Source organism: Glossina fuscipes, unplaced genomic scaffold (assembly GCF_014805625.2).
Source record: "Glossina fuscipes isolate IAEA_lab_2018 unplaced genomic scaffold, Yale_Gfus_2 2, whole genome shotgun sequence".
Taxonomy (NCBI): Eukaryota; Metazoa; Arthropoda; class Insecta; order Diptera; family Glossinidae; genus Glossina; species Glossina fuscipes.
The window spans coordinates 24,438,335-24,544,984 of NW_023998416.1; the positions used below are offsets into that span (position 1 = coordinate 24,438,335).

Here is a 106,650-nt window from a genome sequence, read left to right on the forward strand (position 1 = left end):
TATAAGACGAGTGTCTAAGATTCATCTTAATTTCCTTTTAATTCTTTTCTTTTATTTTTTTTTTACTCTTATTTTCTTTCCCTTCTTTATGCTTGTTTATAAAACTTAAAAATGTCATTACATTGTTGAGATGGCGTCCAGGAAAATTGTTAACTGTTTAAGAAAAGTTAACTAAAGTTTCATCAAAACAATATTTTTATTATAAGTGTTTTTTGTTAATGTTGCTATGTTATTATGACATCTTATCGCATTAAGTCATCATTAAAAAGTTTTACAATTCCATGGAAAAATTTGTTTTTAACATTCTCTTAGTAATCATCAGCTTTGTGTTTATTTATATAAAAAGCGCTTCTAGTGTACATTTCTTCGCATCAATGGCCGTAAGACATACGTAATGTTTGACACACTGTGGCATTTCTTGATGTTTGCAGGAGAATGCAACATCACACTGCCGTCAGTAGCTCTGTATGTAATAGACTAAGTAATATCTTTAGGAAATCGGTAGAATACGCAAAGAAATATAATTTGCGTTTTCAACTTGACACTGCTTTAATAGGAAAAATACGCTAAAGCCTTGAATAACTTATTTTTATACACAAGCTGGCAAGATCCTGGAGACATTGATGACTCAAAGATCCGTGATGACCTTTCCATTTTTGCTTACCTCTTAATTATCAATTATTAATCCTTAATATTATCCAAGACGTAGTAGCAACAAAATAAAGCAACAAACATTCGCAAGGAAACATTTTTTTTTATCATTTCAACACATCACACGCCTGACACCTCAACATTTAAATTGATGGCTGGCAAACAATTACTAAGACACTGTGTATAAGAATTTTCTTCCTTTACCTTGCTACAATAACCGATAGCTTTAATATCTTTTAGTTAGTTGATGATTATTTATTAATTAATTAACTCAAACTTACCACTTGACAAGGACAAATTGATAAAACAAGCCTGAATGAAAGCTACTCGATTTTCTAGAAAACGAAATTGTTCAAGTGGAAAATATAAATTCAAGATCACGAAGATTTACCGGTTGGCATCACAAGGGCAAGTATGGCTACTGCAGCTGGAGATTGCCGAAAGGATTAACAGGACATGTACAAAATGTCTCAGTGCAATGATATATTGGTAACTTCCTTGCTAAAGGGTATGCAAGTCGAATAGTTGTGGAAGGCAAACTTAGTCGAATTAATAGAGTTCAGTGCTAATATTCCCACGGACAAGACCAGCGCAATCATTGTAAAAATAAATTCCTGTAAATATCTCTGACAAATAATTATATTTGCAAATATAGTCGCATTTATTCCGTTCAAATGGTAAATCATTTCTGGGCTTACAATATATCTTCATACCCACCACTGAAGGATGCGGATTTAATCGTTTTCTCATAATGCTTACACCACCCAAAACAAACCTTCAGAGATACTATAATGTAGACATATTCTTGATGAGAATTCTGAAATTGTGAATAGTTTAAGCCAGGTCTGTCCGTCCAGGTGTCAATGTGCCTGCATGTTGTTGACACTCTCCTGGTCGCAAAAATGAAAATATCGACTTCAAATTTGATAGAAACATTGGAAGTTGCGCCGGTGGGTATGGCACCGAATTGGTCAAAGCACGTATCCTCCATAAAGCGTAAATTAAATGCAATTCTGTTTCTCTAAAGTTTGGGCTTTTGTCCGCTACTCACAAATTACATATATATATAGAAAGATAAAATTTTGTAACATTTCGTCTTAACACTCTAGTTAGTACGGATGTCAAATAAGAGAGCTTGGAGTATAAAATGCGCCAAGCCGTCACGACGTGGTGAATTAATTTTTCCTTAACAATACAAAATAGCTAAACTGAAACTGAAAGGTGGGAGGTGGATTTTACCCCATCCCATTTTTATAACCATAATTAAAAACTTGTGGCGATAAAGATTTTAATAGCCTTAGCCGATTATAACTTTCTTACATGTCACTCCTTCTTCTTCTTCGTCCTTTACCTGTGAAGCTTATTAACCGAGATTATCGAAGTAAGTTTGTAATTTAATAGAAGATAGTTTCTATCGCCGGGAAGCGCATAGAATATCCCTTTTTCTTATTCCCAAATATAAGACAAAAATTAAAAAAACATCAGCGAGTAAAAAATATATATTCGGTTGTAATGGAATATTTTATGTCCACCACCGTTGTCCTAGATAAGACACAAAAATTAAAGGACCTAAATTTTCATGCTCAGAGTGGGCGTTACTGATTTCTGGGCGTACTCTTCAGCCGTTTTAGCTGATTTTCAAATTTCCTTGGAAAGCCTCATGTTTGCGAACGGGGAAATGCTTACCACAGATACTACACAGTTACGCGGAGGGAGAGGTTTGGCTGCATTCCGATAGACTTTTGAAGCTTGCTTCTGTGCGTGGTTAAAAAGGTATAGGGAACAAAAATTAAATTGTGGTACACTATAAAATTGAGTGGGCGTGGCCGATTTTTCCAATTTTTGTGCAGTCGCCCATAGAATGCTCGTTCAAATTTTTCTATGAGCAATAGGCAAAAGACCAATTTTTCACTCTTTTTAAAAAGCAGATATGTTCTCAGTTTACATAGTCGTGTAGGCATGTCTTTCGACACACTCGGCCCAGTTGCAATACCAACTTGCGTACAGGAAATTTCAATGTTTCTGCGAAGTTTTCGCTTCACGTTCGCTTCCATAAGAATGTTTACTTTGACTTTACACGAAATCGATTCACAATTTGATGTTGATCAAGAATATATACACATTGTGGGATCTCTGAATCCTTCCTTCTGGGCATTGCAAACTTTCTGACTGAATATATCCTTCAGACTTTGATGATGGATATAAGCAGACAATTCAATGGTAGGAACTTAATCTCAAAAGAAATCGGTTAAATGCATATATAGGCAAGAAAGCATATTGCGTAACAATATGGATTCCAGTTAAAGAATCAAATTTAGGTCCCTTCGTCTGGTGTCTTGTTTACGACGATATGTTAAAATTAGCACTCCCGGCAATACATTGTGTGGAGAACAAACCTGATAAACAACTTTGGCCCTAGCTGCGCTCACAAATGTTAAAATTTATTTTTTCCCCATAACAAAATAAATAAAAAAATATTAAATTTGCTTAAGGCAAAATATATCAAAAGGTATTATCCTATAATTTATAAAACGGATGCAGAAAAGCAACTTATAATGAAGAAGTGTAAAAGGCTTAAGAAGAAATATTAAAATCTGCTTACAAGAAATTGAAAAACAAAACTTTCTTTGATAACCGCTTGTTTTTTCCAATTTTTTTTTTTTTTTTGTTTTTTTTTTTTAAGGTATTATCTTACTTTTAACTGCATCCATGTTATTTATTTTTGCATTGCATAGTAATATCCGGGCTCGTATCCTTTTTTCTCGCTGCACATTTTTTCTTGCATATTATGTATAAAAAGTAAGCGTTATTATGCTCTTACTGGAGTTGATGTGTACTTTCAAGTTTAGTTAATAGTTGTTACAAAGCAATTTCCTTTCCACTAACAGTTCTTTGTCTTATTGCCATCAATTTAGAAAGTTTTGCTTTAAATTGAAAATTTTTCGTTTTTAAAATTAATAAATAAATTGTTATTATTATTACCTTTATTTGTCCTAATGAAACTAACTGATAAAAAATTGAACGCTAGCAACATAGGTTATCGGTTCAAACATGGAGAAGAAGTCTAAAGCAGAGAGAAGCAAGATCTTATGTTCTGTGTTAAGTGATTTTAGGATGTAAATAAGCAAATAAGACTTGATACTAAGAACATTAATAAGAAAATGTGAATAATGCAAAAGGTTCACGAAGCGTCAGATTTCGTTGTAGGGGTTTAACGTCCGCAACTGGCTTCGACAATCATTTGAGTCAGTTGTGTCCCCCAGGGAGAAAGACAATCCCCATTGAAGGAGGCCTTGCTACGCTGAGGTACCGCAATAAAAAATAGTTGAGGACCATTTTCTCATTTAATGGTTTACGTCGAGGCCTATCTAAGCACCATTTAGATAGCTTCTAGCGAAACTTTGAGATAACCGCAGCCACGACAAATACTCCTCGAAGGGCCGTACCCACAAAGTCAGCGTAGACGGCATTCGTGCAATAGCCAGAGGTTTAACGTCCATCTACCTGCCAGGAGCATTTCTACTTTTGGGCAAACTGACCCACAAAGCGTCAAAGGTAAATGGCGCAAAGTCACAGGCAAAGTCAATCAGAAAGAATTTTAAATGTAAATATAAATATAAGACATGATACAATAAGCCTCTGGTCTGACAGACCCATACAATTTTTGGTTAATACCAGATTTACGAAAGTGTTTGTTGTCTGCTCTGTGTAGTTCAATGATCAATTAGTCACCGCACGATATGTTTTATTTGTATGAAAATCCTAAAATGGTTCTACACACATTTGCGGTTACTGTTGGCAAATTTCTTTTCCACGAATGGATTATATCATGCAAATCAAGGAAAAAGAAAAAATATACAGTATATGTATACATGTATATATGTATATAGATTACGAAAGCATTTAAAGAAAAATGAGTAATTTGTCAATTTTATGGCTTCAGAAAAGTAATATGCGTTACAAAGTGTTTTCAATAAAGCCAGGACACATGGTTATAAACCTTAAGCAATTACAATAATGGTCCCAATGAAATAAAAACGTAAATGTCCTTCATTTCATAAGACATAGTACGACATATCGCAGAATGTTGCGAGAGTTTATATTAAATTAATAGCGTAACAGATGTTTGTAACAGGATTCTCCTCACACTTAAAATTAAAATGAGTTAATTGAATTTAAAACAAATGGATTCTATTTTCTATTATATACATAGGAAAAATTACATTAAGAAAAAATATCGGTTAATTTTATTATCGAGAACACATTTACTTTTAAGGACAAATTATATATTATTATATATATATATGTATGCATAATAAAAAGTTCAGCCAGTTAGATTTAATCGATCTATATATCTATAAAGAGCTTAAATAATTTCTTTATGTTAAATATAAACGAAATTTTTTTTCTATTTTTACACACTTCTCGCAGTTGCTAAGACTTAGTAAAAATGCATTTTCTTCATAGTAGTTTTCCACTGTAGAAATCAAAACTATGTATACTCGATCAGATTCCATCGAAGTTGGATCTCAGTGCGTATGAGAGTTCTCAGGACACATATATGCCAAAAGGGCCTAAGTGTTAATGCTTTATAGTGAAAATTTGTTCTTGATGGCAATTTGACATAAAAATGTTTGACAAGAAAATATTTCCTATACCCCACCCCATATGTGATTTCCCATGAACAGTAAGCCCTTCAAAGAAACGTTTAATTTTTAATATGTTATAAGGAAGATTGGTTCACAGCCTCAATTTCGCAAAGTTTTGGTGAAGTGGTTTAGGATATCTAAGGGTCGATCTTGCCCGACTATAATCTCCCTCATTGGTTTTTTTACGAATCACATAATCATACCCCACAACACTTATTGTACAAGGGCGTATCGTAATACTATGACACATCTTTTCTTATACCGATCGATTTGAAAGTAATTCTAAAGATTTAAGCCTGCCTGACCGTCTCGTTTTCCCGTAAACTTAAAGGCCGTAATTTTTGAGATATTTCCACGAAATTTATGCAATTTATGCATGCTTTGTTTCAAGGACGAACACTGCTTGAAATTGCTCGGATCGGCCCACTATTTCGATCACTTCCCATGTAACGTTTTATATGGAAATATCGTTGTATGAACAATTGTAGGTTTAGGTGTAGGGTAATGGGCCGTGATCCACTATAATGTTTTTATTTCTTCCAAAAACAAATTCCAAAAATCGTTTATTATTCTCTTTTAAATTGTTTTATCAAAGGATAAATAAGCAAACGTATTCATGGTTCTCTAAACGACGCACACTTAATAAATTGCTTTTAAAAACTACGTAAGACATAACAAACCTTATTTAATCTCCTTCATGATGAGTTTGTTTGTATTCTTTGTAAACCCAAAATAAATTTAAAAATAAAATATTATTTAAAGTAATAGGGTAACAGCATGTCCTTGTAACAGTTTTTTTTTTTTTTTTTTCCTATTAGAGATGTGAGTGCTTAGAATGCAAAAATAAACTTGTTACTTTTGTTGCTTTTTTATGTTTCGTTACCTTACACAACGTAATAAAACGACAGCAATCTAAACAACATAAGCACAAAAGAGCACTTAAATGACAATTACCGCCTTGAGGCATTTATTAAAAAAAAAAAAAAATGATTTTTTTTCCTTACTCGGGTAAAAACCCTTTTTTTTTTGCTTTTAAAGACATATTCGGTAAAATAGCATATGTTGTTGTTCTTGTTGCTTTGGCAAATATTTTCTAATACCTTTCGTTGCGTGGTTAAGTTTTAAGATGTACTTAAAAATCAACGACTAACGCTGGACATGTGTACTGCGCTAAAGAAAATGCAATAAAAACGCGAGTTTCGAAAACTTTATCTCTTTTCCTCCTTCTTTTGTTTTTTTGTTTTCATTTTTTTTTTTTTTTTTTTTGGTTGACTAACGAACCGCAAGTAAAAAAGTAGAGGCTTTCTTTTTTTTTAAATAGAAGTTTCTTCTCATCAGTAAACGAGGTACATTTTAACGAGCTCTTCAAAAAGTTTTTCCATTTTCTTAGGATTTTCTTCTATCAATGGCTGATGTTACTGTTTCCTTCTTTTAAAAATATTTTTAATTACAATTTTAGCCCCAAGTTAGAGGTGTAATAAGTATTTGGACAAAACTTAATCCTTTAGATATTGTTACTACATTTAATATGGGGCTATTTTTTAATATAAGTTTCAGTCAACGTTCGCTTTTTCTTTATTAAGATTGAGAAATGCTTTAACATTGTTCTACATCTGTATTAGGAGATAAAAATCTTTCTAAACCAATTTTTGAAATTAATTCTTTAAATTAATCTAAGAAGCAAATGCATTTCATAGAAGAGTATCCTCCAACCTTTTTTGGCTTGCGGCATACAATTGTGGGACGTGCAGCCAGCAGTTCTTCACATTAGAAATATCAATCCAAGATTCTTCGTCTGATCCAACGGTCGTACACCAACAGAGCTATTCGTAACGACTTGGATTCCTGAAAAATCCATTGCAATGCATTTCTTCAAAATATCTTATCAGGCTGAGTAGTCATGTAAATCCCTTGACAGATGAATCCAATGAGATAAGAAGTCGAAGTACTTAAAATATTAAGAACGTGGCTTTTTAACCATTCGCGGGCTTATGTACTTTTACCCATGGCTGCGGATGGAGTATTCGCAGCGGCTGTGCAAAGGTCTTTACAGAAAATTTATTTTCCTTGGACAAAACAACTACAGAGCAGGCATATGTAAAATATTATTATCCTAATGGATGCCTTATTAGCTTAGACACGCACTTGTTGCCATTTGCTTATTCAGTCTATTCTGTCATAACGTTTAACCCATACGCTTGCTATGGCACCGTCATCGAACTGGATGATCTTTTAATCCAACTTCACCAAAGAAAACACTTAATGCACTTGACACCTTTACCCTTTGACCAGACTACCTTTAATATCGTAATTTATAACTATATTTAAGAGATTTTAAATCCCTGTCACTAATCTAAACCAGCTCATATCTTGTTACCATAAGTTATGTTTTATTGATTTACCTTATCACTCACCATACACTTTACATTTTAGGACATGCCTGCCCTGGTCGACAACCGAAAGAAGAAAAGCTACCAACAGAAATCCGATTCTCGACTAGCGTTGCCAATCGATATCTTGATCTCATCCGAAACAGGGGATTTCGAATGAGATCCAGACCAGGGTTTGTTATTTGTTTTATTATACCCATTGACGAAAGTCCGAATAAGATTTTTTATTCTGCCCACCTTTGCCATAGATTAAATATGTAGCAAAAAAAAAAGAAAATTATTTCAACTCCATGTTAATAAAAATTATTTCAACTCGAAAAAATGTTTTTAATATTTCGTAAATATATTCCGAAACGTGAGTTCCTTGGTATATACTTTTCGGTACTTTAAATATCGAGCGGATAAATAATAAGGCTGCGAATATTCGAACTCTTTTATCGTAACTTTCAGCATCTATTACAGTGTACTTGCTCGGAAATTTTGCCACAAGCTCTTAATTTCATTAAATAGAAAATTCCATCTTTAATCGGAACACCCGAAAAACACGACATTGCCATCATTGCTTTTCGTGCTAGTTCGCTAGTTTATTATTACGATTTTCTACCTTTTTATACCCAATATCGCGGAATGAGTGCAACGATGACAACGCCCAAAATTTCACAAAGTATATATATAGACTGTTAATCAGCAGGAAATTCTGAATCGATTTAAGCATGTCCGTCCGTCTGTCCGTCTGACCAACTTTATAGTGTCTGGGGTGCAAACATTCTCTCGTTAGCAGAAATGAAAATATCGGCGAAAGAATTTGAAAGTGACAACGCCCACACGCCTGCTCAACAAAAACTGGGGATACCTATGGTTTCTATGGCTTTCGCTCGTTAGTCATAAACTAGAAAAATGTAGCCGCGCCCACCCAATATTCTAGAATATGATAATTTAGTTCTTTTCCTTTTTTATTTTTTTTTAGAATCGGTATAAAAGATCCGGTCACGACCGAGTCTTCTTTCTATTTATTACTTATTATTTATTACTTATTATTATAATCTCTTATTACCTACTATTGTATATTCAGATATTTATTATCATTGCTGCTTATTTATTATAATTCCCAGCCTTTTTTTAACATGTTGTTCTTATAACCTTTACAATATTAAATATAATAAGGTCGTAGGATGTAACCACACCGTACATCCCTTCGCTTGATACAGTTACATATGTAACGAACCATTTCCAATAGCCTTCGGCCTTAGGCAAAAACTCGCCAATGTGTTAGTTTCCGTCAAAACCTCTCAAAAGTCGAAGCCTGTAAGATGAATACATGACAACAAGAGGGGCGGACGGACAGACAAACGTAGGTCGAACTAGAAAATGAGATGGAATCGTTCGATGCAACAAAAGGCGGATCTACCTCAAGTCCTTCTAGATGTTACGTAGAGCCGTACAAACTTAATACGCCCTGTACCACAAGCTCGATTTCGATAAATGTAATAAATCAAATACCGATTGATCTGATTAATCAGTATATTCACCTCTGCCTTGCTTATTAATATAAAAATATCTTTTGGAATTTCACGCAAGTAATTGTATCAATAAATTTTGTGTTAAACTCATAAATTTCATATAAATGATATAAATTGAAAATTTAATCGAGACTGTCGCAAACAAACTTTGAATTTAATAAATACGTACGTAAATCATCACATACGTACACACACACGCTAGCATTTACATATAATTTGTTTGCATTTTATTATGAATCTTTAAGGTAAATGTCTGAACCAAGTTGTCATCGTCACATCTGAGCATACAAACGTATTACTTATGTAGTGTTATGTGCAAATATATGCCATATGTCGGAGTTTGCTAATGTCACATTTGTATATAGAGCCAAATGAGTATTTAACTGAGAAAATATAACACATATGCTCTGCTCTTATATAGACTAAGTTTTCCTTATTTATGTATGTATGTATGTATGCATGTATGTATGTATGTATGTATGTACGATAAAAAGTACATACTGCTTAAAATTCGTTAACTTAACGAGAATAATATTAAATTTGCTCAAATTAGCTCTAATCGCATAAATACCTGATGTTGTAAAAGAACTATTTTTAAGAGATTGCACAGGGATTTCTTGAGAAAGGTGAAAAAACTTTTATTTCAAACACACATACACATAAACATTTTTTTGCAAACACGTGCTCTTTACGTCGCATAGATTCTTACACTTACCAGCCACACTTGAAAGCATGTATTCATTTTGCGAATTGTTTGCAACACCAAAAAGAAAGCTTCAAAGACTTCACAATATATACAAACTACTGATCAAACAGTATCAAATGGTGAACCAATTTAAGCATGTCCGTTTGTCCATCTGTCTGTGTGTGCTGATAACGTCTGTGGTAAACATCCGCGTGATCGCAATAATTTTAAATATCGGCTTCAAATTTAACAGAAATATCGGCGCTGCCTGCACGCAGTTTGACATTGACAATAGGGCAAATCGCGCCAGGAACATGTCCACAGTGCAATGTAAACTAAGAAGTCCTCTGCTTTCAAAACCAAAGTAAAATTGAGTTTTTTGCTCAGCACTCATCGACTACGGTAGATAAAGCAGTGAAAATCTCTACCTATATTCTATGTAGGGAAGTACGTGTATAAAAATCGAAAAATCGATTACTTTGCATTATAGAACATTAATATTATGTTGTCAGAATATTTGCAACACCAGGAAGAAAGCTTCAAGAATCTTTTCAAGAAAAATATTCTTAATCAGCATCACATTGAGGTTAAAAAATATCCATCTGTTTTTCTGTCCACCAATCTCTCTAGTAAAGAACTCCTTCACCACAGGCTGTTATTGAAAATCAGCCAAATCGGTCAGTTGATGCGTCTACAGTGTAGAATACGCAGAGAATATCTCGTTGCTCTCTGCTTTTACCTTATGACAAATGCACAACGAAAAAAAAACCAAGTATTGTCGACAAAATTGGAAAAATCAGCCACGCCTATACTTTTTATTATACAGCATCGAAATTTAGGGTCTTTTCCTTTCTTAAATCGTCCTCTTGATGCAGGCAGTAGGTAAAAAATATTCGACCAGAACTGAATATAATTTTCTCATTTATTTTCGTATACATCTGTTTATAGTTATTCCGACAGATTTTCATTACTGTTACCAATTTGAAAAACAGTAGAGGAAGCATGCATTCATTCTTTAAGCGAGAACAACAAGTTTTAATTTAACAATTTACTGAAGTGAAAACATTTCGAATGTTTTAATTTAGCAATTTTCACTGTAAGAGAATTATTCTAAACTTTAAAGGTTTTTAATGGCCACATACGATAGATAAAAGAAGATTCTTTAAAAAGCAATGGAAAACTGTACTGATACAGTATGATCAACGTTAAGTACCTCCCACACAATTTCATTCAATACAGTTATTGATATAGTCGCTTTTCAAGATTAGGGGCCATCTAGGAAGTGGTCAGAAAAGTGGTCCCATCCGAGTAATTTGTCCTTGGGCCAAAACACGCCAAAGTGCTAAACCTTATTAAGCTCTCTCAATTTCAAAGTGTGGGTTAAACATAAGAAAGCAAGACGGACAGACGGACAACCAAAATTTGAGTTAATTATTAAATCGATTGTTATAATAAAAGGTGCGTTACATCAAATCCGTCTGGGTATTGCATGCATAGAAATTTGCTTTATTAAAGTCACAGTGTTCCCGACTCTGTCTGGTGGTTTCCATCTTACGAAAATTGAAGATTGCATTTAAGCAATTATTAAAAATATACTTGTAAGAACGTTTACATGCTCACATTGCATCGGTAAAGGCCATTTAATTGCGAATATATATATGTATATATATATATGATGTTTCGTTAATTTTCAACGAGAAATATTACAAATCCCGAATTTTCTCATGTGACAATTTCTTCTAAACAGTTGTTTATGTGATGGATAATAACTGGTCGATTTAATTTACTGTTAACAGCATTAGTCCTTGATCCGAAGGACGCCAATGGATTAATTTTTAATTTTGCAAAAAATTGAGACCAGTAAGATAAAAGCATATAGACAGATAACAAGCGGACAGACGTAAAGGCAATCATACAAAAAAATTTTTTTTTTTTTTTACAGTTAAAAAGAAAGTCTATCTCAAATTCATTTAGATATTAACCAAATCCGAAAATTTATACGTAGCCTCATCAGGAGTGGTACGTAGGATGTTAACCAATATCAAATCCATTAATGAAATCAATCCAAATCCAATGTACTACTTGGCTTTACTTAAAATGATAGGCATCCTAGGTTCGTTTTAAAATGAATATAAAAATTTTGTGTCTTGCTTCTCAAAATCGTACTAAATATTAATATATGCGGCGTAAGAAATATCATTTCGAAGAAAAGGCGAACATCGTTCTAAGTAATTTAAAGTAATTTGACTTCATTCGGAAAAATCGACTTTTTTAACCACGTATTCAACGCTTTGGATCACGGTAAATAAAGTGGAAAGCACTATATATATATTAAAAAATGTCATTAATCTTGTAAGGAGCAATGCATAAAAAATAATTAGCAACAATAAAGCGTAGAAAATTCAGCTGACAAGAGTTTGAATATCCGCCAAAGATAACTTTCTACTTAACAGTAATAAAACTTCTTAACGAGCATCGTTTATATACAAGCTAAACGATAAGCGCTTGTGCAGAGAACAGTTTTCTTTTTTCTTCCATTTCGTTGATAAAAAATAAAGAGTTCCTTTCGAATTTTCTCTTCCACATGTCAATATTGACAATGAGATCTTTTGCCACAACAAACCATAGGCATTTGAAGTCGCCATTCGAAATCTGAATTTTGTGTCTTCAATGGTTCCTATTAGAATCTTGCCTCATCGATTAACAAATCGTCAAATAATATTGTGTTCAAAAACTAAGACCATTCTGGTTTTATGTTTTTCAAATCTGTTTATCATCTCAAATCTAATTCGTTGCCTTCAATGTAATACCCCACAAATACTATACATTTATGCCAAAGTTTTTTCCAATCCTCGAAACAGTTGTTTTCGTCGATTTTCAGAAAGGCCTTCAAAGCCCCCCAAGTTTTGAGTTTAGAAAATACACACATGGGACTAAATTAGATGAATATGGTGGTTGTGAAACGATATGGATTGAATTTTTAACGAAATACTCTCGAAGAACCAATGCAGTAATAGAGTGCGCGTTTCAGGACCAAAATATTTTTTTTATTATCTTTTGATCCACTTAAAGTGCCAACAGCATCAACAAGGACCTCAAGTGTTAATCGACCATTTTTGAGCATCGAATCTATGATTTGTTTGAGTTGACTTTCATCGGTAGAGGTTGATGGTCATCCGCGACGCTCTCTGTCTTCAACCCGCTCTCGGCTTTCTTTGAACGGATGGTATCACTTGTAAACATTCCTTTCCGACAAAGTCTTCTCACTAAAGACTCCATTCTTTGCTCAACAAAATCACCCATTGTTAAAATCGGCAACAATACTTTTTATGCCAAGCGCAGCTGAGACCCTAATGACATTTATTATGTAAGAATTGGCACAGACAACTGTGACAGTGCTATCTCAATTTACAAAAAAAAAAAAGTTTTCTGATACAACAATGTATCCGTGCAAACCAGCTTCAATAGTTATTTTACTTTTTGAACAGAGTATTAAATCATCCCAATCGGAACCATACTTGCCTCTTCTCGCACACTTACCACAACAACAAAACACATCTGAGGTGAACACGTAGATTCAAATATTTTCCTTTTATGCCGCTGCACATGCACTTGTCCTCCAATTTTCAAAAAGGCACAGTGCGGTGGAGTCGTTATCTGAGCATACGTCTGAGCTTTACAGAGGGAATAGCAACACGCGTATACCTTATGCCTTTCCACCCATTATAAATTAATTAAAAATGAATCCAATGCATATTCTCGATAAAGTATATATATTATATAATACGGTTTTTACATATGCCGAATAGTTATACTACTATTACTACTACTACGACGTTGGTCTTCTTTTGCTTAATTTTTCTTTACAAACCGCAACATAATTTTATGCTTCATAAATTTTACTTTTTCACAAACTTTTTGTTTGATCTTCTTCTACGTCGCCTTTTGCAATAAAATGAAGACGTTAACATCGAAGGAGTTTCTGTTTTGCATGAGAAAGAAGAGAAAGAGACGACAAAAAGAAAACCACCAAACCTCTCAAGTACGCATACAAACACCTATTAATGCCTTAAAAATGTATGCACACAAACACTTTGAAAGCGCTTAAGAGTTTTTCACAAGATTTTTCCAGCTTTTAAGCAAAAGCATATGTGGTTTTTACTGCTTATACACATAGATATATATATATGCTTGCATAGATATCTATGCACAGACATACACACATATATATATATATATATATGCATATATATATGTGTATATACAATTGTGTTATGTTATGTAAAAATAAAAACGAAAACTGCAACAACAAATTATAGAGAAAAACCGAAAATGCTAAAGTAAGCTTATTTTAATGCAGCATCACCGCTACCCTAAATCACTTTTTCGCTAGGCTTTCTACTTTCTTTTCATTTTGCTCTGCCTTTCACAATAATTTCTTTACAATTTCTACCTCGACTGCTACTACTACTATCATTACTACTACTAGGTAGGAGTAAAGTAAAAAACTTTTATCAATTTTGCATGCTGTGAGAAGAATTTCAAGTACGGAACCTATTCTATCTAATTATCAATGCTCAAGTATGACTGGATATGCAGGGATGTGCGAGACCTGAAGTAAACTGACAAATGTATGCCTTCGTATCTATATATATATATGTAATTATGTAAGTGTACATATACATCTACACATATGTTATCCATACAAGCATTAACATTCATGGCTGCTATTTGACAATTTATCGCTGCCTGTCTTTCTTACTTCACATCTTACAGTTCTTTAACAATTAAATGAGTTCTAATTGTCTACAGTATGCATGTGTGCATGAGCTAACTGCCTTGTAGGAAAATTTCTAACTTACAAAACGAAGCGGCAAAGAATTTTCTAAAATGAAGAGTACCGCGGATTGCGCGTATTGCACCTGACAAAGAAAAATACCTAAACAAACGAGAGCCATCTGTAGACCAATCTTTTACCAATCTTTTAAGAAAGGCTTTTCTCAAATATGCGAATAGATATTTATTCAAAGAAACTACTTCGGCCGCAAACTAGACATGGAGCTTGAAAGAAGAAATCGAACTTTAGTTCTTTTCCGATTTTGACAATCGCAATAATCAATAGGAGAATTAGTGAAGAACAGCACTTTCCTTTCCCGCAAATACCGATTTATTATCTTACTTCATCTCTGAAACCCTGCAATAAATTCGCGTAATATTCGCCGACCATGATCATTTCGAGCACATTTCATATATATTTTAAAAAACCTAACGCCATGATCTTGACAAAGCAAACGGAAATATCTTCGTCTTCTCTACATCTGATTTTACTCTTTTCGTTTATTGCTTTAAGTTTTTCTTCTTCGTGTTAGGTAAAGTAATGGACCCATCTTTAATCGATGGCTAATGACCGAACGCTAATTTTAAATATCCGCGCGACTCTGCTTTTATACCATTGTGACCAAATGATAGGGACATTGGGCAAGAACTAAGATAGTTGACAAGCATTATTATACCGAGCTAGCACTAATGAAACGCAATATAGCTCTTGTGTTATAGGTAAAGAGCATACACATTTCATAAAGAGAAACTTGGTAACACAAACAAGTGAAGATATTATATTGGACAGGGCCCACCATTAAATATCCTACAACATCCTACAACATCCTACATCTATAGACTTTTCAAGACAAGGAGTTATATGGCAAGTGATTGATGGCAAGTCAGTCCGATGCGAACCATATTAAATACCATTCGTCCTTGGGGCAAATCACGTCGGTGTACCAAATATCATCGCAAAAAATTGCAATCTTTAAAATAGATGCAAGAAAACAATGCTGATCGGTATAAGGGAAGGTGGGTCTAGCTCAAGTTTTTCTGGATGATACATACAAACCGCAGAAAATTAACACTAACCGTTGTACTAGGAGGTGAGATAGAGTTAAATTAACTCACATACTTTTTTAAAGTTTCATATTCCTATACGAATTCGGATAACCGTTTTTAGCTTAAAAATATGTATGATCTGGCTACACGCAGGTCTACAGAATACAGAAGAAAATGTGATAAACTCAAAAAAACATTGGCAATTCCAATTACAGTTCACAAGTTTCCATCCCGAGAAGATATATATGCGCAAACAACTAACAAAGACCATTTTTGAGCCGAAGGGCATCTATGCAGCCATCATTTCTTATCTTTGGGTTCCTGATCGATCAAGCAATATTTTAACGTCCTATCTTAATTTTTGCAATCGTGACAATTCCCATGAAATTATGCGTGAAATTGATACATTTTGATAGAAATCAGGTAGAAAAAAAAAAAAAACAATTTGTAAGCCTTTAAAGGTCTTTTTATGTAAATAAAATATGCAACTTTATATGTCTTATAACCGTTTATAGCAGATCAAAAGTTAAAAAAGCAGTTAAAAGCCAGCACTAATACTCTAGCGTTCAATCTTTTAACAATATTTCGATTTATTCTTATGGAGAGGTGTGCGCTATTAAAAAAAAATGATAATAAAATGTTAGTATTGTATAATATTGGATAGACGTGACCAGATTTAAGTAAACTTAAGCAGAAAGATTTTCAATCTTGAAATCATCAAATGCATTGCTTATTATTCATTTTAAATTTATAGCGACTGCCATTATTTATTTTTAACAATATTTCTTTTTTGTTCTTATTCTTATATCTAGCTTTACAACTATGATTATGTTAATAAATTGATTAAGGTAAATATTTGCTTTTGCCATTTTGAACTCTTTTTGGTTGTTCTGAAAATTGCATGATAATAATTGTGCTCCCTATTGACAATTTCACTTTATATTCAAAGTGAAGCGTTTTTATGTCCTACACGACATGCGGCACAGAGTGTACTCACTTCGTGCAGATGTATGTAGCACGCAAGTTAGACCGTTTGTTTATATTGCCCGATTTGGAATCATTTTTGAATCGATTTAAGCTTATCTGTCTGCTCGTCTATCAGATGCTCGTAAACATATTTTTATATTCAGCGCACAAGTCGCACGACGAAATTGGATCCATTGACGAACGCCGTTGAAAATAGATTGGTTGAAAATATTTTTGCGACCATTGCTTATATAACGTGTTATATATTTAATAGCCTTTATATGAAAAGAAAATGCATATTTAGAAAATTTTTGAACAAAAATCGCATGCTACATTGATATAAAACATTTATATCGCATGGATCAATTTTTTTATAAATTCTCGCATGTTCGAACGAAATCTAATTTCTAATAACTTATGCTGGACATTGGCGCATTATAACAAGTTATTGAACATGACCAAGTAGGTCTAGAGTTTTGAACCCACACCATATAAGCCTTTGTAGGGCAACCAAATATAATTTTCAGGATTTTATAAGCAAAACAGATGAAGGATAAGAAAATCTTTGACATGAAAATGTATTTTTTTTCAAATTCAAATCATTTCGGTTCATGAATTGGATAAAGGGCATAAGAGAGCACTCATAAATAAAAAAATTTCTTTATATCAAAATAAAATATAATATTTGAAAATAAATTAACAATTGTATTAGGCGAAGCAGTGTAGGTTATCTAAGGGTGGGTCTTGCCCGACTATAATACTTTTTCTTGCTTAATCTTATCTTAGAAAATATTTTTCAAGCGTCTTAAGCAGAGAAGATTTATTTTAATAATTTTTAGCGAAAGACCAAATTTATATTACATTCAGTTTTTGCATTTCGAGAACAAAGGCATATATTCTTAGTTAACACATGATTTAACTGCATCTGGTTGTCCATCGAATTGTTGAAATTATGATCCTTGATAACTTTATATAAAATAAAAAAATTATATTCAAATCATTAGAAACTCTCTTCTTTACTGCCGATCAATATTGATTGCTCGTTTCTCGTTTTATCTCTCTCTATATCCTACGACACTTGTGATATAAAGCATATCAAGCCCAAATGTTCAATACTCAGAAGGACTTGAAATAAACCCACCAATCGATTCAGAGCAATTTTCCAAATTCTAACGACCGACGCTATTGGAAATGGTTCGGATAGGATCAATTTTTCGACCACTCCGCGTTATTTTGAACAATGTCCAAAGAACAGACGACGAATAAACTAATAAATAATACGTTTTAAAATTAAACACTTATCAAGAATCAAGTCTATGGTACAATTTTTTTTTGGACCTGGCAACTGGAATAACAATTTAGTTGGATTCTTAATACTAACTAACCGATCGAGACAAAAGAAAGTCAAATCGTCTCGTAGATATTATGAAAATGTTAAAATAATTTTGTTTGACTTATATTAATCGTCGTTTGTCCCACATTAGGTCCCTAAATTCTGTATGTTAATGATTAAAATTATAAATGCAAGACTTACGAAGAAACACGTTCTAAACAAAATGCAGTTGGATTTTTTGTTTTCTTTTTTTTTAATTCTTGATGACTTTTTATATAAGTGATATGGATGTGAAGAACATGCAATTTTAATGTGACAAAGCAAATATATCGTACTGCACGTAAGAAGAACAAGTAAGAATATTATATTCGGTCGGACCCGAATCTTTTATACCCATTACCGTTATTCAAAAGAAGAGTAAAAAACAAAGGAAACGAACTAAATTTTCATACTCTGCATGATTGGGTGGGGACCGTTAACTTTTTCCATTTTTAAAAGTGTAGATTTATATGGTGTAAGTGTTGTGATCTACGATCAACGAGCAAGCTAAAGAAGGCAAAGCTGCTCTCAGTTTTCTTTGCATAAGCATGTGAACGCTGTAGACGAGTCTTCTGATCAGTTTGGGTCATTTTCAAATTCGTTTGCAAATTTGTAGGCGACATCCTTACTTTGGCGGATAAGAGAATATGCGCCGCAGATACTACAAAATTTGGAAGACGGACAGACGGACATAAGGACAAAAATGGCCAAGAATTGATATTGAACTTTATGGAGTTGTTGAAACTTGCCTCTGCGCTTTATAAAGGAATTGAAAAAGAAAAATTAAATTAAAAATTAAAGCGTGGTCAGTTTTTTTTGATTTTTATAGAGATCCTGCAGCATAGAATATAGGTTGAAATTTTTGCTAATTTATATGATGCACCTTACAAGCAAAAAATCAATTTTTTATTCCTTTTAAAAAACAGAGCTGTTCTCACTTCACGTGGCACTGTATTCTTCTACGAATTTGGCCCATTTTCAATACCGACCTGCGTGCAAGAACCTAAACTAAATTACTAAATCGAACTATTAAAGACTAAATTTAAAGTTGACAACTTCATTTTTGCGGCCAGGGGAATGTTTACAATAGGCGCTACACAGATGGACATGCTTAAATTGATTCAGAAGTTGAACCTGACCGAGAATAAAAATACTTCTCTAAAGCTTCTGAAGATATACTTTGCGGAGTTCCTAAAGCGTCTTTCCGGGCTTTGCAAATGTTTTGACAAAATAAATATACCCCTCATCCATGGATGATGAATATAAAAAGACCCACGCCAAGAAGATTTATCTCTTATTTTGGTCGCTAAAATCATCCGATAAAACATAATTTCTTCCTTTGAGTTTCCTTAAGGTTTCTTAACCAAAAACCGTTAACCATTCGAAGCATTCGAAAAAAACGTGTCGTCTTGAATTTGGCTGCATTTTTTCGCCATAATGGCGAAATGGTGTAGAAAATTTCGTAACTAAAGCACAAGGATGAGGCATTCTTTTGTCCCACACATTACATTATGAAAACAATGGCTTTATTGACTACATTTCAAAAAAATTGCAGCTTATTTTGCTAATTTATATTTTACAGTTGCAGATTTTCTAATGAAACATATATGAAACCGATATTTGTATATAAAAAATTGAAACCGATAAATATAATATTTTCTCTCTTAAATTTTGCAGTGTTCGCGTAAGTATTTGTATTGGTTGAAAGGAACTTTCAAATGTTCAATATTCATAACTCAGTTCAGTTCCTTACTGCTATTAGAGAAGAATATACATAAAGAATTTTGTCTATTTTTCGTTTCATGAACTGATCTATACAAACTATATCCAATCTAAACGTATCAGTAAGTTGTTGACTAATTGGCATATGTTTTAAAAGATTTTTAATAGAATGGAATGGATCTTTTGATAGAAGTGTCAAAATTTCAATTATGTTTTGACTGAACTGAAGCTGTACCAGAGAACGATAAAAATTATTAATTAAGGATCCTTTTTAGGAACTTGACATTTTTACGAACTATTGGATTTTGAGAGGAGTGAAAGAATTTAAAATCTATAATATATACCCAAGTCTCTTTTTACACGGAAGTTCGCAAGCAAAAAAATCGTGCACACAAACCCATATAGTAAAATCGGAAATATATTCTGCAACTTTAAAAAATCGTGCGAGATTAGAAAACTTTAAATATTTTTCCAAAAATCGTGCAAAAAAAGCATTAATCCATATTAGAAGTACACGCTGAAAGTTCAGTCGATAAGTACGACATGTAAACATTTGAATTGAAATGAGAAATAAAAGTGAATTTCGCAACTGTTCATCGTAACTTGATAACAAGCGTACATATATTTTTTTGGACTGGACCATCAAAAAATGAACATCATATTATATCCCACGAATTTCAACTTCTAACAAAAAATAATTAGTGAATAGCAAAATTCTGAGTTCAAGATATGAGATAATCATAAAATGTAGGTATTCCCCGTAGTAGACCAAGCTACTAACAAAATCAAAATTAGAATGAAAACAAACTTTTTCTGGGGATACGTGCTAGAACAAGAAATTTCTGTAAAGAAGTGTAATTCTTATTGGTAAACAGTGTTATTTCAAAATCAACTAAAAAAAATACCGTGTAAAAAAAGATTTTGTTGCTTGTGGTTACGACCGTACCAAAAGAAATGGCTCTCACTTCTTAAAAGAAAATTCTATGAAGGAAATGACAAATCGTGAACATGCCCTTTTACACGCTTCAAAATCTTTCCTTATGATAATTGTATTAACCCGTCCTTCTGTGGCATAGATATAAAAATGATTGCTTTGTAAATATTCAATCTTTTTTTTTTATTTTTCATCAAAATACTGAAAACCCAAAAGCAAAATTTTTGATGGTAGTTTTGTTAAACAAAAAAACAATCGATTAGAAGACTTGATTGACTGTAGTTACGATTTTTATCTTATTGTATATTATTAAGGAAAAGTTTCGAAAAAGTAACAATTACAGTTTGTTTTTGTTTGTAGTTTTTTTTTTTTTCTTTTTAAATAAATGCTGCAATGATGAACAATTAAAGTATTGTTTATAAAAAATTACCGATAAACTGATCTTAAAACCTTTTGATTTTTAGGTAAAAAGATTAATGATTAAGCGATAATTTTTAGGCCTAATTATGAAATAATTTACTATTTAATATGGGCTTTGTATGGACTTAAAAACTAAATAAAGGCATTCTTGTTAGCTTTTTAATAATTAATTTCTTAAATTTTATAATAAGTTATATATTTAGAATTTTTAATTTTTACTTTTATCGATAATGACTTTATGCTTAAATTTGAACAATTTTTCTACCTTTGTGTGTAACCTATTAAGAGAAACGGAGAGATAGAGCGTGGGAGTGGGGGTAAGAGTCTCCGGCGCACTTTTTCAAAAAAAAAAAAAACTAACTATTATTTTTTTTGATTAAAATCAGTACTCAATGGGATTGGGATCAAGCGGTTTACGTGAATACTTTAAACCCAAATTATCGCTAATTTCATCGATTACACTTAAAGCGTAATCTAATTGTTCTTTGGTATGAGCCGCCGATAAACAATAGCGTATACGTCCTTCCATAATCGGTGTAGCCGGAAAACCAACACCTACAACAGCTATATGGCGTGTGGTTAATGTGCGCACAACAGCTCTTCACGAAAAAAAAAATAAAAAAAAAATAAAACGAAAAATTTATAAATAAATATTTTTGAAATATTTCAAGGAATTATTCTACTTTACCCAATTTTAGAGAAAAGATATACTAGCATAGGTACCACCGGGGAGTCTTCATGGCCGTATGTTATTACTCCCATTTGTGCTAAACGTTTACGGAAATATCGCGTATTACGAGCCAGTTGCCGAATTTTTCGTCTACCCGTATCACTGCCATCCAAACCCATAATAATACGCATAGAAGTAAAAATCTGTTGCGCCACAGGCGGCGACATAGTAGCCGCATAACAATGTGCGTGACTATTTGTGCGTAAGAAATCAATAAGTTTCTGTAAAGTGAAAGGAATGAAATCGTTAGTGTTAAAGTTTATATTAGGAAATGACTTCACCTACTTTTGTACCGGCTATATAGCCCCCGGCACTACCAAAACTTTTGGTAAAAGTACCCATAAGTATGTCAACATCTTTGGCATTTGCCTTGAAATAATCGGTAGCACCACGACCATTAGGGCCCATAGCCCCAATACTATGAGCCTCATCCAAGTACAAATAAGCCTTGTATTTCTTTTTCAAGGCTATTATTTCGGGTAAACGTACAATCGAACCTTCCATACTGAAAACGCCTTCTACTATAATCAGTATCTTTTTCCACGGTTTTCCGCCCATTTTAGGATTACCGTTAACTATATTGGAACGCAACACACGTTCCAAATCTTTCATGTTATTATGTTTGAATACTTTAGTGGTAGCCCCCGATAAGCGTAATCCCAATATAATTGAAGCATGATTTTTCTCATCGCTTAATACCAAACATCCCGGTGACAGCAGTGAGGGTAAGTTTAAGGAGTTAGTGGCAAAGCCCATGCCAAAAACTATCGCATCTTCTACACCTAAATAACGTGCTGTCAATTCCTCCAAATCTTTATGCAACGTTGTAGTACCCAACTCAGTACGCGAACTACATAGAGCTAAACCCATATCGTGACAATTTTTTTCAGCAGCGTCTGCGCAAGGTCCTGTAGCCGCAGCAAAACCCAAATAGTTGTAAGAACCTAAGTTCAGACAACGCGTTTCAGTGCCTGTAAATTCGAAACTCCAGCCGTAATCATGGGTAACACGATCCTTCAATGTCAACTCTGCCCCTGGTACGCTGGATATTGGACGATTCCAACAATCCCTCACCCGCCGATATACATAGCGAGAATAAAAACTTTCGAAAGCATCATACAAAGCCACATAACCATCGCGATATTTCTCTTTAGCAACTTTAGGCACAAAGAGCAATTGATTGATATAACCCAGAATCATGAGCAAATAAAAGCCTAAGTAAGTAAGGCAGGCGGTATGTAGGGGAACCTCCTCGAAAGAAGTTTTCTGAAAATGCTCCTCGGCAGGGGACAGCTTACCATCGGCAACGGATAACCTACCCGGTGAATCATATTCATGGCTCGTCGTAATCCCGTTACTGACGTGAAGGTTTTTGGAAGTGTTCTACAAAAAAAACATAAATAAATAAATAAATAAAGAAAAAATGTTATAATTAATAATAATTAACATTGTATTGATTTGTATTGATTAAATCTATGCGACATATGGTAAGTAGCAAACGGTAACCACAACTGAAGGTGAACAAACCTCGCAATAAAGGTTTTTATTTACATCAATATTATGTATAAACATATATAAAACAAAATTTGCCGCATTACTGCTACAATTTACATTACATATGAAAATTTCGAATATACGATAATCTACTAAAACTGGTTAACGAAATGCATTACAAACATTTAGTTTAACTGAAATTTATTTTATATATATATATATATTTTTTTTTTATGAACACCTTGAGCTTTTCACATTCGTTTTCAGAAATTAACGTAAAGCTATTAAATGTTTCCAGAGTAACTAATTGTTGTACGTTATATTTTGTATATAAATATCATAAAATTTCAAGTTTCGATTATAAAGGATACAAATAAAAAAAATTTATTCCTTTTTTAATGCGAAAATTAAGCTGCAGAAAGGTCCGACATAAGACCGTAAAGGTAAAAATTTGAGAAAAATTGCTCATATTATTATTATTATGATTAATTAATTTAACCAGAGAAATAAATTCTAAGATTAAAATCTTAAAGACTGTCGGCTTAAAAATTGTTCATAAGACTATCTATCAAGTAGAGAGATTTTTTTAGTTGTAATATAAAATTTATATTTTATTGCAAGATACGGCCGAAATTCTCAAACATACGATATAGCATGCGATATATGAGCTGCAATATTGAAAATCATATTATTATGTAATTTGGCAGCATTTCATACGTAATCTAAGAAAAAGAAAATCATATTTAAGATGTGCGTTTAAATTTTAAATAAATCGTTCTCCCTTTTTGTGAATGGCTGATAAGACCTATCTATCATTTGAGCTTATTTTTTAACACAACAGTGTAATTAAAAAAAAAAAAAATTAAAAAAAGAGGAAAAATTTATTTATTTTTTTTATTAATTCAGGCGAGCCTATGTATAATAACAACAAAAACGATACTCCGCTCTAGTTGAATTTGTTGATAAGAAAAAAATTTAAATTATCTTCATATCTATAATTTCAAATTTTCAATGAGCAACCCCAGTCACATCAATTCCGAAATTCATTAACAGTAAATTTATAAGCAAGTGATCTGATAGATCTGAAATTTTTATAGGCATTTTGAAGTTCACACAGAGAAAAAAAAGTGTGAAAAAAAAAAAAAAAAAATTTTTTTTACAAAAAGAAGAGTTGAGCTGGAATTTAAAAATAAAAATGATAATTTTGCAAAGTAAATAATTATAAGTTGCTAAGTGTGTGCACATTAGAGAGTCAAAAACACTTTTAATTAAAAGTTTAATTTAAAAAAAGCAGTCATAAGTGAAAGTTAAATCATTCATTCATTCGCATTCCGGCGATATGAAACATAATAAATTAACTTAACTTTTTGAATATAAATTGTTTATTTACTTATGTGAAGGCAGGCAAATAATTTCTGCGAATTGTATCAGTAAAAGCGCAAAATTTTTGTTATTAATATAAATAGAGAATTGTAAATTATTTCACAAATAAGTGGAAGCACTATAGTGGGCTAGAACACCACCGTTAAATGCGCTACATCATTTCGCCTAATACAATCATTCATATAATCACTTCTTAAAGTAAAGTGTATTATAGGAGATAGTGAAGAATGTGGTCCGATCCGTATCATTTTCCGTTCGTCCTTGGGCCAAAACGCGATTGAGTACTAAATTCGTCAAAAATTTGCGACCTATAGATTCAACACAAAAAAACAAGGCAGACAGATGGACAGACATGCTTAGATCGATTCGGAAACTGATTCTGAGTTCATCGGTATAAGAAAAGAAAACAAGACGAACGCACGGACAGACAAGCTAAAATTCGATCGGTATAATAAATGCTGGATTTATCCGATGTCCATCTGGGCGTCGCATACATCCTGCACAAATTTAATACACCCTTGAATACCAAGTGGTGTAGGGCACATGCTTCATATGTATGAATCATTGCAAATACATCTCCTTTTATTTTTAGACGCAAAAATAAATTAATGAGCCATACGGGCAACGAAATGAACTTCAAATACCAATTCCGTAAATGGTAAATAATTGAAAATCACTTAAAGTTCGTTAATTTATTCCTAATAATTTTTCTAACTTTCAATAGGTTCATGTGAATTTCGCTTTACGGTTACTTTTGGGGTAAATTCAGTCACATTTATTATCGCATATATTTTTGTTGATTGCGAGTGAGTCAATCAAACAATCGGAAAGCACAATTACATTTCAATTGACTTTTGCTATATCTAACACGTAAATTATTGATAATAAAATTGACTTTTTTAATTTCTTTCTCAGTTTTTAGATATGTATTCAAAACGCGATTGGGATCCAATTGCGTTTAATTTCATCAAGTGATATGAGAGTACATGTATGTGGGATTGTCAGTAAGATCACGCGATATAAACCTATTGGAATTTTCTCTTTAGAGCTATGTTGGACCATTGGCTTATTCCCTAATGAACCGTGAACTATCAATGACCTTATCGGTCAATCAATTCGTGTTATTGATGCAATAAGAATAGATTTATATCGAAAGGCTGGTGTTGCAGGCTCCTTTTTTTACAGAACTCCAAAGTCGGTCATTTGCATAAACTAATATCTAAAATAAACGAAAATTTATATTGATTGATATCTTTCATGGTTTAGTTTTTATAAAAATTAGCAAATTATAGAAAACACTTATTTGATGATTTTACACATTTCTCTTCATTAAAATTGTTGGAATAATTTCATTATTCCTTTGCTGCTCTCTTATAAATTGAAGTTAAAAATAAAGCAATAAAAATGAAAAAAAATGAAATCGGAGTCAATAATAAGTACAATAAAATAAGTACAATAATAAAGATAAACATCTTGTGAAAACCATGTACAGTTTTTCACCTCCAAGAAGTCACCGAAAACGAAGCCTGAATCAGTTGAAATTTAAGAGACCAAAATATAGTATTAATACACAGAGAAGATGATAAAAAAAAAATTGTTCGAAACAAACTCTTTTGACCGATAATTTATTTGAGAAATAAAGCTTTGCTAAGCGTTATCATATCTATATTATGTCGTGCCTGTTTGATATGACATGTTAATATAAATTGCGCCGTTTGATAAAAAAAAAAAGTTTGTATGAAAAGTACCAATCAGATCTGCAAACACCGCAAATTTCTTGATATTCAGGAATTACCAAGAAAAAATCGCTATTTTGCTTATAAAACCCCTATTATAATTAATTGTCAGTAAGTCTTCAGTCCACGCATTGTCAAAAATTCCTTCCGCACATTGAGGCAATTAATTGAGTTAAGCTATCTGTACTCTATGGTGCGCGCGATGAGTAATTTCTAATTGATACGAACCGCATGATTGAATAAACGTAATCTAATCATCTGTTGATTGAAAATTATAAAATTATGTCATAAATTTTCAATAACGTAACATAAATAAAAACGGTTTAGTTTATTACTAATGTTATTCATTGCGTGAGATTTCGTTGAATTATTGCATGCCTTCGAAAATTGATCTTTCATAAACATGCAGTTTATTTACATAAAAATGAACGAACCAGACAAAATTTGATTTGCTTTCACAATTTGAGATAGACAGACATTTGGCCACCTTAACAAGAACAAAAAAAAAAGGAGAATTAAGCAAAAGGAGACGAGTAGCGCAAAATGCTCTGCTGTAGTGCAAATAGTGCAGAGTTTCGTTTTAAATGTCATGACACATTTCCAAGGAACATAAAAAGAACATACGCACACATTGGAAGCGGTGTCAAGATATTACAAAAAAAAAAAAAAAAAAGAGAAAGAAGAGCAAAAGTGTTTGTAAATAAAATCATGCATAAAAGAAGCTTACAATTTCGAATAATTAATCATATAACTATTAAATCATATTTTGCACGAAATGTTTTACTTTCCAGAACACGCCTAGCTTTTATTTGCCTAAGTTAACCATAAAGATCATATCGCACCATAACAGCCCTTAAGTATCTAGCTAGCGATAAACACTTTTCATCACTGCAATTATCTAAAGCTTTTTTTATTTATCGCTGAAATAGCACAAATATTATTTTTACTTATCCCACGCAAAACATGACACAATTATTAATTTTCAGTTAAATTTTTTTTTTTTATGGGATTTTCTTGGAGCCTTTTTACCTTGAAGCTGTTGCTATTCATGGCCATTATGTTAGCCTTGAGACCATTTTTTCGTGTACGTATCTCTGTATAAGCCGGTGCAGCAAATTTTTTTTGATGCTGTTCCAAATCATATCTGTTTTGTTCTATTACTTCGGCTGTGTTGCCAAAATTACTGGAGCAGTCTGGCGTTGATGTTATACCGCTATCGTCAAGATTTCCCATGCTTTTTTTTTTATAACATATGCACGGCGATTATTTCTAAAATAATCCTAAGCATAAATCCACACAAGAAAGTTCTTTTTCAAATTGCAGCATATAAAAAAAAAAAAACAAAAAAAAAGTCGTCCGTTCTTTTTAACCGTTAGAATATGTACTGAAGTGACGACAACAACACCAAACTGACTGAATTATTTTATATTTTTAATAAATGCTTTAATTTTCCAATCTGATTAATTAGAAGAATGTGGCCACTTAGCATTGGGATGCCATATCGAATTCCTAATATCTTCGTAAGAGATGATAAAATGTCAAGAATTTTTGATGACTTTTTGCATGTTTGTTGTTTTTTTAATAATAGGCGCATGGAATTACTCGATATTTAAATTTGATATTTAAGTAATAAATAGTAACGAAATATCATTCATTCCTCTTAGATGTCATTAAGAAAATTAAAAACAATAAATATAAATAGAATAGTTACCTGCCATTTTTCTTTAGTATATGTAAGAATATTAATGCAAAGGTAATGAATATATCGACTCATTAAAGTTGTAGGTAAATACATTTATAAATATTCAATCTACGCAGAAAGTATAGCAATTTCTTATTTTTAGAAGTCCAAAAGCAATAAGATATATTAAAAATGTATTCAATTTTTTATAGTTACGACAACTATAGATAATGACTATCATTAAAATTTACTCTCAAAAAAAAAAAAATAAGAATTCCATTCAATTTAATAACTTCATCAAAAAAAGAAAAATAAAATGTTGGTCACATTTTATTTGCGCAATGCTTAAAAATCCGTAATTAGTTTTCAGATAATTGAAATAAATAATGGCAACGCTAACGCATTATTGTTTTTTTTCAATTTCAATTTGTTTTTGTTTTACAGATGTGTATTTCCTGAGAGCAAAATTCTATTTGCGAGAGTAAAATTTACTTTGCTGTACATTCCTATGAAAGATGTTTTCCATTCTTCTGAGAGCAAATTTTGGATTTCTTCATATATTTTTTGCAAACAAATTTTTTTTATATATTTTAAATAAAATTTTTTAAAAATTGACGCATTAAATCAAAGATAAAAAACTACCTTAATTACCTACTCTACGTATTCAATTATATAAATCTCAATTAATAGAATTAATAAGTAAAGTAAATATACATAAATGAATAGGTGCTAAAAATACTGAAATCTCTTATATAGAAATATGGACTTATTAAAAAAGCAAATAAAGTTACATTAGGAATAAAATAACCGATCAAGTCTTCAATAATCAAACGAATAAAGTAAATAATTTTAAGTTTTTAAGTATAAAGGAATAGTAGTATTCTAGGGCCAGTAAAAAATAAGCAATTTACTCTTGTAAATAATACTTCTATTATTCTTTTTAATGTTTTCAATATTACCCAGCCTAACTGTCTTAAAAAATATTTTCTTTTAAATCAAATTCATAATTTGCTAATCCTAAAATTAATAATAAAAAATTACCTCATTTCTTGAATATAATTAAATTATATCTAATTAGTAAATAATCGAAAAATAATAGAATAATATAATATAACTAATTTAATCAAACTTCTAATTAACATTATAATAATATATTTTATTACATTTAAGTCCAATATATAACAATATATTTTATTGTATTTAAATAAAATATATAATTCCATTTTCCATTATTTAATATTTTCCAATTCGATTAGATAAAGCTGTTAATGAAATTAATATTCCAGATGTTCGAGCATTAAAAAGTTTAACATCTTAAAAGATTATTATTATTCAATTTATTCAACTAATGCTGAAACTACTGAAAATCAGTATATAAGAATTAATTTAATAAAACGATTACCTTTTTAATCTCCTATTATATATTCTTTCCTATAATAAATCACTAAAGAAAAAATTGTTAATACGAAATATATAAAAATTAAACTTATTGCCTATGCAAACTCTGTTCATTTACTTTGGTTGCTTATGCACACGCAACCTAAGAATTCTCGTAGAGTTTTTGCCTTTTGAAATGCAGTGAAATAAGTAGACCAGATTGCTGTTTTCTTAATTTGGGACGATATATATATAATTTACAAATAATTATTTTCTTCCATTCCCACAAGCAAACCATTTTAATATTGTTAGCATTGTAATTAATATTGTATTTGCCAAAAAAAAACCCGTAACATTTGGGATTAATTGCAAGAGTTCCGCGGAAATTTTGAATCTTTCTTTGATCTACCCCAAAAACGACAAAATTCAAAAGGCAAAAAGCAGCAAATGGAACAAAATTTTCGCTTTCAATTTTTATAACATTTTATAAACTAAAAAAAATGAGCGCCGTAGATTAATGTTAAAATTATATTATTCAAATTTTAAAAATTTGATGATAATAAATTTATAAAATAAAACTAAAGTAAGTCTAGGACATGTACGAAAGAAATTTGATATTTAAATGTTGTTTAGCCGAAAAAAAAATTTCAAGAGGGAAAAGATTTAATTTGCACTTTTTATGAAATTCCAAAATATAAAATAATTTATAAAAATAAAATTTTATTTGTTCAATCATATGTTTAGGAATCAGCTGCTGCAGATGTTATAAATACAGGTATGTCTTATGCGAAATGAGCGAATTAAAAAAATATGAGTCCAAACGAACGAAAGAGAGAAACGAAGAATCAAAAAAGTGCGACGAAAAAAATAATATCAATGTTTTCAATGTTTTATAAGAAACGAGAGCGGACACATTGTTTGAATCAGTTGGCTCAGTCAGTGGAAAAGTTTCCTTTCCTAACAAAGCACTTACTAGAGAAAAATAACTTATTAAAAAAATGTGTATTACAATCTGAAGCTTTGAAGTGGTGAAACCTGCAATCTTTTAAACGAGGCAACAGCGATCTCAAAAAAAAATTTAAAAAAAACATATATATTCTGAGAAAATAAAAATCGAACCCGCAAATATTGCTATATTTTTCAAAAAGTTTTCATGAACAAAAAAGCAAAAATTTTGTAAATGAGTATTAAACTTAGCTGTGTTTAAATCGATCTCCCGAACATATAATCTTACTTGTGATTAAAACAAAAATCAAGAGGCATTTGACAAGAAAGACTGGAAAAAAAATTGATGAATTTTGGCAGACATATATATATGAAAGGACTCCCTGAAAAACTAAGAAAATTGTAAAAAAAACCGATAGAAAAGCGTTCAAAGAAAAAGTTCTGAGAGAGCGAGTGTAAAGGAAAAAAGAGTGACAAAAGTGTGTAAGTGTGTGAAGAATAATCATCACCGAAAAAACAGGGTGTGCGTTTAAAAATTGAAAGCTTTTCGATATCCTCATCCTAACGTACATAACATATATTAATAGGAATTGAATCAAAGAAATGGATTTTAATTTAACGAATCCTACCAACAAACCTTCAGTAAGGTCCGACGATATTTTTACAAACACTGCAGAGGTGGGCAAGCAAACCAGTCAGGATTTATTGGGTGACATAATGGATAAATCTGGAACATTATATTCAGATATTGGTGATCAAAAAGATTCGGATTTTGAACATATCGATGCGCAAGCCTTTGTGCAACGTATGTCAGCCGGTGCAAAAGAGGCACAAGAGCAGCTAGATGCCAAGTTTTCTCAAGCGAAAAATGATTATGATGATTTTCTGGGTCAAAACACGCAAAAAATTAAACAAGGTGTGGCTTCTGCCACTAGTGATTTTATGAATGCTGAACGTGGCTTTGTGGGAGATATACTAACTAAGGCCGAGAAAAAAGCATCGGAAACCGCAGGGGACATATTAAATATTGCTAGCCATTTAGGCAGCGGAGATGCTAATTTTATAAATCAAGTTGCATCTGTTAATAGTACTACTCAAAATCTGATAGGTGATAACAATTTGACTTCCTCTGGTAAAACATCTTCCACCGTTACTGGCAACGCTAACGTTAATAAAAAAGATTCAGACACCGAGTCACCTTCTATTTCGCATAATCCTTCACCAGCTAAAAAATTACCTGTTACCGATGCTCTAAAAGAACAGGATAATGAAAAATTCATTTCTTCTGAAGATCTTCTAAGCGATTTTAAAGAAGATTCTCAGTTATCAGGGAAAACGAGCTCCCAAAAACAGACAGATGTTGTTAAGAATGTAATCGATTTAGATACTGATGATGATGATGATTTCGTTCAAGCTGAAATTCCAAAAATGTCGGAAGATTTGAGACCAGTAACTACTACTAAAATTGAACCATCGGTGCCAGCTAAACCAATTAAAACGGAAGTAGAACCGATTAAACCTAAACCAGCCGTTATAGAGAACAAGAAACCTCTGGGTCCTCACGCACCGATAGTCGCAACTAAACCAACCACCACCACCGTAACCGTTAAAAAGACTCTGAGCTCGCAACAACCTCAGATTATTTCAGTCGAAGATATATTCTACAAGTATGGTCTAGGTAAGCCAGAAATTGGATTATTTTATTGTTCAAAAACAAAAACGGTACATTTACTGGTTGGAATACAAATATTTTCAATAATATTATAGAAATGCTTAAATCCATAACATCTAAGAGAAAATTTATTGCAAATAATTAAGAAAGGGTAAGAACAGTTTTTCGAGTGGGGAATTATACCATCTTTTTGCAGGTAATGAAACTAATACGCCCTTCCTTTGCTTTGTCAATTCCGAGTAAGTTTTTTTCCAAGCAGCTAAGAAAGTTCTTAAATGAAAATGGATTGCAAACTTCGTTCATTAGTTCTAAGACTCTTTACGTCTAAGGATAGAAATGAAATGACTTTTTTATTCGACCGGAATCTCTATAAGGAAATAAAGATTGCCACTGCTCGACGGTGTTAGGCATTCAAAGAAGAAAAAGTTAGAACATATAACCAAAATGTAGCCTACATTGGTAGATAAAAAAAATAAATGTTTTTCAACATTTCATGTACACCAACAAATGCTCTGCAATGGATAAAAGTAGGTAGTAGGTATCCAAGGTGATATTCAAAACGAATAAAACTTTCTTGTTAAAGAATTTTTATAAAAAATATATCATCTCACTACAGCATTTTATAAAACGGAACGACTGATATTCAAAAAAAGAAAAAAAATTCAATCAGGTTTTATTCCTCAAACTTTTACACTCCCAATGCGCCCAATTACGATGTTTACGTTTACCAGCCAAATATTGGCAGTAGGTCTAGCTGTTTGTTACAAATCTGACGGATGATATATTTAGTTAGAAAACAGAGATTTTGAGCACATATTCTTACTTCATGACCACAGTACGGAACTAAGGAAACTATATATATATTAGACTATTAGGGTGATGGATATATAAAGTAATCCTTTGATGGTCAATTCACGCGTCGTTGAGCCACGGCAGCCGTTAACGAATAGCTGGGATGGTGAGAGATTATATTAGTTTCCCCTTTCATCTTTCTTTCTTACTATCCTGAAACTATAAAGTCTTCCCAAAAATGTTATGAAGACCATTTGAATTCTGCCAGTAAGTGTATATTGTTTTTAAATTTATTTTATTTCATTTTGTTAATTTGTTTGCATTTAAAATGTGTTATTTTTATTTATATAAATTGTTTCATTTTATTTAAAATTTTTAGAAATTTAATTTACGAACGCGAACGAATCACATCATTTTCTAAATTTTGTTTACTTTTAATTAACTGTAAAATGTGCTTTGTCGTATTCAATTGTGAATGTATGTATGCGATTGTAATTTTCAACTGTTAAACCGACAGCAGCGAAACACCCTTCTTGTTGTGTGCGTCGATAGTTTGTATATGTTGGTTTGTTTGTGTTTCGTTTATGCGGTTGATATTTGTCTCCGATGCGAAAGAGACACAATTGTTGTATTCATTTTGAAAGGGTAAATAATTTAAGGTGGACACTTACTGTTTATTATTAATGTCGCTGTTGCACTTGCGACGACAAAACTTCAAAGTCACTTTCGAAATACTTTTATCATTTATTACATGTCAGGAGAGAAAGCTTTCTTTCCATTTTACATTTATTTATTTATTTATTTATTTTTTTTACCTTCATTTATCAACATGGGCCTATAAAGTGTATATATGTATATAAGAATAAGTCCACTTATATATATGTAGCGTATATATATACATATTCCGTACAACCCTCGTTGTCGTGTTACCCCGCACTCCACCCAAGCCGTAACAATGAATCATATATTTTTTGTGTACGGAAAATTATTTTATACCAGTAATATGATGTCATATCGAATAAGCGTACAAAAAACAAGTCATTTCAATTGTATTATGTATGATTAACTTAACGCACACGAGCTGGATAGAAATATTTCAAAATTTAACGCAATTCAGATTTTAGATATCAGAAAATCATCGTTTCATCATGATTGTTATTGAAAGTTAATTTAATTCTATAGTTTAAAGGACAGTGGGCCGATAGCGTAGGGTATCTTAAAAGACATTAGGTCGACAGCACAATACATCTAAAGGGATAGTTGGTCGATAACAAAGCAAATGTCGGTAGTCCGTGAAATCATAGACAACAGAATGTGATTTCAGAAGCTTGAACGAAGTAAATTACGGCAGCAGAGTATAATAAGTAGAAACAAATCTTGCTTTCTGTCTTAGGAGAAAAATTTGATTGACTTTCGAGCGATTAATATCAGCTGCGGTAAGCTTGTGATGAAACTATAGTATGACACTTATGTCGTGTCTTTTGTCAAGGTAACAGAAAGATTTGAGAGAATTCTATCTTTTCTAATGCCGATCGATTCGCAAACACTTGAATTAGGCATGTCTGTCCGTCTCTTCTTTTTGCTTTTTTGCGGTCAGGCTACAGTCCACAAACTTTTGAGATAATTTGATGGAATCCGATGCACTGAAATGTTTTGACCCAAAGACGGACTCTATTGAAAACGAGTCGGGTCCGACTACTTCATCGATCATTCTCTTTGTAATGCCTTATTTGGAAAAGTCGTTATATCAATAACTGTAGATTGTGGTAGCGTACTTAATAATGGGTTATGGCTCCATAGGTGAACGTAGTCTAATTCTTTCAATTATAAAGATCTAAACACTTCTGATTATATCTTATGTAATTGTAAATATTAATTGATTCTCAAAAACCCATCGATATCTCTCGTACCCGGCACAAGAGGATCGGATTATTGATAGCGAACCTCGATAATCGTAACGTTTATAAAAAGTCTTTTTCTCTTTTTTCCGCATTCTTTAATAATTTCGAATGATTCTTGAGTGAATTTATTGTTGTTCTGCAGATTGTAATATTGAAGAACTGAAAAGAGTAAACCATCAGCAAAGTAATTTGAGAATAAGAAATATTTTATTAACTTTTTTTTGCCGATTACATAATTTTGCAACTGTGTCGACAACGATAGAAGAGAAAAGTTCGATGCCAGTCTTCTTTCTGATATAATTTTGAGATTATAATTTTAAAAGCAGTTAAATGGAATGGCTCTTCACCGCAGAAAAACAACTATATAGACTTTATTGAAACGCGGCTCATCATTAAGTATACTAAACTATTTCACTTAATGTTGTTATTCACATAACGATCTTCGCAAAAAAATGCAAAATGTTGGGAAATGTTCCGATCGAAACCACGTTCGCCCATTAGCCAAACGACGGCGTTATACCAAATTTGATCAAAATATCTTAAAAATTGCCGGTTGAAGGTTCAGCATACGAATACAAAGCAGATATGCGGACGAAGAAGCTTAGAAAAAAAGAATCACTTTCTGAATCGATCGATATTATAAAAGGAAGTTATGTTAAATTTGATCAATATATCTGAAAAATTACCGGTTGAAAGTTCAACATAAAAACACAAGGCAGACATACGGACGGACAAGCATAGAAAAAAAGGAATCACTTTCTGAATCGATCGATATGAGGAAAGGTAAGTATGACGCACACCCGCATAAGCCTAATGTACCCTTGTGTGCCGTAAGTGGTCCCAAAAAAAAAGTGCCTTCAATACCATTTGCTTTTAAAACAATTTTTGGAAAATACCCTGGAATACTTAGTAGGTTTAAGGATCGGATTAAGGATTTTCAAAAAAAAAAAATTTTTTTAATGTTAGTTTCCGTGAAGAATAATTTGCGAGCTACAACCAACCAAAGCAGTACAAGATAACCGTCATTCATTGCATCCGTTTTGTTTTTAATTAATCTCATATAACATTGATTCAAAAAGTCTATCAAAAGTTGTTTTTTTACATTGCACCGTAATTTGAAAAAAGAACACCACAGCATTGTACGTATCTTAGCAGAGAGTGAGATAGATATCGAACTGTAAAGCTTAACCGAGTATACCACATTGTACATGTGGTCTGCTTAACGGAATATGTCGAAGCCAATATTCGCAACAATTCTTTAATGATTCATAAATTTATTTAAAGAAATGTACGGATTGAAAATTCTTTTAAATTATATATTTTTAGACGATATTGTAATCTTATTTAGTTATCCATAATGCAATCAGGTTTCTTTTGTTTGCATTTTTCATTAAATTTTGCTGGTATTGCATATAAAAGTACTTTGGAATTGAGTTCAATTAACTTTACTTTCTTTTAATCAAAAACATTGATTGCAAAATTTGTTTTATCTTTTCATTTCAATTTGCTCACATATATACAATGCATAAACAACATCTAATCGCTTTTGACTAAATGATAAAAACTCAACATTCACCGCTTTGTTGCACTAAAGGGCAACAGAGAACAATACCTTATCTTAAGCAGGCCATCACTTTTCCTGCATTCATTATTGCAATATAAAAGTATGGCGACTTCCTAACGTGAGAGTTAGTCATGTCCGTCTGTCCATTCATTTGCTTGCCTATTGTCTGCTGTGTTGAAACATAAGAGAATTTTGAAAAATTATTAAAGAAAGCTGTTGTCTAAATATGTAAATAATTTTTCAGGTCATATTCATGGATAGGGGCTGACGCTTTCGAAACTCGCTCCCGCTTTATTGAGATCGATTAAAAAAATAGTGAAATTTTCACTTTCTGTATGTCAAGAATTTCTTATAGATTTGATTTGATGGAATTTTGCAAAAACTTCACCCATGGGGCCAACAAATCGATCATAAGTACCCGCAATCCATTTCGTTAGATTGGATTATGTGCTTTAAAGTATATGGCGAGACAGTTAGTTTCTTATGCCAATACTTATAATTATCAATTCAGTGACGAGGGTAGACTGTGTCATATTTAGCCAAAGTAAATGACAGGAAATGAAAACTCGTCCTATATCACTCTACATATGTTGTGTATATTCTATAACTCTAGTAACCATATATAAAGTTTTTGCGGGAAGTATGCAACTTCTAAAATGATTTGGAGTAGACCCATCTTTTATTATATCGACCTATTCGGGATCATTTTCCGAATCTATGTAAACCCGTTGATCAGTCAAATTGTATGGATTGATGTGTTTTGTACAAAAGCGAATCCCACTCAAACTGGATTAGATCGCACCTCCGGTAAGATTGTGCCTCTTATTATGTCTTGTTTTGAAGAAAACGTTATTTTGCGAAATATGCTCCACATTTTAAATTTCATGAGAAAAATCAATGAAAAATATAATTTTGATATAAAAAAAATATGAAATAATTGAATGGCCTAGGACCTTACGATCATTCCTTCAGCCCCATGTAAAATTTCGGTGATGATACCAAATTCAAATATTCGGAATTTTGCGCTAAAAATTTCCCGAGAATTTTGGTATGTCATTTAAATTTAACACTGGACTGACCCCATGTGGGGATTGACTTCTTCCACATTAGGACTGTAATGGAAAGTATTAAAGATAGATGAAGATAGGAGAAGATTTCTAAGAATCGAATCAACAAAAAATGAAATTATCCTAAACATATTTTTAGGGGAGGTTTCCTCGAAAGCTAAACTCCAGCCAAATTTGAATTGCTTTAATTTCTTTTTTGTGCTTGTAAACATTGTTCGATTTTAGAGTTTTTATACCCTCCCATCATTTGTGTTATAAAGATATATTAAGTTTGTGCTGATGTATGCAGTAACCACAAGAATTTATAAAAATAAACCCCTTCTGTTAAGTATCAACCGCTTTTTAAATTGATCTAAACTTGCCCGTCCGTATGTCTGTCCGTATTGTTTTCTTATGTCCAACTTGCAGGGCGGAATTTTTGATTAAATTTGGTACATCCACACATTTTGGCTCAAGGTCATTTGAAAATGCAAAGCATCGAATCACTTTTTCGATCATTTCCCATATAGTGCCTTACTTTGAAAAGTCGTCACGGGCATAAATATAGGTTAGTCTAGCATAGCTCAGGGTATTTAATGGCCAGAACAAACGCTATCGACTACGGTTCGGATCAGTCCAATTTTTCGGGCACTTTCCATACAATGCTTTGAGAGATCGTTATATGAGTAATTGTTGGGCGTAGGGTACTTAACTTCTCTCTCTTACTTCTTGATTTCTTTCGCTTATGTTTTTATTAAAATTTGGTTCTGTTTACATCTAATGACTAATAGTAAGAGTGCCAAAGTTCAACTCGTAAATGGGAGGTACAACAGACCGGCGAATAAATAGATGAACGAGTGAAAAAGAAAACCAAATTAGTTTAAAAGCTTCAAATTAGATCAGGACTGCATAAAATTGCAAATGAAAAGCGACCAAAACAGAAAAAAAAAAACAAAAGTAATAATAATTTTTCCGTGCCGTTGACAGTAGCGGATGTAAAAATGGTTGCATAGAAAAAAGGCAAAGAAAAAGAAAAAAGTAAAAGTTATTCGAGCATTCTCTTACTTCAACGTTTCGATTTCATATGTGCATTCGACACATTTTATAACAATTCTCCTCCATGCCATGTACTACATAAGTTGCATTGTTTTATTTAAATTTTTCCTATTGTTTGTGTTATTGTTGGTATTTACCATAAATGTCATTCGCTTTCTATTTAAGTTAAATCTGAGACACAATGTACGTTTTCCATATGAGTGATAGTGCAAAGAAGAAAAGAAAAAAAAAGAAAAGTTCCATAATTTCTCAGACGTCAGTAACATAAGCAGGAAAAATGAGATGTGTTGAAGTGACTTGAAATTTTCTCCAGCTTATGACACTGTATATTGCTTGAGAATCACATTTCATCAACCTATGGATTCACACAGTCAAGGACAAAAGTATGCACACACTCTTCACATTTGCTTCTTTGTTTCTTTTTTTTTCTTTCTTTTTTGATATATAAATTTTTGGCAAACACCTTTATGGCCGAAAGTAAATTTTTTTGATTGAAAAGGTTACGCTTTGGTTCATATCTTACTGAAAAATCTTCTTAAAGAGAATAGAACGAAACATCACCGATTTCTTTACCTTCTGCTTGTTATACAATACATCACTTGTTAGGCTTAAGATAGACATAACTTTTCTTGTATTCAGAATCATAATCTGAACTGATCTAAGCCTGTCCGTCTGATGTCTGTCTATGTACTCTTGTATTCACACTACCAGTCGCAATTCTTAAGGTATTTTCCTAAAACTTAGTATAATGAAACGCTTTGACCGAACGCTATTGAGAATGCTTCAGATCGAAAAGTGTGGACCGGCTAGGATAATTTTTGAACTTCCTCTTATATAATGAACACTAAAGTTCATACGACAAAAAGGTATAATTTTCAATGCTTCAGGAGGAGGACTTGAAATAGACCCAGAATCACTTTTGAGAATGCACTTATGATAAGTTATGGTACTTCATTTGATTATAGCCTTCCATTATGTGCATTGAAAACACCGAAAAAGTAAAGAAATTGAGACATGTACATATGTGCACACTTTTGGCCTTGACTGTAAACACATGGATATGGCAAAAAAACTAAAGGAAAGCAATTGAAGAAAAAAGAACGTTGCATACATTTTACTCATATTATTGTTTTGTATTACATAAGAAATATTGCTAAATGAAAATGGAAAAAGAGAAAAGTGTAATGATCAATGCCTAAAAACTCAACTTTTCAGAGAAAATAGATTCTCCTAAGCAATTCCAAAAGCAAACCTTTCATAAGTATTAAATTTTCTTTTTTTTTTTTAAAAGGACTTATGAAAATTTTATCCTTCATTAAGGTCTCTCTAATAAAATTGGTATTAGCTAAAATATGCTCCGAGTTGGTCGTAAAGATATCCCAATATTTTGTGTTATCGAACCATGCAGGTACCGTACAAGACATTGATAATAATATTGTCTTCTCTTCTTCCATGTATAGGGCATGTGGCTAATGGAAGTAAAATAACTACAACGGAGAAGGGAGAATGAAATGTTCGTTGGAAGAAGTAGGCAGGGTTCGGAACCAATGTCAAGAAAGAAATTTTTGGGTAACAACCATCAACCAAACTTGGCTCCTTGCCCCGTAAAGGGATCAATAGAGCATTAGATTAATGTTGCTAACGTTGCTCAAAATATCAGACAAAACTTGAGCAAATATATAAAATATATAATCAAAAATTAAGTGAAAAACTTTTCTGCGACAAGATCATCTAACGGCATAGTTTACTAGAAGATTGCTATTTAAATAACTAGTTTCGTCTGCTATGATTTGTTATCTTCGGCGAGGCGCTGCCTTTTACCATTTAATTGAGTTTGTGTTATGAGCTATTTGTGAACGAAGTATGTTACGTTGTAGGCTTCCGCATATTTGATTTGATCGTAACATCTCACATTTTAGGAATATAAAGGGATTTGCTTTTATCAAACAAGCTCCACTTGACTTGGTAATCTGAAGCGAAAGTTCATCCGAAATATTTCTTATAGCCCGTACTGTCCGCACCTTCTGTATATGTATACAATTCTTTACAAGCAATAGATAAACTGGACAAATACCTCCTCAAATACCATTCTTGTGATTCTCCAGAAAAGTCAGAATATACTCAAGTTTCGAAAAAATAAATAATGAATGCCTTAGAGATTGTTTATATATATATTCCTTCTTTAATGCCTCTCACCTCTGCTTAGTATATGCTAAACTTATCCTTACATTTCTAAAGCACCAACTCATAACTTTTTACCGGCTTCACCGTCTAACCGGCATAAAAACCGAAATGATTACGAGAGTCAAGCTAAAAATATGACTTGGTAAGGGTCATAAAATCGACGGTTAAAATTTAGTTAACCTTTATCAACGACTATGCAAATTAATTTCATGTTCGTTACCATAGTGTTGTGAAAACCAAAGCTTGCACTACGAAGAGATTTATTAGAATCTGAGTCAATTAGTGATTTTTAACGTTCTGGCAGCCTTTCAACAATAAAACATCGGAAAAGGTCAAATGGACGGGAAGTTCGCTTTTCTTTTTTGCTTCTTAAATAACCAATCATTCAGCGATTGGGTTCCCTGTTTATTCCTGTAGCACGATGACGGTCAAAAAGTAGTTAGGAAACAGAAAGAAAGTGATTGGGAGTGCCACAGTACGCATGCGCCAAGAAAGCTTTGCGGGCCCTCTTTGTACGATATGCTATTGCGCACATGAACCTATAGGAGATACTTTATGAAATAAAAAGAAAACGAAAAAAAATTTTAGGTATAAACAGTTCAAGTTCCGACGATTGTTAGATGACAAATATAGAGCATAGTTCAAAAATAGGTGCAATTCACGTCATATTACGTTCAAAGTCACAATCCATCACGTAAGAATACGCGTGAGCCGCATATAATTAAGTGTAGATTAGAAAACAATATCGAATTACTATCTATAAGAGAGATGTTGAGCTAAAAATAGATACAACTGTTGTCGCCTGATTATATAATATAAAGCATACGATCCATATGAATGGATTTTGCAAATGATTTCAAAAATGTTTGGCCAGCACGGCGCCATAGCGGTTGCCTTTCACGATTACAGACAGACGCAGTACTTTGAACTAAGGTTTTGCGCAATTCTGTCACTAAACTAATCTACGCTTCAAATATTCAGTTTTAGACTAATCAACTATGGTCCTCTTTCTTTGAAGGTAAGGCATTTAGGTAAAAGTGAACCTCATTGTTAATAACGATCTTTCCAGCAATGAAAGAGTTTTTCTCTGTGTTGCTTGGAGCGCAAGTATTGCAGTAATGATTACCAAATTGTAATTGCACCCAACCGCTCTCAGTATTCTCTCATATAGAGTTCCAAAATTCTTTTCACAACTTTACACTCGTCTTTACTACGCTATTGCGATATTTTGTGTTTAGCCCTAAGCTTGCATGAATAAGGGCTTCCGTAAAGTGATCATGATTTTCGCTACAAGTTTCGATACCCTTTAACAGTAATCAAAGGACCATTCCTGGCCACCATCTTGGAACGAAGATTTCCTCTTCATTTCATGTTTATTTTAATAGTAAAATTTCCTTTGAAAACGATTTTATGAAAGTAATTAATCGATAGCCGCTTGCCGACAGCAGGCGGCAGTGGGAACATGCACTCAAAAAGAAATTCGAATCATCCATAAATTAAAGATGCAGTCACATTGAGAAAATACATTTCGACGACGAGAGACGAAGATGATCTGAAGTGATTTCACTTTTGTATTATTTTTCTTTTCTTTTTTTTTTTTTTTTTTTTGTTTTTCACATACTTTTCATTGTTGTTCAACTTTTCCTTGGACGTTTTTTATTTTTAACAGCGCATTGCATTAAAATCAACTGACGTCTTTCTGGTGATAGTTGGCAAGAAAAATGCATTTTTTTAGATTTTTCTTCTCGCATTTATCTTCTACTTACTGCCTGCCATTAAGATTTTTTTTTCTTTCTCTGGACAGAAGACGAAAAGTTCATTGAGGAAGAAAAGAAAAGAAAAACAACTTTTACATACAGACGGAGCCAGGCAAGATCACGAGATTTACTCGATGCAATGTAAAGCATTTCAGGGATTGTCTTCGATCTGTCTGATTAATTGAATTGAAACATGCTTATGTTTATGCGTAAGATACTAAGCGAACAGTGAACAAGACAATAATTTTTTTTTTTTAAGATTTAATTGATTTTGCTTTAAGGGGGGATTTCGTTTTGGTTTTAATCACTTTTTCGATTTTTATTTTTTTTTTTTGTTTTCGGTTATTTTCTATTTTTGCTATACAATTACATTTTAACGGCCCGCTTACCTTTCTTTGATGTCTTGTAAGGATTTTTTTCGTACAATTAACCGTTATTTTAATTCGCTTTCTTCGCATATTTACACAAAGCATTGATAATAACTAGCAATCATTAGAGTATAGAAAAGAAATTTTTCTATATTTTGCGGTATGACACGTTCCAATGTAATACCTAAAATAATACTAAAAATTTGAGTTGAAAAAAAAAACAAAAACTTTCTATAATAACAATATATGTTTAATTAATAGATTCCGAGATTATATTTTTACATTAACTTTCGGGTAATGTCATAAAATTGAAAACATGTTCGTCTATGTAACGCTATTATTATTAAATGCATGTACTTAAAAATCAATGTATTATTATTAACCTTAACAGAGAATATATTAATTTTTTTATACGATATAAATAAAAGCCAGAGGAAGAAAAGCTTTGCGAGTCTTTTTCTCACTCACTAGTGAAGATATTTTGCAAAGTTGCTAATACAATCTCTTACAGATTTAGACTGCGAGATATCGTTTGGATTTTTTTTTTTTTTTTTTAGAAAATTTGGAAATCCTCTATATAGGTAAATAAGCAAAATCACTCTAGTTGGTCCACACATCCCCATAGATACTTAATTTTTCAAAATAAGGCGCTATATAAGAAGTGGTCAATGAAATGATTCCGTCCAATCAACTTGGGCCAAAGCACGTCCATGTGTCTCAAAAATTGCGGCCTGCAGGTTGAGCACAAAAAAAACAAAGTGGACGAACGAACAGACGAGCTTAGATTAGAATCATCTTTTGATTTGTTAATTTTTTCATGTAACGACTTCTTAAAGTAAGGCATTATATTGGCATGCAATTGGTCCGATCAAATACATTTTCACTAGCTATCGATCTTAAGCCAAACTACGTCAGTATACTAAACTTTGTCATAATGTTTCGGAGCTGCCTGCAGCCAGACGGACAGACATATATAAATTGATTAATGAAATAATTCTGAAGCGATTGGTATAACAAGAGATAAGTGCATCTTAGTTCATATGTTGCCACAAGCTTCATATGCCCTATACTGCAAGTGAAGTAGCATGTAATGATATTCGTATAACGTTTTAAATTTGCAAGTGTCAGATGACTGACGTGTTCGCATTTTTCATGACATGAAAATATCTTCTTTTGCATTTTCAATGCATAAAAATCCCTTTTTTACCTTTCACTATAGCGGACGATGTCAACTTACTTATCACACCTCAATCATTTAACGAAATTGTTTGTCTATTTTTAATGGCACCTAAGCGAAGTTATATTTAAAAATTAAATCCTCTTTACTTGTAAATATCTTCTAATTTAATATCGAAGTATATGCTATTGACTGAGCACACTCTGAGCATCTTTGCTAAAATTTTAAGCACAAAGTTAGCGAACTATTACTTTTTAATATTCAATATTGTTAAAGAAGGTTTATTGATTACGAGGATGACATTTAATGCTTGATGGATGCTGACGATCAAACAGATTTGGTTTTTTTTTTTTTTTTTTTTTAAATACGACCAATCACTCAGGGAATGTCCTCTATCCGCGTAATGTGGTGACGGTCAGAAGAAAGAAAGAAATAATGAAGTGGTGGCCGCAATCTAATGGTTGAGACAACCCAATCAATAAATATTATGCCTTACTGTGGCTGAGACCAAAGTTATCTCTACCGCGTTGAGATTTAAGCCCACGAACATTGACTTTGTGGTCGCGATTATTGCCTACTCGACCGCTCTCGCGGATATGTTTTTATCGCGCTCTGTATAAAAGTCTTATTATCTTACCTGCTTTTTGTATACCATTGCATCGAGTTTGCCTTTATTCGTAAAGCAAAAACTCAGCATCACTTAGAAATTTGGTATAAGTTATATAGATATCTTCTAGCCTTATATACAGCATAGAATGTTTTACTGGAGAGTTCTATAAAGAGAGAGAGAAAGAGAGAGAATAACACCAGCATATGCATTGGCACGGTATACAAACGTAAAAAGATATTATAATGTAGGACGTGTAAGACCATTCAATAAGAAATCTTCCCTGTTTAGCATTCTACATTTTAATGTAAAGCTTTCTTCAAACACTTAGGAAGAGCTTGCGAGTGATACGTAAATTATAAGGTTTCCTTCACTTTTCTAAAACATAGAAATACGAAAATTCTTCTTAAGCGACTTTCTACGCTTAACAGATTTCTGGCTGATTGCACATAAAAAGCCGAACCAAACTTGTGGCTGTGAGCGATCTATTAAGAATAAAGTTTAACCATTGTCGACACTTCGTATAGTTTTTCTTTTTAGCGACATTACGTCTGCAGGGCTTGAAACTTCCAAAAGGTAGTTTCTTTCCTAGTGGGATTTTTTTACGACTTGGATTTTGACTGACCTGGACGGGAACAAATACACCCAGTTTCACACCAAGTTACGTATTTGAAGTTTAAGTATCTTGTGTTGGCATCTGCCCAACTCTCTATAACGTCAGCATATGAAAAGGTCGACAAACGTAGTCTGCAGCAGCTATGCGAAACTAGTTTCTAGGGTAAAAGTGCTGCTTTTGCTCTCTTTACGAATTACTATAGAAATTTATTTCCTTTTTTTACCAAAATTTAGTTTTGTCTTCAACTTTCTGTTAATAATAATTCAATATCAAATTAAAATATGTTTAGCTGTCGTCTACATTGATGCAAGACATCTAAGTTTACTAAATTAGAAATGATTTCACTCATTAATCCCTAGAGTATGCTTCATTTTAATATATTTTGCATTAGCCACATTATGAGGTTGTCTTTCTTAGGGAGAAATATCAAAACTTTTTTTTTAGTACTTTTTTGGAATAGAAGGAAAGGTAATAGAAGTGGAAGAAAGGTATGAGAAGTGACAACACTGAAGCATTTCTGGCGGGCTGTCATTACTTTAAGAGAACCTCTGACTTTGGAACAAAAAAAAAAGAAAAAATAAGGAATTTAGCCTACTTGTCCGTAGCTGGGGAAGAACAATTGGAACTGTGATGTTTGTGTGATTGGCGACTGTTTGAAAAAAAATATTCATTGGCGTTCGTTTTTAGTACATGTTTGTACTAGGCTTTTATACAAAGGCAGGGAAAGGGTATTAGGAAGCGAAGTAAGTAATCATTCCATAACACGTCTGTCTACTTACATCGTACGCGAGATCACAAAATTGCCATAGAAATATCTACCCATATCAATTATTAAGTTTAATCGATAAGTTAAAACACCTAGAAATGTACTCGCGACCCAAGGTGCATTTCCGAAATCATTTTATTTTCGTAGAAAAGAAAACTGTTGTGTTGTTGTTGCATTTTTGTAGAATTCTTATATCTGTCGTCCTGTATTATAAATAAGTGCATGGTTTGACCAACTATACCCTAAACTGCTTGTCGTATAAGGGTATAGTAAGTGCGTCTCCAGGGGGACCAACCACAATCGCCTCCTGAATCGATCTAAGCGTGCCCACCCATTTGGTGTTCTTGCGTTCCATATAAAGATCGAAATTTTCGGGCGGACTATTGGATATAGTTGGGATCGGTCACTTTTCGGTCCACTCTCCATATGACGCCTTATGATTTTAAGAGTAATTACATTAAACAAAGTGGTGTATGATGTTTGGACCGTAGTGGACCATAGCCCATTATAGCGTTTTATCTTCTTTTTGTATCGTGCTTGTAGAATACACATCACGAATGTAGGCGATGAAATCACATCTGGAAGCGTCGCAGTTTCTAAAAACCTGAAAATAGGTAGATTAGAGTAAAAGGACCTCGACCTTGCCATATGTTTGGAAAGTTTGGGAAAATTTTTCCTAAAGGAAAAAAAAGAAAAGAAAACTTATAGAAATGGTTTCGAGGTGGTTTCACCAATAACAATTCACCTGTAATTTATCATTTAAAACCTTTGCCTCCTTTCGATATCTTCAAAGCGAAAATATTTCCGTCGTTAAGAGGCGACTAACGAAAGATGACTGCGACTTGCTTTTTAAAGCAATTATAAAACTTTCTAAACTTTGTCTGAAATATTTTTTATTTATTTTTTTAATATTTGTTACTAAAAAAAGTTTTCTAATATATTCATTCCTAAATTTTATATTAAAATTGCTTGGAAATCTCCCTGTGGTGTATTTTGCAGCAACAGTGTCTTCCAATGTATACATTTTTTCTTTTCCACCATACATCTAAATACGCAGGCTTTGCATTTACCGAAAAAAAAAACTTACCCTTAAATATAATTCACCATTTTCTTTAACAAAGAGTAAACAGAAAAAAAAAATCGATATAAAAACAAAAGAGGTTTTTTTTTTTTCTTGTGGAGATTCGATATCTCGCAGTTGTTTTGTTGCAGTTCAGCGTTGCAAGTGTTTTTGCATGTGGATGCAAAAAAATTTTCTATGGAGAAAGAAAAAGGAAACGTTGTGTGTTAGTTATAACGGTCTCCATAAACCCAGACAACCGTCGACACTTACTCTTTTTATGCGGATTTACATTTTGCAGCCGATATTGCGCAACCGCTATGAGGCTGCCTTATGAGGATTGCAAGTAATCACCTCGTACACTCTAGTTTTCCTTTTCTCGCTAACGGGAAATTCAATTATAATCTTAGCAGGAGTTTTCGGTAAAAAATCCGTTTTGCATTACTTTAGTTACTTAATGTTATAACAAAGAAACGGTATTAAATCAAATTCGATTACGTCTCAATTTCACTCTAGAAATATATAACTGTTTGGCAAAAAAACAAAAAAAAAAAAAAAAAAAAAAAAAAAAAATAAAATTTAAAAAAAAAAAAAAAAAAAAAAAAAAAAAAAAAAAAGGAAAATTTGAAAAATAAATTTTTTTCTCTTAAATGTCTAGCTCTGATTGATAGATAATATGACAAATAATTTTATTTTTGAAAAATCAATTCGGTTTTCAAAATTTTGAAGGTTTCATTTTCGATATAAGTCTATTTTTTTTTTTTTTTTTTTTTTTTTTTTTTTGTGAAATAACGCGTTCTTTTTTCCTTCTGTTTTGCTGTAGGATATAAAGGCAAAGCGAATTTTCTCATTTGTGGAAAACATTTAGAAGAAAACGAAAAGAAAAGAAGAAACAAAGCTCAAGCATAAATAGAATAATTAAAATAAATATAGATATAAAAAATAATATATACTTAAATATATATCGACATATATATCTATATACATATATAAACCTACATAAAAGTTTTAAAAACAACGAACGATTAGAAAAGAATGCACAAAATGGATCCAATTGGAGAACCTGCACAGAATGGTGTCTATAAAAAAAGCCCATTAATTTGTTCTTTACTAGATCCTAGTAAGTGTGTCATAATATAATCATTTCTGCATTTAAAAAACAATTTTTTTTCTTTCGTTAATCTTATAATTTTAACCTTCTTTGGTGATTGGTGGTAAATAGTGAAATTTAATAAAACTATCTCAGTCTATGTATTTCTAACTTCTTTGACTTAAAATCTTTTAAACTTTTATTCTCTGCATGCTCTTTGTGCTGTGTATTTAAAAAACGAAAAAAAAAAAAAAACTAACTTTCTTTACCGCTTATTTTTCAACTTAACATACACTTAATTAAGATAATCAATATTTACTAATTTCAGACGCTTGGTTTAAACCGGAACGCTTACATCCACAAGGTAAGTCATTTCTTTTTTTTTTTTTTTTTTTTTTGCTAAATTGCATGCAATGGATAATAAATATTGTGATGGTTTCCTATAGTTAGTTATAAATACGAATTATTATAATAAGACCTAAAAGTAGGCCACAATATATTCTGAATGTAACTGATAAAAGTATACCATACCATCTTTTTTTTTTTTTTTTGCTTTTTTAATATAAAACATTGCATTTTCTTGTATTGCACTGTATGTCAAGTTTGCTTTATTGTTAATTATGTCAATTGTACAAGTGCATTACAATATATAGAAAGAATATATAAGGAAAGAAAAAATGTGAAAAGAAAATTTCTCTTAAAAGGTACGTCATGCAGTATTCAAGCCTTCTACTTAGTTGCCCTCATGCTTTTTATTGATTTAACCTACAATGTTTTAATCAATTAGCTACGAAAGATTGGTGTAGAGCAGCAATCGGAATATTGCTGTGTGCTGTCTGCAAAATATATACGCGTTCTATAAAATAAAAATTTAAGTCTTTAAAAAAAAAAAAACTATTAAATCAATTTCAAGTGATATAACCCCTTAATGAACAAACAAAAAATGCTTGAATAAGCATATTCAGGCTTTCCAGCCCCATTTTCTCCCTCAGTTGCTTTGTGTTTTTTCTTGAAAAAAAAAAAAAAAAAGAATTAATTAATTTGTAAATTTTTCTACCCTGTATAATAACATGCGAGCGGATGTGGCAAGCACCGGCAAGAACTTGAGATAGATTCGTTCTTTACTATATCCGGCGATTTAGAATCACTTTCTGATTTGATATTAACATGTCTAACCGTCTCTTTCGCCTCGTTCTTTTCTCGTGCGTTCAAGTGTGCTCAATTGACCTAAGGATGGTCACTATAACAAATGGTTCAGTTCGTACCAATTTTTCGTCCACTTTCCATGTATAACTGTAGGATAGAGTAGAATATTTAATGGTAGGGCGTAACCCACTCTAGTGGGATTACCTGTTGTACCCTGCACCAATTGAACTATAAAGATATATTAAGTTTGTGCGTGAAGAGAGACTCCTCATTATACCAGTCGATTCCGAATCACTTTCTGAATTGACTACAGTTTGTCTGTCCGTCTGTCCGTCTTGTTTTCTCGTGTGAAGCATACAGATCGTTATTTAATAAAATATTTTCATGAAATTCAGTACAATGAGTTGAAGGACAAACCCAACTGAAGATGGTTCGGATCGACCCATTTTTTCAACCACTTTCCAGGTCTTATTTTGAAAAGTCGTTAGATGAGTAACGAGTAGAGCAGAGTAGGGTATTTAATGGTATGCGCTGGCCTATTATAGTGCTTTTTTACTTGATTATTCTATTACCAAGTCAATGGCCCTTAGTATTTATGAACGTACTTAGGCATATCTTTACTAGTTAAGCTTTTCCACAATTTTTAATACGAACTAACAGAGAATAATATAGTATTTTGGTTAAGTCATACACAGTTGAATGCTAAATTTTTGTTTAGAGGAATTGATTTTCTTTTCTTTCTTTTCATAACGTTTTTATTTTTTTTATTTCACAAGCTTATGATAATTTCGACAGTTTGCATAACATGCAATCTAGCTTGGGTGTTGCTGATTTGTGAAAGGGAAGAAAAACTGTATTTTTGTCGAATTCAGAAAAGAAAAAAAAAAAAGGAAAGAAGAAATGTAGTCATGGAATATGCATTCGTAGATAATTTATAAATGTTTGCATACTTTGAAATATTTAAGTCGGTGTTTAAGTATTTATTTATAATTTTTTTTTTATATGCAAAGTTTGTGATGGAAAGTTTTGACAATTTCTTTTGTCGTTTTTTTTTGCAAATTTTCATATTGCGTGAAACTTGGGTGTGAGAATATTCTAAAAATAAATATGCTTTCATTGCGTGAAATGTTATCTGAAACACAATTTAGTGAGCAACTTTTGAGTAAAAATAAATTGACCTTAAGGAGGAAGGAAATGGTTCTGTAGTTGTTCACGAGTACAATTAAAAGCCTGTCTGATGGCAAATCTAGAAAATGTCCAACATAGTCCATTACTCTTAATTAAAAAATATCTCTCTGCAATGTACGAAATAAATATATATAAATATATCGACATACTTTCTATCTGTATATCTTTTTTGTTGAGAAGGAACTAAAGAGATCCGCTTATAACTATAATGCGCTTACCCTACAACTCGAAACGCAGGGATACGCTTGTCAAAAAAGATGGGCCAATACTTAAAATTTGCTAGAATGAGTCCGCGTCTTTCAGGTCTTCAGGTTGGGGAAGATGTAACAAATTTAGTGTGGATCAACGTCCAACCGCTTGCAAGAAGCTGACTTTCTTTCTTTCTTTCTTTGTTCTTTTGTGCGCGAGTCGACAAAAGTAACTAACGGTACGTGTTTCCTTTGGAAGAAATTTTTCTCAGCTCTAATGGCACAACAGCATTTTCTTACGAATTACGAACTCCTCCTCAAGTTCATGAAGACATAAGCTTTCTAGTTACGATATAAACTTTCATTCAATGCTTTTCTAACAAATATAAAATGATCTTCAATTAATCCCAATCAGGTGAAACTCTGTGCCTCATTACGAATTTGAATTCGATATTCATACTCAGCTGAGGAATCCATACACTTGATAATTAATTAACTAATAAATACCTAACTTTGTGAATGAATTATTTTTAATCGACCGTAAGTTTGCTTGTGTGGCGATCTTTGTAAAAAGGAAATAGTTTCAGATTGAGCCTAAAGCTCTCATTGCGAAAACTCAAATAATTGATGTGTTTTTTAATTGTCCTCGAGCGATAATTTCCTTAAAATTATTGTCATTGAATGCATTTCTTCAAAAAAATGAATTATTTAGCTTTATTGCAGACTATTCTTGGCTTCCGGCCAATTTTTTTTTGTCATCAAGTATCGATTTAAATTGACCGCAATTTCCAATCAAACTGCCATGATGTAAAAAAATGTTAGCCTATGTTTAGGCGAGTTATGAAAATAGCTTGTAAAGCATAGTTGTATTACTTATAACCGGCGTTTTAAATGTTTGAGAGGATTGTGTTCAATACATTGGCTAAAAATTCCTGGGACTGGCGCTTAAATGTTGTCTCTATCTTCGGACAATGCCAGCATCGAAAAGCTCCCATTATAATTTCATGTCTTTCGGCCGATGCAAATTATATTCCAAATTATAATAGTTTCGTTAGTGGCGTTAATTTTCTTTTCGAAAAAATGAAAAATCCCGAATTTCTGGTATTGATTAAGCGCTGCATCTTGATGGGAAAAAACATATGGAATATATAATCACGTCCTAAGAATAATGAAAGGAAGTGCATTCAGAAAGTCTATTTCGCCACGAGTGCACCGCTTTCCAAATGGGTATCACATGTACACATACTGTAAAAATGGACCGTGTTTCAAGCCGATGGCTGTATATGTTCTATTGCGTGCATTGACGGTCAAATTCCACTGTACTGTATTATTCATATTCGGCCCTTCAGTATCATTTGTTAGCAAATCTGAAAAGCCTACTCCAAAGGCAAAGATTTTAAGTCGAATGATGAAATCGATGCGAAAACTTAAGCGTATTTTGTTGTGCGGGTCTTCGCAATGTTCGCGATAAAAAATATCATAGAAATTTTAGAAAATCGTTGAAATTCCCTCATTGATGTATAAAATCGAACAATGAGAGAAATTTTACTTTGTCCCGGAACTTATTGATCGACATATTTAATAAATTTATTTAACTACCACACAAAATTTTATTTAATTTTGCCAGACGCTTTGAAGGTCAGTTTATAGAGCAAACGCCTTTGCTTTATTCAAAATAGTTTGAACGACATATTTTTTAGTATCTTAGACGAAGCAGCAAAAAAAAAAAGACAAAAAAAGGTAAAAAACTTAAGCCATGTCTTTCCATAGAATTGCAGAGAACGTAAAAGAGATTTCTGCACAAAAACAATTTTCAATTTTTATTCGTACATATATGATTTTTTCAGGTTGTTTCTAAGTGAAAAGCAAACGGGAGAACTGGTTACTATTTAATGTGGCGTACACACAAAGACACCCACCTTCATAGTGAAGCAGCAGTCAGGCATTCAAACGTTATGAATTACACCCAGAGACGTAGAGACATGAACATATGACTAATAAATAGTAAACCGGCCGGCATTTTTTTTATTTTTAGTTTTATTCGTTATTTCCTTTTTCTAATTATTATTTTTTCACGTTTGCCAAAAAAAAAAAGCATACATTTTTTCCATATGCTTCCCATCGGTGCCGCTAGACATACGATACATGTATTTATGTATAGATATAACCATTACTTAGGTGTTAATGAATAATTTATAAGAAAGCGGTGAAACAGAAAAGAAAAGAAACATTTCCATTATTAATGTTTTCTATATATATTTTTTTTTATTTGTTAAATATATATGTAAAACGTAAATTCGCCAACAAGCACACCTCCCAAATTTTTTTCTCAGTCGCAATATTCATTAATTGCTTTAGCATTAGCAAGTAGTTAGTTCATCACGCAAAATTTTATATACATTTAAATATGCCACTGTACAGAATTCACATCATTGCACACTTAAACGTTTGGGAGTATTTTTCACATTAAATTAAGCTTTAGTCAGTTATTTATTTATTTATTTATTTTACTTTTTTTTCGCGCAATTACTTCAAATTTTACTTATTGGCGTGGAAAACAAACTGCATTTTACCTGTAATTAGAAAATTTCTTATTATGTAATTTATGACTCATGATATATTCATTGGCCTCCAAAAATGTACCCAGCTCGAGTATGACAGTCTGTCTTAAGTATGCTGCTAGAAACCTCTTTTAGAGGACGCTTGAAATTGTAGAGAGCATACATAAACGCCTAATGAGTGTAGTATTCATCAGTTTCCATGAGAGGGCCGCAGATTGCCTTGTAAAAGAAACATTCAATTTAGATAACTTTTTAGGAAAATCTTTTAATTTCCCAAGTTAACGGTTTAGTGCTATATTGTAAACTTTTTCTGCTATTTTCTAATTATCGCACCCCACGCCACTGGGAAGGCTTCCACTCTTGCTCGAAAGGTTAATTAAGGTTGTGTTGATCGTTTCAAAGTCGATTTCTACATCGATCTAAGCTTGTCTGTCCGTCCGTCCTTCTTTTCTTCAATCTACAGGCCAAAATTTGGTATAAGAGCGTGATTTGGTCCAAAGGCGAACCCCATTAAAAATGATTCGAGTCGGACAACTTTTTCGATTACTTCCCATATACTGCCTTTTTTTGAAAAGTTTTCACATGAATAAATGTAGAGTGATTTAGGATATTGAACAGTGGGCCTTGGTCTACTAAAGTGTTTTTATTTCTTCCTTATATATTTTATTACATTTTCCTCCATTCATCAAGATTAATACGCAAACGCTTTTATGTAAAGGAGAAAATCTAGAAAATCTCTTTAGAAGATCATTTTAAGAATTACTTCCGGTTTTTAGTTTTTTGACGCGGAGTAGGGCCATGCAAGAGATCATTCAGAAGAAAAAGATGCTGAGAGAGATATCGCTCCGCCCTTTTTTTTTTTAAATAATTGAACCTGTTCGAACAAATGTAAGAATAAGTGTAAAAAATTTGTTTCAATATATTGATTATTCTTGCGTAGATAATTCAAGACAATGATTCACAATTTCGGCATTACGGGTCAAAGCATTAAGGAAAGGTTCTTCATGATCATTCTATGATGGACGGATAGAGATTAACTAACAATTTTGATCAACTTTTTGTCGTATCTGATAACAATTTTGACCAATGCTTCCGTCAATCACCTCATATAACGTTAGATCTCAGACCAAAGCTCATTCCATAGTAAATAGTAGAGTTTTGATGATAGATTTCTACAGTCGGAGCTTGGATATACTCTTTAATTGAACATTTTCCAAGAAAAGTTTACCACGTTTTTACTTGACAGTCGGTTAACTTTTGTTTCTCTTTGCGCCAAAGTTTCGGAGCAATGACCTTATTTTTAAATATATCAGCGAAATTTCTTAATGAGTTCTGCAAATTTTCTTAAGTTGCAGGGGCCTGCTTTAGCTTCTCATTTTAAATTTCGCAGTTTTAAGCTAGACGAGCGGACAAATATCGCCTAATCATGCTCCCCACGCATACTTGAGCATGCCAAGGCGCGTCTTAATGAGGAATTTCTTTAGCAATTGTGATAAATGGACTAAAACAGTTTTTCGTACCGAGATCTGTAGTTAACATTTCTAAACTGATCTATTCACATACATACCAAACGCCTCTTTTAACACATATGCAACAGCCTTCTGCTATTTGTTGCAGTTTCGAACTGAGAATTACGTACTTGATGGACATTTTAATTTCGGTCTAATGTAGCTTTCTTGCTTATTCTTTTTATCGAATTAATTTCATGACAATAACAAATGGTGTCTTTTGGCTTAGCAGATACTCTAACCATATTTCTCTCGAACATGTTGGTTTCAGTCAAGTCTGATAATAAAAGCTTCTTTTTTTTTTTGAATGCAAACCTCAACGCAATTATTGTTGCCATTTATTTCTCATTTAATTATTCAGTTGTCTGTAATGATTGTTTTGCGAAATAGTTGAGCGTGTTGTTAATTTATTTGCTTTTCGTTTGTGGGCTAGTGTTGTTTGTTGTAAATCAATCTATTTAGTTTTCATATCTTATTACATATGTTGTCAAGCAGCCTATTAAGTAGAAATTAATGATTTAAGAAATTTATCTGATTTTCTTCTTGCTTTGTCTTTTTTTCTTAACTTTTGCTAGGTATGGAAAACTGTGCAATTTTTTTTTTTAATTAATTACAAGATTTGTTAATCTGTACGTATACATGAAGATACGAGCTTTTTGGTGTAAAGAAAATTGACGAGCCGAAGCAAACAAATTTTCATACCCTACACCACTTGTATTACAAGAATATATTAAGGTTCTGTGTATTTATGCAAAGCAAAGGACATGACGTAGAACCCACCTTTTGTTATACCGACATAATCGAAATATTTTCTGAATCGATCTAAGCTTGCCTGTCCATCCGTCCATCTTGTTAGCTTAATTTCAACCTTTAATTGCTTTTGAGATATGCCGGTGGGATTTAGTAAACAGATGTGTTTTGGCCCAAGGGCGAACGCTACTGAAAATGATTTGGATCGAAGCATCTCTTCGACCACTCTTCATATTCAAAATAGAGCATTACATGAACAATGACAAGCTTGGACGGACGGAGAGAAGTGTTCGGCGTGTTGCATACATCTGCACAAGCTTAATATACCCCCATACCACAAGTGGTGTAAGGTATAAAAAGTGAAGAATAATAATGTCTTTGACAGAAGAATTAATTTTACCAAACTTAAAACGTGTGCAGCACTATTTACCGACTATCAGTTTGCAGTAAGATGTAGAACGCAACTAATAGTTATGTGACAATGAGCAAAACATATTACGCGCATATATGTTGGATTAGTTTATTACTTTAAGTTGGCATACATGCGTTCATCATATATTCGAGGGAATCAAAATTAATTTTTATGCAACTTTTACTGTGCGAAATCTATTTATGTAGGCTTTTAATGAATGCAAGCAACGTGCAGCTGTATTCTGATAGCTTGTCATGAAAAGTAGGCCATCTATGGCAATATTTTTGGAAAACAAGAATGACATGACATAAACTGAGCTGCATCAAAATGAAAATTATATTTGCTAAGGCTAAGTGTCTCAACGTGCTCGCACACCGCCTGTGTAATGAAGATTAACAAGCACGTTCTTAGTTTAGTGGCAGAGATGAATTTTGAATTCAGTTCAATTTCTAAATGGATGCTTTTAATATTTTTGAATATTACTGTCACAACATACAACAACTCGTTGTGGCAACCGAGTCCTAAATGGATGCAAATTTAATTCTTTTCTACACAGCTATATCAAATAGAGTTGAGATTGGTGGAAACTGTCTTTCCTCATTAATTCATCACTAGAAAAGCAATCAAATGATAAACACTAGATTCTAATGACCCTCTATTTCTAACCATCGCAGTTTATACTATTTAATAATTTTATGACGATTCAAATGTTCGATTTATGGTCTGTTCTAATTAGAAACTCGGGCGATAGATGATTGCTTGCGGCATTGCTGCATCGTTTTAGGTTTTCGAAATATTAGCGATTGCGGCGCAGGATATATTAAGGTGATGCGTGACGTATGTAACATGCATCTTTTATTATCATATAAAGGAAGGAATCACTTTTTCTTGTCCGGCCCTCTGTCCTGCTTGTATTCTTGTGTTCAATTTACAGGTCGTAAGTTTTGAGACATTTTTATGAAATAAATGCATAAAATTCACATATTTTGGCCGAAGAACGAACGCTATTGAAAATGCTTCAAATCGGAGAGTTTTTGTGACCACTTGATCGCCTTAACTTGAGAAGACTTTATTTGAATAATAGTATTAAGTGAAGTTGTGTAGTAATGCACAAAGTTACGACATAATTTTATGTGTTTTAATTTAGAGTAAGTACAACGCGTTCCATAACATAACGATTTTTATTTAAAAATAATCTCTAATGCAACTAATAGTGTTAGTTTTAAGCGCGATAGGTCGTATGTAATTTGTTTTGCTATTAACTTATGCTTTAATCCAATCTTGGAGACAAATGCGCAACGTTTCTGTATCGCATGATCTTGGTAGCCAGTCCAAAAATGAAGAATTTCTGGCAAGTAACCAGTCATTGACCTTTTTTTTCAGTACATTCGAACACAAAATGTGTGGCATGTTGCATTGTGTATCAGGTATGTATGAAAATGATGAAAAAATATTTTATTCGTGGCATTGCCTATCGCTAGACACTTACTCTTTCTCCCTAACTAACAACTGATGGATGCCACGTTCAAAAAAATGCTACTCTTTTGAGGCAAATCAGTTGTATGGGCATTTCCTTTCTGCAATTCCCTGAGAAGTGGAGCGCTAATCAGGAAGCGCGTGTCCCATCGATTCAAATAAATGGTAATCGAACAAACGCAAGCTCGCATGAGCTAGCATTTCCCAGTTGACTGCTTCCAATGTATCGCGAGCCGGTCTTTCACAGTATGAATGGATGGACGAACATCATTTATAAAAATGGCCGTGAACTGCTTTTCTTAATACTTTTTCTGTTTTTTGAACAACGAACGGCACTAGACCTTAACATCTAATAGCAAACCGCACTCTTCTGGTCTCATCAAGCAGCGAACGTCGTTCTCCTGTCAAAGTCATTGCTTTGCAGTCGAGGTGAATGGTACGCTTAGATTCACCCATAGACTTTAAAGTTTGGGATTCTTGAAATGATAGGAGGCGAATGCTTCTTAATTGCCATTAAACTCTATATTTTCATTGATAGAAAAAGAATTTTTACGTTGCGGTATGTGTTTGTTATTAGTGCGAAATGCCCAAAGTATAAAAACAATATACAATTTTAAATATATATGTCTTCTAAGTGTGGCGTTGGGATCCTTTACAAGCAAATTCCGGTTTCATATTTACAAAGCTTGTCACCGCCTTACTGAAGTGACATTTTGTCTTTAAATCGAACTCAACTATATCATGCAAATGAAAATTGTCAACTGTGCTCGCACAGACTCCTCCACTGATAATAATTGCATTGTCATCGTTTTGTTTCAAAAAATTGTACTTCCAAGGTATAAATAAAAGTTTTTTTTTTTTTTTTTTTCAAATATACCAATCTTCCCTTCCCATCTGCAAAAGCAGATAAAAACAAGCACAAATACTGCAATGGGTTACTACGAACCTCCATTAAATAGCCGGCACAACCCTACAGATATATGGGAAGTGATCGAAAAAGTGGTCCGATCTGAGCGATTTTCGATAACGTCCGTCTTTGGGCCAAAACACATCGATGTACAAAATTTCATCAATTTGTCTTAAAAATTGTGACGTACAGATTCAAGACAAGAATACTGGATGGACAGACGAACACACAAGTTTCAGCATTACTTCCTGAATTGATGGTGGATGTATTCCTATTGCGTCTGGGTGTTAATACCTTGTACCTATTACCGCAAGTAGTGTCGGTTGTCATGATCTCCATTCCGAACTCGTGAAAAACCAATCGTTTGTTTTTTGTTTTTGTGTTAAATTTTACTAATTTTAACTAATGTGTGCGTGCAGCTATATATGTGTAGTAACATTCCATTAAGATTTGTCACAACAATATCGAACATAGAAAATATATAGCCTCAATATGATAACCCTATAAATACTTCATGTAAAACATAATGAGCATAGTGTGGACGACGTGATCACTGAACATATTATTAGTGTATTATTCATGAAGATAAGGATGTCGATGATCAGCAAGACAGTCGGAAAAGATTATCAAAACTGACTAATGGACTTTTAGGGAGCCACCATGACATTAGTTCGCTCGATTGGGGCAAAGTGTTGCTTGCTATTTCCCTCCAAGGATATATAAAACCTACCCTTGGGTGAATGGTTCTCTCTCATACGTAAATGTCTTACTTACTTCTTATCTACAACTTTTACTACCACATTTCGTTTATTTTGCCCAATTTTTGGGGAAATTTCGTTTAGCGGCTTTATTGCGATCATTGTTGAGAGATTCCACAGTATATTTTCCTCGCGCATAAAACGACGATCAAATACATATATATCCGTTATGTTAAAAGTTCAAATATATTTCTTGTGTATTTTTTTTTTTTTTTTTGCTTATGCTTTTCTCTGTTGACTTTTGGTTTTACACGATTTCTTCATCTATGCTTGCAAATTTTTCGGCTATCTTTCTTTCTTTATATTATCCATCGAACATCAAACATTTCTTTTGCAATTTTCTCTACTACGTATGTACAAAAAAAAAAAAGGATGCTATAATTAGCTTTTCAGCCAATTTCTTTTTTTGCTTTGCCACAGCAGCTTTTTCTTTAGGCGAACCATTATGTCTCTTTAACTATCTGTCTCTTTACGAATTCTTTTAATTGCTATTTATTTTAATTATCTATATAAATGCGAGCGTGTGTTTGCTGTTAAAAGAAGACTATGAGAGCTAGCGATTGTGAACAACTATATAAACATATGTATTAATATATCATTGGCGTCTTTAACAAAATGCCAATAAACTTTGTAAAATGAAAGAAAAAAAAGAAAAAGATATTGCAATAAGAACAACAACAACAACAATCCGAGACAGTTTATTGACTTTAGATTAAAAAAAAAAAATTTTTTTTTCTGTTTTTTATAAATTTATTTTTTTACGAAAAACAGTTTGTGTTATCTTTTCAAGATGAATCTCGCTTAGTTTATTATTTAAAGCTGAGCTCACTCATTAAGCAGTAATCGTGAACTGCACTGGTAAACACTGTACTGTACTACACCCTTTACACTATTTTTTTTTTCTGTGATGAACAGCAATTGAAAAGATCTCCTTAACTGTGTTCAGTGATTACACACGTCATGTATGCTAATTATTGTTGACTCGGCATTCAATCGCTTCAAACCTTAGCTTGTATTCTCTATTGACGACTACTACGACTACTAGTAGTTAAGCTGTACACAGTTAAACATTACATACGCTAGTTATCAAAGTAAGCAACGCATCATTACTCATCGAGTATGCAGCACACACAAAGCCTCTGAGATTCCATATACCAGATGGGTGAACTGAAATAATGTCTACTTTTTCTGTTCAGTACAATAACAACAAACAAGCAATAAAGAGAAATATATTTTATAAATACATAATATATTGCAGTTGAACTTTACTTTTGTATCGCGCATATAAGACGATTAATAAAATAACTTTAGTTTTCAAAAGTGAATAATAGAAGAAAAAAAAAAAAGAAAGAAGAAAAACAAGTGAACGTTTCCCGTCAATTCTGTCCTTTAACAACGTGATGCTTATAAGTGTAATGAATTTCTTTTAAAATTTATTTACTATTTTCCGTTAATGAACAAATAAAACAAAAAAAAAAAAAAAGCAAACATTTGTCGCTCTCGATCGCTCCGTGTCTATGAGATATAAAAATATTTTCAAAAAAAAAAAAAAAAAAAAAAAAAAAAACGAAATTTTGTCTTTACGTTAATTTTTCACTTTTATGTTTTCAATTTTCTTTTGCTTTGAATGAAATTGTGCACAAAATGAAATGAATAAGAAAGTTGTAAACGCCTTGAAAATAATCCTATGCTTATCACTTTTTTTATCTCCAGGACGACTTTTGCTCGTAAGACAGTCCAGTTGTTTTTAACCCTATATGTAAATCGTACTTTAGTCTACAATATATTGCGGATATAGTGTTCGACATTTTCAAAATAACATAAGTAAGTTATAGTTAGGTTTTCATTCATTGCCGAATCCCGGAATTAGATATTTTGAAACTTGTTCCAGAGCTTATCATTCAATTTTAGTATATATAGGCCTAGTAAAAGCTGGTCCTATATCAATTTATGCGACAGACGTTCAGATAAATAATTGCTCTAAGTACTCAACAAATAGTTAAATAGGGCTGGCTTTCTGGAGTAAATCTTTAAACTTATTCCAAAGTCCCGAAGGTACATGTCTAATATAAGCTGGCCATATATCAGTTTATGTAACCGATAAGAAATAAAAACCAAAGGACTTATAGGAGGGCTTATCTCTAATCCTCCTTCGTAGATGGGGACTACCAAGTCGGTGTTCGCGGAGCTAGATTTTAATTTGGTCTTGATTACGGTGAGCGCTCAGTCGGTAAACTCATAACATCTGCCGAGTGGACGCACACCCACTAAGCTACGATCATCATCCTATCTCTTTCTGCCCCCCACCGTATTACGCGAGTAGGAGACATTTCCCGTGTGTTTGGCTCAAAAACTTAGATTGATTGCCTTATATGCACACCTTTTCTGCTACATGTCACATCTTGATGAATAAGTCTAGTAAACCGCCATTGCTCGCTAGTTGAATGCATTATAAGAGAGCGAAAAAAAAAGATTCTGCTGTTTTCTGCCTATTCAATGTGTTATGTACAAAGTTTCTTATATATTTTCGTAGTTTTTAGGCAATTCTTCCCTTTAGTTTGACGTTTAACATCGCCAGCGTAAACGGTTTGTTGTGTAAAAAGATTTTTTTCAAAATATTTTCTAAATATCTAGGAATATTTTCCTTTTCAAATCTAAAATCACTTCTCTTCCAGGAATATCTTAAAAAAGAATTAAAAAAAAAAAAATTAAATAAAACAAAAAATTAATGAAATAAAATCAAATAATAAATAGTGAAAGTGTTTTTGTTTTTTGATTTTTTTTCTATCCTCAGCACACTTATATAATTTAAACGAATAAATAAATAAATAAATAAATCTTAAAACGTTACAAATATTCTTCGTGTAAAACGTGTCTTGTCCCAGATAACCGCAAAATTCTCGCAAAAAAAAAAAAAAAAAAATTTGTTTTTATTTCTAATGAAAAAAAAAAAAAAAATATCTATCTACCTGCTCTTTAAGGTAGAAGAGAGTGAGATATTTCTCCTCCGTTTCTTATCATCACTTCAATGTTACCGTCGTCATTATTGCCGCCGTCATTACATATATACGGAGAGTGATTGATAACAAACACCCTTTACCACCATCCCTTACAAGAAGAATGCTTTCTTTTTAACAAAACATTTACTGCTTCTCTCAAGCGGTGCTCACTATTAAAATAGTTTCGTATACACTCTCCGTACAAGCGGTTGTACTTTGCTTTAAAAAAAAAAAAGTCTCTTGAAAATTTTGTAATAAGACTGACTTTTGGATTTTGCGGTTTTTACTTATCGGTTATATTATATTTATTAATATTTCTTTCTCATATACCTTTATTTTTATTTTATTTTAGTTGATTTGAAAATTTAAAACAAAAAAAAAAAAAAACAAAAAATTTCCAACGTGTCGTGTCTTCTTTTTCGTTCCTGTATAAATATATATTACAAAAACAGCGTGCGCGTAAAAGTGATATAATTTTTATTATTATTATTATTATTATTATTTGTTATTAATATACACGCATCTGATATAAGAGAAAATAAAAATGGCTGCCCTAGAACAAGTGCAAGAATTTTTGGCACTTTTAGCACAATTCAAAGAAATGCCATTAAATCGTGAATCGCGTAAGTATTAACAAACTAAAAAAATTAATAAAAAAAAAAATAAACAGAGAAAGAATATCTAATAATTTAAAAAACGACTTTTACTAACACACATGAAAGACGGTATTTACACGTTTTGCCAAAGCGAATCTATTCGTACATATAGTTTTGTCTCTATAATATGTAATTTCTTCTATTCATAGCATTGAAGATAGAAACACTTTGTCTCGCATAGCTCTGCGTATGGTTCCATGTTAGAAACTCTACAAAGTACCGAAAAAAAACCTAAAGAAATTGTTTTTTTAGTGAAAGTGTTGTTCCAGCCTAATAGACTTATACGGCGTAGGGCCGCTTTCAGCGGAATGAAATAAACTTGCAGTTGACTAATAAGCAGATTGATTAACAGATTGATTAACAGACACTCTTAACTAGCACTAACCTATAGTTTGCTCGGATTATTTCCAGTTGACCTTTTGCCTGTGGTATTTGTCTGCTATGAAGGAGGTATAAGATTGATTTGCAAGCGCACTGGGGAACGCATAAAATATAATAAAATAAATGAACATAATACTCGGATAAGGGCGACCGTTAGATACCATACGACGCTTCGTCTAGTATTCACACGAAAAAATGGTACAATATTTTCACTTAAAAGCATATTTTTCATGGAAGTCCGCTTATTGGATGATGCCCGAAATATCATAGGATGCGATTCAAATTTTCCAAACTTAATTTACTTTCTAAGATTTTTATTATTATTTAGTTTCCGTTATAAAAAACTCTCTTCTCTTCATGTAAGGCCTTGCTTTTCATCACAACTCCTACGTATGTAGAGTCTAAAAAATAGGACTGTATGATCTAAACTCCCTACCATTCATTTTTTTTGCTGAATGGGGCTACCATGAAAAAATTTTCATCATAGAAAAGTTAAGCCATTTTGGCACATAAAGGTTTCCTAAAAATCCTTATATGCGGTGCTATCCAAAAAATAGACTTAAATGGTCCAAATTCGGCAAAGTGTATTTCTATACTAATTTGCTATGAATGAATTTTCACCATGAAGTGTTAAGAATTATACCTTTTTTACTAAATAAAGATTCAGTTTTCGCGGGCACGGTTATATGAAAGGGGGTTCAAAAAATTGACCTAACCGAACCAAAATTTTCGTACCAAGTTAGAATATCAAACTATATTACACGGCGAAAAAATTTGGAAACTGAAAGTCGCACGTACGTTCGCGCATCCCTGATATACCCTGTACCACAAGTGGTGTAAAGTTTTGACATAAAAATACATGGACAGACAAGCTTAGACGGAATTAGAATCATTTGCTGAATCGATCGGTCTAATAAAAGGTGGGTCTAGTTTAAAATTTTATGCTTGTTAGGTACGTCCGCACAACACTGATATGCTCTGTTCCGCAAGTAGTGTAAAGTTTAAACACAAAAATACATGGACGCACGGACAGACGAAAGGACTCATAATTATTCGTAACATTTGTGCAATATAATTGCAGATTGCTTACCCATTACATGAGGATGAGGAAAGGCAATCTACTAGGTTTTCTCCTTGCTTTGTGTCACTTGAACATAAGCTCCATATTTCGACCCTCAGTCCATCCCTGCATTGCTAAACTTTGGCTTACAAACATATGTGGCAAACATATGCGAAAATGAAATCATGATCGATGGCATCATTCTATTCATTTATTTTGACATGAACAGAGCTAATAACACATGTCTCTTATTCTATAGTAAGCCAAAGCTGTTATCGTCGGCAAAACAAATAATTCGTTAAAATATTATTTTTTAAACTAATTACAAGAGTTTAGCAAGCAGATTTTTCACAGATGATTTTGCAAATCTTTCCGCGTTAGGCCTAGAGTTCAACACAACACTTTGTGATGAGCTACAAAACCTTTAGATTCTTAGGTTTTTTAAAAGTGTTGCGTTTTACGCGACCTGACAGTTTCTAAAAATCGTTGCGTTACGATTTGTAACGCAGCAAAGCTAATACCATATACAAAGTCGTGAACTCTGCTATCATTACACTATTATTAACTATCTTTTCTAAATACTTTGAAAACGATGGAGATATTAATCCTTTTTGAAGTCATAGTCGCTGTTAACAGTCAAATAGCTTTGAATCTTAGTTGCCGGGAGCAAATCAAAATTGTTCACAACTAGCAAACACTCAAGTTTTGATATATGCTTGACTGTTGTTTCATCCAAGGACGAACGTAAATTCCTGCCTTTTTTCTTAACCGATTGCAACTTAGCTGAAATATACTGAGACACATGAAGAAGGCGGCAATTTGAAAATATATCAGGTATAGCAGATCGGCTTGATGCCTTAATCGGACGGGTTGCCTACAACGATAGGCACTTAATTAAGTTGAGTGATCAACCCCCAGGGGGAGAGACAATCCCCTAATAAGTTGGCCTCTCTTACCCCGAGGTGCGCAGATGGTTCATTGTGTATGGCCATATGAACCGCCATTCTGGTATGTGGTGAGGCCTATCATCACCCCGGATTTATTCTAATGGGTATGGAATGGTGAAAACCACAGCCACCACGATACTCCCCGAAGGGCCGTACCCAAGCAGTTAGGGCTCACAAGGATTGAATGATGAACCTTCCAGCGCACTTTCTTGATACATCAACTTGATATATCAACCCCCGTGGTGCCTAAAATTTGTCTACTTTGCGCCCTGTATCACAAATGCAATACGCCACTCTTGCTTTCACACTTAACCATACAGTCACGGTTAGCCAATTCCGGACTATCTTCAAGATATATAGTTATCGGACGTATCATCTGACATGGCTACATTTCCGTGCTCTCATCAGGTATAGCAGTATGGTATCGTGATATAAGAAAAAGATAGCGCCGCAATGCAATGTGTACTATATAGAGATTTGACAGATGGGCATTTTGTTGCGCCAACAACAAGTGTCAATGATAAATTAAAGACATTGCTTACATGGCATCGGTTTGCTGTGTTTAATATGTCGAAATCTGTGCCAAATCGAAAACAGTCGCAGACATTCTGTTTCCCTCGAACGATACATCGTGACATACAAATAATTTTAATAAGCCAACTACCGTTTCCTTCGCTAGTAAAAAGTCAAAATGTTGTATTTGGGAAAGGGTGACCGTTAAACTCCCTTACACCACTTCACCTAACGCAATGTTTCATTTCTTTTCATCATAGGAAATCATCCAAGAGAATCCTTGCATAGGTGGGAGAACGAAACGAGAACTAGGAATATACGACTTTGATAAAATTAAATTTCTTACCTTAGGATATTTAACTAACTTATTCTCATTATAAAGTACTAAAAAGTAGACTTTGTCGACAGGCGTAACTTTGAGACCCCCGTATATAGAGTGGGCCAAAACATAAAACAGTATAACAATTTTCCTCGAAATGCTCGAAAGTCTGATCTATAAAAATACATGGACAGACAGGCGTACGAGTTTCAAATGATTCAGAACACAATTCGGCACCGACCGGTCTAATAAAAGATTGGTCTAAATGTTACATACACCGCAAGCGGTTTGGGTGCGGAGCCTCCACAAATTTGACAGAAGTCAAATACTAGTTCCACGTAGCTGCTTTTCTGCTTATTAGGAACGGGGAGGGCACACAATGCCGAAGGAATTACGCTATTTCTCTATAAAAGTCGAACCTGGGGAGTTTATAGTGCGACTAAATTCGATAACTGTGGACTTTACAAGCTAAAGAGCACAGATCTTATTGGTAAATGAACGATCTTTTGATCGTAAAATTTTCATTCGGATAACGTATTCAAATCGTCATCGCATTTACTTAATAACGAGAACCGTAAACCGGACTCTGCAAGTGTCGGCCTAAATTGTTTATAAGTCGTCTTTATTGTGCGATATAATTAAGTCATAAAAATTATGACTCTCTCAAGTCCTCATATAAATGTTGATTGCATCGCGAGTTAAAAGAGTTTAAGCATATTTTGAAATATGAAAAAATAAAAAACTAAAATATTTATATCATAAATAGCCATTTGAGATCGGCCTTACGCATATTTATTATTGCTCTATGCATATGCGTCGTCTACGTTTTTGTAAAGGCATTAATGAATCGCGCATTTATTAAAACTTGTTCAATGCCAATGATATCATTGATCATAAAACAAATTTAATAAAAAGCAAAAACAAATGAAAATTATTTAATTTTGTTAAATAATGACGAAATTCTCTTGATGAGAATACAAGAACGCACCTGTCAACCAAACTTTTACATAACCTGAAAAAGATTTGTTTTTTTTTTCTTTTGATTTTGAAAGCTTGACTAATATGTGTGCACACTATTTTTCATTATTCTTGGAATATTTTCCCCCATATTATGCTTTATATAAAACGAAATTCAAATTCAATATAAAAAAGCTTATATATAAATGTATATATATGTACATAATCGCGGTTAAGAGCATATGAATGGATTTATATGCAAAATAACAACTAACGAGTTTTGCATTAAAAATACGCTTCTTACGCTTTTCGACTTATGATTTCTTTACACATTTATTTATTTATTATTATTATTATTTTTTTTTTTTTTTGCTTATAATTACTCAAAGCAAAGTAATATGTGTATTGCTCTGTATATGCGGTTGCAACCATTTGAATGGTTTTATAATATAAATTTGGTTTTATAAAACAAAAATAATATAAAGCAATGGCTTTCATATCAAAACAAAATTTTAATAAGTCCTTAACAATAGACAGTATTGTTCCCTCAGTCTTTTCAATAATAAACCGCAATGTAGGAGCATCCTCTTACTTGCCGTTAGTACATGCGTATGTAATATATGATAAAACTTAATTGCTTTTGGTATCTGTTAAGTACCTTTTTCAAATCATTGAGGCGGTAAAACACTTGGTCAGAAAGGATAAGGCATGGGAACGACATCGCATCACTCAATAAATCTCCGGTCTGATATGGCAACAATCTTGATAAATCTAAAGGATTTCTTGGATAGTACTTGCCTTCAAGTGGTGCATGTAAGAATTTCAGAAAATTCCAACCATTAGTTTCTAAGTCACAGTCGCTTTTTTTGTCGGCCTGAATGGCTTTCGCCATTTGCTGCCCGTTTGGTTAACTGTCAATTTGACTCGGAAGTGTAGCGGAGCGCAGACACATGTTTCATCCTTTGTCGCATGTCGCATGAAAAAATCTTTTTTATTTCGTCTAAACAGCCCTGCTCAGCGCATGCCGTTGTTGTCAAAAGTGGACAAACGCGTCAACCACTTTGAACAGGGCTTTCCCGTGGGGAAATGCTCATGCAAAATAGCGTCCTCCGACATCTTTCAGATCTCACATGGCGTAGGAAACTTCACTTTACGGTCTTCCAAAACTATTGTATAGACTTTTGGTATGTTTTTCGAAGTAACCCGAGCATTTAGCATCGCAAGGCTCCTTTCCGTGATAGAACTCCGTTATATAATAATGCGTAATTGAATTCAAGATCTACGTTTGTTGTTGGAAGCATCGATTTCTTTCGAGTCGTTTTCCGAGTTCTGCCGACGCTAGGCTATCGCAAAGGTTTTTGTACCATACACCAGTTGCGGTAGAGGGTATATTAAGTTAGTCAGGTTGTGTGTAACACGCAGAAGAGCTTAAGATGGGCCAACCTTTCATTTTGCTGATCCTATCTGTCCGCCAGATGTCTGTCCATGTACGCTTGTGTTCAAGCTACAGGCTGCAATTATTGAGATATTTCGAAGAAATTTGGTACAGTGAGGCGTTTTAACTCGAGGACAAACGCTAATGAAAATGGTTCGGATCGGTGCACTTTTTCTACCACTCCCTATATAACGCACTATTCTGAAAAATTTGGTATTGGACCGGACAATTTTTGCAACCCCCTCATACAGCAAAAACTGAACTTCATACGACAAAAGGGTATAATTTTCAATGCTTCATAATGAAAATTATCCCACAATGGTAATTTTACAAAAAAAACAAAAAATAAGTGTACCAAATTTGGACCATCTCGGGCTATTTTTTGGATCTTACCGTAAGGATTTTCATGAAAATTGATCCCTTGTAGAGCCAGAAAGTCTTAATATGTGGTGATGAAAATTGTCCCATAACAGTAATTTCATACAAAAATGAACCTTACAAATTTTGGACCATCTGTGCCTATGTGCAGATTAAACTTGCACTACAATAGGTTGCGTTTTGGGCCCGTTTCCACAAAAAAACACACACGGAATACAGTAAGGATTGTGTTAGACAATGCGGTATAGGATATTTAATGGTCTGCTTTGCCCTACTATAATGTTTTTCTTGTTTTTAATTAACGCTGTTAGTGCATTAGATAAGTTCAAAATCAACAAGTAAAGCATTTCACCCTGGTTTTCGCCTATGAAAGAAGACGGAAGAATATTGTTAATGAGCAATTTAACAAAATTCATTTAATTGCCACTGATCTATTTAAAGCTATAATGAAAAAGTATATTTTCGTTGTTTCTATTACGTCGTGCAAATTTACAGGAATGATCGAGTATTGAACCCCAATAGGAAAATATTTTTAATGATGTTTTATCGCTGCGGATTATATTTCCTGTTCTAAGAGAAGTTAAAAAGCATTCTAACGAATTTCGGAATGTGTTTATTTGTTGATTTATATCTCTTTATTTACATATGAAATTCAGCCAAAATAAACTAACAACCGAATAAGATTGACTCTTAGAAACTCACTGACTCCTTTGCTTAATATTATGACTAAACTACTACAAAATATAAAAAAAAAAATAAAGAACATGTAAAAAAAAAAAAAAAAATTCATATATAAACAAACAAGAGAAGGATACAAGAGCATGCACACATCTAACATTGAGGCACACTCGCAGCCGGTAAAGATCAAAACATGCAAAAGCTTTGTAACCGATAATTCATTTTGAGAATCATACTAAGCTTTAGCGATAAAAACTTCATTTGGATGCGCGTTATATCCATACTCGCAACAAGCTAAGAGATGGTTACAAGTATAGAGATTGATTTGACTGCGTTCTCCATTAGCTTGATCATCTTTTGTTGAAGTTATCAAAATATCAAAAAGTAAACCGAACCATAGCAAAACGTCACGAGCACATTTTTGATTCAATTCAATATCAGCATAACCAAAAATGGTCCATGGCTCACCATTGCATGTCCCCTACACCACTTCCCTAAGGAACTTATTCATATGATGACTTCTCAAAATAAAACGTCGTATGGAAAGTGGTGGAAAAAATGAACCGATTCGAACCATTTTCAGTTGCGTGCGGCCTTAGATCAAGATATGTGGATGTACAAAATTTTATTAAGATATCTCAAAAATGTCGACCTATGGGTTGAAGACAAGAGTACGGTAATATGGATGGACAACCTTAAATCGATTCAGAAAATGACTCTAAATCGATTGTGATAATAAAAGGTAGATGTATCTAGCTCAGATCTAGCTCACATTCTCCCACCCTTCTTGTACAAGAGATCTTGTACAGGCTTTAAAATTAAAAATGATTCCGTTACGAGAAAAAAAAAAACCAATAAGCGAATATTTTTGATTTTCATCAAAATTCCAGGATCTGTCATAAATAAGTAGGAACTGATATATTTCAATACAAATATGGAGATCCAAATTAAGCCATTGACTGGTATTTTATTTTTATATTTTCGAAGATTGGCTTCTAAATTTACCCCGACCTAAATATGGCTATTCTATATCTATTATGCTAACCTAAGATTGGAGGCTTTCCTCATTCTGAAAATGTAATTCATATACAGCATCTGAAGTAAACATGTCCTTCCAAATAATATATATATATATATATATCTATGTATATGATTGCCAGAGTCAATTTAACAATGTTGCTCTGTTCGTTTATTACGTCAGGCTCTGTAAAAATCTTACTCTCGCAAAAATCAGAATAAAAGCGCTTAGTTACGGCTCTCGGAGAGTGGGTGTTATGCACTCAAAAAAAAAAAGTCTAAAAAATGATTAAAAAAATTGCAATGACATATTTATAGACCCAACCAATGATTTTCGATATAGTTTAACGACAAGTATCTAAAGACTTATTAAAATAGCGAGTTTCTATTAATCGATTGATTCGTCTGCTCCGAGTAAAATGTTTTAGTAAAATTTTGAACGAATGTTCGTTACTTGTAACAACATTCTTGGTATGATTTTATTTGTAACGCATACATCATCGCAAATCTGTAAAAAAGTTACTTTATATTTATTGATGAACCCGTGCAAAATTTCTCACTAAACATTTGAAACCCAAAGGAAACAATTAAAACAAATTGTTCTGCTCATTCTCTCATTCTCTCTTCGAATTTTACGTAAAGTAAGCACACTCTCCTATTTCGTATGAGTCATACGTTTAAAGATTGCATGTTCAACCACTTTGCTTAGTTTAGTGGAGACGAATTATTTATTATTTCTCCACAAACAAACACTATTTTGAATTTTAAAGCAAGAGCTGAAGAAACTAATAAAAGTTATTTATTACGCTCCCTCTACCCGCTTGGCTCGTGAGCAGCATTAATTTGTTCATTTAGAGGCTCTTACGTTCACTAGTGGTTCATTGTTATTTCCGAGTGAATTTCTTTGCTAATTTATTTTATGTGACTGACTGACTGACTGACTGTGTATCATAGGAGAGATTTAGGAAAATTTAAAAAAAAAAAAAAAAAAAAAATCATACATTCATGCTTAAGAATTGTAATTTGTGTTCTATTTTCTTGGCCTTTGCTTGCTTTGCTGATAAGTCTTTGTCTTATGTGTTACCTGCGAGAGGAGAGTTTCCTTCGGTCGCACAAATATCGTAACACAACGAACTAAAGGTCGGTAAAGAGTTGAGCTGCTTAAACAGGGGAACACATGGCAAACCATGCATTTTTTATCTAAATCGTATATATTCGCATCAGTTCATATATGGTTCGGTTAGCAAACATGTTCATGTTCAGGAAGAGAAACAACAAAAAAAAAGAAAAGACACTATTGTTAACGTTGCTGGGCAAGTTGTTTGCTTTTATTTTGAACGTCTTACTCAGTTTTATCGTTAAAATATTCTATTAACCGTTTTACTGCTGAATTTCAACTTACCTGCGTTTTTTTTTTTTTTTTTTTTTTTTTTTTTTAATTTTTATTTTCCTTGTTTTTTTTTTTTTTTTTTTTTTTTCATTTTTCTTTGACATTTTGTCTGTTGTGTGTTCGATTTATTTTGTTTTCAATCTTTGTTTGACCATAGGAGGAGTACTGAAAGACTTGGAAAAAGAACAAATTAGCGCTATGCGATAAATAATGCACAATAAATCTTATCGTAAATCTTGTTTGATGGATCGTACTCTCTACTCTCCGCACGCGTAGGCGAGTAGATAAGAACAGCGACCAACAAGTCAGTATTCATCGGTTCAAATCTAAGTGCGGTAAAGTTTACTCTGTTCGTAGCTATAGCTTACCGATTGGGCACATAAATCCCTTGGGCTCTGGCCACCTCCCTATTACTTACTGCTACAAGAACCCCCTGAGTTGTTGGTCATTTAAAAAAGGAACGAAGATTACCTATTTAATATTAATTTGGTTTGGTCCCTGTTAAAATTATACTTTAAAGACGTTTCCAATAAATTTTCTCATTACTCCGATCTCAGAGTATCTATCGCACCGTATAAGCTGACGACTTCATTCCCATCAAAACTTTGATCTGCTAGAGGGCTGTGGTGGTAACATATTCACGAAATCCACTTCAATCAGATATTTCTATTTCGACACAGAAGATCGATCCATGGATCAAGAAAAAGAAACTCTCACGCATTTTTTGATATTTTGCAAACGGAATGATAAAATTAACATAATTGAATTTTGCTACCCTTTTATGCAGCCGACTAAATATTTATAACTAAGCTTGTATACTTTCTACGTAATAGCTTAGCATGCGAGAGATATTCTCAATACTACAAGTTTCCATGAACAGGAGATCTTTTTCTTCGCGCCCATAACTTGCCATTATCATAACAAAGTTTTTTCTTTTGCGGGTATATCCTGCGTAAAAAGTGATGATCAAGTTTTAAAAAACATTTGCCGAGTGTCATCTATACGATAAAACAGTACAGATTTCAGAATAGCTACTTACCGAGATTCTTACTTTTACCGCAAGAAATTAGGGCTGACATGGTTTCCCATTGGAAGGATCACTTAACGATGTCAAGCATTAAATATATTAACGACCGTTTTTTTTTTTTTTCTTAAAATTGCACTCGTAAAGGCGGTCGATTTATATGATTTATATAGCTTTTGAGTGTAAAGATAACTTATATTCGCCCAGACACATATCAGAAGGGTAGACATATTCTGTAAGCCTCGTTTAAACAAATACATTCAATGGTTAGGTAGAAAAACTTAAAGCTTAAAGGGGTCTTAGCGAATGGAAGCTCCAGAAGATGTTAGTAACTCTAATTTAAACATTGGCCACCACATGATAATGTAGTAGCTCAACTAAGCTGCCATATTATTACAAGAGGCTTTAATGGCAATGTCATGTGTCTTTGAACAAGCATCGTCTTTGCTTGATACGGCTTTGTGTGAGCTTTGCGTGGATTCCAAATTAAAATTACTAAACTGGGGTGAGGAGCTTTCAGCCAATTGAACACATGAAAGGAAAACCGATATCGTTTCATACGGCCTTTGAAAAGTATATGCATAAATAAGGGAACTCTGGAGGTAATTGCATTCCAGGGCCTTCTTTCCCAGCAAAATGTCATAGTGCAGTGTAGTCCAATTTTTGACCGACCTTTCTCCCCTTTCTGCCATATCTGTGTGAACATATTTGAAGCAATGAAATAACTGAATGAAATTGAATTCAGAAAACTCGAATACAAGTAAAAAGGAAATCTTCTCCTGATTCGACAACTTCTTCGTTGAAAAAGTGTCGTGATGTTAAACTTGTATTGCAATAAGTTTTTTTTGTTTCCCATTAAAAAATTAACATTTTGTTTTTTTTCTATATCTGCGTTGAAGCAACCTTTAACCGAAAAGCAATAAATAAATCTCTATGGAGAACTGGAATCTCTTAAAATCATCTAATAAACGAAAAAGAAGATGAACTACGTATGGATAAAGCGAAACTGGTTTACTTCAATCTATTGTTCTGTGTAACTTTAAATGATCAGCTGTTTGACTTTGGTTGTGCTCAATTTATGAATGTGAGACTTGACCTCTCTACTCCCTCTCTCTCTCTTTCTCTCTCTTATTCACTCTCTCTCTCCCCCTATTTCTGCTAATTCTTTGCTCTTGGACTTGTAGGCCAATAAGGTGCGATACTTGAAATTTGCGTTTAAATTAAATTATATTAGATCGCCGTTCAATTTGTTTAAGAAAAACAACAACAATAAAAAAAATCCATCTACTTTAACTAATTTACTCAACGCCTTTTTAAGTAATAATAAAACCCTTTAATATACAGAGAGTAGTTAGTAGCTAAGAATAGAACAAGACTTTAGGAGAAACATATAGAGACAGAGAGAGAGAGAGAGAGAGAGAGAAAGACAGAAATAAAAAGGCAGTGGGTTGGTGTTTTTCATACATCACTGAATTATTTATCTGTTAAAGGTGTTCAGCTGTTTACGTAGCAATTTTGAAATAACAGACTGACGGACAGACAGATAAACCCAGCCAACCATTCAAGCTAACCTAACCTAGCATTCCCTTCATTACTCTACACTTTATTGTATTCTTTTTATATTAACACCACATACCATCGCCAAAAACCATCATACCGTGCTTGAATTTCGATATCGTATTTCTTTTAAATTTTCCTTGTTTTTTTTTTTATTTTTTTTATATTTTTTTTTTTTATTTTTTTTTTTGCTACTCTTCCATAATACACTTCAGTACGTTTTTTTAGTCTTAACGTGTATGTCATACTTAGTAAAACGTTGGCGGTCTGCTGTATCGCTGCATTAAAATTTGTTATATACGTATTTTATTATATGTTTGGGCGTGTATGTGTGTGTGTGTGTGTGTATGACCGCGCGCCTGTATTTATTTAGTGAAAATTAAGTTCCTTTTCAATAATTATCAAAGTTAATTCTTGTTAACCAATAAAACTGTGGAAATTAACAAGTGACACGCACCGCTTTGGATGAATAGTTGGCGCCAACCGAATCACTTTTGTTTCATATAAAACGCGAATAAGTGCAACCAAAGTGATACTAGGCAACGTGGAAAAAGTAAAAGTTGAATCATATAAAATGGCTGGTGGTAGAAAATTTTCACGTAATAATTCCTCCTCTAATCAGCAATTGCCCGAAAGAGGACCAGGTAAAAAGATTAAATAAAATGTATCTACACTTAAGCCACCACATTCACTTGCTTACGTAGTAGATAAACGCGGATAGATGTGCACTTTTTGTGTTGGTGCGCTTATCACATTTTGCGCTCATGATTGTTGATATTAACCAGCAAGCAGCAACCAAGTCATTGTAATATAACATAGGGCTTTAATTGTCTTATCTCTCAATTGCAGTGATTTTTACGAGTGAAAAATTCATAAAACATTTCTACTTAAAAATAATATTCTTTTGCATTAAAAACTCAATTTGTCAACGTGGCCGCGCATATTGTTGTTAGGGTTTAAAATGAAGATCAATTATTATTAATCAGTTTCTCTCTCTCTCTCTCTCTCTCTCTTGCTCTTGTTATCAAAATCGCGTATGTTGCCAACAGCATAACTTTTTGTTTTATTCTTTTTTTTTTTTTTTTTTTTTATTTAATATGGTCAGTGGACTTTTCTTTCCTTTCTTTTCATTTTTTTTTTTTTTTTGGTTTTTTCTTTAGTTTGAATCGTGGCATAATCTAACACGCGTATGTTGTTGATAACATATATTATAGCATTTCTTTCGTTGCCATAAAAAAAAAAAGAAAGAAAGAAATCAAGTTTTTATTTTGACAACTTCAAGGTTGTCTTGATGTGTGTGCCTAAAACAATAGAATCTCGTTTCATATAAAGATAATAATTTTTAAAAAATTTCATCAAAACTTTGACATTGCTTGCTTTGATCGCTTGATTTTGAAGTAAAGCATTCTCGCTCTATGATTGATTATATTTTGCACACTTTAACGGGGCTTATCGGGTGTTCAAAAATGCATTCTTCTTACATTTTCTAAGAGACGATGTTACTTCGAGTTCGTCGAGCTTTTGTCCAACGTGGACTTTACATGATCCCATTGAATCGCTCCTAATATGATTTCGGAATAAGTACAGCACCGCACTGAAAAATGGAAGCTTTGGTCAATTGGTTGAATGTTTGAATGTAAGAAACATTCATTATTCAAACTGGAAGGAATCACGATTCAGCCCAAACACGAAAGTGAAATCCAACATCAATGTCGCTCGCATTCGGGGCAAAGATCTGATTATAGTTACTCGAATGCACGTAAAACGATCCCCAAAGGTCGCCACTAACGAAGAGCGACGCAGCCCGAACTGAAACCACCACTCGTCCTACACATCCAATCGCTTCTTGATTTAAACTATGAAACGACGACTTATTATTTGTAGGAATAGACTTTCACTCTTGTGGCTTTACCCCAAAAAAATCCATTCCCTTTGAGGAAAAGGCCGTTGGTTAGTGCGTGTAACCGCTAAATATTTTTAATACAAATTTTATTCCCTTCTTCTGATTTATACTTGTTCCAATTGATGCAGTCTTTTGATGGTCCACAAAAACTGGATTATTAGTCTCAAAAGACTAGATACTTTCATACTTTTTTATGAAGCGCCTCAAAAACAAGCGTCTTACTCATAAAGACAAAGGCAGATCTTTTTTTAATTGCCTTGGCTTAAGCTGAGTGTGAAACACTGTATGTTATAATTGGAAACTTTAAAGGCCGCTTTAAAAGATAACCCTCGATATAAACGAATAATTTGACGCGTCTATGTTAAAAGCCTTCTCGATTTAACATTTATTTATACCGATTAGGAAAATTTAACCTAAAACGTAGCCTAAATAAAAAAAGTTTAATGCTCAACGTGCTCGAACAGGAAGGGAAGAGTTGCAAAAAGTGTAATGTCTTGAAGCTTCATTACCGTTTGTAATCGTTTGACAGTTTCAATACAAATTTTAAGCTGGCCAATCCCTTCCTAAATTGAATTTTACTCTCAGATTTTAACGAAAGCTTAAAAGTGTCGGCAATTGAGCGATAGTTTCTAAATTAATTCAAGACTCGCTATCTTTTCCGTTTATTGTACTACGACTCTAGTGCACCCTTCTACTTAAAGTACACATAGTCAAAATTGTAAAGAAAATTTAATTCGTTTCGAATAAGAATAACACGATATGCAAATGTATATATATATTTTTTTTTCGGAGATGACGTTTTCAGTACATTAATTAAAGCAATTTTTGTATTATCTACGATATGATATAAAAGATTTAAATTAATTTGCTTTGAAACTGTTGAAGTTTTCTCAGTCCTACAACATTATGTATCGTAGGCCTTTTAAACTTTAAAATTCAGTGAACAATCGACTTGCGTGAATATATGCATGTCTAAACAAGCTCGTATTCTCGGGTTGTCCAAGAATAAAAAACATATTTTATAGAAAGCTAGTCGAGTTATGCGAAATATTCCAAATGAAACGGTTACATGGGTTTGGTTCCATCGGTTGCTAGCAAACAGAAAAGAAAACAAAGAATAACACTACTACCTTACCCTGCACCATTTCGCTTAACGCCCTTATTGATATAACAACTCTCCAAGAGAGTTTTATGAGAACTCGTCGAAAAAGTGATCTAGTACGAACCATTTTCAATAGCGCTTGCCTTTGGGCCGAAAATACGCTAACCTATAAAATTTTTTGAAAATATGTCCAAAAGTGCGTTTTGTGTACCTTGAACACCAGAGAATAAGACGGATAGACGGACAGACAAGCATAGGCTTAGCTTTAAAAAGCGAATTTCAAGTGTTTGCGGATGTTGTCTACATCGGATAAGCTTAATATATCCTTGTACCGCAAATGGGGTAAGGTATAAACAGTGCTGTAATTAGATTATTATTTACTCGAGTTTCTTACTTTTCTTACTTTCCATGAAGTCAGTGGTGGCGAGATCTATATCTCATTTTACACTGTGTTGTTATATAATATCTTTAGTTAAGCCTTGCAATAATTCAAACCTCCTTTGAAAAGTAGTGTTGTGTCTTTGCTCGACATAAGCTAGTTAGGAGCTATCGTGATACCGTAGTAAGGAAATTCGATTGAAGTCCTTGCAAGCGAATAACACGAGATAATATCTTCTGCGATTAAGTCATTCGTAAAATCGTCTGCAAACGCGCTTACAAAAAATTATAAAACTGCACTTACTATCAATAAAAGGAGAAATGCTGGTCCAAGTATATCTCAAGGTCATTGGAAAATTTTGATCTGGCAAAATTGTTCCAGATCGACACACTAGTAACACACCAACATTTTACATAATATTTTTAATTCATTGCATCTGAATGGGTAGTAACTGGGTTATAAAATAACTGTGACATAGTCGGCCAAAAACTGATAGATTTAACTTTTTTTTATTTTTTAATTCAGTTTTATTTCACCCAATTATCTTTTATGTTCTTTCTGATAACTATGTTCTGCTACTTGACGTAATGTTTTCGTCTTGTATATTATATGAATGAATTCACCTGATGTAATCCATCAAATATGCATCAAAGCAATTAAATATCTTAGATGTGTATGTAATATATATGTACTTTACTCTCTTTCATATCTGTATGCTGAAAGTGTCAGTTTGCTTTCTCACCTCCAAACTTAGCAAAAATAGTGTTCGATTCTATAAATCGACACGAGTATGAGCAAGAACAAACAACTACCATTATATATCAATTTGCTATTGAAACTCAATTTATATACGCTATTAAATGTTCAAATATATTTGCTTACTCATGTACTTACTCTTACTTACTAACTACCTACACATATTGATGACTACAATTTTTAAGCTGATTACGTATTTAAAGTCTTACTTTTTTCATACCTTTGCTGCTTTTAGACGATGAAATTGAAACCTTTCTAATTTTGTTATTGCATTCTATACCAAAGAATGATGAATTCATAAATAGAGAGAAAATAAAATGTAACGAATCGAATTCATCTTTTTAAATTTTTTGCCTTTTTGAAACGTTTCAGTGATTTAAGAATTCAAACTTTTTTAACATTTTACAAGTCTTTTTTTCATATGGTAATGCATTATACATGTAAAAGTGTGATGCGAGAAGGAAACTACTAGTCTCTCTTTTCAGAGTTTTGTTCTAAATACTGAGGTTGAGCGAGCAACATGTGCAGAAGCAAATGTGTCCAATGTCTTTGCAGGTTTACATATTAACTTCCTTACGGACCTTAAAGACGACATGAGAAGAAAAAGGAATCATCATCAATTAATTATTTCAACAATGTTAATGGAAAAATTCTACTCACTTAGGGAAAACACCCATTCATGGGGAATTCGATGCTTCAATTGAAATCTTTCATCGCATAACTAAAACAATCTTCAATGGCCGCGATTCCTCATATATCAGTGAGATTCAACATGACCTTGTAAGCCCGCAGCTCTTGTCTTGTTAGTCGGAGTTCTTTAAAATTGTTCGTCTACACCTTAAATGAAGGTCCGCTTAGTTTAAATTTGAATCAAATAAAAGAAATAAGAAAATTTTTCTGCCCCTTCCTTCCTTCTTCCAATTTCACTTGAAATATTAATATTGAATCTGTTTGCGGAGATTTTGAAATGCATACGTAAATTAACCAAAGAAATTTCTTCCTTTAAAATCTATTTATGGCTCGAAGTTGTTTAAACCGGTGACGGAAGACGTCGTTTCTTTCCAGCTTTCCAAAATGATTTCTTTGATTTATTTGCTGCAAAAGATACTAATTACGAATTCTAAATATTCATTATTTCAGGAAATTATATTTCTCAGTTGGAATTTATAGATGGGTCTGATAAATACACTCACTATGTCGTATATATGGTATTGAAACTACTCTTGTCATATTTGTTACAAATACAACTCTGTAGTAAGTGAGAGGTCGTTAACCTCACGCGTTGAGAAATGAAGGATGTTTAAAGGAGGATACGAGGAACAAGAAAAAAGGAAACAGGGTCAGTTACGAGAGCTACAAGAAAGTTTTTTTTATTCACAAAGATTTTGGTTTCGTTAGCGACCATAGACGGAAGAAGCCATTTGCCCGAAAAATAATGAAATGAATCGAAAATTACTTTGATTACGATGGATTTCGTCCGCCGGCCCAAATTGTTAGACCCCGAATGTTATTTGAAAGCAAGCTACGGGTCGTTTATGCGTACATTTCAAGATTACCAATGAATATCGCTCGACTTTCATTGTATAATGCACATTTTCGTACCGCATTACGTCTTCAAGAGCTTTTCTCTAGATATTTAACTCACTACCGTTCCGCAATAGCTCCATTCGCTTAACTTCTCTTTACTTTCGCTCCGGACGGTTAGTTTCGACTCTTTAATAGAGAAAGTAAAAAAGTGACTTTTTAAATGAAAGCAGATGTCAGTAGCAATACCATGCTTGTCCCACTTGCAAGAAAAATTCGCTTGAAAAAGTTTACGCAATTTGAATGCAAAAGTCTCGTTTGATTCAATTTTCGTTTCTTGCGCTTCTTGCGGGGCAACTTCAAATAAAACGAGCCAACTTATTGACATGACATGGCTTTTTAAGCTTATGCTCATTAAAAACAGGGCGTTGTAAGGTTGAAGATTCAGTTCGGCAAAAAAAGCATAGATCCCTGCGAACATATGATAAGTGATGAGATTTTTTATTGTAATGAAACACTTTTTTATGCTCTACACCAAGTGTGTACAGTAATAATGATCCATTTTCTGAATCGATTTAAGCATGTCCCTCCATCCGTCTGTTCATTAGAAGTTTGTCTCATCATGTACTTTGTGTTTAACTTCAAGTCGTAGTATTCGATACCTATTGATGAAATTTCGTATTGACATATTTTTACCTAAGAACGAACGTTAATATGGTTATACATTTAGAAGCACGCGGAAAACTTCCATTTTTTGTATCTCTCGGGAAAAGGTCAACGAAAGTTTATTTTTTGACGCACAAAACGAATATAAAAAATTGACTGACCTGAATGTTCGTTCGTTCATACAAACAGTAAGCCAAAGAGAAAATTCTAAGGGTTTGCATATATAAACTAAGTGTAATAAATTTGGATAACATTACGTTCGTCTATTTTTCAGATTTATAACGAAAAGAGCTCAAAAAGTGGGTTGAGCGAATCGATGTAGAATGCTTGATTGTCGGCTTTGCACGAAAAATCATGAATAAAAAGGCAACCGATCTGAATAAAAGCACAAATGAAAGACGATCTTTGTTTTCATGCTGCGCAATTATTTTGTTTGATTTGGAAACAGCGATGGGGAGTGAAAGCCATAAAAGTGACCCAAGGCAGAATTTCGCTTATATTTAAAAAAAACTTTTTGTATTAATTTAGAAAAAAAATGAGTTTTAATATATTATCGGAATTTTGCTTAGGAAAGTACAAATCGTTAGAGGTACGTATCAAGACTTTCGCAACCTTTCTAAAAAAATGTGGCAACTCTCGGGGTATAGGCTACTTTTGGTTTACCGTTGCAGTTGACAATTGGCGAAAATAATCATTGAAAATTTGACTCACAATGTAGTGACGAACGGACTTTATTTTGCAAAGGCAATCCCTTGAAAATTTGCAGGAAGCGACACAGTTTCGAGAAAGAAAAAGAGATGCACCCATCCCGTATGTGTGTTCGTAAACACGGTCATGATGGTCAGAGAAAAAAAGGTATAGAATGTAATCGCAACATGCTTGTGAACGTCATGCCATGCCTCATTTGTACATACACTTGTATGTACCTGCCATACTAGAACAAACAAAACTGAATGTAAATGGATACATGTATCACCGGCAGGGCAAGCACTGCGGGAAGCGTGAAAAAATCCAATCAAGAATAAGAGAGTCGCGATGATATCGATAATCCATCAAGTTTTTGATTATTTCAACCGATGCCAGGGGAACTTTTCTTGTAAACTTTCGCTCGCGGTGGGTAATGTGTTGATTTTAATTCGCGTAGCCTGCAGCATGCCGTTGGCGCATTGGCTATGAACACTTCCATGACTGAGGCTTGATTGTGTTTAAAATTTGCTTAATCTATCCAGTGGATATTTTCGTTTGCCAACTTTACTTAGTGCACGCAGAGTTACATAGTCGACATGTTGATTTTTTGTATCATTTAAATTTTGAACAATGTCGCGTTAAACTACTGCACTATTTTGTACGGCTCGGGTTTCATTCATAGCTTAAAAATGTTGTAAAAAAAACTCTTGACTAACATTTCTAATAAGCATTTCTATTCTAATTGGCATACTTATGGAACTATTTCAAAGAAAGATTGTTTCAACTAAACAATACTGTTAGCTATAGTTATGGATGGATGGTGTCAGGTGCTTAAAATTGTAAAAATAACGAAGGGGAACTTAGTGCATGCGGAGCGAAAAGCAAAACGATTTAATAGGAAACTCAATGTCTAGACTGACTGTATTACCCAAAAGAGCTACGTTGAGTCAACGAATTGTAAACTAAATGAAAAACTTTCAAGTTTCTCTCTCTCTCTCTCTCTCTCTCTCTCTATTTGTGAGAGAATGAAAATTTCTATATTTCGCAATATGTTAAAATATATTCAGTAAACATATGTATATATATATATAAATGTAAAATTTTTCCAACTAGTCTCTTATAAGGTCTTTGTTTAATACGCCTCCACAAAAGCAATAGCAATAGTAATAATAAAGAATAGGCCACGTTTCTTCTCTTTATACATAAACTATTTTCTAGTTCGCAAAAGAAAATTTCCGCCAAATTATTATAAATCGTTCTTCTCATAGATGATTTTTCCATCGGCAAACCACTAAAAGAAAATAGCCGCATACAGTTGGCCAGTCAACCGAGCGAGCGCGCTAGTTAGTGTTGCGTGTGTGATTAAATTCATTTGTTGTACGCAATTTTTAAGAAAAAAAAAAAAGTTCTTTGCATTTATTCATAATTTGAAATAAAATAAAAGTGCATTTAATATTTATTCTCTTTGCATTTTGTGGCTATATATATACATTCGTATCCTATCTGTCTATAAGTAATCGATAATTCATTTTGAAAATTTCTTTTCAATGATTTGTTATGTTTTCTTATTCTTTCTTTTCAGTGGAGTCACTTATCTATTGGCGTGATGTAAAGAAATCGGGTATTGTGTTTGGTGCTGGTCTAATAACTCTTTTGGCCATTTCATGTTGTTCGGTGATTAGCGTTTTCGCTTATCTATCGCTAACGATTCTGTCAGGCACAATTGCCTTCAGGATTTACAAATCGGTTATGCAAGCCATACAAAAGACATCAGATGGTCATCCCTTCAAGTTAGTTTTATTTTGTTGCTTTATTACTTTTTCTTCATTTTCTTATTTTATAATTATTATTATTATTATTATTATTAATTATAGAGAATATTTGGATTATGATTTAACTTTATCGCAAGATAAAGTTCAGCATATTGCTGGTGTGGCAGTGGCTCATGTAAATGGCTTTGTTGCTGAAATGCGAAGATTATTTTTGGTTGAAGATTTAGTGGACTCCATTAAATTTGGTGTTATTTTATGTGTTATGACTTACATTGGGGCTTGGTTTAATGGAATGACTTTGGTCATTATGGGTGAGTTTTCTGTTCATTATCATTTGTATCGGTATTCGTTTTCACTTGAATTTCTTTCTTATATTCTCTTTGTCTTTTATCTATGCGTTTTTTGTTGTTTTTTTTTTTTTTTTTTTTTTTTAACATAGCCTTTGTCTCGTTGTTTACTTTACCAAAAGTATATGAAAACAATAAACAGTCCATTGATACCTATTTGGATTTGGCCCGAAGCAAAGTAGCTGATGTCACTGAAAAGTAAGTATTCATTACAACAAGCTTGCAAAGACTTTAAGAATTTGAAGTTAAATCATCATCTCGAAAAAGGGATTGAAAGAAAGGTCATTAGTACATCTTCGAAAGCTAAAAAAAAAAGAAAACTACAACAAATTCCAAGAAGTCCCCTAACCTATGATTTCTAAATAATATCTCTTCTTGAAAGATTCCTTATTTCAAACTGCTCACACATACATGCAAACTTTTTGAACTGCCAGCCAGTTCTTCTTTTCAATTCTTCAGAGATAACTTTTACTTTCTTCTACCAAAATTTGGTAAAACATGTCACGCGCATACCTTCGAACCTACGAAGCATATTCAGCGAAAACATTTATCTCGTACTGTTCTATAACAAACCATTTCTATTTAATAATAGCCTGTCCAGAGTGGGAATGACAGAAAGTAGATATTTTTCAACACATTTCTTAAATTGTGCGTGCAGAGCATATGCCATAATATAACGGGCATACTCATATTTAGATGAGCAATAATTGTATCTTTAATTTATCTTTATACTTTCGATTTAATTTCGAAGGCTCTACAAAGAGACAGAGGAATTGGTGTTACTATTAAACACCTATGTGAAGAAGTCTTACTGTAATCGCGTCTATTGATATTTGGTGTTATTGAAGATATAAGTAACACAGAGTTACTGTTGTGCTTACTCGAAAAGGTTGCCCTTAATTATTTATATATAATAAAAGAAATTCTCTTATACAGCTCGCTTCAAGATTTTCTCAAGTAACTTGCGAAATGTGAACACCTTTTCATTTTGGAACTATATAAAAAGATTATAACCTTATCCTTGATGTGGAAGACAGTTTCAGACAGACACCCTTATTCAAGGGCCAAGAGAGCTATATATATTCCTTTTTTTATTAATTTAAAAGTGCATATCATAAATTCGGACAGGGAAAATATTCGAAATATATAAGCTATGGGGACTGTGAAGTATTTCTAAGCTATTGATGTATGCGCCCGAATCCATTCAATGCAGTTTATGTAATCTTAACCAAAATAGATAGCGTTGTTGCTTTAGTATGTCAATGAAGCGCCCTGGGTTTATGAACGCGGAATTTTCCTTAAGAGAAATTTGCTATTTTCTCCTATATCTTTCTTTAATATTTTCTCAAGTTAAATTGAAAAACTGTGTACAGGAGAACAAACTTCCACGAAAAATCCTATATCAAATGGAATAACTTGAATAAATTTTACCAATATGAGCTAAACCATAATTTGTGCTCAATATGATAGCATATATACGGTTGAATCTGATTTGTGCGATTTTTATTTATGGGCTTTATATTTCTACTTTTATTTATGTTTCATGCGATTTATATTGTCTGTGCAAACTATTTTTTGTGCGATAATTAAATATATATATAAATAATAGAGAGAGAGAGGCGAAGAATATGTGCATTTTAAACTAAGACAGTTTGTATTGAACTATGTAGGTTTTGAAAATGTTTCCCGGTTTAAAACGAGAAAAAAATATTCCCTTGTATAATCAGTTAATCATTCGTTTTATTGGGAAAGCCCTCTTCCACTCTATTTAGAAACATATTTTTCATAGGAGAATTTTTTTATGCGAGCTCCTTTCCACCACTTGGAATAAGTTTTTTTTCAATATGTTGGGAGAAATTATTCGTTATTTATGAAGTTCTGGAATTTTTTTTTTTTTGCTTTTTGGGCTAACGAGTCGTAGCCTCTTGTCTTGTTAAGGAGTTTCGTATACAAGTTAATAGTGGAATTTAACCCAACAGAATCAGAATACTTCTTAACTCGTTTTTAAAATATATTTATGTAAAATACTATTTGTTTAATTTATTTATGTTTTCATTTCATTTTTTTTTATTTGTTTTCAGAATCAAAGCGGCCATTCCTCTGGGTACTAAAAAGCCCATAGCTGCCGAGTCTGATAAAGACAAGTAAAGAACTAATATCATCAAAAATAAAAAAACAAAAAAAACAAATAATAATAATAACAACCCGAGTGTGTTAAGTTATATTTATATTATTATTAACAACAACAACCACAAAAACAATCAAGAAACAATTAGAAGTAAAAGCATGGAAAACAAAAACATTTTTATCTGATTGCAAAATATAAAACTATTACGACCTAAGATGAAATAGCAAAAAACACAACCACATGAAAACAAAACAATACGAAAACACTAACCAAAAAAAATTAGACCAGCCGACGAGAGGGTGATAAACGACACAATAAAATTTCATTCAGAGAGTAAACGAAACAACAACAATGTTGTAGTCGTCGTCGTCGTTGTCACATAGTAAGGAAAGAATAGGCGAGAATGCAAAGTTAAATTTTATTTATTAAAGTGTAAAAATCAAAAGAAAAAAAAAAACGCAGCAAAAAAGAAATAATTGATTGATAAAATTCTCTACAATAATCTAAAGAACTTCAAAAACCAGATGATATATATATATATATATATATATATATATACATATATATTGCTAAAAACGAACCGAGTTTTAAGCTAAGCTCTTTTAAAAAGAAAAAAGGAAAATCTTTTTTTTTATTCTTTTATTTTTTAAATTGTTTGATTTATTCGCAATAGGATGATATTATTATATTAATCACAGCAAACAAATACTAAACTCGTATATATACTTATCTGTACATATATACACATATATATGATATATATATATATATATATACATATATATATATATATGTATGATTCTATATAAACGTGTCCATATATAAACACTTACATGCATATATATATGTATGATAGACATGTGGGGAGAGTGTATAAACAACCAGATAACCAAAACCATCCATTAAAATAACCAAAAAAAGAAAGAAAGGAAGGAAAACCAACATCAACACCAACAACACCATCACACCTAAAGACATTTTCGAAAATACGCAAAGTATCAATACGGATTTTCACTCTCATATACATATAGACACACACACAATACACGTACACTATGTTATTATGACGTATATGTTAAATAATGCTTAAATATAAATTATATTTTGTTTAAATTTTATTTAAGTGATAATTCTTTTTTATTTTTTTTTGTGTGTACAACTTTATTAGAATTTTCCTTTTTATTCCTATCCACGAATGCCTTGCGTGCAAGGTTTGGTGAAAGCAAAAAAAAAAAAAAAAAAAAAAGAAGGGAGTAACAACAATATAACAATAATAACTATTACTATTATTAGTAAAAGCAACAATTAAATTGTTAACAACCGTTGGTTTTATAGGCAATTTTTTTTTAATGCTTTTAGTAGGCATTTTCGTTGAATTTTAATATCTTTTACTACTTCTCAAGATGATATTGTTTAAAATTTAAATAATTTTTGTTAAAGAGAAATTAATAATAATTGTTTTATATTTTTTGCATTATTTAAGACCATTTTTTTCTTTTTCTATATTTTTTCTTATTCCATTTTATTTTATTTTTTTTTCTTCTTGGTTTAATAAAATCTATACTTCTGTTGCTTATCTATCTATAACTCTCATCCTTCTTGTTTAGGCAAAAAAATTAATCTTAAAAACAAAACTCAACATATATGTGTAAGCATTCAGCTAAAAATTTATCATGAAATGAATATAAACAAAAGAAAGTAAAGAATGAAATTTTTGTTTTTGAAATTTAAAAGAGAATAGAAAAAGAAAAATTAAAACATTGAAAAAATCTTATTGAGTATAAAATTTAATTATATAATAAAAATTTGAAAAAAGAAATCTAATAAAACAAAACAGAAAAAAAAAATAAAAATAATAATAACACTCTCTACTTGGTTTTATTTATAAAATCTTTATATAGTTCTCTTTATATAAACAAATTATAAAAATAAAAAAATAAAAATAAACATTTTTTTAACAAAAATATTTTTTAAATTTGCTTAACTCTTGCTTTTTTTTCTGCTACACATGCCTGAAAATTGTTTTTAATTTAAAAAAATAAAAAGAGAAAAAAGCGATCAACTTTTAATTGTATCAAATTAATTAATTATCTATTATTGAATAAAATTAATTACTACTATTATTAGCTTAAAAAAAAAAAAAAAAAAAAAAAAAAAATGCCTTATTTCACTTTTAAGTGTGTCTTATTTCATTTTTAATTTTTCAATTGTTGCTCTTTAATGTTTGCTTTAAAATATTTAAGCATTAACATTTTATAAAAAGCTAAAGAAAATATGCTTTGCATATAACCCATTGATGCTTAAGTTTTTTTGTTAATAAGTTGGAGATTTTTCTCAAATTAAAAAAAGAAAGCATTTTAAATAAATCGCTTATAGCGTTTCACAGCTTGTGTAGTTTGAATCACTTGTGGCACTCGTATTATCGATTAAACAATAATAAGAATGCTTTTCATTGTTCATATAATAATAACAATAATAGTAATAATAACAACATAAAACCAGAGACAACAAAATAATATCGGCCAACATTTCATTCAAAATCAAAAATCATTGCAGATTTTTGCCTTTTCTGTTCTGTCATGAATAATAATAGTGACGCTGTTAATTAACAGTAATTTTTATTTTCATTATTTGTATTCCTTTAATACTCGCTTGATGTGACATCGCAATCTGTCACGTTTTGCCAAGAAGAATCGTAAACTATTCCGTGTTTTCAAGTGTGTGAATAAGCGCTATGCTGTACCCATAAGTGCAAGCGAAAAATGTAATTTTTTTTAACATTCATCGTTTGTTTTGCATTGAGGAATTCTAAAATCCACGTTCATCAATTGCGCGTCAATAATTTTCAATGAAAGTATGCTATCAACAAGTAAAAATATTCTAAAATATATTCGCCTGTGACGTGAAAGGTTGCAGAAATTTATCAAATCACTCACTCAAATTAACTGTTTTTGAGTATTGGAAACTTCTCAATATTTTTGATTATGAAAATGTTTTTGAATTTTGTCGAAAGATTTGGCTCATGTAGAATTTAGAATCTTTGATCCTACAAAGCAGACGATGAAAAGAAATCAAACTATATTTGCTACCCCTGTTGCTACCAAATGTTTGGTATTTTTCGGACATATGTGTACCATAGCGCATATTCACTTGAAAACACAATTCTATAAGCTTCTGCTTTGCATACCTTTGAGAGAACGCGACGTCATATCAAGAAACTATTAAAAGAATCTTTGCCCGTACAAATAATGCGAACAAAAGAGCAAACAGTCAAATTGCTGCTAACTAACAGCGATACCACTGCTGTCGATAACAGAGACGCAAAAAGTCCCTGATAATCTTTTGCACAAAATATTGGACGATCTTATTTCGCTGTCTATGATAAACCTATCAGAAAACCATCGTACTTGCATATCCTTTTCCAAATGTCCTGCTTGCCTTGGCTTTTGCTTGGAAATTATTGTATTCATTTCATTCTATATCCCTCATCCTCCGGTAATAAGTACAGAAATCGCTTGTTTTTGAAACTTCATCTCGCATTATATTTTGCTATTTAAAGGCCAATAATCAGATACTTCACTTCAATGAATTTGCTTTGCGAGTCATGGTTACATCTCTATATAAAATTAATATTTGCCTGTAGAAGTCCGTACAATGCGGTACAAAGCATTTCAGTTTACAGGTCTTGATCGATTTCGCTTGGATTTGCATTTCAATGACTTTTCGAATATTTTTATAAAGCCTCGAATAAATCGGGTTTTTACACAAAAAAAAAGGCGTGAAAGGCGGTAAGCTCTACTTTTCCTGCGTACCCTTCCAACGAGGAGCCTGTTAAGTGCTGATAAGCAATGGACGCGCTACATGCACGTCCTTAATATAGACTAGGCTGACCATTAACTTCAGACTACACAAAATCGGGAAAGGCATTATAGTGTGATTTCGCAGCACGATGACGTTAGATTTTACTTGATAAAATATGCCTGAAGAATGGCGGCTGCATTTAATTGAAAGATGTTAGCTTTGCCACTGCTGCATAATTTGCAGCGGTATTCTGAGCAACATCATAGAGGAGTCACAGGACAATCACTAGGATTTTTTAATGTTTTTTCCTGACCTATCAACTTTGTTTCATAAAGTAAGAGGTAAAGTAAGAAATATTTGATACGAAGTTACCAAAAACATGACAGGTGATTGGTCACAACAATAAGATAAAGGTAATATTGTGTGCTCGAGAATGGATTGTTTTCCTGTCACGATATTCTTTTATGGATGACATGAAAAGAGCAGTTGTTCTTTTTTTCCTTTCCTTCAGAGATGGTGAAACCGGTAAATGCATGTTACTTTCAATAAAACATTCCGTATCACATTCTTTCATACTAAAAATATTCAGTTTTATAATGAAACCGGCAGAAATTTGTTCAACCACCTAATACAAGCACGACTTGAATTACAGTTTCGTTTACAATTTTTTCGAAATTAGTTTTAGCTAGAAGCTTTTATAAATAAACATAAAAAACATCCCGAAAAGTTATTGGGCGGTTTTAGGCGATATCGTACGCTTTTATGCAGTAAGCGTGGTATTAACATTTGCGATGAGTTGGTACTCGAAAAGTTAATTGATCTATGATTGAAGCAACGCGGAAAGCCTTTATATAACTATATATATAACTATATAGGTACAGAGAAACAGAGTTGCGTTCATTTTACGCTTTGCTGCGGACAATTGGTCCAACTGTGTGTAGAAACTTTCACTTTTTCTAACAAAATTTGAACGCACGATCTTTATTTTCATGACCAGGGGAGTGTCAACAACATGCGCTACACAGACGCGCGGACATACAAAGCCACAGACATGGCTTAATCAAATCAGAGTTTCATGCTCATTAAAAATATATATGCTTTATAGGGTCTCCAAAGTTTACTTTTAGGCGTTACAAATATTATGATAAAATCAGTGTAGACGCCTTCCTTTAGTGTAGGTATAATAATTATAGGAATTGTAGAGAATATTTGATCTAGAAAAATAGTATGCAAGCAATGACATTCTTGGATAAAGATTATTCCTATAAAAACCATATTCATGGTTTTAACTCACTTAATTAGGGATACTTTTTGGCGAATTAACATTGGCATTAAGAAGTAGTAATCTTGGCGGAGACATCCAAGCAACCTAATAAGATTGATGGGCTTGCTAGGAATCAGTCATTCTTTACATCTGCTATTAAAGATTTGCCGTTTGATGTGAGAGATTCTCGGCCCTTATATATTAGTACATTCTTGCTAGCTTTAATTTGTACGTTGCCTTATAAAACCTCCCCTCATACTTGTTTTTTCCTTTTTTATTGGTCGTATATATTTATCGATTTTATCCTAAGATGTCTTAAGAAGCCCCTGGTTATGATTTTATAAAGATTCATACAAAAATAATTATAAAACATTCATATACACTTATATATATGTATCTATGTATTCATACAAGTTTTTTCTTTGCGAAGAGTTTATATCTTAATACGATTGAAAATACCGTTAGGTAAACACTCTTATAGAGTGCTATTGCACTTATTATTAGAACACTGTGCAGGAGATAGATAGCAAAGTATAGAGAAAGAAGTCCTTAACGTCGGCAAAACTTGGGTAGGTGGTATTACTTTTTGTATTTTTTATTTATTATTAATAGATGTATTTATTATTATTATTATTATTATAAATTTAGCCAGAGAATAAATTCTAAGACTAAAGTTTTAAAGCACTAGCATCAAAGGCTTTCGGCTTTATTAAAAACTCTACCGCACTTTAGATTTGAACCCACGACAATTGACTTGAAAGTCGAGACTCTTGCCTACTCGGCCACTCAGGCGGATATAGATGTATTTAATACTCTAATAAATTTCACAAAATAATTTCCCATTTAAAGGAGAAATTCCTACCATTAGACAGATTTAACGAAAGAATTTCTCATTCATCGAAGCGTTGCAATTTATTTACAGCAACTCTGCGCTCTTTCTACTCTCCGCACATGTAAAGGAAAAAATGCGTCATCTGTTGTTGGTTGGCGATGTAAAGATATGACTAATGAATTCCTATATTTTTTGAAAAAAATACCCATTTCAACCACCTGTTAGATCAGCTGTGCATAAATGTCATGCAGATGTTTGAATGCCTTCAAGTTGCTTCTTTATTGCATAGAGAGCATAAAAGCGAGCATAGTAAGTAAAACTCTTAACTTACGTGTAAATAATCTAAAATTGATCGCACATTTGGTGATGGCTTAAAACAGAGAATATAATTAATATAAAATAATTTTGTGAGAATAAATTGAAATAAATAAATTAAATGTGCATTACTAAAGCATATACACATGTTTGACCTTCGAACAAGGTGACTAAAAGGTGAATTAAAAAGTGCTCACAAATGAACGGAGAAATGTAGAGAAAGTATATATATATATATATCTATATATATACAATCGTAAAACATAAGGCAGTTAACAAGTAAACAACACACAATAGTGAATAGTGGATGTGCTTGGGCATGAATAAAGAAGAAAATTCGCAAAGAGTGAAAATTGTATAGTGAAAATTTGTACATTACATGCGAGAAGAGAGTTTAGCCTCTCTCTTTCTCTCTCTCTCTTTTTCTCTCTCTTACTAATCTTATAGTAAATGGTAGTGCCTTTATTAGCAAAATGTTTTGTTAAAAATTGCTCCGAAAGTCATCAGTTGTAAATGTTTGTTGCGCGTTGCTCTGACCGGACGCTGGCTCTTTATATTTATGATTGCATGCTTGCCTAGATGTGCTAAAGTGTTTTGTGTTCCATTCTATTGACATCTTTAGTCTACAGAGAAAAAAAATTTAAGAAATAAAAAATAATTTGTTCACTTTTCAATTATTTTAAAGAAACGTGTTCGCTAACTTCATAGTAAATCGACAAGGAGAATAATGGCAACGCCGCAAACTGATGCCGACAGACGTAAGCAAATCTCAATTAGAGGTATAGCTGAAGTAGGTAATGTTACCGAGGTGAAAAAGAATTTCAATCGTCATTTGCACTATACACTGGTAAAGGATCGTAATGTCGCTACATTGCGTGACTATTTCTTTGCTTTGGCGAATACCGTTAGAGATAATATGGTTGGCCGTTGGATACGTACTCAGCAATATTATTATGAAAAGGATCCTAAGGTAGGTGGAAAAAACAATCACGTTTTAATTATTAGTCGACCATAATTCTTTTAAATGCCACTGCATAAAACATGCGAATGTATTACTGCGTGCATAGGTGTGGACAGTTGCGGTTAAAAAATTTATTTATTTTTTTTTTTTTAGCGTTTTCACACTGACACGCATAATTGAATTTTATACGTGACTTAATTCAATATTTTTAGTTATGTGACTTTTTTTAAACATATTTTTACTTCAGGCAGGTCAGGTTTTAAAATTTACTTCGAAGTTTCATTGGTATATTGTGCAATAGATAAAAGTGAAGGAGATTTTTTATATCGCTTGGAATAGTTGCATTATTAAGCTTACTACTCGGATTTGCAGGACGAATGATTTCCATAGGTAATCATGTTAGTTGTTATAAAGTATGAAAATTGAAATTTCTCATTTGTTATTAATTTGTTTACATGCAAGTGTGAAGTCTTAAACCAACACACATAAAGTGCAATAGTTTTAAAAAAATGTCTTATTAGGCTGTGAATAGAAAACAGATAAGAAGATAAGTGTGATTGAACTGAGAGGCTAATCAAGTAATCACATTCCTCTATGACTGTTGTAATCGTCAGCTGCGGCATCAAGTGAAACAATTGTGTTTAAGAATGAGGTCAAATTTTCCTCCAAAGATATACAAAAAATCATCACTATACCTTAAAGATCACTAGACCTGCATTTGAAGACATAACCATTTTAATACCCACCACCGAAGGGTCAGGTATATTATTCATTTTGTCAAAACGTTCGCAAGTCCCAAGAAGAAGCATCTCATAAAATGTACATATTCTTGAGCAAATTCCAACTTGATGTAAGCATGTCCGCCTGTCCATTGTAATCATTCTTCTGATAGCTAGAATGACGTTATCAACTTCATATTTGATAGACACATTGAAAGTTCTTGCACGCAGATCGGCATTGAAAATGAGCCAAATCGGTCGAAGGACATGCCCACAACATCATGTCAACTGAGAACACCTCTGTTTTCCAAAAGGAGTATAAATCTAATGTTTTGCTCATTACTCATAAACTATAGCAAATAAATGTACAAAGATTTTAACGCATATTCTATGGGCGATGTTGTAGCCATTGTACAAAATTGGAAAAAAAAATTCACCAAGCCAACCATCGAAACACTGTATCAAATTTTTTTTTTTTCAATAACTTTATAAAAAATTTCATCCTAGAGGAATGTCAAATTTGGAATGCACTTAAGTATGTCCGTTCGTCCGTCTGCCCAATTGTGTAGCACGTGGGGTAAACATCCGCCTATTCGTAAAAATGAAGTGTCCCTTAGAAATTTGAAAAAAATGTAAACATGAGCTAAATCGCTCATAGGGCACGCCTACAATGCAAAGAATAAAACAAAAACTGAGAGCACTCTTGCTTTTTTCCATTTTGTGTTCCTGAGTAACCTAAACTACAAGAGATGTCCGATAGAAATTTCCACTTTTATTCTACAAAAATAGAAAAATCAGTCACGCCCAACCATTGTAATAGAGTATGAAAATTTAGTTTTTCTTTTTCTTTTAAATCTTTTTGGGCGGGAATAAAAGATTCGGTCACAGCCTACTACAATTTTCTCACTTTGTGCCTATGTAATATTATTGAACTTTTTTTATTTAGTTTGTATATATATATATCCATGTATATATATTTGTATAGTCCAAATTAGAAAATGCAACATAATGGTTTCGGGCTGAGACAATTTTTAAAAGACGTATTGACTGGAACATCATAAATTAAAAAAAGATTTCTTTTGCTCTAAAATAAACGAGGCGAACATTTTCCCATCAAAATTATTGTTAACTAAATCGTTTTCAAGCAATTTAAAAGCGCAACTAACTCAGTTGTATCCTTGAAAATTTTTCCTTTCTTTTACTGTATACCTCAAGGCGTCCTATCTGCACTCACGTACTGCGCATAGTTTTAAAGCATGACGATTAAAAATACATCATTTTAAGGGCATAGGGAAGGGGAAAAACTGTAGGTAGCTTCCAGAGTGTTAAGCCTACATTTTTTTATTGTAAAAACCCATCCAAAATGTAATAAGTAAATGCTAGAGCAGGAAGACAAAAAAAAAAAAACAGAGGTTATTGTCAACCAATGGGAACAATATAAGAGTCCAAACGTTATGTTTAAATAAATGAGAAGAAACTTTATAGGAAGGAGAAGAAGAAGAGAAATAAGTATAAATTAATTTCCATACGCCTCTCGTGTTTTCAATCTTCTTAGCTCATTGGATAGTACTGAGTCCGAAAAGATATTTTGTAGAAATGCGTTGAATAGAAAATCCCGGTCATCACAAGTTGTTTTGTTGCTATCAAATCGTGTTTGGTTCTTTATGTATTATCAAAAGGATTTTGGATCGACCACTGCCATTTCCCTGCCGAACCTGTAACAAAGTTTATCAGTGTTAAATTCCTTCTATGCTAGACACTAAATATCTTCTTCTTCTTCTTCTTCTTCTGCTTATTGGTGATTGTCGGCGACGCGTGCTTCTATTTTCAAACATCAAAGGATTGCTTGCTTTCCAATCCCACTCTCTGCTGAACTGAAGCAACAGTATATGCACGGACGCTTAACTTCCAATCGACTTGGAATTTTTCAGTACTAGATGCAAAAATTGTTGTCCTAATCGAATATAATGATCTTCGATTTTTTATCTGTTTATTTCATTTAGGTCTTTTCCAATTAATTTTGTTTCATTGCATGAAAGTAAAAATGCACACAATTTAACAAACATATGTTTTATTCATTTAAAAGTGGACCAATGCCAACCACTGTTTCGCACCATATGATTTTTTCTCGCAAAAGTCAAATAAAAACAAAAAAAAAAAACAAAAATGTAAATAAATAAATAAAACACAATAATTTGCAATACTTTCACTCAATAGAACAGATGTTTGATTTAGTAAAAATTAAGTCGGTGACAATGAGATTTTGGATAAATAAATGCATGAGATCATCGAAGCTGTAAGTAAAGTTTATCGAAAGAGAAAAACGTGCCTTCGGTCATATAAAACGGAAAGCAATATTTTTCGTTACAGTCTCTCGATATAAACATCAACGAGAAAAGTTTCTCTTATGTTCCTCTAGTTAATCAATTTTTCCATTTTTTGTACCAACAACTTATGCTTCTGGCCGCCTATGAAGTGTATGCATGAAATGGGGCATCGTTATACAATCGTTGCGCTCCCATTTACCTTGTTTTAAAGCCTCGAACACTTCTGGTGCAGAATATATTAAGTTTGTGTAAATGTATGTGTAAAATTCAGAATGGCTTTTGATAGACCCATCTTTTTATTATACCAATCGGATTCCGGATCATTTGTTGAAGCCAATTAATCGTCCGTCTGTCTGTCCGTGCAATTTCTGTTCTATGTTTTTGTTCTGTTCATTTTGATGAAATTTTTTGCATTGAGGCATTTTGATGCAAGGACGGAGCCTATTAAACTAAATCAAATCGGGCCAATCTTCATATAACACCGTGTTTTGAAAAAGTTACTCTATGAAGGAGATTGCAATTCTCAAAATTTGTCAGTGGCAATCGTTGAGAAATAGTATATCGTAGTATGCTATATTTGGATGGGATGGGTCGATGCTTTGAACCTTCTCTTGCAGATGTCTTTTCTACGAAAGCTCGGTCTACGTAGGGCAAAACGGTCTATTTTTGATCATCTGCTTGGTTCACGTTGGTTCAAAGGTTTACTTTTTGTCCACAACTGTGTTATGGAGTTATGATGAAAAGTAAGTCCTTTTATGAGAAAATGGTTCAGTTTTTACTATTTTATAATAAAGATAACTCTACACTCTATTTGAACTACACAAGTGTATTTTTCAGACTTCATTTCGGATAAAGTTACTCAGAAAGATTGAGCCTAAAAAATGTCCACAAAGTCTTAGTTTTAGCACATTACGATGTATAAAGAGAAACATTTTTGAAAAGAAGACCAATTTTACCAAAGTTAGCCCACATCAGTTTACGTTTTGGGCCCTCTTTTGTGTAAGGGCTCTCACAAAAGGTATGCCTGTACATAGGAAAAGAGTAAAGGGTATTGATATGGAAAATTGTATAACGCAAAGCGATGTAGGATATCTAGTGGTCAGTTTTGCCGACTGCAATGTTCTTAATTGTTCATTCATCAAATGCGTGGACAAAGAGATTAACTAATGTTACAGAAACGACTTTTTCAACGTAAATAGGTGAAGGTTTACCACCTCCGATGTTGAGTAAAGCCGGTCTTCATCTTCAATTTGGAGATTGGCAGAGCATTTTGTCGATAGTATTCCTTAACGTGTGGATTTTCTTTGATATTGACCGTAAAATCTCTCGAACGCTTTTGCTTACTGTTCAAAGTGAAAATGAAAGCAAACAATTTTTTTATTAAAAGTGCAACTAATTGGTAAATGGTACCATCAAAATTGTTCCGAGACATCAGTGCCCTAGATGTAGGAAACAGTAGAGCAACCCCAGATTATTATATGCCGTTTTTCATTCTTTTGTTTATACCCACCACTGTACACTCATTTTATTTTTTTCCACAATGTATGTAACACCCAAAAAGAAGCTATATATTCTTGATCAGCGCAAAATTGTGAATTGATTTACCCATGTCTGTCCGTCTGTGTGGTGTGTTTTGTTGGCATTCTTCCGATCGTAAAAATGAAGATATTCACTTCAAATTTGGAAGAAACGTTGGAAGGTTCTGCACGCCGGTTGGTATTGAAAATGAGTCAAATTGGTCAGAGCGCAAGCACGCAGTGCAGCGTAAATTGAACGCAATTCCGTTTTTTTGAACGAAAGATTTTTCGATTTTTACTCGTTACTCGTAAGTTATACAAGTTAGAAGGCTGAAATTTTTGCACGTTTACTTTACGAAGGACTCTACTATTTACATCCAAGGATGGAAACAATCGATCACGCCCACACAAAGTTAAAAGTTATTAAATATCCTTTCTTTCATTTTTTTGACGTTTTATGCTTATTTATATGCTTATAAGGCAAACAAGACAGATTTTTCAAAACCATTTTGTACATTTCTAAAATAAAGATATCTTATCTGCCTAAAAGCGGGTTAGTTCTAAAACGAAGATTGTAGCCACCGTGTCTACTTTTTTCTCAATAACACTAGCGATATGGGTATTAAATAAAAGAACTTGGAGCGTAGAATGTGACAAGCATAGTGGTGGGTATGCGATATTCGTCCCCCGCCGTATATGACTTTCTGTCTTGTATATTTTTCGAGTTTGAATTTTTGAGTTTAAAATATCTTTTCATTGTTGAAGATACAAACTTGAAACTTTTTAACTGAATAAGAGAATAAATAGAATCGATCGTCATTAATACGAAATTTATCGTAACATTTTGGGTTAGGCACAAGTGTTGTACGTAAATGTTGCCCATAACTACGCCATATAAGCTTTTCTTCTCGGGAAAGATACAATACGAGTACCGGATATTTGGGTATGCAAATCCTTCGTTATATTCTCGCTTATGTTTGATGCATAATTTCCGTTGAGTTTTCGATTCATACATCTTTACCTCTGAAATGATTTAAGGAAATGTCTTCAAAAATTGATGAAACAAGACACGATTTGTCAATTAGCCACTGGTATAACCGCTTTAGGAGGCTCTAGGTAATATTATGGTTAGTCTTCCCCTAAAATCAGGAGTCGGTTCAGTACATCGATATCGAGCACATTAACCTATCGATACATAATTGCGATGGAAGCGTTTTCCGTGTTAAACAATTGCTTTTTAGTCGAAATAATGAATTCACTCGACAGCGGGTGAGTTCGACGACTGTGATCTATATAACCTTGATGTAAGAGATGATAGGGATAATTCCTGATGTCGAATGAAAGAAAAATCTTTCGATCGTAAAACTGCTTTAACGTACAAAAATTGTGATCGAGTGTACTCAGAATCAAGAGCCATAAACCGATCCATGTTTTTCAGTCGTTGCTTGTTCAACGAATTATTTGTAATATTATTAGTGTGCGAATAACAACATGCGAATAAATGCAAAGAAGAAGAATGAGTAAAGTAAACAGTCAAATAAGCAAAACAGATAACCAAAAAAATCATTTCTAGTTTATTAAAACACATACATACAAACAATTAAAAAGAAACAATTGAAACATCAATGTAAAAATGTTGTGTAGATCGTAAATGATAAAATTTATATACTTTTGCGCTCTTTTACATTCATATTCATGTGAAATATAAAGTTCCGAAAATCATTTATTTTTATTACTTTTTGAGTCTAGGTAGACTGCTTATGATCATTAATTGTGCATATTTGGCATCCACAAAATTCAATCGTCAGCAACTTTGCTTGTGAGAGATTCGATGAAAATATTATATATTAACGACTGTCCGCAAGCCAGTGCTCGTTACAAATCATTTGATATCGAAATTTATGAATCAAAATTTGAAAATCGATCCACTTTGTTCGATATTGGAAGAGATAAAGCGAGTCCACGTCTTTCCTCCCAAAAGTTTTGCAGGCCGATTGAAAAACCCATTTGTTATATTGTGCGGTACAAGTTATATTAAGCGGATGCATACAATACCCAAAAAAGGACTTGGGCTTGAACCCTTATTATGTAGATCGATTCCGCATTACTTTCGGCTTGTCTTCTCTGCCTCGTATTCTTGCGTCAATCCATAGGTGGCTATTAGTGAGATATATCGATGACATATGCTGCACCGATGTGCAGGGCTATTAAAAGTGATTCAACCACTTACTCACTGACCATAAAGCTTTTACTTGTTTAAAGATCTAATAAAATTATTTTTACTAATACGCTAGCGTTTTTTTTTTTTTTTTGACGATTTCTCTGCTGAGCAACCGGACGCAACCCAATCTGATGTTTGTTGTTCGCGAAAATCAGGATCATAGTGACGAATGCTACTATCATCCATAGTCAGAAATCGACACGAAACGTCAGTTTTACTTCTTTAAAAATTATGCAGATGTTGTTGGGTTAGTTTTCATTTAAAGAGATGTTGAACTAATGCTAAACATCTTCTGATTTAGTTTTGCTCGAAACATATTCTAAAAACAGTTCATTGGGTTAACCATTTTCGTCTTTCATGTGGTTTGCCGGGCTAATATTTATATGAGCATGTTTAACTAGAGAAGCGCATTTCTGTGCTTAGCACCGAAGAATGGAGATATATACATTTCGTCGTGAAGTTTGCAGCAGTTCGAGACAAATTTTAGAAAGCCTATAAAGCAAATATATTCTTAAAACTTATCAAATTCTAAACCGAGTTAGACATCTCCGTCCGTCTGACTGTCCCTTCATGTTAGGTGTGGCGCTCCTATTAAGTAAAATGAGTATGTCGCCTTTAAATTTATTCAATTTCAATGTTACAGTATCAAATTCTAAAGCTACGCAAGCATATCCCTCCGTCCGACTGCCCATTTACGTGAAATTGTCATAAAAATTAAGATATCGCCCTCAAGTCTCTTCAAAGTGGTAAATTCTAAAGCTACATAAGCATATCCCTACGTCCGACTCTCCATTTGCGTAAAATGTGTTCTTCTTGGTCACAAAAATTATGATATCGCCTTCAAAGTTCTTCAATTTCGAATTTCTTATCCACATTCCAGTTAAAGGACACGCCTATACCACAATTTAAACTAAGAGCACCTGTGACTTTTTCCAGCTTATTATTTTTAAGCTTCCCCAAATGAAGAGATAAAAAATTCGATGTATACTCTGGTCGTGATTCTGCAGTGTATGGACAGAAATAGAAAACACCGGGCATGCACACGCAATATTTTAGAATAACGGAATTGCTAGTTTTTCAAGGAAAAAGTAGCGGATATAAAAGATTCGGCAGCAGCCATAAATAGGTTTCTTCCTTGTTGGCATTACCTATGAAACGATAATCCCTAATTTGTTTGCAATGACGCGGCAACTATCATGGTTTTTTAAAGTTCTCGCATTCCGTCCCTTTCACTGCCACTTTAATCCATCGTTTGAGCTGAAAAATCGATTCGAAATTAAAAATGCGTTTATATGAGCGTTATATAGTTACACTTATCGAAATCTTTCGGTTTTAAAAGACTTTATATAGCAGTCAATATGCTTTCATTGATAGAAAAAGAATATCTTGGTTCTTCAGACTTTTTATCAAAAATTCTTTTAAGCTTGTGAAGATAAATTCGGATTTTTTTTATCCGCCTGAGTGGCCGAGTAGGCAAGAGTCTCGACTAGCAACTCAATGGTCTCAGATGCTAATGCTTTAAGACTTTAGTCTTAGAATTTATTCTCTGGCTAAATTTATAATAATAATAATAGTAATAATAAATTCGAATTTAATTACCTACCATTTCGAATCAGAAAACTCTGATAAACGACTAAATAAAGTTCTGTTAAATAATTGCAATTAAGATAAAGTTGGATCTGAAAGTCTACACTCTTTTCATGCTAAAAAAAAGAAAATATTTTTGTGGACATTTCACGAATCTATATGAAAATACCTTTCAAACAAACTAAACAAATTCAAATTCTGGGAATGAGAACTATTTTTAACAATGTTTGAAATTTGGTATGTTAGTGAAAAATGGATGTGGGCAAACACCCAAAATTGAGACTCTAGTGCGGCCAAATTAGAAAATGTCACATGTATTCACCTATATCACGTGAATCTATATAAAGGTACTTGTCGAGCGAAAAATGCTTGTAAGTATAGTACAATATAGTACTAGTATTGCTTAGTATATGCAAATACAATATACACTATACTATACTACAATATTATAGTACAAAATACTCTATACTGTAGTACAGTTTATTCTAGTACAAAATACACTGTACTGTAGTACAATAATTTTCAATAACATACTAGAATAAATTGTACCACAGCATAGTGTATTTTTTACTGGAATATATTGTACTATGGTATTGTAGTATAGTATAGAGTATATTGTATTTATATATATTGGACAATACTATACTAGTACTATACTATGCGCACACGCATTTTTCGCTAACATACCAAATTTCAAAAAATTGTTAAAAATAATTCCTATTCCCAGAATTTGAATTTGTTCGGTTTGTTTGAAAGGTATTTTCATGTAGATTGATGAAATATCCACAGAATATGGGCGAAGTAGGCTTTCGAAACCAATTATATCTTAATTTTAATTATCTAACAGAGCTCTGTTAGGGCGTTAACAGATATAGGAGGGGTCTGTCCTAGTTAAATTCGAATTTATCTTCGCACCCTTAATTCTTTTCTGTCATTCTATAAGTTCATGTATTTATTTTTATTATAAATTTTGTTTATGGAATTTTGGTCGCATATTGAATATTTTATGTACATGAGCTATGCATATACTCTTGGCAAATATACAACTATTTTATATATATACATATATATATCTCAGATATTTAAGAAAAAATTGTAGATCATTTATACTGAGTTGCAGGCTTGTACTTCGACCATACTGTAGCACTTTATTATTATTATTTTTTATTGTTCAACGTTTGCTGAAAAAAGTTATTTACATATATTTAAGAAAATTTTTTCCATATTAAAAACTTGCAACAGTAGATACTCAATGTCAGTTAAAGGTTATATTCATGAAGCATAGACATTCGTTTGGATATGAAACTAAATAGAAAGCAATACTTGCTTGCGCATTATTGTTTAATAAATTACTGTATATATGTATACAGATTTTCAATCGTTATAAAAATAAATATCTATATGCATGCATGACCTGATAAGAGGTCAAGATAGAAATGACATAATTTTCCAAATATTAAGAAAATTCTCTTCCTTTAATACACCATTAAGAACATAAAAGTAATTTTCTTAATTATTCGGCTTATGGTGGAAATAAAATTTTTGACTCTCTTTCTGCTACTCTTGTTCAATTTCTCTCACAAACGTAATGTTGCTCCACTGAATGGGAGCAACGCATAGAAAACTTAATGCCAAGATGTAAATCTTAAAAGCCCAAATTTAATTTTGAAATATATATTGCAGTATCGGATATAGTAAGTTCGTGTGCATGAATGTAACGGCAACAAGAACTTTAGACAATTCATCTTTTATGCTAATAATCCATTTAGAAATCGACAACGCCTACCCAATGTTAAGCAGTATTGAAATAAGGGTGTGAAGATAAATTCGAATTTAACCAGCAAAGACACCTACCATATCTGTTAACGAAACTCTGTAAACGCTTTAACAGAGATTTGTTAAATATTTGAAATTAAGATATAGTTGGATTTGAAAGCCTATTCCCTCGCTATTAAACAACGTAAACTATTTTTTTTGTGGACATCTCATGAATCTATATAAAAACAATTTTCATGAGTGCGAAAGAACACTCGAATTTGAGACTCTGGTGAAGCCAAACTAGAAAATGTCATCTATATGCACGTACGTCGTGTGAATCTATATAAAAGTACCTATCGAATGAGCAGAAAGAAATTAAACTTTTCTTTCGGGATCTATTTTTAACGATCTTTTGAAATTTGGTATGTTAGCGAAAAACGGGTGTGAGTATAGTATAGCATAATACTAGTATAGTCCAATGCTAGCATAGTCCAATGCTAGCATAGTCCAATACTAGTATAGTCCAATGCTAGCATAGTACAATGCTAGTATAGCATAGTATTGTATAGTATAGTATAGTACCAGTATAGTATAGTGTAGTACTAGTATAATATACTCTAGTACACTCTACTCTGCTATATTCTATAGTACAATATATACTAGCGTGCTACAATATATGCACAAAAATAATAAATAAATGTCCAAAAACTGAAAAGCATTTTCTATGGGCGATTTTGTTCCATTTCTGCACGAAAATGGGCAAAATTGATCACGCCTACCCAATATTATAGTGTATCAAACTTTATTTATTTCTTCAATACCTTTATAACGCGCAGAAACAATCTTCAAAAACCCCATTAAGTATACAAATTCTTGGCCTGTTTCAAATCTTGAATGCACCTAAACATGTCTGCTTCTTCATCTGTCCATCTTTCGGATAGTAATTATAGCGTTAGCGAAATGAACATATCGCCTACAAATTTGTAAAAGAATATGAAATTGACCTAAACTCTGCAAAGGACACGTCTACAACGCCTACATGCCTATACGAAAAAAACTTTTATTTTGAAAATAGAAGAAATCAGCTGCGTCCACTCCATATTACAGAGCATGAAAATTTTGTTCTTCAGTAGGCAGACATAGTCAAGTGGATTCTACTGCTTGTGCCGATCTATAAGTTGCTCATATAGTTTGTAAGCACATAAGGCTTTAACAAGTGTAATACACACCTCATGATATGATAAAGATATATGAAGACAGTATAGTGGAGATTTTCGAAGCGACGTTAGTATATTCCATAATCGCTTATAATATATATAAAGTATTCTTCATGACTAATACTATTTTAAGAATTAATAAAATTTTCCTTGTTATTCAAGGCTATTAGAATGACGATCTATCAGGCTTATCTTTGTGATTAAATGTATAAATATGTTTGTAACATTCTTTTCAAAGTTTATTTTCATTATTTATCATGACCACCGATAATCTAACAAAAATGTATATCTACATCTATATAATTGAGAGGATATTTAAGAATTACAAAAAAAAAAAATAAGGTTTCGCGTGCTAAAGAAAATGCAGACAACGATAAAGAGAAAAAGTCTACTTCTCTTGTAATGATCTTAACTGCAACAATTACAATATCTCTTGTGGTGACATGTTCGAAGAGAATTCTTTTGAAACTATTTTAATAAAGAGAAACTCTTTCAATAGTATGTATAATCGCAACTAAAAGAGATCAAGATATAAAACTTTCAAAGCTCTTTGTTTTATTTTTTTTTTGGAGCCGCCACACACAGGAAACTATTGCTTAAAAAATTTGATTAATGTGTTTGTAATTATGTGATGTGAAAGCATGAACACGAAAGACAAAACATGTTGTTTTCAGTAATGTCATCCGCCTAAAAGTATATTAAAATATTTACTCGCCATAAGCCTACATAGAAAGGTCATAGATTAAGACCAACAACAATGCTCTTTTTATACCCCCATCACTTTTGGTAAAACGTTTGCAACACCAAGAAGGAAGCCCACAAAGTATATCTTCTGAATCGATTTAACGTTTTAACTCTGAAAGAATATATTTTCTTGTATCACTAATGAGTTTGCCTAATAGCGGTGAACGTATCTGCGAATATTGCAAACGTGTATTTATATCTCCATTGTCAGGATCTTTTGGGAGGTCTACCCTAGCCCAAAATTTGGATTAGAGTTTATGTCTTTAGACCGTTCTAAAAAAGCAAATAAACGGTCTCCTCAACTGACACAAATATGTGACGCCTGTTTACGCATAAAAACTAAACTCCTTCATTTTTAGGACGGTTACACCAAAAAATTTGCAAGCACTTGCCCTTTACAGAACACCAAACGGGGGAAACCCTAATTAAACGGGCTGGGTGCCTTGCAAACATTTTTATGGGCCGAATGGAGACCAATAGGCAGGAGGTCCCCGATCGGTTAGTTAGGGTTCCGTCAACCCGCATATTCGCTAAGGGGCGGCAAGTACGTGCGATATCTTTTGTAGGATCGGTGAGAACCCCTCCCACATCTCACAAACTAGCTAGCTCATTTATGGCACCTATCCATGGCTTATAAGCCTCCATTCCTCTTATAGTGGCACTGCAAAGTTGCCCTACACCTTCTGTCGATAACAGTTTTACACTTTAGAGGACTAAAAGGACAAATAAATAAAAATTAAAAATTAGCTGTATATGGATTGTATTCTACAAATAATGACAAGACCAAAATAATATATGGGAAGAGAGAAAATTTGATCTAAATTTCAATCGAATGTATGTTTTATTTACGTTTACTTTCGGATGACCCTAAACTGGCTTTATTATCGAATGAGCGTCTCTCATAGACCTTTAACAATGCAATTCCTTTTGAAATTTGCGGCTTAAAAAAATATGGTTCCAAACATTATTTTTTTGATAACTTTTATATTTAGAAAATTTTAAAATTAATTAAAGTTTTTTTCTACTTAATTCAGTTTTTGAAATGCAGGTTGATATGATCCACTTTCTATTTGAAAAAGCCACCGTCGCAAAAATGAACAGAAATGGTGATAAGAATTCAATCGGAATGAAAATGGGCCACATATACGCCTAGACCAAATAAGAAAGTAAGACTTACTTTCGAATATAACATTCGATCTTGTAAAGACATTTCGAAAAAAGTCATCGAGCCGATATTCGTAAGAATCACTTGCATGTTTGGTGCAAAAATGGTCTAATAGGGTTTATCAATTCTTTCTAATGGTCGCAGCAGTCTTTTTTGCACATTTACTGAACAATTTTTAATACTAACCCCCTTTGTACTTTTTAATGTCACATTTGTGTAAATGGAATAACACTATTTAAGGGCTTTTTTATATTTTTATTGCACCCATAATTATGAAACAGATGTTTTCGAAATGTTAGTTAAGCTAGATAAACATATGCCACAAAAATATTTATCAAATTTATTGCAGATATAAAATGCTTTCATTCCTGCTTTTTTTTTTTCCATAATAAAATTCTGATAATTTGAATGCAAATAAATTTAGTTTGGCCTATTAATGGCAACAGTTTCGTCGTTTTGTTCTCGGAAAGGTGATTCCCTTTCTCATATCACTGCATTCACTGGCAAGTTCTTCGGCTAATTGGGAGAAAAATTGTTTGCTGATTACATTTTTTTTATT

At 32.7% G+C, this 106,650-nt stretch overlaps 3 protein-coding genes across 8 annotated transcripts in view; 2 read left to right on the forward strand and 1 right to left on the reverse strand.

Annotated features, from left to right (window-relative positions):
- Window positions 1-20,011: 20,011 nt before the first annotated feature.
- On the reverse strand, window positions 20,012-27,941 carry LOC119633506 (serine palmitoyltransferase 2). The gene is made up of 4 exons (XM_038027096.1): window positions 27,565-27,941; window positions 22,208-23,305; window positions 21,881-22,143; window positions 20,012-21,791 (listed from the first exon to the last, which is right to left on the reverse strand). Exons 1-4 carry the CDS (start codon window positions 27,766-27,768, stop codon window positions 21,575-21,577), a joined length of 1,782 nt encoding a protein of 593 aa, XP_037883024.1. The 5' UTR covers window positions 27,769-27,941; the 3' UTR covers window positions 20,012-21,574.
- Window positions 27,942-30,518: 2,577 nt separating this feature from the next.
- On the forward strand, window positions 30,519-86,917 carry LOC119633862 (reticulon-1-A). 6 transcript variants are annotated; one of them, XM_038027656.1, is made up of 6 exons: window positions 30,519-32,216; window positions 48,523-48,558; window positions 82,999-83,206; window positions 83,291-83,499; window positions 83,628-83,733; window positions 85,617-86,917. In XM_038027656.1, exons 1-6 carry the CDS (start codon window positions 31,142-31,144, stop codon window positions 85,681-85,683), a joined length of 1,701 nt encoding a protein of 566 aa, XP_037883584.1. In that variant the 5' UTR covers window positions 30,519-31,141; the 3' UTR covers window positions 85,684-86,917. The 6 variants fall into 6 exon arrangements, with proteins under 6 accessions (XP_037883584.1, XP_037883585.1, XP_037883586.1 ...); XM_038027658.1 differs by lacking the exon at window positions 30,519-32,216 and adding an exon at window positions 48,134-48,224; XM_038027657.1 differs by lacking the exon at window positions 48,523-48,558.
- A 4,934-nt stretch (window positions 86,918-91,851) lies between these two features.
- Window positions 91,852-106,650, forward strand: part of LOC119633712 (glycogen phosphorylase) — an 18,472-nt gene continuing 3,673 nt past the window's right edge. Inside the window, 2 exon segments of the mRNA XM_038027405.1 lie at window positions 91,852-91,869; window positions 92,561-92,845. Of these exon segments, the coding sequence (XP_037883333.1) occupies window positions 92,603-92,845 (243 nt within the window). The 5' untranslated portion in view covers window positions 91,852-91,869; window positions 92,561-92,602.

Excerpts from the sequence above, each read along its gene's own strand:
- LOC119633862 (XM_038027656.1), top strand. The coding sequence starts at position 31,142 with ATGGATTTTAATTTAACGAATCCTACCAACAAACCTTCAGTAAGGTCC. Across the intron at positions 83,500-83,627 it reads AATGACTTTGGTCATTATGG|CCTTTGTCTCGTTGTTTACT; the intron begins GTGAGTTTTCTG and ends TTTTTAACATAG. Across the intron at positions 83,734-85,616 it reads GTAGCTGATGTCACTGAAAA|AATCAAAGCGGCCATTCCTC; the intron begins GTAAGTATTCAT and ends ATTTGTTTTCAG.
- LOC119633506 (XM_038027096.1), bottom strand. The coding sequence starts at position 27,768 with ATGGGAAATCTTGACGATAGCGGTATAACATCAACGCCAGACTGCTCC. Across the intron at positions 22,144-22,207 it reads GCTATATAGCCGGTACAAAA|AAACTTATTGATTTCTTACG; the intron begins GTAGGTGAAGTC and ends TTCACTTTACAG. Across the intron at positions 21,792-21,880 it reads TATCTTTTCTCTAAAATTGG|AGCTGTTGTGCGCACATTAA; the intron begins GTAAAGTAGAAT and ends TTTTTCGTGAAG.